At 38.5% G+C, this 144,179-nt stretch overlaps 2 protein-coding genes across 3 annotated transcripts; both read right to left on the bottom strand.

Moving 5' to 3' along the window:
- Positions 1–61,302: 61,302 nt before the first annotated feature.
- LOC140507341 (immunoglobulin superfamily member 1-like) lies at positions 61,303–126,932 on the bottom strand. The gene is made up of 16 exons (XM_072615454.1): positions 126,306–126,932; positions 126,027–126,062; positions 125,550–125,825; positions 124,382–124,669; positions 123,764–124,063; positions 68,840–68,916; positions 67,927–68,257; positions 66,738–67,037; positions 66,127–66,426; positions 64,846–65,145; positions 64,114–64,395; positions 63,590–63,697; positions 63,438–63,465; positions 63,208–63,275; positions 63,056–63,093; positions 61,303–62,665 (listed from the first exon to the last, which is right to left on the bottom strand). The coding sequence occupies exons 1-16, from the start codon at positions 126,508–126,510 to the stop codon at positions 62,534–62,536; spliced, it is 3,069 nt and encodes a 1,022-aa protein (XP_072471555.1). The 5' UTR covers positions 126,511–126,932; the 3' UTR covers positions 61,303–62,533.
- Positions 111,954–123,747, bottom strand: LOC140503493 (immunoglobulin superfamily member 1-like). Of its 2 annotated transcripts, XM_072607528.1 has the most exons (8): positions 118,176–123,747; positions 116,477–116,776; positions 115,745–116,026; positions 115,201–115,311; positions 115,051–115,078; positions 114,830–114,906; positions 114,683–114,720; positions 111,954–114,297 (listed from the first exon to the last, which is right to left on the bottom strand). In XM_072607528.1, the coding sequence occupies exons 2-8, from the start codon at positions 116,718–116,720 to the stop codon at positions 114,166–114,168; spliced, it is 912 nt and encodes a 303-aa protein (XP_072463629.1). In that variant the 5' UTR covers positions 116,721–116,776; positions 118,176–123,747; the 3' UTR covers positions 111,954–114,165. The 2 variants fall into 2 exon arrangements, with proteins under 2 accessions (XP_072463629.1, XP_072463628.1); XM_072607527.1 differs by having other exon boundaries at positions 116,477–123,747.
- Positions 126,933–144,179: the final 17,247 nt, after the last annotated feature.

Below are 144,179 nucleotides of genomic sequence, written 5' to 3'. Positions count from 1 at the left end.
CTGTTGTACTAAGGTTAGAGAGCAGTATAGTCCAGTGTAAGCTACGCCAGCACAGACCTTGCCCAAACAAATCCTGAGCGGCTTCAGGGCAACTATATCACTGCCTGAAGTAGTGCTTTCCAGACCTTTCAGCTTATAGATACCAAAGATATCGCAGAAGGTTAGTAAGAGAAATCTCTCATTCCTGGGTGAGAGTGGAGCATATGCTAGTGCAGGCTGCTCCAGCAAGTTTTGGTCATAGAAAACATGAGCATGCCTTGGGAGTGACTGAATCATCAGCAGCAGTGGCTGCTTCTGGAGCTCTTAGCCCACAGAAGGTAAGGGGGGACAAACAGCTGCCCAGAAGGAGGTTATAGGGGTACTTTTGCTAACACTGAGGAAGGATTCTGTTGCTTTGCCCATACTGAAATACAGGTCACAGTACTGGTTGGCAATCAATGAATGAGGAGGACCATTAGCACACAAGAGCTTGCAGCCAAAGTGGAGGGGGACAGATCTTCTTCACAGTTCCAGGACAGAAAAGAGTGTTTATGGTTGCTCATAGACAAGAGCACAGGCCAGGAGAGTAACAAACATCTCTCTTTAGATCATATCACCTTGGAAGAGCTGAAAACTTACAAATGCCTAGAAGTATCTCTGAAAACACTTGATCAAATTCCCTGAAGTTTGGGACAGTAGCACCTCTCATCTAAAAGCAGAGCCCTCTTGTAACAAAGAATAAAAAGTCAAGTAATAACCTGGGAAAATTGCAACAAACAGGAAAAACACTGACTATAGAAAATTATCATGATGACAAGGAAGTCAAAACACACCCTCAGAAGATTATTAAGCCAAAACTCCTACATCCAAAACGTCCAAGAAAAATATGAATTGGTTGCTGGGCAAGGAAGAGCTCGGAAACTTAGAGTGAATGCAAGCTATTAACTGCATGAGAAATAAACAATCAAATTAAGCAAAAGAGTGACAACGATGGAATAAAATGTGAAATATATCATTGGAAAAATAGGTGACATGGAAAATAGATACAGGAGAGATAACATAAAAGTGATTGGACTATCTGAAAGCCATGGTACAAAAAGATGCTAAACATCATCTTTCAAGAAATTATCAAGGAAAACTGCTCTGATATTCTAGAAACAGAGGGTAAAATAGGAATTGAAAGAATTCACCTTTCATCTCCTCAAAGAGATCCCAAAATGAAAGCTGCCAGGAAGAGTATAGTGAAACTCCAGGGTTCCCAGGTCAAGGAGAATATATTGCAAGCAGTCAAAAATAAGCAATTCATGTATGGTGGAGCCAGAGTCAGGACAACACAAGATCTAGCAGCTTCTGTATTAAAGAACCTAAGGAAGTGGAATATGATATTCTAGAGGGCAAAGAATCTATGATTAGAAGCAGGAATCACCTACCCAACAAAACGGAGTATAATTCTTCTGGGGGAAAAATGTATATTCAATGAGATAGAAAACTTTCAAGCATTCTTGATGAAAAGACCAGGGTTGAATACAAAATCTCTCACTCTGTCCTGGGCCATTTCTAGTTTTTCTGATGAACATCTGGCCAGTGGACCTAGATGACTCTGGAGGAGAAAGTGAGGCTGGTGTCTTTCCATATCCCTCCTTCACTCGAATCAAAGGTTATTGCAAGTCACGTCGTCATCTCCCTGGGGTACCATGATCCTCTTTGGGAATGAAGGACAACCACAATAACAACAATAAAAACAATTCTGAATCATATGGAGAACTGAGTTATACTTATAAAAATAAGAGCTGTTGCTCAATTGATAAATGATCAAAAGACATGATCGATTTTCAGATGAAACTGCATAAGCATATGAGTTTATGTCTGTATGCATACATATATATATATATATGCAAGCATGTATTTGTGAGTATTACTCTCTCTCTAACACACATACACATATGCATATGCACACATGCACACATATACACATAACTTCCTTGAATTGTTTTAAAAACCAAGCTGCTGCATATACTTCCTTTTAAATTTTCGTCTCCTCTGTATTTTTTAAATTTATCAGTGCTTCCTCTTCTTTGATATTCTTATTGATAACGCTACCTGCATCAAAAAAAAAACTCCCAAAATGAAAGAAAAAGGAAAAAATCGTTATAATAAATAAGTAGAATAAAGTATAATTAATCCAGATGGTATTCCTGCCAAAAATATGTCTCTCTTCTCTATGTGTATTACTTTCAGTTAAAAATTGGGTACCATGCTTCATCAGAGGTCTTCTGAAGGCATTTTTAGTGTTTGCATTTTTCAGAGTTCTTCCCTTTCTCAAAGTTTTTTTTTCCTCTTATAATAATAGTTTGCTTGCACAAATTATGCTCCTACTTATGCTCCCTCCATTCAGCATCAGTTCATATTACCCAAAGTTCTCTGAAATCATCTCATTTACAGTTTCACATGGTGCAATATCACCCATTCATTTTCACTTCCTGCTAGTGCAGCTGTACCAAAATGGTGTAAAGGATATTAGAGCACGCACTTAGAATTATGGGCTATTCTTTTCCTTCCTTATTTTTCCTTCTTCAATATTATCTAAATCTAAAGGTAGATTTCCTTCCTACTATCCACCCCTTTAACACATTCTACCAAAATTCCTCCTTGTTTCCTTATTGAATTTGATATCATTCTACACCAAATTATTTCTGTGTGTCTGCATTTAACTCTTTTGGACTCATTTCATATAAAGGTGAGGTTCTTCTGATGCCTCTGTCCCACTTCTTTCTACCTGTTTTTATACTCTTTTCTCTTGCACCTCAAATATGAGAAGCAGCTAGCCTCTCTTCCTCACATCAATAGTAATTTATTGTTTGTATCCTCACTAGCTTTCTGCCTCTTAAAATGATTAAAACAATTGCATCCAAGTCCTGTGGTTGCTTATTAAACTGATGTGTGTAGCCTCTGAAGATTTTAAGCTTCTGAAGGGGAACATCTTTCTTTGCTTTCTATTTTAATGTCAGCAAAGGCAGACTCAAGATAGCACAGTGAGTGCTAGCAACTTTGTGTCACCTCCCCCAAAACCTCCACAATGACCAAGAAAATGTGTCAAACCATATACTGAGAAGCAGAACCAAGAGAAAGCAACAGAGAGTCATTTTTTCCAGTGCAGAAAGGTTAGTACCTGACCATAGTACAGCCCCTTTCCATTACTCAAATAAATTGGGCTTTTCAGTTTTCTCTAGACTTTATTTTTCTGCTACTCAAATATTACTGCTTTTTTGTTGTTGTTTTTAATCTATCAGAAATGGTTGCAAGTTCGCTTTTCTTTTAAAGGTCTCCTGGCTCCAATTTTCTCCTTTACAAGCATATACTCAGCTTTTCAGTATATGCAGTTCTGAGTTTTGAGTGAATACATTTTTGATTATTTTATTTAAAAATCTACATTCAATTAGTGTAGAAGACCCTGTAGTGCAGAAGATTTTGTGATCCTAATTGAGTTTCCTTGGCATTTGAAGATTCTCTTTCCAAAACTTGCTGAATTGTTTTTCTTTAAAGTGAGAGATCAGTAATTTGGAATGTGTAATTCCTTTGACTTTTCCTATGGGATTTTCTTTCAGAAATAACTGGTGTTTCCTTTTCATATCCACTTTGTCCTCTGGTTTTAATAGAAGTGGATCATTTTTATGATTTCCTGAAATACAGTGTACAGCAGGATTTTTTTGGTCATGAATTTCAAGAAGATCAGAGATTCTTAAAATATCTCTTCTCTACAGTTTGTCCACATAACTTGTTTTCCATATCAGATAGTCTATTTTCAGTCTTTTTTAATTTAAAATGTCTTCCTAACTCATGGAATCATTGATTCCTATTCCATATACTTTAGCTTAATTATTTTAAGAAATCCAAATTTTCCTCTGAGTCTTTGCATATAATTGATAAAGAAAGATTTTTTTTGTTAATCTCTACTACTGTTATATACACACGCATATTTACATATAGGTGTGTGTGTACAAATATATATGTACACAAACGTGTATACGCATGTATATATATGTATTTGTATGTATATGTACATTTTGTTATGTTGAAATATATAGTATGATATGTATATATAGCTTATAAATAGGTATACACACATATATGCATACATATAAATACACACAAATATATAAAACAAATAAATATGTGTGTTTGTGTTTATAATATTGGTCGGTATCCTTTCTCGTTTGCTCATCTCTGCTTCGTGGGTTCCAGACCGAAGACTCTGGGTCAAGACCAATCACTATGCTCCCTTGCATTTGTGGGTGAGATGAGATGATCAGTCCTACTTAGTCTCACCCAGTGTCCCTGGCATTTCTTTATTGACCTTTGCTTCCCAGGATTAAGCTTCTCTGGATATTTGAGAGTCAGAAAATTGAATATGAAGGAATCATTAGAAAATCTCAGTACAGAGCTCTAGTGACCTCAGAACACTTGGAAATCGAGGCTACTCTGAACACTGCCCACACAGTAGTATGATCTACATTTTCCCAGGGGCTCCACATACACCACGCTGAAGTTTCTGACACCCTTGGGCCTTCTCAGGTGAAGTTTTACTCTCTTACAGCCACTGGAGACTGAAATTTTTTAAGTTTTTTATGTTTATTTATTTTTTTTAGTTTTCAACATTCATTTCCACAAAATTTTGAGGTCCAAATTTTCTCCCCATCTCTTCTCTCCCCCACCCCAAAAGTCTATGCATTCTGATTAGCCCTTCCCCCAATCTGCCCTCCCTTCTATCACACTCCTCCCTTTTCTTAGTTTTTCCTAAATGATTTTACTTTTTAAATTCATATCATACCCAGGTTTTACCAGATCTTATTCATGAGCTACCCAAGTATTAATAAAAATCTTAAACAATATATACACACATATAAACACATACATATGTAGTCACATATACATGTATACATGCATGCACATTTATACACAAGCATACATACAGAGATAAATATATGCACATATATACATGTATACACATATACACAGATATACATACATATATATATATACACACACAATACATATACATACCGTCTCTCCTTATGAATCCACTTCATCAATAATACTTTGGTATGTACATTATATTTCTCTTGGTTCTTGCATGTCAAATGTTCTACTAACTTCGGGCTTTTTAAAAAATTAGGTCTTGAAAGTCTCTGAGTATATCAAATGTCCATTTTTTTTTCATTGAGGATAACACTTAACCTGCCAGGGCACATTTTTGGTGGGAGCCCCAGTTCTTTTGCTCTTTGATATATTATGTTCCAAGACTTTCAATCTTTTAATGTCTCTGGTGCTAGGTTTTGTGTGAGTCTTATTTCGGCACCACCATATTTAAATTGTTTTAATCTTGCTGCTTTAACATTTTATCCTTCTGCTGGGGATTTCCAAATTTGACTACAAAATTGCTATGGATTTTCCCCATAGGATCTCTTTTAAGCAGTAACTGATTTTTTTTTTTCCACTTCTACTTTCCCTCCTTGTTTTAATGATTCAGAAGAATGTTCTTTAATTATTTTTTATATTATTTTACCAAGATTTTTTTATCATAACTTTCATTTAGTCCGATTATTTTTGCATATTTTATTCTTAATCTATTCTCCAAATCTGTTGTTTTTCTTTTATTTTAAGTCCATAACTCTTGCATTTTTTTTATTCTGGGGGTAGAGGGCAATGAGATAGGCAGGAAACAGTGCTCTTCTGTCAAGGGTATTTCCTGGTTTCCTCTGTTCAGGGTGATTGCCATGGAGCAGGATGGTCACACCATCTCTCTATAACTCCAAGGGTTCAACTCCTCAGTTCATGATTCCAGTGCTTTCATGATAACTTCATTGACTTCTATCCAGATCTGAACCTCGGCTTGGACGCCTTCATCTGATGCCTCTTACATGTCTGAGTGCACTTTTTCCAGGTTGCATCTGGTGATCTCCAGGTCCAGCATGTCCAGAGCCATGGCATTTTCTGACAGCAGCGACACCTAGGAACTGTATTCACTGTGACAGAACCACTGCTAACAAAATACTTAGAGGAGGTGCCATCCTCAGCATGTATGGTTACCTGCATGGTGGGGTCTTTCTCAGCAAGGATCCTAAAGACCTCACCCTGGGTTGGGACATTCACCTTCTTCACCTTGGCCTTATTGAAACGCACCTGCCTTGGGAAGGGAGTGGGTAGACCATGCCTGTTGTTTGCTTAAAAGATGTTTCACTGTCTCTTCTATTTTTTTAGTTATTCATATTTGGTTAATTATCTCTTGATTTCTTATAATTTTGCTGGCTACCCTTTGCTCAATTCCACTTGTTAAGGTGTCACTTTCTTCCTTAAGATTCTGGATCTCTTTTTCTAATTAGTTGATGTTTTTTTCACAACTTCCTTGTTTTTCTTGGATTGTTCCTTTTTTCAATGTTTTTTTCTTCATCTCTTTCATTTGATTTTTTAACACTTTTTAAAGATCTTCTAAGAATTACTATTGGACAGGTAACGATTTGACATTACGACTATGAAAGTGAACCTACCTAATCTCTGTTCCCATATTAGCTTTCTATGGTTGGATTTTTTCTCCTTTGCTTGTGCATTATTTTGTGGTAAAAGCTTTATTTTTGTTATTACCTTTATCCTAGGTTATGAGAGATGGTGCCCCTTGTCCCAGATCTTCATTCTCTCCTCTCTCCTGGAGGAAGAATTGATACAGAGTAATTAGATGGGGAAGAAGGACTGGTATTTATGGTAATCCATCATTATTGGCAATGGGTTTAAGAGGGAGTAATGCATATACATATTTATATGTGTGTGTGTGTGTGTGTGTGTGTGTGTGTGTGTGTAAAAGTCTTCTGAATTCCGAAGAAGTAAAATGGTTGAGGAAAAGGTAAGTGAGAGAGGACAAGGGAGAGATATTTAGAAGGGAGGGGAAGTGAATAGGTAAAAGGGGGTTATAAAAGGGTGTTTTATGGGAATGGATGGACAATGGAGGGATCCTTGGAAGGGCTAGACAAGTAATAGAGAGGTAAGATAGTAGGTAGAAGTAAGATAAAGAAGGTAGGTGGAATAAGAAATGAGAGATAAGCCTAAGTATAAGAAAAACCAAAGATTAGGAGGAGAAGATGTTTGGGATAATACACACATATATATATTTATGTATGTTTATATATGTGTATGTACATATGTTCATATGTGTATATGTACATATGTTCGTATGTGCATATGTGTGTACACAAATATAGCTACAGAGAAACTTAAATAAACTTTATTCTTATCTTCTAGGGGAGGGAGAACAAAGTTAAGAAGTGCACAGCAGATAACAAAAGAAGCTTACAAGGAAGGAAAGATCAACAATTTTCAACCCCAGTATATTTATCATACAGACTTTCTTCAAATGAAAATTTATTTTTACATAATTTGAATCCTCTCTTATGTTCTGCTATGAATTTGACATGCTTTTTTAAAACTTTGTATTTCTTTCTAAATTTAATTTATGATATATCTTTCATTCTTTTCTGTATTCTGTATTTGCATTCCGACATTTTAGACTAAAATAAAATTTAAAAAATGAAATAACCAAGTCAATTTAAAAGAAAACAGCAATCAATGATTACCTCAATTGATGCTAAAAAAAAAAAGAAAGCCTTTGACAAAATATAGCACCCATTCCTGTATTCATTTGCAACTATTGGCAAACAATGTCTGTAATGGAGATGAGCTAGAAGTCTTTCCAGTAAAGTAAGGGGAGAAGGAAGGATATTCATCATCACCACTATTCTTTTTTAGTTATAGCAATAACAAAAGGAAAATAAAGAAATTGGAATAGGCAACTAGGACACCAACTTTTCCTCTCTGCAAATAACATGATCTTATACGTAAAAATAGCTAGGGAACCAAATAAAAAATCTATTAGAAATCATTAACTACTTTAGCAAAATTGCAGGATACAACATAAACCGACATAATTATCAACACTTCAAGATTTTACCAACAGAGTCTAGCAGCAAGAGACAGGAAGAGAATTTCAATTTAATATAACTCTAGGCAATATAAAATACTTGGGAGTCTACCTGGTAAAACAAATCCAGAAACTATAGGAACACAAGAATAAAACATTTTTCAAATAAAGTCAGATCTGAATAATTAGAACATTGTTAATTACTCATTGGTATGCTTAGTCAATATATTAAAAATGACAATTCTACCTAAATAAATTGATTTATTCAGTGCTGTAACAATCAAACTACCTAAAAATTTGTATATAGAATTAGAAATATAATAATGAAATTAATATGGAATAACAGAAGTTCAAAGATACCCAGGGTATCCATAATTAAAAATGTGAAAGAAGGTGGTCTAGCTGTACCAGAATTCAAGGTGTATTATAAAGTGGAAATTGTCAAAACAATCTGCTACTGGCTAAGAAACAGGTAGATTAGTTGCATTATAGTACGTGACCATAGCAATCTAGTATATAATAAATCCAAAGATCCAGTTTTTTTGCAGCAAAAACTCATTATTTGGGAAAACAACTGCTAGGAAAACAGGGCAACATTATGACGGTAACTAGGTATGGATGAACATCTCACACTGTAAAGCAAGGTAAGTTTCAAATGAGTACATGATTTACATATAAAGCATGATATCATAAACAAATTTAGAGAGCATGGAATAGGTCATCTGCCAGATAAATGGATAAGGGAAAAAAACAGAATGAAAGAAGATACAGATTGCCTTACAAAATGTAAAAGACAAAAATTTAATTATATAAAATTTTAAAAAAATGCTCAAGTAAAAGCAATGAAATGAAAATTTTGAGGAAGGCTGACAACTAGAGGGAAATTTGCAAAAAGTAATGCTGAAAAATGCCTCATTTCTCAAATATGTACATAACGGAGTCAAATGTACAAAAATAAAAGTCATCCACCAATTGATAAATCATCGAAGGATATGAACAACCAGTTTTCAGACAAAGAAATCAAACTTCTCCATGGTCACATGAAAAAAATATTCTAAATCTTTCTGGGTAACTAAATGTAAATTAAAACAGCTATGAGTTACCACCTTATATCAATCAGAAAGGCTAATGTGACAAAAAGGGAAATTGTTCGATTTTGGAGGGGACATGTGAAAATAGGGACACTAAAGCACTGTTGGTGGAATTTTGAACTGAACTAAGCATTATAGAGAGCAAATTGGAACTATGCCCAAAGGGCAATAAAACTGCCTACACGCTTTGATCCAGTACTACTTGCTCTACATCCCAACAACATCCAAAAATGGGGAAAGGACCTATTTGTACAAAAAAAAATATTTGGAGCAGCTCTTTTTGTGGTGGGTAAGAAATAGAGATCAAACGAATGTCCATCAATTAGGGAATGAAAAAAGAAGCTGTAGTATAAGACTATGATGGAATATTACTGTACCATGAAGTGATGAACACGATGATTTCTGAAATATGTGAAAAGACTTACACAAACTGAGGCACAATAATGTGACCAGAACCAGGAGATCATTGCACACAGTAATAGCTATATTCAATGAAGAAATGGCAGGGGCAAAGCCAAAATGGCAGAGTAGAAGAAATAACCTGCTTTAGCTCTACCCCCAAAACCTTCAAAAAATCTGGGAAATCAGAATGCAAGCTGTCCTGGTGTGGGGGAAGAAGGGAAAAAAATTTGAAATTCAAAATTGTGTGGAAGTGAATGTCGAAAATAAATAAATTCAAATAGAATAAAAAGAACTGTCACTGACTTAGCTATTCTCAGCAGCAAAATGATCCAAGAGAATCCCAAAGGTCTAATCATGAAACATACTGTCTGCCTTCAGAGAATATAGATTGAATACAGACTGAACTATTCTCTTTTTCACTCTTCCATTTTTTCTTTTGTCTTTTTATGCAAAATGGCAAATATGGAAATGTTTTATGCAACTGATATGTATAATCTATATCCTGCTGCATACCCATCTCAGGGAGAAGGAATGGGAGGGAAGTAGGCAAGGATAGAATTTTAAACAAAAACATAAAAAGAACTTAACAAAACCTATCTTTCCTGATTCACCAGACACTGGTGTCTTCCCTTTCAGACAAACACATGCATGTATTTACATTCTATTCACCCTGTATAAATTTATTGTGCATAGTCAAATACTACATACATGTTGTCTCACCTGAGAGAATCGAAGAACCTTGAGAAGCCTTTTTACTTTGAGCTAATTGTGCCAGGTGAGGGTAGTGTGTGGGGCCCAGAACAATTCTGAGTGTGATCTATGTGCTCTCTGCCCAGTCAGGGACCTCACAGAGACAAGGCCTTTTGTCTACACAGTCAGCTCTGCCCTGAGGCCTGGCAGGACTCTGGAGACTTGAAAGACAAGAGGCATTTCTACAGTGATCTAAACTCTTGAGAAGAAAGGTGATGGCGGTAAATGAGTTGTGGGTTAGGAGAGGAGTCACAGATACCCAGAGCTGAAATAAGCATTGGGGGTTCTTGAGGTTAAACACTCCCATTGCCAATGAGCAAAGCAGGCCCGTAGAGAAAGGATTTGTCCAAGGTCACACAAGAAGTAAGTGACAGACAATGCAAATGAACCAGGATCCTCCCACTCCTGGATATGATTTGAGCCTTGGTTTTAGGAAGAGCCCTGGGCCTATCTGGAATACTCCAAAGTAAAAAATGAGGGGTCATGACCTTACCCCCCCATGAGTCATCATATGTATGAAAACATAGATTGGACCAGCTCCTTCAAACATAAACATTGCCTTAGATTCCTACCGATCTACAGTTAGAAGTGTACAAGTGATCTTGTTAAATATGTGTGATAACTGAGGCTCATGGGCAACTAGGTAACTCAGTGCATAGAATGTGGGACTTGAATTTAGGAAGACATTGGTATCAGATATTAATTAGATTTGTGACCCTGAGCAAGTATCTTAACTCCTTTTGCTTCAGTTTCTTCATCTGTAAAATGAGATGACAAAGGAAATGGCCTTCCACTCCATTATCTATGCCAAGAAAAGCTCAAATGGATTAATTAAGAGTCAGACATGATTGAAAGAACTGGAGAACCAAACTGAGACTCAGACAGGGCAACTGAATGGCCCATGGTCCCAAATGGCCTCAGAGGCAAAGCAAGGACTTGACCTAAGTGTCCTAACTACCAGTCCTGTGTTCTCCCTCTCACAGGATCTCTCCCAAAACCTTCCCTCTCAGCCCTTCCAGCCCTAGTGGTGGAACCCGGGACACATGCGACTCTCTAGTGCCGACAGCCCCTATACACATTTCTCCATGGTGTGACATTCACTCTGATTAAAGTGGGGACCCCTCAGGCCTTGCAGAGCCAGAACTCAGTTGGGAATTCAGCTGTCTTCCCCCTCCTCTCTGTGAGGACCCAGGATGCAAGAAACTACAGCTGTTTCTACCATCAGAAGACGACTCCATACCAAGTGTCTGAACCCAGTGAGGCCCTAGTGATCTGGGTGACAGGTGAGAGTGTGTTCAGATTCCTAAGGCATAAAGCAAAGGTTTCAGACTCAAGTGTGTTTGGCAGGCTAGGAATACAGAGAATGCTTATTATTCAGGGCTCTTTTGAGCATAATGGCCCTTGAGCGTCTTTGGCATCTTTTCGTTTTTCCAGATGCACTCCCCAAGCCTTCCCTCTCAGCCTGGCCTCAGGTGGTATCAGGAGCCAACATGACGCTCTTGTGTCAGGGGCCCTCATGGAGTAGAAGCTTATTCTGTACAAGGAGGGAGATAAGAAAATCCTGGCCAGCATGAATAACACTCAAGATGGGACCAAGTTCTTCCTGATACACATGACCACAAGACACTCTGGGAATTACACCTGTAGCTATCAACTTCAAAACAATGGAAGACTCTGGACACAACACAGTGACCCCCTGCAGCTCAGAGTGACAGGTGAGCTGAAGAAGCCCCCAGGGCCCACTGGAGGTGCCAGTGATCACTCCCATTCTCAGACTCTACAAGGCAACGAAATAAATGACTTGGCTCAGGCCAAGAGACACGCTGTAAGAGACAACTGTAACCTTGACATTTTCCTCAATTTTAGGCCCAGAGAGACCAAGGCTGTGAGCTGGGTCACAAGGTTCCCTTCCCTTATGTCCTAGTGACCCTCATGTCATTATCCCACTTTCTGTGGCTTTCCAACCTAGTTCCAAGGAATATGCCCACTCTGAGCACCATTTGTGCCAAATGGGGGAATGCTGGTGTTGTTGGACATCGCTAGAGGGAGATAAAGGAGAAAATACGGGGATGTTTTCAGTGGTAAGGTGAAGGTCCCCTAAAGAGAGCGATTTATGAAGACTTATTTTTCTCCACCATCTCAGGTACAGAGCCCAGCAATACCCTCCTCATCACCTTCATCTGTGTTTCCTTCCTCCTCCTCCTCCTCTGCCTTGTCTTGGTGGCAATCCTCTGCCAAGGATCCATCCCTGTGGGTGAGAAAGTGTTGCATACCTCAGTGTCTTAAGCAATAGAAATAGGTAAGGAACCTTTATTTCCTCCTTTGAGACTTTCCTTAACCTTGTTTCTTCCCTTCTCATGTTTATCTCACCAGGATCTTTACAAGAAGAGAATCCAAGGAGGTAAGGAGATTCAGGTCTCATAACATAATCCCCTGTTGCTCTCTTGCCCTGTATTCATCCACCTTCTCCACTAAATTCCCCACCATTTCTGGGGAGGAGAGGATGTTCACAGAGCCTCCCAAGGTGAACTGCCTCACCCTGAAAAATTTCTTTCCCTCTCTCCCTGTCCCAGGTGTCTTTGTTGCCCATTTCTCTCTTTGAGTACCCGCCTGTTCCCCCAACATGAGACCACCAGAGAGGAGGACCCACGGAAGATATCTGGGCAGGAACATAGCATGATAATGGCTTAGGGGGATGGAATTGTGGCAGGGAATTCTGGTCCTGGGAGCTGTGGGAATGATGGAAACTTCCCTCTACTTCAGATACAAGAGTGCCCAAGGAGAGACCCAGGGAACCATTGGTGAGTTAGCCTATTCTGTCCTCCACCTGAAGGAGACTGTTTCATCGTTGACTCTAACTCTTCCTGATGGCCTCTTGTCTCAGAGTTGGATCACTTCTTACTCATTTACTTATTCCATTTCTTCTACTCATCCAATATGAGGCCTCTAGATTGGGAATTCCTTAGCACATTGGGGTAATTTATTAAATATTACAATCACTGTACTTCCATACCATTTATTTCCTTAGAAATTTTATGGAGTTAATTTTTATGCAATTAAAGTAATGAGGCAGAGAATGCACTCATGATTTGCCCAGACAGACTATCAAAGCATCACGACATACCATTGAATTAAGAACTTTTGCTCCACAGTCACTTCGTGTTCCCTTAACCTTGTATTCCTCCTTCAGATCTCCATGGCTGAAGACCTCCAGGGAATGACCTATGCTCAGCTGAATATTAGACCCTTGAATGAGATGAAATTCAATCTCATGAAGAAGTCCACAGAGCCCACCATCTATGCCATTGTGCCCAGGTATTGAGAGTATGGGCACCTTTCACAAAAGAAATTCTCTCCCATGCTCCCCTCCCCCTTTTATATCTTCTTCCACCTTCTTTCTTCCCCCTCTCCTCAATTTCATATATTTTCTAGTATATCTTCTCCAGGTTTCCATCACTGAGGAGCCATGGTGCCAATTAAATGATTTCTAGATTTGTGCACAAGTGCATCCATCTACAATAATGAGCAGCATACATACACACAGAGTAGAAGGGGGACAATCATCTCAAAGGGTTAGTTACCAGCAGTTGCGGGGACCATAAAGGTCTTCTGGGTTAGACTACATTGGACCGAGAATTAAAGGGATCCAGGCAAATTATGAGGCAGATTAGAGGAAAGATAAAATTCCAGGCATGGCAGACAGCCACCACAGGAGCATGAAGTCAGTAGTCTATTATGTACAAAAACAAAAAACATCAACCATCATACCTCGTTCATAGAGTGGTGGGAAATGAAGTGTAAGAGTATTGGAAAAGGAGAAAGTCTCTTAGACCCACCTCCTTTCTGCAATCCTCTAGTCAGACTCATCCCATATACCCACTCTGGTGGGAAGACTGTGCTTTCCACCTCTATAATATGTTTTATTATATGTCCACTTGCACATTGATTACCCTGGATTATTGGAATTGCATGCTGATGGGTATACCTGCCACCAGTCTCTCCCTCTCCAGTCAATTGTCCACGCTTTCAGCAAATTGTTGACCCTAAAGTGCAGGTCAGACTATGTCGGCCCCCTAGTCCATAAACTCCAGTTTTCCCATAAACTCTAGCATTAAATATGAACTTATCTGTATTTCAAAGCCCTTCATTACCTCCCCCATGATCTTTTAAGTCTTCTTCCACCTTGTATTCTCTCACATTCTGTTGCTTTGGGTGCCCTTTGGCCCCTAAACTGCTATTTTTCTGGTCCAGTCCCACCCTCCAAAGAACCATTATTACAGACATTAGTACTTGAGAGGGCAATTAATATTACTTTTGTCTGCTTCCTTTTGTTAAAAATCTATGTGAAGACTCCCACATCAATTCATATCAGCTATGTTTATTCCCCAGTTATATGTACTTATTCTTGTTCCCTGGAGAATTTTCAATAATGAGAGCAGGGGCTGTTGTGTTTTGTGTTTTTGTATCTCAGTTATTAGATAAGTAACTGATAGGGAATAAACATTGAATACATAAATGGTAGACAACCCCTGACTAATCAGTGAAAGGCAGATATTTTTTTAACCCTAACCCTGCCTCTTCTGCTCAGTATCTCTAAGACCATAATTATATATCATCTGCCTCAGTGGCAATGTCCTGGGGAAATGTGAAAGATGAGGAGAATAGGCTGCAGATGACTCTGAAGAAACATCTTTCAGAGAGTGGTATGTATCAAGCAAAGGCTCCAACAAGCTCTGGTGGGACAACAGCCCCAGCTAGTCCTGAAACCAGATTCGGAGGGCTTTTCACATGACTGTGACCTTTGCCAGGCAGAAGCATGGATTTGTTAGTCATTCTTACCTCTCAGCTAAGGTGGACAGGGTTGGGGTGAGAAGAGAATTGGGGACCTGTGATTATCATGGGCTCAAATTTCTGGTTCTCCTAAGAATAGTGTGACCCAATATCCCTGCCAATAGCAGCTTTTGTCCTAATAACTGCTCCCCCAGACCACAATCCTCCCTGTCACATTGTTCAATGTCCAGTCTCATCCAGAAGGACTTCCCCAGGCTCATCCTCATTGCCTTTTAACTCTTGCTGTCCTAGGTCAAAGATTGTTAATGTAGTCATGTATGAGTCAAGGCATTCCCTGCCTGAATGTAAAGATAGTTTGTGGAAGGGGGTGGCAGGGGATATTTCTTCACCTCGTCCTCCAATGTCATTGGCTATTAGTGCTTGGCACTTTGAAGATAATCCAAAAATCTAAATGACAACAGTTTCTAGACCATTCCCAGAAAATTGTCCTGATCTGGGTTATAGAAGAATGCCTTCAAAGGCACCCCACTTGATGTATTAGCCTGGAAGTGTGAGGGGGAACAGCAAATACTTAGATGTTTTGTGTTCTGAGAATGTAAACTCTGGGATGATCAGGAGATCAATGTGTGTCCCTCAATAAATTTGTGGAGTTCAAGAGCATACATCTTGTTTTGAAGGGTAATTGGAATTGAATGGGAAAATAATTTACTAAACATTTAATTTGTTCTAAACCCTGTCACTAGTGAGTTACGTGGACAGCACAGGTATAAGAGAAAAGAAAGTTGTGTATTTAGCAGCCTTGGAATCATGTTTATGTTCTGTAAGGGGGGTCTAAACCTCCAGGGAGCACTATGCATTTGCAAGGAGACTGAAGGATTTAGGAAGGAAAAACAAATAATATTTATCTCTTTTTAAACATATTGCCTTTCCTATTAGATTAATAGCTCTTGTAAATGGACGCAATGCTGCTGCCCATAGTTGTGCCAACTGCAGAGTGGCAAACCCTCTGTGAGAATATTGAGATTGGAAAAGGGGAACATCACAGCTTGACTGCTAATAGATTCTACTGGAGTTAATAACAAGTTAACTCACGAGAGGTTCATCAGCCTGGGCAGCAGCAGGACAAAGTAATATCGTGGGTGCCCACACCAAAAAACAGGCCAGGACAGGCATACAAGAGAAACAGAAGAAAGGAAGCAGAGTGCCAGGGATGACCCTTGGTCACATGCCAGTTTTTCCATGGGATGGTTGGACCTTCTTTTCCTCTTTACATTTGCTCAGGCCATTGACCGTTTATCTCAGGCTGAAGTCAATCCCTCCTTAGCGGAACTTCCAACTGAAAAAGAGGTTTTGAGTGCCATGAGGCTCCTTTCATGTGGCAAAGCACCTTCTGTTGATTTTATTCCAGCTGAGATTTACAAGATAGGGGGACCCTTACTCATATAAAGCTGACTGAAATTCTCCAGGTTACATGGGAACAGGAGGTAATTCCCCAAGCAGTTCAAGGATGCCTCCATTGTCTACCTGTATAAATGTAAAGGGAATAGATTGTCCTGTGATAATCCTGGGGAGGAGGCGATCTCTCTCTTAGTCATTGGTGGCAAAATTCTTACTGCAGTCATCTTTAATAAGCTGATTCTTCACCTGGAAGATGGTCATATACCTGAGGGCCAGTGTGAATTCAGCAAGGGCTAAGGAATAGTCTTTATGGTGTTTACTGCCTGACAACTCTGAGAGAAACGCCAGGAACAGAACAGATCTTTGTAGATCTTACTAAGGACTTTGACCCTGTTTGTTGTGAGAGGCTTGTGAAAAATTATGTCAAAATTTGGTCTCCCAGAGAAGTTCACCAATATTGCACATCAATTTCATGGTGACGTGTTTCCCTGGGTTCTGGATTGTGGACAATGCTCTCATGCCTTCCCAGTCACCAATAGAGTGAAACAGGGCTGTGTGTTTGCTCCCATGCTTTTTCATACAATGTCTTCAGTCATGTTTTCAAATGCTTTCAATGAGGATGAATAGGGAATCAAGTTCAAATACCTAATGATGGTAAATACTTCAATTAGAAAAGGCTAAGCCAAGACCAAACTGGAGAAAGTGTTGGTGCATGATTTTCTGTTTGCAGATGATTGTGCACTCAATGCAGCCTCTGAACCTGAGATGCAACAAAGTATTTTTCAGTTCTCTGCTGCCTGTGCTAATTTTGGCCTAAGAGTTAACACCAAGAAAACACAGGTGATTCATCAGCCACAACCACACCATCCATATGTGGAACCATCAATTACAGCAAATGGAGAAGTTTTGAATGCTGTAGATAAGTTCACTTACCTTGGTAGTGTACTTTCCAGGGATGTACACATTGACAATGAGGTTGATGCACGAATTGACAGAGCTGGTTCAGTGTTTGGGAGGCTCCAAAGAAAGTATGGGAGAGATGAGGCATTAGATTGATTACAAAAACTGAAGGTCTACAGAGCCGTTGTACTGACCTCATTGTTGTGTGCCTGTTAAACATGGACAGTCTACCAAAATCGTGCTAGGAAACTGAATCAGTTCCATTTGAACTGTCTTAAGAAGACTCTGAGGATCACCTGGCAGGATATGGTACCAGACACCAAAGTCCTTGCTCGAGCTGAACTGCCAAGCATTCAAAATATGCTTCAAAGAGTACAACTCCAATAGATTGGCCAAGTTGCTCGATAACTTAGTCACTCAATCAAAGACTGAGCATGTACAGAGCAAATGGAAACAGATAACTCCACCCAGAAAATGCCTAGTTCTTAAAGAATATCAGTCATATCTCATAGAGCATAGATTGAATGTGCATCAAACAGCTGAGAGTGGAATTGAGTGATCACCACGTTCTTCCCCTTCCCATACATCCCCCTGTCTGTTTGGCTTTAGAAAGCCCAAAGGTTGAGCTTAAGTGCAAAGGGCAAGTCTGAGGCAGCTCTTTACTGTTGGGGTTAGGGGAAAGGGGGAAAGGGGTATGTGTCTATGGGACAGGAGAGATCAATAAGGTCAGGGTTGGAGTGCCCAGGTGCTGGTATGTCCCTCTGCTTTTGATCCATAGCTATGCTCAGGAGTACTGAACGAAGAACTATCCAGCACTGGGCCCTCAAGGGCAAGGGCTGAGTCTGGACCAGAGGATCCTCCCTGCACACCCCACACCCACAGGCCACATAGAGAGCTCTTCACTACTTCATCAGTTTCTTTCTTAGTTTATATCCCTATAAACCAGATCCTTATAGAAGGATTCTAGGGGAGGAGAGACTGTGGTGGCCCTGCAAATAGCCATCATGCCCCTCTGACACCAGGAGAGGAATGCACAGTGATGAGAAGAGATGTTTCCCATCTCACAAGTGTCTGATATGAAATCTTAGGACTGGCTTTGACGACAGTGAAGGAGAGAGTGCAGAAGACACCAATTCTGGAAACCATACTGGAGCTCTGTCATGCTCTTCTCTTTACCTACAACTGGTCACTTCAGGGCAAGGGTGTCCCCTACACTCACCTGAGGAGTCATGGTGTGGCATGGATGGAGGGAAATGAGCTTCCAAGTCACCAGAGCAGGGGCCAGTCATGCTCACCCTTTACCCTGACTCTTTTCATTCTTATGGACCCAGGACCGAAACTTTGTTTGGTAAAGGTTATGTGGGGTTGGAATTGGAGAGACTTCTCTCAGGGCACAGGAAGGTAAATCATATCATCCAAAAATCCTAGACTTCTAACCTCATTCAGCACAGAGAGCAGCCCATAATGCTGACAGAGGAAGAGAAGGTTGGGGGTCATTTAAGGGCTAAGTTGATGTCCATGATTCTGAGACTCCCAGGAGACTCTGAGACAAGAACCAGAAGGAGGGTTGGGAGAGAGGACAGGGATCTAGGCACTGCAGAAGGTAGACGCAAAGTGTCTGTGTTCCCAGAGCGTAGCCAATAGAAGAGGCAGGACTGGGGTGAGTATGTGTGCATGTGCATGTGTGTGTGCATGTGTCCTCGTGTGCACACCCTGGTGTATATAGGGAGATAGGTGATATCCATAACACACAACTGTACCAAAATTCTAAAGTCATTCCCCTTTACCTCCTCTGGCTTACTTCTTCTGCACAATTGCCTTCAAATCTGCCCTGAGTATCCACACATGCATTTTTCTACCTCCTTCCACATTCTTTCTGCCTGAAGTATTGTCTGTGTCCTCCCTCCTGGGCTGACTTCTTCCTCCACAGATGTTTAGTCCATGGGGTGTCAGCAATCCTTTCTCTAAACCACTGGGTAAAAAACCTTGAATTGAGTCCAAGGCTCATGGTCTGGATCAAACAGACATTGGCTGCTCTCCACTGTTGTGCTCAAGGTGAAGGTCCATTCATAACTACGCCTATGTTTCGTCTCTTAATCTATAACAGCTTCTAAGATGATGTACTCACCCAACACCATCCCATGCTCCTGTTCAGCCACTTTCAGCAACTGGTTCTTCCCCAGTGGTCCAAGTCAGTTCTGAAGTAGCTCTTGTCCCCCCCACTCAACTTCATGGATTGCCTTCATGGTTTCCCTTCACATCACCTTCTGATATAAGACCTTCCCTCATCTTCTCATCGACTCGTGACAACTTTTCCCACCCAAGGTTGTCCTGTATTTTTTAGATTATTTTGGTTTCAGTTTGTACCTTATACATTGCTGCACAGAGTACAGAAGACTGACCTCCCATGCAAAGACTGACCTCTAACACTTAAAGTCATTTAACCTTCCTGAGTGAAAGGAGTAGAACCAGGAGCAACAACCACAGCATGCGTGGAATTTTTCTGGTAGACTTAATACTACTAGGTTGTAACGTACTGACTTAAAAAATTCCCAATGGGCTCTTGATGCAAAATGCCTTCCACATCCAGAGAAAAAACTATGAAATTTGAATGCATGAAGAAGTAGATAATTTTCTCTTGTATTATGTTTTCTTTTGTTTTATGATTTCTCCCATTCATTTTAATTCTTCTATGCAACATGTCTAACATGAAAGTATATATTATAGGAAGATATGTATAGAACGTATATAAAATTGTGTGCTGTCTCAGGGAGGGAGTGGGGAGGAAGTGTTCAAGGACAGGGAGGGAGGGGAAAAAATCTAAGATACGTGAAAGTGATTGTAGAACACAGAAAACAAATAAAACAACAATTAAAATAAATAAATATAGAGATAAAAAAGAAGCCATCCATAGTTTTTGAAAGGAAAGGAATAGTCAGACAAGCACCCTAGCAAGTCAGACTGTATTGGCAGATATTTTGTATTGTCAGAAGGTGTAAGATCAAATAAGAGGAAAAGGTAATTGTTCACAGGAGAGTGGATGAGGGCTTGAACTAGGTTGTTGGCCCCTTGAGTAGAGAAAGGGAAACAGAATCACGAAAACTCAAATTCAGCAGTTGGAAGGGATTTCAGTGACTAACTACCACACCCAGGTCAGGAAGACCCTCCATAACTTCTCTGCCAAGTGGCAGTTCAGCCTCTGCATGAAGTCCACGGTGGAGGCACCCATTGCTTCCCAAGGAGACCCATTCAGCTTTAGTCTCGTTTTCTTTGGGAGGAAGTTTTTCCTGCTATCAAACCTAAATAAGCCTCTCCATGCCTTCCATCCACTTCTGCTGGTTCTACCTTCTGTACGACTAACCTGAGACCTCTTCTTTATGACTGTCCTTCCAAGACTTTACTCTCATGTCTTTCCTAAGTTTCCTTCTCTCCAGACCAAACTTTTCTAAGGTCCTTCAGGCAGGATTGCTTTGACAGAGACTTAAGACCCTTTACTAACTTAGATGACTTCCTTTCAATAGTCTCCGGCTCATCATTGTCTTGCTTACTATAAAACTCATGAGTAACCACAACACTCTACAGACTATCACATCCCTATTCATAGAAACCATTCCCTTCTTAAGACAGTCTAACGTCCCCTCAGTTTTTTTGGTTGCCTCCTCACACTGCTGCTGCTTCATTTTGGGCTTGTGGTCTACTAAAACCTCCAGAAATTTTTTTCACCTCTGCTATAGTCTGTCTATCCTTTCTCTCTTTTATATGCATCTATGAAGTCGATTTTTGTCCCCCAATCTAAGACTTCATTTTTAGTACTTTCAAATTTGCTAATGACTTCCTACATGCATCTATCTATCTATCTATCTATCTATCTATCTATCTATCTATCTATCTATCTATCACCTGTTTGTCTATCTACCCCCATCTATCTATCCATCTGTTAATATCTATCTACTGCTGTATGCACCCACCCAACTATCTGCATGCATACCTATATTCCTGCCTTCCTTCTCTCATTTGCTTCCTTGTTTCCTCCTTTCTTCCTTTCTAAGCCATACACCTACTCACCCATCCATCCTTGCATCTATCTATCTACCTATCTATCGTCTCTGATATTAACAATAGCACTGCGAAACTGGTGGTATAATTATTTCTATTATAAGAATGAGTAAACTGAGTGAGAAACGTTAGGTCACTTGCTTCAACATTTCTGGTCAAATTTTCTATCAAATTTGTTAGAGAAAGACATTGCGATATCTTTTTCATTTTGATGTTTTCCAGAACACCTATAAATTCAAGATTCTTTGCAAAGTCATTTTTCCCCAATTTCTTAATCAAAACAAATGTTTCATTATTTTCTTTCTGCTTCTGATTTTTCCATTCTAATTATGTCATGTTATTTTTTAGTGACTCTACTGTTCTTTAACACATACAATGCCTCAGTTCTCATTTTTCAAGAATTGCTTTTCAATTTTTTTTGTTTTTAAATTTATTTTTAGTTTTCAATATTCTCCTTCACAAGATTTTGAGTTCTAAATTTTCTCCCCACCTGTCCCCTCCCCTACCGAAAGATAGCTACATTCACATTACCACTTCCTCCAGCATGTCCTCTTTTCTATCACAACCCCTTTCTCTTAAGCCCTTTCCCACTATTTTGCTGTAGAGCAAGATAGATTTCTATACCCCATTGCTACTATGTCTTATTTTCCAACTAAGGAGTGGATATGATGTGATGTGATGCAGTGGATAGGGCACCAATGCAGGAGTCAGGAGGACCTGAGTTCATATCTCCCCTCAGACATTTGACACTCACTAGTTGTGTGACCTTGGGCAAGTCCCTTAACCCCAATTGCCTCATCTCATGTCATCTCCAGTCATCCTGATGAATATCTGGACACTGCATTTAGATGACTCTGGAGGAGAAGTGAGGCTGTTGATCTCCACAGACCTCACTCACTCAAAACCAAGTCAAGTTCAAGTGATGTCATTATTTCTCTGATGGCATGGTCTTCTTTAGCAACTAAGGACCAACACACAGAGTTTTCCAACTGCATATAAAAACAATTTCTAACGTTCATTTTTAAAAACTTGAGTTCCAACTTCTCTCTCTTCCTTCCTCCCCATCTACCCTCATTGAGAAGGCAAGCAGTTAGACTTAGGCTATACCTGTAAAACACTTCCATAACACTCATGTTGTGAAAGACTGACTATATTTCCCTCTATCCTATCCTGCTTCCCCATTTATGTTATTCTCTCTTTTGACTCTGTCCCACTTCAAAAGTATTTACTTCTACTTAACCCCTCCTCCCATTTTCCCTCCTTTCTATCACCGTCCTCCCTTTTTTCCTACTTCCCTGTAGGGTAAGATAGATTTTAATATTCAAGTGAGTGTACATGTTATTCCCTCCTTAAGCCAAATCCAATGAGCGTAAGTTTCACTTTTTCCTTCTCAGTTTTACCACGGTAAAAACTTTTTCTTGCCTCTTTTATGTGAGAGATAATTTACCCTATTCTATTTCTCACTTTCTCCTCCCAATATAATCCTCTCTCATCCCTTAATTTTATTTTTTTAGATATCATTCCTGTCTTTTGAACTCTACCTTTGCCCTCTGTCTATATATACTATCCTTCCAACTACCCTAATGCTAAGAAAACTCTCAAGGGTTACAAATAGGGTTTTTACATTTAGGAATGTAAACAGTTCAACTTTAATAAATCTCATTATTCCTCCTTCCTGCTTACCTTTTCATCTTTCTCTTGAGTTTTTTTGTATTTGAAAGTCAAATTTTCTCTTCATCTCTGGGCTTTTCATTGGGAATGTTTGAAAGTCCTCTTTTTATTGAATGACCACTTTTTCCCCTGAATCATTATACTCACTTTTGCTGACTAGATAATTCTTGGTTTTAATCCTACCTCCCCTGACCTCTGAAATATCATGCTCCAAGTTCTCTGATGTAATGTAGAAGCTGCTACATCTTGTGCTATCCTGATTCTGCTTCCACAATACTCAAATTGTTTCTATCTGCTTGCAACATTTTTTCCTTTCCTGGGTTCCTGGAATTTGACTACAATGTTCTAGGAGTTTTTGTTTTGTAATCTCTTTCAGGAGATGAATGGTGGATACTTTCAATATTTCTTTCAAACTCTCATTCTAGAATACCAGGGCAATTTTCCTAGATCATTTATTGAAAAATGATGTTTAAGTTATTCTTTTATTCATGGCTTTCAGGTAGTCCAGTAATTTTTCAATTATCTCTCCTGAATCTATTTTCCAAGATAGTGGTTTTTCTAATGAATATTTCACATTGTCTTCTGTTATTTGATTCTTTTAGTTTTGTTTTATAGTTTCTTGATTTCTCATAAAGTCATTAGTTTCTATTTACTTCATTCTAATTCTGACGGAATTATTTTCTTCAGTGAGATTTTGGACCTCTTTTTCCATCTGGCCAATTCTGCTTTTTAAGGTATTTTTCTCCTTATTGGCTTTTTGTATTTCTTTTCTCATTTGAGTTAGTATATTTTTTAAGGTATTATTTCCTTCTACTTTCTTTTGGTCACCTTTAGGAAGCAGGTGACTCATTTTTCGTGATTTTCTTGCATCACTCTCTTTTCTCTTTGAAGTTTTCTTCCACTTTTCTCACTTGAATTTTAAAATCATTTTTAGCTCTTCTGTGGCCTGACACCAATGCATATTTTTCTTGGAGGCTTTAGACGTAGAAACTTTGATTTTCTTGTTTTCTTCTGGAAAGCATGTTTTGATCTTCCCTCTCACAAAGTAAGATTATATAGTCTGATTTTCTTCTAGTTTCTGCTCATTTCCCAGCCAATTATTTGACTGTTGAGCTCTTTGTCAAGGTAGTTCTGTACATCCAGCAGGGGTGCAGAGGTGTCCTGTCAGTCTCTTGCCCCACACCCTCCAAAATCTGTGAGCCTAGAGCTAAAATAAATCCAGTTTCTTTGGTGGCTGCTGCTCTGGCTGCCTTGGATTCCTCCACCCCCTCCACCACCCTTGAGCTGGACTGAACTACCCTCTCACACAGGTCCAACAAACTTTTTCAACTGACATCCCAACTTTTCTTTGGTGATTTTTCATCTAGGAGTCTGGAATCAACCACAACTGCCAGAGATTCAGTCCCACCAAGGCCTGCTCAAAATCTGTCTATGCAGATGCAGCCCAAGCTGGACTCTATTCCTCTCCTATTCTGGCACGATATATGCTTCCTGTCAACTTCTCAGGCTACCCTGGCCTGGAGATTTGCTTCACAGCATCATTCTACGGGTTCTGCAGCTCCAGAATTTATTTAAAGTCATTTTATAGGTATTTGTTGGGGTTTGAAGGGAGAGCTCGAGGCAGTCCCTGCTTTTAATCCACCCTTCATGGTTCCTGGAACCTGGCACATGACATGTTTATAATAAATATTTTAATTCACTCAGACAACTTTAGAAATGCAAATATAAAAGAACATTTATTGAATTCAGTAAACATTTATTAAGTGCTACCATGTGAAGGGCATAGGGTTAAGAAGTGGGTATATAACTAAGAAGAAGAATGGCAGTGCTTGCTCTCAAGTAGCTTACAATCCAATTGAAGAAAACAACATAAAACAGGGAGCTGAAAAGTCAAAGGAAGGTATCAACAATGAACACTTCAGGTGGGAGAACGATAATCTGTAGAGTTGAAACAAGAGCTGCTGATAAAAAAAAAATGGAGACAAAATGTGATCCACATCCAGAGAAAGAACTATGAAATTGGATCTCAGAACGAAGCAGACTATCTTCTCATGTGTTTCATTTTGCTTTCATTTGATTTTTCTCGTGGGTTCTATCATTCATTTTAATTCTTCCATGTAACATGACCAAACTGAAAATGTGTTTAGCAAGAATGCATTTGTAGAACTCATACAAGATTGCACACCATCTCGGGGAGGGAGGAGGGAGGGAAGCAGGGGGGAGTGAGGGGTAGAAAATCTTACATTTATGGAAGTGATTGTAGAAAACTGAAAACACTATTTGAAATTCTAGGAGCCAAGATGGCAGAATCATTGGTAAATACTTGCCTTCTCCCCTCGTTGACTTTGAAAGATCAATAAAATATTTTCCCAGAAAAATACTGGAATAGTGAGATCAGCAGAAGGGGTAGTCTCTTTGCATGAGACATTAGTAACATAGCTAAGGAGGGTCCCTCTTATGGTTGAAGGGGACCAGTGCTTCAGAAAGTGGGAGATCCTGATCCCCAGGGGAGTGGAGCCCACAACTGCCAACATGAGACCCAAGGCATGCCTCAGAATATCAGGGGAAGGATAAAAATACTAAGGAAGCCAGGATCACCAACCACTGAGCTTGCCTATGCTTTAGCTCATCGGAGGAGACCTGCTGTAGTCAAACCACCACTCTCCCATACTTAACGCAGCTAGCTCCAGGGTAACTCCTGGAAAATCCAGAAAGACTTCTTGTAGCCTCTGCTTTCTCACACCAGCCAGCTCAGCATCAGGTAAGCTGTAGCATTTTAGCTTCTAGCTAAAAGAACCAGAGGCCACAACACAAGACTCAAGTCCAAGTCACAAGAATTGTGGGACAGAGTCCTTTGAGTGCTAGAAGCAGAGATCTGCTTTAAAAGTTAGGAAAAGGGGAGGCGGAGCCACGATGGCAGAGTAGAAAGACGCATATACACTAGCTCCGAACTCACAGCCCATAGAACATCTGTAAAAAAGAACTCCTAGCGAATTCTGGAGCAGCAGAGGCCACAGAACGGTGGAGCGGAGGAGATTTCTGTTCAGAGACCCTGCAAACCTCTTGCAAAAGGTCCTCGTGCTGCGGACCAAGAGCCGAGCACAGCTCTGCCTCGGCCCCGCGGCACAAAGAGGAGCAGATCCGAGAGGAGCAGATCCTAGCAGGCTTAGGGAATGGAATCTCCTGCAGCCACGCGGGTCCCTCCACCCACAGGTGACGGGGGTCGGTGAGAGGGTCTCTTTGGTGGGTCGAGAGAGGAGTGGGGTGCCCCCATAACTCAAGCCCCCTCGGGAGGCAACAGCAGAGGCAGGAGCAGACGAGGGCTCCCCAAGCACGCAGGAGCCTGGATCCATTGTTGAAGGTCTCTGCATAAACCCCCTGAGGGAACTGAGCCCGTGAGGTAGCCTTGCCCCCACCTGAGCACCTGAACTTGATCTCACACACTGAATAGCAGCCCCATCCCCGCCCAAAGCCCTGAAGCTGGAAAGCAGCATTTGAATCTCAGACCCTAAGCACTGGCTGGAAGGATCCGGAGGCCAAGTGGGTGTGAAGAGAATATTCAGAAGTCAAGTCACTGGCTGGGAAAATGCCCAGAAAAGGGAAAAGAAATAAGATTATAGAAGGTTACTTTCTTGGTGAACAGGCATTTCCTCCCTTTCTTTCTGATGAGGAAGAACAATGCTTATCACCAGGGAAAGACATAGAAGTCAAGGCTTCTGTATCCCAGCCCACTCAATGGGCTCAGGCCATGGAAGAGCTCAAAAAGGATTTTGAAAATCAAGTCAGAGAGGTGGAGGAAAAGCTGGGAAGAGAAATGAGAGACATGCAGTCAAAGCATGAAAAGCAGGTCAGTACCTTGCTAAAGGAGACCCAAAAAAAATGCTGAAGAAAATAACACCTTGAAAAATAGGCTAACTCAATTGACAAAAGAGGTTCAAAAAGCCAATGAGAAGAAGAATGCTTTCAAAAGCAGAATTAGCCAAATGGAAAAGGAGGTTTAAAAGCTCACTGAAGAAAATACTTCTTTCAAAATTAGAATGGAACAGATGGAGCCTAATGACTTTATGAGAAACCAAGAAATCACAAAACAAAACAAAAAGAATGAAAAAATGGAAGATAATGTGAAATATCTTCTTGGAAAAACAACTGACCTGGAAAATAGATCCAGGAGAGACAATTTAAAAATTATGGGACTACCTGAGAGCCATGATCAAAAAAAAAAAAAAAAAAGCCTAGACATCATCTTTCATGAAATTATCAAGGAAAACTACCCTGAGATTCTACAACCAGAGGGCAAAATAAATATTCAAAGAATCCACAGAACACTGCCTGAAAGAGATCCAAAAAGAGAAACTCCTAGGAACATTGTGGCCAAATTCCAGAGTTTCCTGGTCAAGGAGAAAATGTTTCAAGCAGCTAGAAAGAAACAATTCAAGTATTGTGGAAATACAATCAGGATAACACAAGATCTAGCAACTTCTACATTAAGGGATCGAAGGGCATGGAATAGGATATTCCAGAAGTCAAAGGAACTAGGACTAAAACCAAGAATTACCTACCCAGCAAAACTGAGTATAACACTTCAGGGGAAAAATTGGTCTTTCAGTGAAATAGAGGACTTTCAAGCATTCTTGATAAAAAGACCAGAGCTGAAAAGAAAATTTGACTTTCAAACACAAGAATGAAGAGAAGCATGAAAAGGTGAACAGCAAAGAGAAGTCATAAGGGACTTACTAAAGTTGAACTGTTTACATTCTTACATGGAAAGACAATATTTGTAACTCTTCAAACTTTTCAGTATCTGGGTAGTGGATGGGATTACACACACACACATACACATGCAAACACACACACACATAGAGACAGAGTGCACAGAGGGAATTGAAGAGGATGGGATCATATCTTAAAAGAATGAAATCAAGCAGTGAGAGAGAAATATATTGGGAGGAAAAAGGGAGAAATGGAATGGGGCAAATTATCTCTCATAAAAGAGGCAAGCAAAAGACTTACTAGTGGAGGGATAAAGAGGGGAGGTGAGAGAAAAACACGAAGTTTACTCTCATCACATTCCACTAAAGGAAGGAATAAAATGCACACTCATTTTGGTATGAAAACCTATCTGATAATACAGGAAAGTGGGGGATAAGGGGATAAGCAGGGTGGGGGGGATGATGGAAGGGAGGGCATGGGGAGGACGGAGCAATTTGAGGTTGACACTCATGGGGAGGGACAGGATCAAAAGAGAGAATAGAAGGAATGGGGGACAGGATAGGATGGAGGGAAATATAGTTAGTCTTATACAACACTACTATTATGGAAGTCATTTGCAAAACTACACAGATTTGGCCTATATTGAATTGCTTGCCTTCCAAAGGGAAGGGGTGGGGAGGGAGGGAGGAAGAGAAGTTGGAACTCAAAATTTTAGGAACAACTGTCGAGTACTGTTCTTGACACTAGGAAATAAGAAATACAGGTAAAGGGGTATAGAAAGTTATCTGGCCCTATAGGACAAAAGAGAAGATGGAGAGAAGGGCAGAGAGGGATGATAGAAGAGAGAGCAGATTGGTGATGGGGGCAATTAGAATGCTTGATGTTTTGGGGTGGGGGAGGGGACAAAAGGGGAGAAAATTTGGAACCCAAAATTTTATTAAAATGAATGTTAAAAGTTAAATAAATAAATTAATTACTTATATTAAAAAAAGCCAGGAAAAGGGTAATCATTATCATCATGAGTAAGAAGTAAAGCAGAAAAGAAAAGACTATAAAATCTTTCCATTGGGAGAAGGACCAAAGCATGAATACCAAAGAGGTCAGCATCTAGATTGTACTCCTTTCTGACACTTAAGAAGGGAATATGAACTGCTCCTAAGCACAAAGAGCACTCTTGAAGAGCTGAAGAAGGATTATAAGAGCCAAATTAGAGAAATAGAAGAAAAACTAGCCAATGATTTTAGAAACAGGAAAAAAAAAATCACTGAAGAATTTATAAGGAAAATTGGACAAATGGAAAAGGAAGCACAAAAAGTAACTGGGAAAAGTGGACAAATGAGCAACACTTGTTGTACAAAAACTAAGTTGAGAAAATAACTCCTTAAAGGGAACAATTGGAAAGATGGAAAAGAAGATGCAAAAGTTAACAGAAGAAAATAATTTGATAAATATTGAAATTGGACAAGTAGAAGCTAATGAATATATGAGAATCAGTCACACAAAATCTAAGGAATGAAAAGATAGAAGAAAATGTAAACTATCTAACTGGAAAAACAGACCTGGAAAATAGATCCAGGAAAGAAAATTTAAGAATTATTGGTCTACCAAAAAGCCATGATGGAAAAAAGAGACTGGACAATATCTTCCAAGCAATCATGAAGGAAAACTGCCCAAAGTGTTAGATCCAAAGGGCAAAATACTCATTGAAGGAATCCACCCTTCACCTCCCAAAAGGGATTCCAAAATAAAAACACCGAGGAATATCATTGCAAAACTGCAGAACCATCAAGTGAAGGAAAATATACTATAGGCAGCCAGAAATAAACCACTCAAATACTGAGGAACTAGAGTCAGAATCACACAGGACCTTGTAGCTTCCACATTAAAAGGTCAAAGGAAGTGGAATATGATACTCTGTAAGACAAAGGAGCTGTGACTACAATCAAGGATCAATTACCCAACAAAACTGAGCATAATACTTCAGATAAGAAGATATACTTTAAGTGAAATAAAGGATTTCCTGACCTTCCTAATAAAAAGACCAGAACTCAGTAGAAAATTCGATGTTCAAACACAAGTCTCAAGAGAGGCATAAGAAAGTAAAGAGAGAAAAACATTGTTGTTCACTATGGGCATACTGTTTACATCCCTGTAAGGGAATATGGTACTTATTAATCTTGAGAATTGTATATTTATTATGAAATGTTAAAGGGATGTACATAGAAAGATCTAGTGGGTATAAAGTAAATGATAAGATAAAAATATAATTTAAGGGTGTGAAGGAATTGTAACAGGAGATGTGAAAAGGAGGAGGAAGAGAAAGGTAAATTATATCACAGGAAGGTGACAAAATTACATTAGAGTAGAAGGAAGAGGGGAGGAAGATTAACATTGTTTATATTTACCTCGTTGGATTTGATTCAAAGACGGAGTAAAAAACTCATTTAAGTAAAGAAATCTAACTATCTGTATCAGCAGTAGGAGGGGAAAGGGGAAAGAAAAGGGAAGGGAGGATAAAGGGTAGGGAAGAAGTAGTAAGGGTAAAGAGGAGTAAAGGGTAAAGGTGGCTGAAAGAAGGAAGGGAAAACTGCGGGAGGTGGTCATCAAAAATTAAAACTCTGTTGTGGAGGGTAAAGGAGATGAGAGAACTAAAAGCACAAACTATGGGAAAAAGAATGGAAGGAAAGACAGAGATTGTTATAATAACTGTGAATGTGAGTGGGATGAACTCTCCCATAAAACAGAAACAGATGACAGAATTTATTAAATTACAATAATATATTGTTTACAAGAAACACATTTGAAACAGGTCAATAAAACAGGGTAAAGGTAAAAGTTTGGAGCAGAATATATTGCGCTTCATCTGATAAAAAAAAGCAGGGAAAGAAAATCTAATCTCAGATAAAGCAAAAGCGGAAACAGATTTAATACAAACAGATATGGAAGGAAACTATATTCTGCTAAAAGACAACATAACATATATGCTCCAAGTGGTATAGCATCCAAATACTTAGAGGAGAAGTTAAGAGAACTACAGGAAGTAATACACAGCAAAACTATACTAGTAGGGGACCTCAAACCCTTCCCTCTCTGAACTTGATGAATACACCTCAAAATAAACAAGGACGAAGTTAAGGTGAATTAAACTCTGGATAAGGTAGATATGAGAGATCTCCGGAGAAAAAATTTTCTCAGTGGTACATGGCATATATACAAAAATTGACCATGTACTAGGGCATAAAAACAACACAGTTAAGTGTAGAAAGTCAGAGATAATCAATGTAGCCTTCTGAGATCAAAATGCAATAAAAATGTATGTCATAAAAGGTCATGAAAAGATAGACAAAAAATTAATTGGAAACTAAATAATCTAATCCTAAACAATGAGTGGGTTAAACAACAAATCATAGAAAAAATTCCACTACTTCATTCAAGAGAATGACAATAATCAGACAATCTACCAAATCTTATGGGACACTGCAAAAACAGTTCTTGGGGAAAGTTTTGTGTCTTTGAATGCCTACATGAAGAAAATATAGAAAGAGGAGATCAATGAATTGGACACACAGCTGAAAAAGCTTGAAAAAGAACAAATTGAAAATTCCCAAATAAATATCAAATTAGAAATGTTGAAAACCAAAGAAGAGATTAGTGAAAATGAAATTAAGACAATTATATGACTAATAAATAAAACTAAGAGTTTGTTTTATAAAAAGCCAATAAAATTGATAAAACTTTTGCCAATTGAATTTTAAAAAAAGAAAAAAGAAAACGAAATTAATAATGTTAAAAATGAAAAGGGTACACTCACAGCCAATGAGGAGGAAATTAAAACAATAATTGGCAATTACTTTGCCCAACTGCGTGTTCATAAATTCGACAATTTAAATTGCACAGATTCACAGAAGAGGAAGTGGAATACTTAAATATCCCCATCTCAAAAAAAGAAATTCAACAATCAATCAATGAACTCCCTAGGAAAAAAATTACAAAACCGGATGGATTTACAAGTGAATTTTATCAAACATTTAATGAAGAGTTAATTCCAATACTATATAGACTGTTTGGGAAAAGTGGGGAAGAAGTCCCGATCGTGTAGGATTTATTCTAGGAAAGCAGGGCTGGTTCAATAATAGGAAAACTAATTTTTTTAATTTCAATTTCATTAATCTCTCCTTTGATTCTCAGTATTTCTAATTTGATACTAACTTGGGGATTTTCAATTTGTTTTTTTTTTTCGAGATTTTTCAGCTGCATGCCCAATTTATTGATCTCCCCTTTCTATATTTTATTCATGTAGGCATTCAAAGATATAATTTAGGTTGTCCGATTATTGTCATTCTCTTGAATGAAGTAGTGGATTGTTTCTATTATTTGTTGTTTAACTCATTGTTTAGGATTAAATTATTTAGTTGCCAATCAATTTTTGGTATTATCTTTCCATGGTCTTTTATTTACATAACTTTTATTGCATTATGATCTGAGAAGAATGCATTGACTATTTCTGCCTTTCTGCACTGGATTATGAGGTTTTCATTCCCTAGTACATGGTCAACTTTTGTACCATGTACCGTGGAGAAAAAAAGTATATACCTTTTGAACTCCACTCAGTTTTCTCCAGAGTTCTATCATATCTGCTTTATCCAGAATTTTATTCACCTCCTTAACTTTTTTCTTGTTTATTTTAAGGTTAGATTTATCAAGTTTAGAAAGGAGGAGTCTGAGGTCCCCCACTAGTATAGTTTTGCTGTCTATTTCTTCCTGTGATTCCACTAACTTCTCCTCTAAGAATCTGGATGCTATGCCACTTGGAGAATATATGTTAAGTAATGATATTTCTTCATTTTCTATGGTATCTTTTAGCAAGATATAGTTTCCTTCCTTATCTCTTTTGATGAGATTTATTTCTGCTTTTGTCTACGATTAGGATTGCTACCCCTGCTTTTCTTACATCAGCTGAAGCACAATATATTCTCCTCCAACTTTTTACCTTCACCCTGTGTGTACCCTCCGTTTCAAACGTTCTTTTTGTAATCAACATATTGTTGGATTATAACTTTTAATCCATTCCTCTATCCGTCTCCATTTTACTGGAGAGTTCATTACATTCATAGTTATAACTACAATCTGTCTCTTTCCCTCCATCCTCTTTCCCACTGTTTGTGATTTTAGTTCTCCCACCTCCCTTCCTCTCCTCAATATGGTTTTCACTTTTGACCACCAAGTCCCTCAGTCTTCCCTTCCTTTTTTCAGCCCCCCTCTTTTTTACTCCCCTTTAGCCTTGCTACTTCTTCCCTCCCTTTTAGTCTCCCCTCCCCTTTCTTTGCCCCTTCTCCTCCTACTGCCAATAGAGCTAATTCGATTTATGAACTTAATTGTTTATTGTTCCTTTCTTGAACCAAATCAGATGAGAGTACCTCTCAGACAATGCTCATCTCCCTCCCTTCTTTCCATCTACTGTAATATAATTTTGCACTTCTTCCTGTGATGTAATTTACCATTTTCTGCTTCCTCCTTTTCACATCTCCTGTTGCAATCCCTTCACATGTTTAAATCACATTTTTATCATCACACAATTTACTTTGTAATCATTCCCTCTATCTCTATTTTTTTATATTTTTATATTTCATAATACATTTACAACTCTCACGGTTAATGAGTATCATCTTCCCTTATGGGGAGGTAAAGACTTTGCCCAAATTTAATAACAAGTTTTCTTTTCCCCTCTTTACCTTTTTATTACTCTCTTGAGACCTGCGTTTAAAGATCAAATTTTCTATTGAGTTCTGCTTTTTTTATCAGGAATGTCTGGAAATCCCTTATTACACTGAATTTCCATCTCCTTGCCTGAAATATTATGCTGAACTTTGCTGGGTAATTGATCCTTGATTGTAGTCCCAGTTAATTTGCCTTCTGAAATATTATATTCCAGTTCCTTCAGTCTTTTAATGTAAAAGCTGCAAGGTCCCGTGTGATCCTAACTGTAGCTACTCAATATTTGAGTAGTTTCTTTCTGGCTGCCTATAATATTTTCCTTCACTTGATGGTTCTGGAGTTTGGCAGCGATATTCCTCGGGGTTTTCATTTTGGAATCCCTTTTGGGAGGTGAGTGGTGGATTCTTTCGATGACTGTTTTGCCCTCTGGATCTAGCGCTTTGGGCAGTTTTCCTTCACAATTACTTGGAAGATATTGCCCAGTCTCTTTTTTCCATCATGGCATTCTAATAGGCCAATAATTCTTAAATTTTTTTCTCCTGGATCTATTTTCCAGGTCAGTCGTTTTTCCAGTTAGATATGTTACATTTTCTTCTATCTTGTCATTCGTTAGATTTTGTTTGACTGATTCTTGATGTCTCATAGAATCATTAGCTTCTACATGTCCAATTCTAATTTTCATCCAATTGTTTTCTTCAGTTAACTTTTGTATCTCCTGTTCCATCTGTCCAAGTATTCATTTTAAGGAATTACTTTCTCCAGTTAGTTTTTGTACCTCCTTTTCCATTTGTTCAATTTTTCCAGTTAGGTTTGTGCTTCCTTTTCCATTTGTTCAATTTTCCTTTTAAAAGTGCTGTTCTCTTCGGTGAATTTTTTTCATACTTTTAATTATTGAACTGGTAAATAAAACAAGGAGTTGAATTTATGAAAAAACAATAAAACTGATAAACCTTTGGTCAATTTGATTAAAAAAAGAAAGAAGAAAACCAAATTAACAATATCAAAAATGAAAAGAATGAGCACATCTTCAACAAGGAGGAAATTAAAAGAATAATTAGCAATTACTTCACCCAACTTAATACCCACAAATTAGACAATCCAAATGAGAAAGATGATTATTTTTAAAAATATATATGTATAAATTGCTCAGATTAACAGAAGAGGAAGTTCAATACTTAAATAACCCAATCTCAGTAAAAGAAATTGAACAAGGCATCAAGGAGCTCCCTAGGAAATAATCTCCTGGGCTGGATGGATTTACAAGTGAATCTTGTCAAACATTTAAAGAAAAATTAATTTCAATACTATACAGACTATTTGAGAAATTTGTGGAAGAAAGAATCATCCCAAATTCTTTTCATGATACAAATATGGTTTTGATACCTAAACCAGCGAGAGACAAAACAGAGAAAGAAAATTATAGACCAATTTCTCTAATGAATATAGTTGCAAAAATCTTCAGCAAGATTTTAAGAAAAAGAATGCAGCAACTTATCATGAAGATAATACATTATAATCAGGTAGGATTCATACCAGGAATTCAGGGCTCATTCAATATTAGGGAAACTATTAGCATTATTGATCACATCAACAACAAACCTAACAGAAACCACATGATTATCTCAACAGACGCAGAAAAAGCTTTTGAGAAAATACAACACCCATTCCTATTGATAACACTGGAAAACACGGGAATAAATGGAACTTTCCTTAAAATAATAAGCTGTATCTGCCTAAAGCCTTCAGCAAGCATTATATGGAATGGGATAAGCTAGCTGCATTTCCAACAAAATCAGGGATGAAACAAGGATGTCCATTATCACCAGTATTAGTCAATGCGGTATTAGAAATGTTAGTTGTAGCAATAAGAGAATAAAAAGCAATGGAAGGAATTGGAAAAGGCAAAGAAGAAACTAAGTTATCACTCTTTGCAGATGATATGATGATATACTTAGAGAATTGCAGAGATTCAAGTAAAAAATAACTACTTGAAATATTAAACAAGTTTTGCAAAGTTGAAGGTTACAAAATAAACCCACACAAATCTTCTGAATTTCTATATATTGCTAACAAAGCCCAACAGTAGGAGATAGAAAGAAAAATCCCCTTTAAAACTTGATTGTTGAAAAAAAGTTGATACTAAAAAATATTTGGGAGTCTACTTGCCAAAAACCCAGGGACTTATGAACACAGTTACAAAACACAAGTACATTCAGATCTAAGTAAGCAGAGAAACATCAGCTGCCCATGGGTAGGCTGAGGCAATAAAAATGACAATTCCGCCTAAATTAATTTACTTATTTAGTGCCATACCTATTAAACTGTCAGATAATTATTTTCTAGAGCTAGAAAAAATAAATCAAAATTCATCTGAAAGAACAAAGGCCCAGAATATCAAGGAACCTAAGGGGAAAAAAATGCTAAGGATGGTAGCCTAGCCAAGAGATGTCAAAGTGTATTATAAAATATCAATTATCAAACCACTTGGTACTGGATAAGAAACAGATAGGTAGACCGGTGAAATCGGGTAGGTATCCAAGACATACTAGTTAATGAATACAACAATCTAATGTTTGATAAACCCAAGGACCTCAGCTTCTGGTATAAGAACTCATTGTTTGACAACTATTCCTTGGAAAACTGGATAACCATTATCACTGCTATTAGTCAATGCGGTATTAGAAATGTTAGTTGTAGCAATAAGAGAATAAAAAGAAATAGATGGAATTGGAATAGGCAAAGAAGAAACTAAGTTATGACTCTTTGCAGATGATATGATGACATACTTAGAGAATTGCAGAGATTCAAGTAAAAAAAGATTTTGCTGTGGCAGAAGCTGGGCGTAGATCGATTTTTGACACTGTACACAAGAATAAAAGTCAAATGGGTACATGATTTAGGCATATATATTGATATTATACACAAATTAGTGGAGCATGGTATAGTGTATTTATCAGATATTTGGAGAATGGAGATATTTTTGACTAAACAAGAGATAGAAACCATAGGAAGTGCAAGATGGATAATTTTGATGACATTAAATTGAAAAGTTTTTCCACAAACAAGTCCAATGCAATCAAAATTAAGAGGCAAGCAGAAAACTGGGAAAGAATTTTTGCAACTAGTGTCTGTGATAAAGCCCTCGTTTTGGAAATATGTAGAGAAATGAGTCAAATGTACAAGAATACAAGTCACTCCCAACTGATAAATGGTCAAAGGATATGAACAGGCCATTTTCAAAGGAAGAAATTAAAGCTATCTGTAGTCGAATGAAAAATATGCTATAAATCACTGTTGATTAAAGAGGTGAAAATTAAAAAAGCTCTGAGGTACCATGTCACACATATCAGATTGACCAACATGACAAACCAGGATGATGATAAATGTTGGAGAAGTTATGGGAGAGTTGCAACACTAATTCAATGCTGGTGGAGCTGTGAGCTGATCCAACCATCCTTGTGAGCAATTTATAACCATGCCCAAATGTTTACAAAAATGTGCATGCCCTTTGACCTAGCAATATCGCTTCTAGGACTGTATTCCCCAAGAGATCATAGAAATGGGAAAGGGTTCCATATGTATAAAAGTATTTATTGCAGCTCTCTTTGTGATGGTGAAAAAATGGAAATCAAGGGAATATCCATAAATTGAGGAATGACTGAATAAATTATGGCATATGAATGTAATGGAATATTATTATGCTAGAAGAAATGATGAACAGGGAGTTCTGGAAAGACTTATACGAATCGATGCTGAGCTAAAGGAACAGCACCAGAAGAACTTTGTACACAACAACAACCACAGTGGGCAAGGAAATTTTTTCTGGTAGACTTAGCATTTCATTGCAATGCAAGAACTTAAAAAATTCCCAATAGACTCTTGAAATAAAATACTTTCTACATCCAGAGAAAGGATTATAGAATTTGATTACAGAATGAATTAGACCATTTTCTTTGGTACTGTATTTTGTTTTGTTTTATGATTTCTCCCACTCATTTTAATTCTTCTAAGCAACAGGACTAAGGTGAAAATGTTTTTAATAGGAATGTGTGTGTACAACCTATATAAAGCTATATACCATCTCAGGGAGGGTTATGGGGAAGGAGAGATGGGAGGGGAAAAGATCTAAGATATATGGAAGAGATTGTAGAACACTGAAAACAAATAAAATAATTTAACTAAAAAATTAAAAACAGAAAACAAATAAATAAATTTTAAGAAATAAAAAAATGGAGAGCATTTATTAAATATTTACTGTGTGCCAGATACTGTGATAAACATTGGAGATTCAAATAGAAAACAAGATTGTTTGCATCATATTTTGTTTGGGGGAGACAACATGCGGACAAAAACTTACTTTAAATGAAGATGCAAAGGTCTGGAAATCCTTAGAGGGCAGCAACATGGCCAATGGTAGGGCTAAGGGCCAATTATAGTGAGATCTGGATGGTCAACATTGAGATCAAGACCTTTTGAATGTAGGTCAAAGTATCTGGTTGTTTTCTGGGCGTTATCAATGTAGAAGACAAAAAATCCAAAATAAAAACGAAAGCAAGTCAGTCCTTGAGCCCCAGGCGAACCAATGACCTCACAGAGGTACTGAATTGGACATTGATAATGGGTTGTTGGCCTTTACCCAAGAAAAAAAAAACAATGTCATTTTTCTATTTATGTTATTTACGTTAGCTATTTAAGTAATTGTATTCCATATTTATGTTATATACTCTGAATGTATCATTTGGGGAAGGAAAAACTGCAATTTACCCTTATTAGCTTTATATCATTGTTGAATTCGTGGTCAGAATGATCAGAACTAAGAGGCTGGTAAAAGATCATCCACATTCTGTACAAAGGTTGAAGGTCCAGAGGAAGGGAGGTCCTTGAATTCTTCAGAAGCTGAGAGGAAAATGAGAGAGCCTCTATATCCTTGCAACAGCCTTTTCTAAGTGTACTGATAAAGTGAAGGCAAGGAGGACGAAAGTGTATATTTGTCTGGATTGGAATGGAGGAAGAAAAAATGTAGGACACAAGGAAGTCACAGTAAAACATTTCATCATGGCCCAGGGATGTGAGGGGAAGAAAATAATGAGAGTAGATTGACGAGTGGACAAAATGAATGTACATTTATCAATAAGAAAATGATCTGTTCATAGCGGTTTCATGACTGGTAGACCAGGGATTTCACAGGGTCTAGAACTGAAAATAAAACCTTGCTCAAGGAGGGAAGTAACCGCTGGGCAAATACCCTGTTGAACTCTTGGAACCCAGAGATATTTAGGCAATTCGGAATTGGACTTGAATCATATTTTCACTGAGCCAATGGATTTATAGGTCCTCCCTCATTAGTGTTGTATCCATAGCATAGTCAGGGAAGGAACCAGAACCTCAGCATGTATCAGAAGAAGTGTTCTGTTAATAGATTCTCAGGGATTGTCTGAGACAAAAACATTATTAATTGTGTGTGAAGGGACTTTAAAAAAATCATTTGGATAAGAGTTGATTTTGTTTTATAAATGATATTCCTTTCCAGGTAATTAATGTGTAAATAAGTCATGAAGAAGAAAGACATGCTTGTCAGAAAGACCCACCAGAAATAGAAAGTGAATGAGTAGTAGGATTCAGGATTGCAGGAAGACATCAGGGACTTCTCAGCACTGAAGCACTGAAAGTAGAATAGAAAATCAATGTTCCTGTAATCCATGTTATTAGAACTAAAGATCTATCCTGGTGTGTGGGTACAGAACGACCTGCTGAAATCAAGGAAGCAGGAGAAGTGAAGTCCTTAGGCCTCAGGGTGTCCAAGGAAGAATTTTAATTTTATTTGTTGATTAAGTAAGATCCTAATTTTGGCAATATCCAGGATGTTTACGGCAGTGACAAGATTGGGTTTCATGTATTCCTTATTCATTCATGTTTGGTGGAGAGGAGCAGAGTGGACTGTTGTAGCAGTCAGAGCTTGGGACCCAGAAAAACCCCTTGTACCCTCCCCTATGACCTAATCACAATCCCTTCTGAATACTGTGAATCTGTTAGTGGTTTCATTGACTAAAAACATCAATTTTTCATCTTAAGTCTCATTCTGAATTTGGAGATTAAGAAGTGTTCAGCACAGTCCATCAAATCACAAAGAAACTCATTATTGCAGTATGCCAGGCTTTGGAACTGTTCTCTAACTTTGGAGAATAGTTTTTCAAGTGGATAGTCAACACACATTTATTGGACATACACCAAGCAGAGTGCCAGGAATTGTTCTAGGGCAAAAACGGCAAGTTTTGCTAGGATGGAACTCCTCTTGACTAGCACAAACATGGACGTAACTGGCCAGATATAGATTCAAGTCCACAAAATCAGTATCCATCACTGACCAGGAAAGACATGTATTTAGGTGCCATTTTCTGAAAAGTCTATGGAGTACCAAAGTTGAGATGACACATGGAAAGGTGAAAAGGTCTATGTCAAACCCAGGGAGCTGAACTACAAACAGATTACAGTGCAGATGGAAGTTTAGGACTTTTAAATGATAGCATGCTAAGAGCACGTGAAGCCCAATCCTTTAGGACTTTCTCTATAAAGTTCTGATTCAGTCAACATTAAAAGATTTAGAAAGCCACGTGTGGCCTTAAAGCCACAGGTTCCCCACCTCTGAAACAATCCCTTGGTATAGGGGAGAGTGGTCAGCAGGTCACAAGAGAGCAAGGCTTGCTGGATCAATGACCAAGCTGCCTTACAATGCCCCTACTGAAATGAAGGAATCAGTTATCCGTGTGACCAGTGCTCACTAATGTCATGCTCACTAATACCTCATGTGCTCTGTGTGAAATTATACTTTTTCATTGTATTCATATTGGTTACTCCACACTCCTTTTCAAATGCGTTCCCTTTTGAACATTTTTTGCATGTTAGAATCATGCACATATTGTGTAGTTGACTATCTCTGCTTAAGTTGTAATTACTCACTAATGTAATTATTGAGTGACCCAGGTTGGTAAGCACAAGAGGCAGGAAGAGAGAGTTGCCCCTAATGGGAAGGGTAAGATAAAGAGCAGTCCCTTAGAAAATGTTGCTGAGGAAAGATTTGAGAATCAGGTGAATAATGAGGAAGGACCCTGGCAGCTGGGTGTCCTTCCAGCATGAGGTTGGGAGAATCATCACCTCTGCTGTCTACACAAGGAACATGCAAAATGCGTCATCCCCATGTCCTGCTCTACCTTAAATCAATAGTCTCCTCAATTTGTAATATAGTCTCCTTAGGAGACATCCTATGTGCCTAAGTCAGGAAACTGGAGCGTGTGTATAAGTGGGTGACAGCAATAATAGAAAAGAAAAAGAGACAGAGACAGACAGAGACAAAGGCAGAAACAGAAACAATACAGAAAGAAATACACAGAGGCCACTCCTTCTGCACATAAAAAAATCTGGGTTTGATCTATGAGCAAAGGTTCCCAAATTTATTTGATTTCCTGCCCCTTTTCCAAAAAAAATTTACTCAGTGCACCCCTGGAAATCCACTTTCTTTAATGTTTTCTTTTAATTTGTATCATTTCAATTTTTAAAATGTTACATTTTAATTTAACAATTTATTGCAGATTTGTGTTTTTATTGAAATTTTGATGAAACAATGTTGTTCATATTGTACCCAAGTCATTACACACAAATATTCGAGCCAAAATATGCTGCATTTCCCACACACACAAGTTGACCTGTCAACACTTGCTTCTTATGACCTGTCAGAGGACTTATTCACTTACGAGTTATAACTTGCATTTTGTGTGTTTATTTTGAAAATACGGTAATTTCTATGGCTTTAACTTTGTTATGTAAGAGATGAAATTTATGAATCATTTTTTCAAAATTCTCTTCTTTCCTTATGCTTCCACTGCCCCCTTATTTTTTTTTCTACACTCCAAAGATTGTCCCAGTGGTCCGACCAAGGCGTGGTATGACCCACTTTAGAAACTGTATGGGAGACTGAGGAAAATCTTATTTCCTTTTGAGATTTAGGGAGACATCTGAGGACCTGTGCAGATGTGGTGGGAAGAGAAAAGACTAGCAGCCACAGGAAGCCTGTCCAATGAAACTGGTGGGATGGGAGCTGTAAGGGAGAAATCAATGTTGCAAGAGATTTGTAGTCTGAGTTCAGAGAGGAGGCAAGAACTCTTGCCCCAAAAGGACATCCCTAACAGGCATCGTGGCTACTCAGTGACAGGGACCTGAGTAAGATGTATCAGAGGTCAGATGAAAAGGAACTAAGGGAGTGGAGAACTGAGGGGAGAGGATGAGAGAGGAGAGGAAAGTCTCTGTGCTTATTATTCATCCCAAGGACACAGGGACCCAGAGAGTGAGCTGTGAGGAAGTATCCCTGCTGTGTGCACCTCCAAATCAAGGTCCTTTTCTTCAGTTCAATGTGGCTCACTCCCTGAGGGCTCCTTCATTCCCTTGACTCCCAGGACCAGGACTGCCCTCCATCACATCCTCTTCCTGCCCTAAGTTCATGTTCCTTCCCTTCCCAGATAATTTTCATAAGGCCTCCTCTTGAGGGCCTCAGGTTATTAGGGAGTCATATATGTGAAGAAGGACAAGGGCAACAGAGGCACCATATGGAGAGAGGAAGACTTAGAATGAGGGAGATGGGACAGAGGTTGCTCTGGGACCATACTGCACGAGGGACTCTGTCCATGACGAAGGTCCAGGATTACATGGGAAAGAAGGAATAACGGTCTCTGGAACAAGGAATTGAATCCTTACCAACCTGCAAGGTCCATGGTGAGAGATAGATGAGAAGGGAAGCCAGGTCAAAGAGGAACCCACAGGAGGAAATGAAGACCCCAGTCCTCAGACATCTTTTCCGTTCAGAGTTCATGGAGTTCCCACCTCTCCTCTCACACTTATCCATAGGATTGGGTCCCCGGTAATTCAAGAAATATCGCTCGATGCTTAATTTTTTTCTTCTTATCAAATTCCTCAATGGGTAATGTCCTTTCATTTTCAATCCCTTAATATCTGCAAGACTGCTATTCTTTTGATTCTCTAATCCATCCAAGGCTACTTTCTTTAAGTAAAGGGAATGAAAAGGAATACACTGTGATGAATATTACTAGTTCAGGGCACCCGGCTGAGAGGTTAATAAATTGAAGGAGATACACCTCGGATTCAATTCATTCAAAAATGAGTCTCTGAAAGATTGCTTCTAATCAATCAGATAGTATGAGAAAGGCCCATGAAAAGTGTCTGCCAATTTGTACTCTTTCTAGGAGAGCAGACATGTGGAACAGTCTCTATGGAATGCTGGTTTAACTGAGAAAAGAACTCCTGTATAAGACCTAAATTAGGGGAAAGGATTCAGAAAGTGAACCCCTTGGACTCCAAGAGCATGACAGCTTCCAGGCTTCCTGATGGAACAAATCGTCCACTTCGCTCCGCTGACTTTATCATCTCACACAAACTTCTGCCAGATGCAACATCTGTCACCTTCAGAGTCATTATAGGAATCTTGATTGTTGACATCGGGTCACAAGGGCTGAGACACAAAAACTGTTCAATGTGAATCCCTGGGATTCCTCCCGGTCTTCCCCGTGTACTTTGCTGAGAATACCTGGAAAGGGAAAGAGAAAAGAAAAAAAGTATGTGTTTATCAATCAGACATGGGAATTCAGGTGCGATGCCCCAAAGAGAGATGGTCCCAAAGCACACATTGGTGTGACTCATTCTAATTGCGTCTGGGATAGAATAGTAAGGATCCTATCAGTCTCTTACAGTAAATATTCCTGGAGCAATAATTAAGCAAAATCAAATCCTTATAAAATCCCCTGCTTCTTCCCTCATTACTCTTGTTTTGGGCAAGGCTCTGAATCAATCACATTTCATAGGTTTCGGAAAGAAAAGTAGAATTCAGATTTTACAAATTAAATGATCATTTGCCTCTAGAAGAGATTCAGTATTAGCACGTTCTTCACAATGCTAGCTCTGCTGTGACTGAGTCTGCTCCACCGTACTCTTCCATCTCGGTCTGACTGTTATCTGTTGGTGTGTTCGAGTTCAAGAGAGGTGTTCCAGATGCTCACACTTCTTTTCCTGTTTCTGGTACTGGAGCTTCTTCAGACTATTGGTCATAAAGAAACTCCTCTCTGCTTCCTGAAAAGAGATTTAGTTTTCACCTACTACAGGGATGGGGACCTTATTGTGGGGGGAATTTTTCTCTTTAGTGATATATGAAATGATTGCATGACAGAAATGGAAATATTTTCATATTCATCCTAAGGAAATTCTAGATCATAATCAGTAAGATGTTGCTTTTATTTTCATTTTAAGAAGTATTATTGGAAAGGGGAGGGTGATAAAAGATAACTTTTAAACATTTCCATGTACACAGTATCATTCCCTGTCCTATCTTCTGCCTTTCATGCCTTTAATGTCTCAGTCTGTTTCTTTTTAAAATCATATGAAAGACCTCTTCTCTCCCCAGCACACCACAGATACATACATACACTTTGACCCACAGAGTAGTCAACCAAGAGCTTTCTTTTTTTGTTGTTGCTCTGTTTCTGGAAAAGTTCTCATAGAAGGAAGATTTGGCATTTCCCCCCTTAAGAAATCCAAGCTCTGTCTTCCTTGCTTGTCTTTACTAACAGCTGACATTCTTGGAGAATTTAATTGCCAGACAAATGCTGTGAATATATTATCTCTTCTCATTTTCGCCCCTTATGGACACTGAGAAAGTTATTGCAAATGTTATTTACTCCACCTGCTTTATTATGCCATGTGATCTATACTATACTCCGAAGAGTCACATACACGTGTATATGTATATGACTTTATGTTTATGTACATATATAAAATATATGATTGTGACATCTTATACGTAATTTTATATACTTACAAATATACGATAGTTACCATACATATGTTTATATATAATTATATATGAACATATAGCTATTAATGAACATAACTCTTGATGATATAATTACATATAACTCAAAATTTGCATGTCTTGGAGTAAATATGATGATGACTGGTGTCATAACAATAAGTTAGTCTCTTAGAGTGTTGTCTGGTGCACTGACAGGTTAAGTGAATTAGTGATAATTATGCAAGTCGTTTTGCATCTTAGGTTTTCCTGATTCTCAGTTCAGCCTGCTACCTCTATCTGTCTCTCTCTTTCTGTCTCTCTCGGTCTTCCATTAGTATGGTTGAGGACTATAATTGTTTTATATAAGCAGTTTGGCAGAGTGCATTCATTCTCAATATTTTGTGCTTTTCATATTAAAGCTTTTCATATTTAAAAAAAGACAATTCTTTCATAATCTACTGGAATCAGGTCTCTGAATTGCCTTATGTACTTTTATTTTAGTTGAATCTCATAACTTTCCATGGCAGAGATGTTAGTATCACCCACATTATACCGATGATGAAACTGAAGCAGAAAGTAGCTGAGAAACTGCCTGATTTCACATTACTGAGATGATATTTAAATTCCAGCTCTGCTGAATATAAGTTCAGAACTGTATCCTTAGTGGCACTCAGCTGCCATGAAAATTCAGTTATCATCATTCTTTTTTAAAAAATTCATTCTCATTTCAATAATACATATTCGTTTTTAAAGTTTCATTTGACTTTTATCCATCTTCTTGTTAATTTGAAAAAATGAAAGTTTACAAGGTCATTTTTGTCCCTGCTCCAGGAAATTCCCCTCTCACTTCCTAAAATGATCTTCCTAAATCATATTTACATCACACACATTCTATTAACTCCCAACCATCTTTCTTACCTCCAAGATCAAACATAAAAAACTTCAGCTAGGTTTTAAAGATATTCGTTATCCATCAGCTCGCTACCTTTCCAGTCTTCTTGTATTCCTTTCTACATACACTAAGATCCTAGGTACACTAGGTCACTTGCTGGACCTCACACAAGATGTTCACTCCATGTTGCTATTGCTCTGATTTCACCTGGAAGACTCTCCTTTCTCACCATTACATTCTGGATTCATTAGATACATTTCCTTCATGCCTCAGCTAAAATTTAGCCTTCTGCTAGAAGTCTTTCCCTAACCAGTTTAGTGCTAGTGGTATTCCTAAGGGATTGTTTCCAAAGAATGTCAAGCATAATTTTTTGTTGTTGTTCTCATTATTTTTTGCATTCTATGTCCTTGGTCCACTGGATATATTGAACAACTTTTTCCTTGATTGAAGGATTGATTTTCGGTGTTTTTCAAACTGCTGAGTTTTTATGGATTTTTAAGTTTGTTATACTCTTTTCAATTTCTATGTTTTCTCTCCGACTTGAAAGAGTTGTTCTTTTGTACTTTTTTCCCCAAAGCTGTTCTAAATTTGAGCTTGACAACGCAACTCCCTTTAACAGATATCAAATTTCCTTCAGGTTAAATAAGTAGATTGGAATAAATGAACTCTTAGGTACATTCTTGCCACAGTGGATCCACAGTCCTACATTTAAATATACTAAATGCACAGTATTTTGATATTTTATTTAGAATATCAGCATATTATTTTATTTCATGTATTGTTTACCTATACTGAAAGCTATCAACATTGATATCAATCTTATCTATGTCTGTATGAAGTAGTTAGATGGTACAATGACTAGATTGGTAAGCGTAAAGTCAGAATGATTCATCTTCTGAAATTCAATCTGGCCCCAGAGAAGTACTGGTTATGTGAGTCTGGGAAAGTCATTTAACCCTATTTGCCTTACTTCCTTATCTATAGAATAAGACTTAGAAAGCAATGTGAAGCCAGTTCAGTGTCTATGGCAAAAAAACAAAGAAACTAACCTGGGGTAACAATAAATGGGACACAATTAAAACAAGTCAACAGCAACGTATTTATTGATTTTTAGAGAGAAAGTTAAAATCAGAGATAAGAAGATGAAACAAAGAAGATAGTTAAGAAAAGTGATAACCAGAGGAGGCAAGGAAGGAAGAAGGCAGGAGGAAGGGAGGTTGTCCTTACTTCTAATTCTGCCACTGATATTTACTACCTTAATAATAATTGACAAATAATGCAACTTCTCAGTATCCAGTCAACTGTCTAGGTCTGTAAGTTGTATAGCTAAATTGGTTAAAATAATTTCTGAAATGAGTGAGAATTACGGATCCCAAAGATATGACAGATCTGAAAATACGTACCAATGTTACATTCTAGTGAATTTTAAATATTTGAAAGTACAGGAATAACTCAGCCTGATTGGATTTTTCCATTTGTCCCAAGCCAGGTCTCATTTATTGGGCCACACCTTCTCTGTTTCTGGAAGAAAACCCAGAACACATGACATTATTTTGTCATATCTCTTACTTGCCTGTATATTAAGATACATGAGCTGTATTTAATAATGACTACTTAAGACTAAGAGTACATTTTTTCAGTTTCAAGTGGTTTAATCTCTTCTTTTAGTAGTTTATACATTTAATTTATAAAAACAGAAAACCCTATACTTATCTTCTAGTCAGCTTAACCCCCATCTTTCTCACTGCTACATTTTAGGCAGAAATATAATCCCCTGATCTACCTTTTTTTCTGTACATATCAGTCTAGGTCAACATACTCCTTTGCATTTTGTGCTTGGCATAATATCAGGGAGACAAGTAATTAATTAATGCTTGTTGATGAACTTAATTACATATAACTCACTCAACCATTTGCATCATAGACCAGTTAAAATCGATAATACTTTTTTTTAATATCAAATAAAGTCAGGCACTAGAAACAATTTAAATGGGGAAAATTACATAACAATAGTCAAAAAACATGCTTACCCTTTCAAGTTGATCTTCAAGAAGCTATCACTATTATCCCCATCATTCTATTCAATCACCTTACAGAAGGGTTGTTGGGTAATGCACGGAAAGTAAGTCACTGGAGTCAAGTCCACCAGGTGCAGGGATTACTCTTTCTCCATGAACTTTACTTGTAATTGTTTCTCTTCACAGATCCACTCCTATTCTCTCCTGCTGATAGTTCCTTTTGTAGAAATTGGCACCTTCACAGTGACACTTCCCACCAATCTTGAAAGTCAAAACTAGTCTCTTGCTGTATCAGTTTTTCACCTTCAGTATTATGGAGCTAAGTATTAAAAAGATTTATGTTGATATACACTGAGTGGAGGAGTCAATAGTAAAGGTAAGGACTCACCAGTGCTGTCCCACAAGCCCCTCCAAACACAATTAAGTGCCTCTTTAAAAAGCTGTGGAGCAGCAGAACCCATGAAAAGATGGAGTGAAATAAATTTACAGCTCAAGAAAACGTGGAAGTTAGGCAGAAAAGCGCAGTTGCTCTAGGGTGAGTGTGGAGAGCAGTCCATCACAGGCTGCACCAGTGAGGATTGTACTCCAGCAAACCTGTAACAGGCCTGGGGTCACTGAATAACTGGCAGCAGTGTGCTTTTCAGATCTCTAAGCCCACAGTTGCCAAAGACAAATTAGAAGGTCAGGAGTAAAGGTCTGTTGCACCAGAATGAGAGAGGAGCACAGTCCACCTAAAGTTATGCCAGTGTAGTCCCAGAAAAACATAAGTAGAACTTGGGAGTGACTGAATTAGTAGTGGCGGCAGCAGCAGCAGTGGCTGCTTCTGAAACTCTTAACCCACAGAGAGTAAGGGCATCAAACACATGGTCAGAAGAAGACTACAAAGGTCTTTTTGCTAGCACTGAGGCAAGACTCTGTTCCTGTTCCCATACTTGGATCCAGGTAGCAGCCCTGGTTGGCAATTCCAGGGAAGAGAGGAGCACTAGTACAGCAGAGCTTGTGGACACAGTAGAGGAGGGGCCCTCCTCACTGATCCAGGGCAGAAAAGACCCCCTGTAGAGCCCAGGCCAGGAGAGGAGTAAACATCTCTTCTTAGATCATACCACCTTGAAAAAACTGAAAACTTTCAGGTTCCTGGAAGTATCTCTGAAAACAATTGCACAAAATCCATGAAGCTTTGAATATTTTGCCAACCACCCTGGAAGTAGAGCCCTATTTTGACAAAAATGACAAGTAATCAGTTGGGAAACTGAGCAAACAACGGGAAAAAACTGATTATTGAAAATGAATATGCTGATAAGGAGTAACAAAACACATACTCAGAAGAAGATTGCAAAGTTAAAGTTCCTATGTCGAAAACCTCCAAGGAAAAATGTTGATTTGTCTTTTTCCATAGAAGAGCTCAGAAAGAATTTTGAAAATCAAATAAGAGAAGTAGAGGAATAATTGGGAAGAGAAATGAGAGTGATGCAATAAAATCATGAAAGACTAATCAACACTTTGGTAAATGAGACACAAAAGAATCCTTAACAAAATAACACCTTGAAACACAGACTAGGCCAAAAGGTAAAAGAGTGCCATAAAGCCGACGAGGAGAGGAATGTCTGAAAAAGCAGAACTGGCCAAATGGAAAAGGACGTTCAAAAACTCACTGAAGAAAATAATCCCTTAACAATTAGAATGTAGGATTTGAAGCTAATGACTTTATGGGAAGTCAAGAAACGGTAAAATAAAACCAAAAGAATGCGAGAGGAGCAGACAATATGAAATATCTTATTGTAAAAACAAAATGGCAAGAAATCATAACCAAAAACTTGCCTTGTTGTCTAGAATTACAGGATAAAATACAAATTGGAAGAGTACACTGATCACCTCCTAAAAGTGTTCCCAAAACGAAAGCTCTTAGGAATATTATAGTCAAATTCCTGATTCCCCATATCTAGTAGTAAATATTGTCAACAACCAGAAAGAAAGAATTCAATTATGATGGAGCCACACTCAATATAGTATAATATTTAGTGGCTTCGGTACATTTCATAATATCTATGTATAGATAGACGAATTGATTGATTGATATACAGATAACCATAAAAATGAATGGAATCTTATACATATATACACATATAAATACACACATGTATGTGTGCTTGTAAATGAATGAATTAACTGTATCTATATCTATTTACGTAATATGTATAATTATATATATAATATATTAATACTATATATAGATAAATTGATTAATTGATATATAGACAACCGTAAGAATGAATGGAATCCTATACATGAATACACATATAAATGCATACATGTATGTGTGTTTGTAGATGAATGACTATATTTATCTATATTGCATATTTATATAAAATATATTACATATATGTATATATGTATGTATATTACTACAAGTGTGATATTACTAAAAGAGGGAAAATAGTGTTTAAATAAGGACTTGAGAGTTAGCAAGGAGAATTACATGAACTTGCCTGAATTATATATTCTAAAATTAGATATTCTCCTTGTGAAAGATGATTCCTTATCGAGGATAGAAGATTTTCCTGAGTCCTGACACTATTAATTTCTATTGAGGTTGCAGGAAAAGCAAAACAATCATGTCTTGTCTTTGTTGTTTGCTGTAGAGGAGATAAAAAACGAACCTAATCTATTACGTAATATTACCTTAGGATTTCACATCTATAATATCTACCCTAGTGAGTTCTTACCTTGGAGAGCTCCTTAATGAGGCTGTAAGGACAAGGACTCGCTGTTCCTAATTACCACTGCGAAAAGCAGGGCAAATGCTTGGCTGTCATTGGAGGAACCTATTCTGAATTGTCAATGCAAATGGCTTCCCTACTTGAGCTCTACAAGTATCCACAGGTAAGAATCATGAGGAACACAGCCCAGATTGCCAGAATATTGATGGCTGGGAGGGGGCAACATCAGGCACGTAACACTGAATATACGACATGGTAAATCTTGGGAAATCCTGTCTTCTAGAAATATTCTTCAGCTGATGCTCAGAGCAATGAAAGAACAAAGATAATATATCGAAATGAGGGATCACTATTGCCCAATCGACTAGGACTTATCCCTGTCAGTATGTACTGATGTGTATATTTCTATCCATCCACCCATTCATCCATCCATCCATCCAACCATCCATCCATCCATCCATCCATCCATCCATCCATCCATCCATCCATCCATCCATCTATCTATCTATCTATCTATCTATCTATCTATCTATCTATCTATCTATCTATCTATCTACCTATGTACCTGTCTGTCTGTCTGTCTCTTATTCCTTTTCATTAATGTAAAACACCTTATAGTCTTAGTGCATTACAATTATTATATTCATGTTAACATTCATATATTATAAGTAAATATATGTATAACAGTGTATGTGTATGTGTGTGTGTGTGTGTGTGTGTGTGTAGGTGTGTGTATATATCAAGGGGGAAGCTGGATATATAGATCATTTTCATTAGCATTCTAAAGCCCTACAATGAATGTGACATCTTTTTTTGGTGTTATTTCCATAAGATGTTATAGGTTTTCATAGAATTCAGTAACTTTGTCTCTTTGGAATCCATAGTTGGAGCACTGACTTGTCATATTTTGAGACTGAATAGCTTGCCTTGAATTTGAACTCAAACTATTTTGTTGTTTTGTAGATTATAACCCAGTATTACTTTTCTCAGCCTTTTATTGACGTTAAGGGCTATTTGATTATTTCTGTTGGATTCCTCCTGACAATAATATGTATAATTATAACCAGAATTAAATTGATCCTTCGATCCATTTAAGTTTATGGAATCCCAAGATGCCCATGTTTAAATTTTCCGCTTTTGCTTGACCACATCCATCTTATTTTGGTTCCTGGGCAATGTGATTTCCTGAGAGTTACAAAGCTATTCAGTGTCTGAGGCCAGATTGAACTCATGGATATTAATCCTGCTTACTTCAGGTCTGGCACTCTATTCACTACACCAGGTAGGTCTGGTTGCTGAAAGTGAGTGAAAGATATGGAATCAAGGGTACAATATGTGAGACTGATGTTGGCAAGAAAAATGAACACTTTGCTCTGCAAGAAAGGAGAAAACGAGGAGAGCATGCATGGGATTATTGTGAAGGGTTTTGAGTGAAAGTTGGATGTTACAGGAAATAGAGCACAAAACTTGAAGTCAGGAGGACCCAAGTTTAAATCCTTCCTATCAAAATCTTGGTACCTGTTCAAACTTCGGTATATCACTTCAGTTTTGGACCCTCATCCTTGAAACCAGTAAAATGTTGTTGTTGAAATGGATCGTCTGCAAGTCTTTTCTACATAAATCTCTACGGTATTTTTATTTTATTTCTCATAATTTTTAAGATTTCACATTGAAGTTTTAAGCTTAAGAAAAAAGGACAAGGTGATACCGGAGGCTTAAGGAAAATAGAAAACTCATGTGGGTAGTGAGAAAGTAAATTAATTATACATGAATTCAAGTATTTCCTTGATATTGTGAGTGTTCAGATGCAGTTTATTAATATAAATTAATAATGTACTTAGTTCTAAGACTGCCTTTAGGTATGATAAGAAACAGAAGAGCTGCACTGAAGAAAGCTTATAGGGTGAATATCTCATAGATCGTGCTTGCAGAAGATGAATACCAAGCACAGAAGTAAGCAAATGATTTAACAGCATTAAAAGATGTAGAGTTGCAAAGACAAATGATGGGGTCAAGAATGCAAAGTCAAAGAAGTAAAATAATTTTCACAGCTCTAATAACTTGAAAAGGTACTGAGAGATGAAGCAATGAGAGGGCCCCATAAAGGCGATGAAGAAAGAGCTAAGAAGGTGAGAAACGGTGAGAAATGAACCAAAGAAAGTTCTGATCAAGTAAATGAATTGAAAGGGTTTAATTAAAGAAGGGAAATCTTGGACGCTTCACAAGAGTGGGGTACAGGTTATGATAATCCCTATGTTTGACTGAAAGGGAGGAAAAAATCTTGACAATTGAAAATCTTTTCGGTGTCCCTCCATTGAAGTCATTTTTAGTTATCTTCCCATTCATGTACACACCTTTCTTAGAAACATTCAGTTTAACAACAATGCTGGTAACCAGGTGTACATGGATGGGAAAAGTATCTCCATGGCAAACTATGAGATTATAAATTTTGTAGACTTTCATAATGGTACAGAAGTGCTTGTGAAAATGGGAGAATTTATGTTCATATTCCCTTTGGTGAAGATTTTTCCATCCACGAGAATGTCATAATGTGGAAAAAATATTTTTACAAAGGTTAATAGTAACACACACGGTGGTTTTTCAGAGGGTGTAGACACGACAATCTATTAATAGGAATTTCGTCCCTTTTGTTTCGTGATAGTAATAACTATGTACATACATACATACATACATACTCACATGTATGCATATATGTGTACCTGTATAAGCGTATGTGTGTATGTGGGTATGTATGTGTATATATGTGCATATAAGCATATATATGTGTATATAATATATGTATATGTATACAGTTTTCCACACTTAACTGTACAATTTTTAATGTCCATTTTTTTATTTCTGTAATTTTTCCTACCTTGTTTATCCTCTTCCCTTCATTTAGGAGAAAATCAATTTGATGCAGGTTGTACACATAAAGCTTTGCACAGCATATTTCCAAGGTAGTCATGCTGTGAAAGAAAACAAAGACAACAAATCCAAGAAAAATATAGCAAAACCATTCTTTGATCTGAATTCAGACTCCATAAGTTCTTTCTCTGGTGATGGATAACATTTTTCATCACAACTGTCTTGAATCATGGCATTGCTGAACATGACTAAATTATTCACAGTTGATAATCATACTGTCATGCAATATTTCTTATACTATATATAATAAACTTATACTATATACAGTGTTTTTTTCTGGTTCTGCTAATTTCACTTCAGTCATATGAGTCTTTCTGATTTTTTTCTGAGAGCATCCTTCTTATCATTTCTTGTAGGACAATAGTATTCCATTACCATCATATGCAACAATTTCTTCAGTCACTCCCCTGCTGGTGGACATTCCTTCACTTTCTGATTCTTGGCAACCACAAAAAGAGCTACCGTAAATATTTCAGTACATACAGATCATTTTCCTTTTTTGTTTTTAATCTCTTTGCAATATAAACCTGGTATTGTTTGGTCAAAGTGTATGCAGGGTTTTATCACGCTTTGTGAATAGCTCCAGATTGCGCTCCAGAACAGTGGAATTAATATACAATTTCATCAACACAATATTCGTGCCTCAGTTTTCCTACATTCCCTCCAACATTTGCCATTTTCCTTTCCTGTCATATTAGCCAATCTGATAGGTGTGGAAGAGTACCTCAGAGTCGTTTTGATTTGCATTTCTCTAATCAAAAGTGTTCTAAAGCATTTTTATATGACTATAGATAGCTTTGATTACTTCATCTGAGAAGTGCTTGTTCTTACTCTTTGATTATTTAACTATTGAGGAATGGCTCTTATTTCTACCTGGGAGTAGGCTTGGGACTTGGCTAGATCACATTCCTCTCTAGGGTGAGAGAGTTTGCCCCTGATCTTTGAAGCTATCTGGCATTTGTGGGTTGACAAGTCTGGAAACCACCACAGTTTTCAATGATTCATTGTCTTGAGGCCTGCTCCAGTCCTGTCTGTGCTGGCACAACCCATGCTGGGCTACACTCATTTCTGACCCTAGTGCAACAGACCCTTCCTGTAAACCTTCCAGATTATCTGGACAGAAAATCTATTTCACTCTGTCGTGTTGTGGCTTCTGCTGCTCCAGAATTTGTTTAGTCATTTTTACAGATATTTGAGGGGTTTAGGTGTAGAGCTCAATCAGGTCTACACTTATACTCTGCCATCTTGGTTCTGCCCCCTACAAATGTTTATGAAATTAAAATGAGCTCCCAATGCCCCACCAAATCATGATTTTATTCAGTATGAGTAATGACTATCTATGACTTTCCAATCACCTAGGCTTCAATTTAGGCTCTATCCTTAAATCCTCATTCTCTCTCAACCCCCTTATCCAATCTTCTACTAATTCCTCTAATATATGCCTTGAATAATTTCCCCTTCCCAGCCCCTTCTCTAATCTGACACTTGCAGCAGTTTGATTTTCCCCTAAAACTCTTACATTCAGGCTGTTGCAGTAGGCTGTGTGTTTGTTTCCCTGTCTCAGGACTCTCTGTATTCCTATGCATTTTCCAATCAACCTTTGAAATGATCATACGAAATGGCAGATCTGAACATGCCTCCTACCCATACACTTATGAAAACCCACGCAGCAAATTCCACAAACTCCAGCGTTTCCCTAACACCTATAGGGGACCAAATGACAATATTTGTTTGTCTTTTATCATTTTTCAGCAGCATCCAACTCTTTATAATCCTGTTTATATCTCTGTCTTCAACCTGTTGGAATCTGACTAACTTCTACCTTTTGAGATACATGATTATTATCAAAAGTGGTGATGCATTTTATGTGATGCCATAAGAATTTCCCACATTTACAATACAAAGAAAGATAGCATACATGAAATGTTTTCAAATTGTGCTGACACTAGTCATTTTGGGTTTCCAATAAATAAATAAATATGGATTAAAACTTTTGCTATGTGCTACCGATTATCCTAAGTGGTAGGGATACAAAATGAGGCAAAAATTACGTCTGATTTGAAGGAGCTCACAATATAATGAGGAAGACCAAAAATGTTAGCTCTTTTAGAGAAGAAATTGACTTACCTATGGAAATGTAAATTGAAATTGAAGAGGTGATACAGATTAGAATATACTTGAAAACATGCAAGAATAAATCCACTCCTTATATTGGACTGAAGTAATATCTCAGTTCAACTAAGAGAGAGGCCCCAAACTCACGAGGAGATTCTCTCTAGGAAGTCTCTAAGAGGGCAAACTGGAAATCAGAGACATGTTGAGGAGCTAGTCCCCCTACATGATTACGGTTTCCAAAGTCTTCTTTACTTCTCTGAAGAATGTATTGAAATATGAGTATCACTCTCTAGAGAAGTTCTGGTAGCAACTTTACCCCTCATGTGGGTCTAAAGGATCGCATCACTACATCCATTAATCCAAAGTTACATCTTCTGCATATGCAGCAACATCAAAATCCTTAAAGGATTTAGAATATTGCTATTATTTTGTTTCACTGCTAACAATCCATGAAGAAATCATTTTGGTACAGGATTATGGACAGTTTTAGAGAGAAGATGATCTGAAATTTTGATATTAGGACTTTATAAGCTAAAAGTGAGAAAATGAGAAATCACATAAATAATTGGAAAATATTATTTTTGACCAAATTATACACAGAACAATGGAAAATTAATAGAATATGAATGAAGAGGAGTTGGGAAAGACTTCATGCAGAACATAGGAATTTAATTGATACTTAAAGAAAGCCAGAGAAGGCAATAGGTAGAGAGAAGGGAAAACTTCCAAAGCATGGCAGAGTGAAGGTGGTGAGGAGTCCAGAAAAATATGTCCTGAGTCAAGAGATGGAAGGTTTTCTTTGGGGAACATCAATGAGACCAGTTTTACAAGATGAAAGAGAGAATAGTAGGAAGTAAGGGGTAAGAAGGCTGAAAAGGTTGGAAGAAGGTAGAGTATTTTTTTTATTTCATTCTTGGAAGAGCATAGGAGCTTATTGAGTAAGATAGAAGATATGGTCAATACTGCGCTTTAGGAAAATCGCTTTAACAGCTGATTAGAAAATGTATTGCAGAGACATTCCTGGAATTCAGACCCACCAGCAGGCTATTTAAGTAGTCCGTGTTTGAGATGAAGGGGTTTGCACCCGAATGATGAGAAACAATAGAGAAGGAGATGTGGTTGAGAGATGATGTGAAGGTGAAAGCAATATCTTTCGAGGGAAAGACATGACCAGCATTGTCTTGTGCCCTTACACATTTTCAATCGACATGTTTAACCTCAAAGTTCCCCCAAAGAAGTATGCTCTGAAAATTCAGTTCTGTTGGAAGTATGTGGTCAGAGAATGCTGCACACTCCTCAAAATAGTCCCAAATCTTCTTGGTCTCTGGCCACTACAATTCTAAGAAATACATTGCTCTTCGTCTCATTTGTTTTTTCCCTGGTCTGTAAACATTGTGGCGTTAGACTAGATGGTACCTGAATTCTCTTCCAAGTATAAATATAGGATCTTAAAACTATGGTGGAATTGAAGTTATCTCACGTACAGTAGTCTTCTGTTTATGTCCCATCTGTAACACTTATTACTCATGGCTGACCCAGAGAAATGTATTTCACATCGTCTAGATATTGTTTCTTCTTCTGAAAAAAAATATAGAGCCTGTCCTTGGGCATGATACATGTAGAATTCCATTAGCTTGATTTAGCCTCCCCAGATTCACATCACTAACCGGAGCTACTTTGATCACAGATACAAGGGACGAGACTTTAGCCAGTGCGAGGCAACTTTCTGTTGAGGCAGGTAAGAATTTGACTCTAGGTCAAAGTTGTTTAAGTTATCTCCTCTGTCCTTCAACTTGTATTTATATACTCGGAGACTATTTTATTATATCTTATAACTATGAATTAAACCCACTCTTTTGCCAAATCACTTTTACTGCCTTTCTATAGTTCTTAGAAATTAGGTTGTTTTCCATTCTTATAGGTAGTAATCTCATTTCTTTGGTATATCAAAGATGAAGTAGCTATAGTCAATTAATTCTAAGTCTTGGTAAGATAGTCTGTTCCATGAATCTACATTTACTTTTAATCAATGCCAAATAACTTTGAATACTTTTATATAATAGAGATAGAGATCTGTCAATAACTAAGTCCTTCTTCTAGACTTCCTGTCCTTTTGTTGTTGTTGTTGTTACTTCTCTGTAAGTTTTAAAAGCATTTTCTTCCTGAGAATCAATTTTAAATTATTTCATTGTTCTAAATATCAATATTTTGAAATTATTTTTATGTAGCACTAAATCTACAAAGAAATTTAGCTTACGTAACCATACTTTATGTCATGAGCACAGCCAAACATGGAAAACAAATATTGTACATCTGGATTCCATGGGGAAAGCTCACAGAAGGACTTATCACAAATAAGAGAATGATGGAAGTTATCTAGGAGATTTATAGAAGTAAAATTGTGGAAGAAGTTGAATAGTTGAGATTGAGAGATAATTTGGGGGATTAGGAATACTGCGAACATTTTACAATTCCCAAATCCAGATACTTGCCCAGATTCAACACCTGAATTAAATGAAGAGCAGCGTCAAGGAAGATTAAGGAGGATGTAAAAAGGTTAAAAATAAAATTGAAAAGGATTCAGAAGTAGACTCGGAAGAGGAAGGGAAAGAAGATGGTACTTTGCAAGACATGACAGAAAATGGAAGTGAAACAATTCCAAGGTAAATGTAGCTGAAAGAATGGTGTTATGAGTGAAGCAAAATCAGTAGGTCTGTCAATTAACAAATATTGAGTACGTCCTGTACATCAAGCACTGTAATAAATGTTACGGATGCAAAGGAAGACAACACCAACATCCCTATTCTCTCAAAGACATCACAATTTAATGAGGTAGACTCTATGTGAAAAAACTATGTACAAAGAGGACTTGTGTCTGTGTATGTGTGTGTGTGTGTGTGTGTGTGTGTGTGTGTGTACACAGAAAAAGGATGAAATAAAGATAAGTAACAGAGGAAAAACACAAGCATTCAGGGAGATATTTAGGGAGAGACTAGAATACTATTTTGGGGATATGGTATAGAGGAGAATTTCTTCCAATCATGACCCCTTTTTCACCCAAGAAATTATGTGTATATTTACATATATATGTGTATACATACATATGTATGCATATATAGTATGCACATATATGTATATGTGTATGTGTGTATGTGCATGTGTATGAATGTGTGCATATATGTGTGTATGTATATGAATGACATATCTATACAGATATACACTGTTACATACAAATGTATATACATACGATGCATATACATATATGCATGTATGCATCACATACACATATACATAGATATATAAAACAGGTATACAAATGAAATATTTAGAGATAATAAACCTTAAAAAAATATTTTAAAACAATTTTTGGCATACATATAATTTTTCCAGTTATTGAAGATGAAACCAAATTTGCATTCTACTGAGATGAACGTACTTGTTTTACAAAAAGAATCAGATCTTGGTGGAATATTTGATACTGCAGGATGTATAGCATCTTCAATGTTTTTTTTTTCAAAATTGATCAATATTTTGATTTTATAATCATGAATGCTGAGAACACTGCTTCACTTAAATAAGTATTTAAAAAATGGCAGAAGTATGGTTAGGGTCATTTCAGAAATTGTTGGAAATTCTGTCCAAAAACGAAGCCAAAATTCTTTTAATACCTTGTAGGCACAGAAAAAAATGTTGCAATTGATAACATACAATAATCTCAAATCAAAGTCATGGGCTTTCGTTGATGTTGTGTGGTGTGATGGCATGCACAGTGCAAAGTACTCATGTTGTGTGTTCAGAACCAAGGCTATATTGAAGTTCCAGGGTGAACCCTGGGTAAGCACTACCAGAAACATCTCATATTCATTGCACATTTGATTTTGAATTACCTTTCGGTCGTTGAGCATTCAGAAACCTTTTAGTGTCACAAAGTTTTGTGACTCTCGCATTCACTTGTCCTGAGGAAAAAAGGGCACCAGAAGTCAAGTTCATAGTCATTTGTATGCCTTTTGCCCCCACTCCCTAATCCTTATGAGAGGTGAAATAACAGTCGTGTGTCTTCCTTGTTTGTGGGGAGACTTAAGCTGGAAACATCCCCAGTATCCTGTTTCCCGAAACCGACTCCATGTAGAAGAAGAGAGGGTACCAGGGAACCCTCCAGCTTCCCCCCAAATCAATCCTTCAGAATCTCAGTATTTCACGTGGTACCCATCACACTGTTGGCCCGAGTGTGGGGGATGGAATTGGAGATTGTGGGGGTTCCCATTTCCAATCACCAGGAACAATCTGCTTAAAGGTCGAGATGAAATAGGATTCCCTATGGGGGGGGGGTGCTTTCTTCTTGTAGTAAATACTGTTGTACATGTCGGGTGTCCTTGGGCCTCACAGATGGAAGGGAGAAATCAGCCCTGGTCACTGCAAGAGCTCCAGACTCTTCACTTCTAGCAGGACAAAACTGTAATCCTGAGAGGGTGCTTCTGGTGATATTTGGCAGCTTATGGTCACTTTTCTCCCAGGAGATATTGTGCAGCCAGACAAGGGTGAAATGGAGAGTTTGGGGAGGGCTCCTGGGAAAGGAAGGAGGTAGTTAGGGACCTGATCTGTCATCATAATCCCCTTAAATGATTCCTTGAAACAGAACTGGGAAGGGGAGGATACCCACAAAAGGTGAAGACATGACACTGGGAGGCTCAAGGGTCAGGATACTGTCCCTTGACCAAATCATGTACAGAATCCTGGAGGACCCAGGATCTACACTAAGCTTTAAGTATGTGTAGATAAGTGATGGAAGAAGATGGGAAGGGCATCCCAGGCAGGGGAAATGTGTGAGCAAAAGCAAAAGGGAGAGATATAATGGAAGGTGATGCTGTCATCTGTCCACACTGATGGAAATGTGTTGAGGGCAGAAAGGAAAAGGGGAAGACAAAACTGGATGGGTTGAATGTCACCAGTTTGGGCCTTCGAGGAGACAGAAAGATAAAGTTTTCTCTGGTTAAGCTCTGTGTCCCTTCTCCCAAAGGCTGCTGTGTAAACTCTGAAGGAGGAGCAGCCCAGCTCTCATGGCTGGGTCACTAGGGAACACTGACCAGATGGGGACCGATCCTTTTGTTTGGGAGGTGAGAAATATGGGTTCAAATCCTGGCCCTGACAATAATGAACCTTTTGACCTGCTCAAGGCATTTTACCTTCTCTGCTGTCTTCAATTTCTCTACCTCTGAAAGGCAAATTATGGTGTGTGTGCTTCCCTCCTTGCTGTGTTATTGAGGGTAAAAATTTTAGAACTTTATTTGTGCCTTCAAAATGTGAGCAGGAGAGCCAGGAGTTTTCTGAGACTGGGTAGGTGGGGGTGGTAAGGGGAGGCAGGTACTCAAGCTGGAGGGTTCGTTCCCCTTGTGACTCCCCAGAGAGGGATCTGGGGCTCATCCCTCTGCCTTGGTCTCATTCCCAATATGGATGGTTGTAGACCTGTCACCACCATGGCCAGGGCTTAACTGAGTTCTGAGCACAAGGATCCCTGCTCAGTGAAGCAGCTGTAGCTTCTCACATCTCTCAAGTCATCCATCTTCCTGAGTATGAACTCTGTCTGCTGCTGGGAGACATTTATCTCCTGTCTGAGCTCTCCATCCTTCCAAAGCTGGAATCATTCACTCTCCAAGTAGCCCTGGCACCTGAAGGTCACATCTACTCCCTTGGGGATAACAGGACTCGGAATGGCCTATAGAGAGGGCCTGGGAAAGGGATTTGAGAAGGAAACAAATTGGATCCCTCTGGTCTCAGTGTTTCTTTCACCTCTGGATTCTGAGAGCCCTCCCTGAGTCACCCCATCAATTCATCACGAGGTCCCCCATTTTCTCCTTTACTTATTCTTGGAGAGGATATGAGCAGAAGATTGTGACGGAGACCTCAGACTTTTCTCACAAATCTGCCCATGTCTTCACAAGAGCAGGGGTAGACTTGTGAGTGTTCATCCTCATCTGTAACTGATGCTTCCTTAGATCCCCCTCATTTCTTCTTTGATCCTATATTCCAAGAAAATCCTGCTTTTATGGGAGCCATGCGTAAACCTAGATCCTCTTCTCTAATCTCTTGATATTTTCACTCGTGATAACGTTTTTTTTCCGTTTTTATCTGTTTCATTTTTATTCCTTTGTGACCTTTAATTTGTGAAATAAAACAAGCATTTCCATAACACAATACAATCAAAAAGAAGATTGCACATGAAACTCATCAGCTCTCATGGGCTGAATGCTCATCTCGCTGCAGATACTGCTTTGTCTAGTTAGCAAGTAATAAGTCTCCTGAACATCTCAAACTGTATTATTTCATTGGCCTCTCAAACTCAAAGTGACAAGCTACTCCAACTATCAATCAAATATTTATTAAAAACATAGACATTGCCAGGAACTGGGCTAGCCCCAGAGATGCAAAGACACAAAATGCAGAAGGCCATGATTCTGGTTTTGTTATATTCACTTGAGGAAAACAGTATACATAAATAAGGAATGAACATCACTGATGTGGATTGGATCAGGAGGGCTCACATCCATTTTCACAATATGTATGGGGATAAATGTGATGCCAATTTTCCTCTCAAGTAGTAATTTCTTTGATAATGGTTGGTTGGAGAGTGGTACTGGCCCACAACAATACCGGTAAAGAATTCAAAGAGCACTGACACCAAGAGCGAGCATATAGAGTAAGACTGGGAAGTTCATGGCGTCGAGGGGCATTATAAAGGGCTTCGAATGACCAAAGATTTCAGATCTAAGCCTAGAGTTCAGAGGAATAAATACAGCTCATTGACTGGGAGTTGACGTAGTCACATCTTCACTTTAGAAAAATTAATCTGAGAACTGAATGAATGAGGGACTGGAGTGGGAGACACTGGTGACAGGCAGAAACATCAGCAGGTGATTACAATAATCCATGTGTAAAGTGAGCCACAGAGTAGTCACTGTGTGATTAGAGAGAAAGGGACATATACAAGATATGGTGTGATGGTGGAAAATATAGGAGTTGACACCAGACTGGATACATGGAGTGAGTTTCAGGCATGAGTGGAGGACAGAAGTGAGGGCATGAGCCTTAGTAGCTTCCTCCCTCTCCCTTCTACACTATATTTCCCATCATTCACTCTAGGAGTTATCTACACTGGCTGAATTTTTGTCCTTGCACACAGAAGTCTTCTGACTCCATGCCTCTGAGTTGGCTGTCCCCCTACATGGAATGCTATCTTTTCCCAATCTGCCTCTTTGTTAGCCTGATTTAAACTGAGGTCCAATCCAGTCTAGGGCAGAAGGCCTTCCTTGGTTTCCAAAACTCCTACTGATATCTCCTTTGAGATTGTTACCCCCTCTTCCATTCTTCATATTTCTTAGAAGTTTCTCATCATTACAGATGGATGATTTACACCATTTTGCTTTATACAACTCCAGACTCCAATGGAAAACCCCAAGGGGCATCATGACTCCTCAGAGCTGGGAAGCGGAGGAAGATATGCTAGAAAACTAGAGAACTAGGGAATGAGGTGGAGGAGAGAACATGGAAGAAGACACAAAGGGAGAGAATTCATTTGGGAAAGGCAACCTCAGTGCCCAAGCAGAGTGGCATAGAGTGTGGACCCTTCAGTTTTCTCTGCAGGGTTTGATTTCTGGTTATTCAAGGTTCTTGTGTTAATCTGAGAATACATCACTCCCTCGGGGCTTTCAGCCACGGTGACCTGGAGAAGAAATACAATAGTGAGGGAACAGTGAGTTACTATAGAGCAGGAGTTCTTAGTCTGTTGCTGTGTCATGAATACTTTGACAACTTGTCTGGCGAAAGCTATGGATGCCTGTTAAGTTTCATGCCTTTAATTCCATGAAATGAACTCCATAAGATTATAAAGGGAATGAATGCTATTGAAGTACAGTTTTTGGAACATTTAACCAATTACCCCAGCAAGTAAAAGGATCCACAGTTCAGAGGATCTGCATTGAGTAACTAGAAGAATAAAAGTACATAAGCAATTAAGAAGGGGTACAACTCTGGGTACAACTTTCTGTCATGAAAGCTTGGGGTCAAGGATAAAACACACTCCACTAGGTGGGAACAAGATGGGCTAACTCACTCGTGGTTCTCTTGGTCTTTCTTGGGCTGCTTCAGTATCTGAAATGGGAAGGAATTTGCATCATTCCCACAACTCCCAGGACCAGGATGCCCCTCCACAGTCCCCTCTCCACCGATCCATCATCATATCCCCTTCTTGCCCAGGTAACCTACACAGGGGCTCCTCTCTGGTGAACTCAGGTTGATGTGGTAGGCAAGAGAGATAAGGGCAACAAAGCCACCTGTGACAGAGAGAGAAGGAAATAGTACAAGTGGATGGCGTTCACCCTGGAAGCCTCTGTGACTGTCTTTCCTCATCAGACATGTCCATGAAGAGGGTGATGCAGGGTTACATGGCAAGGAAGAAACAGGGGACTATGGGAAGAGGGGCTGAGTCTCCTTACCTCCTTGGGCTCTCTCCTTGTAAAGACCCTGGTGAGAGAGATGTGAGAAAGGAAGAAGCAAGGTCAGGAAAGGTCACAAAGGAGAAAATAGAGGTCCCAGTCTTTACCCACTTCTATTGCTTAAGAAAATAAAGTGTACAATTGTGTCTCACCCACAGGGATGGATCCTTGGCAGAGGATTGCCAGCAAGAGAAGGCAGAGGAGGAGGAGAAAGGCAACACAACTGAGGACGATAACAAGGATTTTATAGTGATCTGAACCTGAGGTGTGGGAGAGAGAAGAATCTTCTTAAATCACTGTCCTTAAGGGACCCTCTGCCCCTGAAATTGTCCCCATATTTTCCCTTCTTATCTCTCTTCTAAGCCACCAGCATCAAACAGTTTGGCACAAATGCTGCTCAGAGTGGGCTTATCCCTTGGAACTAGGTTGAGAAACCCAGAAATTAGGATGGAGATATATGGGTCCCAGGGAAGTATGAGAGGGGGGAAGCCTCATGTCCCAGCTCACTGCCTTGGTCTCTACGGACCTGGAATTGAGGAAAATGTCAAAGTTACAATTTTCTTGTCTCATGTCTCTTGACCAGAGCTAAGACTTTGATTTCATTTCTTAGTGGGCACCCAGGGAGGGAGTCGTCTTTGACCTCCTCCAATGGATCTGGGAGGTGTTTTCCTCTTACCTCTTACTATAAGCTGCAAAGGGTCACTGTGTTGTGTCCAGACACTTCCTTTGATGCTGAGTTGGTAGCTGCAGCTGTAATTGCCAGAGTGCTTGGGGGTAACATGACTCAGGACAAACTTGGTCAAGTAGTGAGTGTTATCCATGCTTGACAGGATTTTCTTATTTCTGTCCTTGTACAAAACAAAGCTACTACTCCATGAGGGCCCCTGACACAGGAGGGTCACATCAGCTCCTGATACCACCACAGGCCAGACTGAGAGGGATGGTTTGGGGAGTGCATCTAGAAAACCAAAGAGATGCCAGAGACCCTCAAGGGCCCTGCAAAATTATAATTGGTGTGAGGGGGTGGGGGAAACAAGACCTAGGAGGTCTCTGAATGATTCCTTAACCATTGGCTTTCACTCCCTTTGGCTCTTTGGTCATTCCTTGCCACAAATCTCATTTCCTGGAGAGGTAGGGATGATAAACCTAAAATGTTCTCTGGGCCCACCTCAAAACAGGGAGGGGTCTCTTCCTTACATTTTTGTCTTTTGATCTTGGAGCAGTTCTTGAGCTGGTCCATTTTTGCACCTTTGCTTTCCCCTTCCTTAGAGACCCAGAGCCCTTGTCACAACCTCTAACTCACAACTGAAGAGTCCATAACAAGTCTCCTCTTGGATTCCTGACCTGCCAATCAACCTTCAATCCCAAAGCTCTACTTTATGCCTTGGGGACATGGACTCATCCTCACCTGCCACCCACATCTCTAGGACATCACTGGGCTCAGATAAATGATATGGAACCATTCTCCTATGGTACACACAATGGTATTTTCCAGTATCCTGGGCCTTCACAGAGAGAAGATTAAAGTCAGCTGAGGTCCTAGCTGGGCTCTGTCTCTGCAAAGGCTGATTAGTCCCAATCTTCAGCAGAGTGAATGTCAAGTCACTGAGGAATGTCTGAGAAGGCTGTCGGCACTGGAGAGTCACATGCATCCCAGGCTTCACTATAAGGCCTGGGAGAGCTGAGAGTGAAGGTTTGGGGAGAGATCCTGTGTGAGATACAACAGGGAGCTCAGAGTCAGAACATGTGGTTCAAGTCCCTGCTCTGCCTCTGAGACCCTTTGGGATCACAGGCCATTCATTTGACCTGTTTGAGTCTCAGTTTGGTATTTTGGTTAATTTTTATCCATGTCCAACTCTTCATTAATTCATTTAAGTTTTCCTGGCAAAGATACAGAAGTGCTTTCCCATTGCCTTCTCCAGTCATTTTACAAAGGAGGAAATTCAGGTAAACCAGTTTTAGTGATTTTCTCACTGTCAAAGAATTGGTAAGTGTATAAGACCTGCTTTGAACTCAGGAAGGTGAGTCATTCTAACTCCAACCTGAGAATTCACTGAGCCACCTAGATGCACATGAGCCTTAGTTATTTCATCTGTAAATGAGGGATTTGACCAGAGAATCTCTCATACATTTCTAGGTATAGATAGCTAGGAATCTAAGGAACATTCATATTTGAAGGAGCTCACCCAATCTATGATCACACACATGTGATGACTAATGGGAGAAAAGATCAGGCCCCTCATTTTTCACCTGGGCTATCCTAGATGAGACCAGGGCTCATCCTAAAACCAGGGCTCATATCATGGTCCAGTAGCGAGAAGGCTCAGACTCATTTTCAGACTTGGTCAATTACTTATGTGACCCTGGACAAGTCCATTCTCTCTGGGCCTCACTGTGCTTATTGGCAACGGGAGGGCTTGGTCTCAAGAATCTCCAAGGCCCTTTTCAGCTCTGGGTCTCTGTGAGTCTTCTCCTAACTCCCAGTGCAGTCCCCATCATCATCTTTCTTCCCCAGATTCTAGATCAGAATACAAATGCCTCATGTCTTCCAAGACCCCAAGGACCTGAAGCACCCCAAGGCAGAACTGACTGTGTAGACATCAGGCCTTGACTCTGTGAGGCTCCTGGCTGAGCAGAGAGCAGAGGGGTCATTCTCAGAGTTATTCTGGGACCCAAACACACCTCTCACCTGTCACCAACAGCTCCAGGGTCTCACTGGGCTTTGATAGTCTAGAAGGTACTCTCCTTTCCTTGTAAGCACAGCTATAGTTCCCAGTGTCCTCAGGTCTCAGAGACGAGAGAGAGAAGCTTGTCCAGAGGTCTGCTGAGATCTGCTGTTTTAAAGGCTCCTGAGTCCCAGCCTTCCCCAGAGTGAAAGTCGCCTCACCAAGGGAAGACAGCTTAATTCTTGAGCACCAGAGAGTAATGTTAGCCCCTGGGGCCACCACAAGCCCAGACTGAGTCCACAGGGTGGGCTTGGGGAGTTGTCCTGAGCAAAAAGAGGAAGGAAAGGTCAAGTTCAGATGTCATTTCTAGGTCTCTACCAGAACCGCCCAACCCTATGGTGAGGTAGGAAATAGTCATGTTCCCTCTGTTCTCAATTTCTTTCCTTAATCTGGGAACACCCCAAGTGTCCTGTGGCACAAAACTGAGCCCACTGAAAACAGGAATCACTGCATCTACTCCAGTCACCCACAAACCATCTCTTCAGAATTCCCTAGATTTTATGCTGTCCCCATAGTTCTGTGGGGCCCTATATGGGTGATAGAATCAGAATTGGGGGTTCCCATCTCCAGTCACCAGACACAGTCAGCTCCACGGTCTGGCTAGGATGGGACCCACTATAGGGGGCTGTCTTCTTGTAGTAAATACAGCTGTAGCTCCCAGTGTTCTCAGCAGTTACAGACAGAAGTGAAAATACTGCCAGGGTCCCTGTAGGGCTCTGTTTCTCCAATGGTTCCAAGGTGTTTGCCTCCAGCAGTGCAAAACTGTAGTTCTGAAGGGGTGCCTGTGATGGTATTTGGCACTGGATGGTCACTCTTCTGCCTGGGGATATTGTGGAGCTAGGCAAGGCAGAAATTAAGGGTTTTGTGAGGGTCCCTGTCAAAGGAGGAAGAAAAAATTTAGGGATCTGATCTCTCCCCCGAATCCCCCCAAATCATTCCCTGAACCAGAGCTCTTAAAGGGTACACACCCAAGAGAGCGATAGACACAATGATGGGGTGAACAAGAGCCCAGAGTGCAATTTGTCACAATCAGACACAGCATCATGGAGCAGCAAGGGTTAGAGCTGGGTTTTAACATGTGCAGGAAAGTGGTAGATGAAGGTGGGAAGAATATTCCAGGGAGGGGGAACTGTGTGACCAAAGGTGGGGGTAGGAGAACATGATAGGAGGTGATATTGTCATCTGTCCAGGCTGCTGGGAATGCTGTCAGGGCAAAAGCGAACAACAGAAACACAACTGGACAGGTCACATGTTTCCATCTTGTGCCTTAGAGGAGACAGGAAAAGTTTATCTACAATAAGCTTTCTCAGGTAAAGTTGTGTGCTCCTTCTCTGAAAGGCTGATGTGTAAGCTCTGAGGGAGGAGCAACCCAATTCTTCTGGCTGGGTACCATGGGACACTGACCAGATGGGGAACTATCCATAGGTGTGGTGGTGGGAGACATGGTATAAAATTCTGGCCTGCTGAAGTCACCTTGCCTCCTTTCCAATCCTCAGTTTCCCTACCTCGAAAATGGAATTCGTAGTGACTTCCTCCTCACAAGGTTAATGAAGGGAAAGATTTCACAACCGTATCTATGCCCCAGACTGTGGAGAGCCAGGCATTCCCAGAGCTTGAGGAAGTAAGGGTGGTAAAAGAAGGCAGGTACTCAAGCCTGAAGGTTTGTTCTGTGTGTAGGTGACTTTGCAGAGAGGGGTCTGGGCTCATATCTCACGCCTGGCCTCCTCCCCCTTAGCGATGGTTGTAGACCAGCAACCCCTCACCTGTGACTACCAGGACCAAGGCTTCACTAAACTCCGACCACAAGAGTCCTTGCCCAAAGCGACAACTGTAGCTTTTTGCATCTCTCAAGTCATCCACCTTCCTGAGCACGAACTCTGCCTGCTGCCAGGAGGCATTTCTCTCCTCTCTGAGCTCTCCATCCTTCCAGAGCTGGAATCGGTCACTACCCAGGTGGCCTTGGCACATGAGTGTCACATCTGCTCCTTGGTGCACCACAGGATGTGGGACAGCCCAGAGGGTGGGCCTGGGAAGGGGGTCTGAGAAGGAAACAAAATGGATTCCCAGAGATTCCTCTGGGCCCAGTGTGTTACTCTTTCAGCTTCAGAAGCCCCTCCCTAAGTCACCTTATTCATTCAATGCAATGTCCCTTGTTTCCCTTCCTATGTAACCTAAAAGGGGATTTCTGAGATTGATGTGGTTGAAGAAGGGGAAAGAGAACAGTGGGATGTTGGGGGCAGGACTCACCTGTCTGTGCCCTTACCACCCAGTCCAGATAAAGCCCTGTAACAGAAGCTCAGGTTAGGTGCCTCCCCTCCAGTCCACACTGACCCATCCCCATCTCTCACCAAAGTCCCTGAAACTCTAATTCTTCTTTAGTCAGAATATGATTGAAGAACCCTTTGAATAGACCCTTGACTCCTGCTCTGTCCCAAACGGTTCTGTCTCCTCCTCAGAGTTCCTCCCTGTCCTTCAGCCATGGGTCTTGTCCAAATATCCCTCCTTCCCCAGATCTGACCCTGGAAACTCACCAATGGAGATCAGGGATGTGACTGTGGGACCCATGCTAGATCTTCAGCTCTCTCCTGGACAGATCACAGAGGAACTGTGCAGAGGGAGAAAGGTAGGCGAAGAAGAGGTTGGCCCAGGATGTGGTGGCCCGCCCTGCTGACTTACAACCACACAAAATCCGCCAACCGAATTTCCACTTTTACACTGATAAAGGAGTGACCATGGTGCTTCTAAGATTAGTTCTGAGGGGATCAGGGTGTGTTCAGGTAAATATAGACTGCCAAAGACCAATGACTCTGGTGGGTAAATAGTACTGAAGATCACAGGAGAGGGCCAGGGCCACATAGAACTGTGTTTTTCTAGAAATTACCAGGGCCCCCCATGAAAGTGGCACCCTGAAACAAACGAGATTGGCCATAAAAGCCTACGACCATGGCCTGGGAAAATTAGGGCTCAGACCTTCATTTCGGTTGTTTTTTGAGTATACGTTCCATGTGTGTTAGTCCTTTTGAGTCAGTCTCATCTTCTGCTTGTGGTGAATAAAATGAATAACAAATTGCCATCATGCATGCAGCAATTTCAGGTTTTCACGAATCCTAGAGAGTCAACTAAAAAACTGCTCGAAATAATTAACAAGTAAAACAAAGTTGCAGGATATAAAATAAACCCACATAAATGAAGAGCACTTCTATATATTACCAAGAATGCTCAGCAGGAAGAGATGGAAAGAGAAATTTCACTTACAATACATGTAGATTGTATGAAATACTTGGGATTCTATCTGCCAAAACAAACCCTGGAACTATAGTAACAAAATATTTCTCACACAAATAAAATCAGATATGAACATCTAGAAAAAATATTACTTGTTCAAGTGCAGAATGAGCTAATATCATAAAAATGACAATTATGCCTTGCTTATTTAGTACCCTATCAATCCAATTACCAAAATATTGCTTTATAGAACTAGAAAACAGAATAACAAAATTAATCTGGATGAAAAAAAGATCAAGAGCGTTAAGAGAATTAAAGAAAAACATTTAAAGGAAAAACCGTTAATAATAATAATAATAATAATAATAATTTCCTTTTCCTGGCTAAGAAACAGTGTAATGACTAAGTAGAACAGATTAGGTACACAATTCACAGTAAAAAATGACCGTAGTAATCTAATGCTTGAAAACCCCAAAACTCAGGTTTTAGGGACAAATACACACTATTTAACAAAAAACTATTAGGAAAAGTGGGAAACTGTTGGACAAAAACTAGTAATAGACCGGAATCTAACACCGTATACCAATAAAACGTCAAAATGGGTACATGATCTGGGATGAAAGGGTGATGTCATAAGGAAATAAAAGGAGCATGGAATAGTTTTCCTGTCAGATTTGTGGATCAAGGAAGAATTAATGACCAAACAAGAAACAAAGAGCATTATGAGATATTAGGTGGTCAGTGGATAGAACACTGGACTTGAAATCCAGAGGACCTGAGGTAAATATGGCCTCAGGCACTTGCTAACTGTTTGACCCTGAGTAAATCACATACCCCGTTTGCCTCATTACTTCATCTGTAAAACGAGATAGAGAAGAAAATAGCAAATCACTCCATTTTCTTTGCCAAGAAAACCCTAAATAGGTCAAGGAGAAACAGGCAAAACTGAATCAGCTCATCACCAAGAATTTCAAGATGTAAAATTAATAAATCTGATTATATTAAATTAAAAATATTTTACATTAAAATAAATAATGAAGTCATTATAAGACAGAAAGCAGAGTCCTGGAGGGAGGTGATTACATTCTCTCTAATAAAGATCTCATTTCTCAACTATATAGAGAAATGAGTCAAATTTATCAGAATACTCCTCAAATGATAAATGGTCAAAGGTATGAACAGGAAATTGCCAGAAAAAATAATCAACACCATCTATCATGATAAAAAACAAGAAGAAGAAATGCTCTGGCAAGGCCCTAAAACATTCCCAAAGAACTCATGATGTCATCCACATCCAGGGAATGAACTATGGAGTTAGAATGCAGAATGAAACAGACTATTTTCTCTTTGCTATATTTTATTTTGTTTTTCCCTTTCTTTCTCTCATTCATTTCAATTCTTCTATGTAGCATGACCAATGTGAAAATGTATTTAATAATAATGTATATATACAGCCCATATAAGATTGCATGCCATCTTGGGTAGGAAAGGGGTCCAGGGGGGAAGAAAATTTAAAACTAATGGAAGTTATTGTTGAAAACTGAAAACATATAAATAAATAAATTTTGGAGAAAACTGCTTTAAAACACTATTGAGAAGAGAAATGCAAATCAAAGGAACTCTGAGGTACCATGTCACATCTATCATAACCTATATTAAATTGCTTGCCATGTCAAGGAAAGGAGAGGGGAAGGAATGAGGGACAGAATTTGGAACTCAGAAGTCTAAAAAAAATGATTGTTAAAGATACTTTTCACATGTAATTGAAAAAACCACATATTATTTTAAAACTTCTGCTTTCTTGGAGGTGATGTGATGGTTTAGTTGGTGATGGATGGAGAATTACATTTTAGAAAGAAACAATCAATAGAAACAATACCTTTAGTCAGTTTTCAGAATGCAAAATGCATCAAAGGAAACCCTGAGTCTTTTTGTATATTGCTGAAAAATTCATTAGAAAGAGCTAAAATCAAAGTGGTTACAATATCAAGACACAAACAGGAAACTTAGGAATTCAATAACAAAAGCAAGTTTTTATCATGGGGTTAGTGACCTGATGTGAGATTTCACTGAAATGAGGAACTCCCAGGTGACAATATTCCATTCATCAAGATATCTGGTCATGTCCAATGTAACTTCAAGTCTAAAAAAAAAATTACTTAAAAGCAATGAAAGGTGAAATGAATTGCCTGGGAATAGAGAATCACAATGTGCTACAGTGGGATTTGCAAATGGATCTTGTCAGATTCATGCTGTGAGGTCTAATACTGGCCAATCTACAATGAAAGAAACTGAGGGAGAGCTGTGAGCCAATGGCATTCACTAAAGGGTCCGTAGACCCCTCTAATGAAATGAACCTCAGTTCTGGCTCATCATCTGAGTTGCTCCCCTCCTCCACGGCCTTATTTTTGTAATGCTTGATATCCAGACAATATAAATGAGGTGAACTAATAATCTAAAATCTAATTGGTTACTAGACCTTGCCATTTACCCTTCAGGAGGTTATACCCAAAACACAGAATCTTACTGTTTGACAAGCAAGCTAATGAACGGACTTGAACTTACATTGGGCTTTCAGGAGGTCCTAACAAGCTGAACAGCACATCCATAGTCTGTCTCTGGGTTGATAAAGAGATGTTAAAACAACTGTATATGCTGTAGATGTGCTGTAGAAAGGCAGGTCACAGGTCAGCAAACAGGGTCACTCATTGGCCAAATGCTCACAGTCATCTCTCCATGTTGGGCAATAGAGAGATGATGAGGGACATAGGGACAACAAAAATAACTAGGGGACTTTCCATGTAATTAAGTCTCCTTTGCCATACTGTGTTGGTCACCCTAATAAGGCAACAAGCGTGAAGTTTCTCTAATTAGCTTCCTATGATTAAAGAAAGGAACTTACTATCTACAGTTCACAGCCATAGGGTCTAATATACAGAACTTATAATCAATACCTCTATGAAATAATATCGAACCTATGAATACTGATTGAGATAAAATAGGGGGTTAATAAAATAGGAATCCTATTAATCATCTCATACAATGTGTGCTTTCTGTCAGCTACTCCATTCTGCCTAGCAGTTGCTGTTGGCTGACAGGCAAATAGGATAAAATTATTTAACAATTATTACTTAATAAGCTCAGTTCCATACCAATAAAATACCAAGGATTTCTTTACAAAATGAGACAAATTATAAAAAAGTTATTAGGAGGAATAAATGGTAAAGAATCTCAAGTACTGTAAGGATTTTAAATATGTAGTTTAAAAGAAGGCTTCACACTACCAGAACTAAAAGTATAAAACACAACAATATTCATCAAAATTCATTGGCATAGGTTTAAAAATACAAAAATTGATCAATGAATATATCATATAAAGAAATTATACACAATAGGAGAATGCTTAATTAAACAACTTAGATAAAGACTACCTATATGATAGAAATAAAGAAAATTATTAGGAAAATTGGAAAATATTTTGGTAGAAATTCAGTTTTTATTAAAAGCTCATATCACATACTTGAAAAATCCTAAAGGGATACCTGGAGAGAAGGAGTCAATATCTAACCCTAGACGGAACTACTGAGATTTCTTCCTACTAGTTTTTTTTTTTTTTTCTCAATGGCCAGGCCCATCTGCAGACACTGTTTTCATTGAAGAGAGAATGCAGCCCATGTTAATGAATTTCCTGTTATATTTTCATGAGTAGACCATGAATTCTTCCCTTCTCATTCTCATTTCTGCTTTAAACTTCTCAGGAACAGTGTATTAAGGTTATATGTTCTCTTCATGTTTTCCAGGATCTTCTATCTCATCAAGTACTGGAGTATTTTCCTTTGCTTTGCAATATTTATGTCTAAATGTCTGTACTTGTTTATTTCCTAGTTCTGGAGGCTCTATTTCGTTCTGCTGTTAATGGTAATCTGTTGTTTTATCTGATTATCTACAAAGACTTTCAGTTCTTTATCTTGAGATCTTATTAATTTCAGGGATTTTTCTTTCTTATTTCCTCTACTGCTCATGGAGTGACTCCTTCACTTTGATAGTGGTTACCTTGAGGTCTCCAAGCCTCTCAGCTTGCTCCCATACTGAGCACAATTAATGGTTCACCAATGTGAGTTTCTGCCTTAAGAGTGATTTAGATAGACAAAACTGACCTCATCTTGATACTGAGCTATTTACCTCAGCCACAGTGACGTGCCATTCATCCTCTCTGTTCCCCTCCATGCACAGTGTCCTGTTCCAGAATCTTGTAAGCTTCCTCTGTTCCTCAGTTCTCTGGCATAGTACCAGTAGGCATGTAGCCGCAGCTCCAGGTTTTCTGGAGTTGACTTATGCAATTTGGTTCCCCAAAGTTCGGGGAGGAAGTGGGGAGTGGGATACGGCATCTGGCTCTATTTAAAACCCAGATAATATCTTGTCTCTTTCTCTGTGCTTCTCCTGAAGAGATCTTTTGCATTCCTAGGAAGTTTCATCCCAGTAAATTAAGATGTGGTGCTGACTTTGCAGCCCCAGCAAACCTCTGCCCATGAGCACAGTTTTAGTGGCCAGGGAAAATGTGCATAGCCTGAAATAAGGATTTCCACAACACTGGTGAGAGTAATGGGAGACATGATATTGGGAACCCTTTGGGCTAAACTCTTGATTTGGCTACGTATAAGTTCACTACCTGTAGCATGGGAGGTGGGGAGGGAGAGGAACTGAGTGAACTCAGAGGAGAAGTCAATTTCTGGTTTATTTAATTTTTTTTTTAATTTTAGAATTCCAGGTGTCCATAGTCTTGGAGAGAGCAGAAGCTGTTTTGTCTTTGATTCATTATGTCTGTGTTGACGAGGATAGGGGGACATTAGAGAAAATGTCCAGTCCTTCATCTTGATGATCTATACTACTATATTTTGATTACTGTTCTTCTTTTCTTCCAGTCACTAAAAGTTATGGTTCATCCTGCACTTATTTAGGTAATTTAGGAAATGTTTCATGTGAAAGAGTCCTTGGTGTCGGCAGCACCTTTAGCTGAAAAGAAATTAAGCTCCTATCATTAGGGAATGGCTTAACAAATCATGGCACAGAAAAGTAATAGCATTTTACCTTGTCACACGAAAAAAATAAACATAATGAATACAGGGAAGAATGGTAAGATTTAAACAATCTAATTCACAGAGTCTGGACCAGAGGATCCTCCTTGCACACCTCAGACCCTCAGGCCAGCATAGAGAGCTCTTCACCAGCTTATCAGATTCTTTCCCATTTTATGGCCCTATAAACCAACTCCTTATTCAAGGAATCTAGGGGAGGACAGACTGGGGAGCCCTGCAAATAGCCATCATGCCCCTTTGGCATCAGGAGAGAAAGGCACAGTGATTAGAAGAGATGTTTCCCATCTCACAAGTGTCTGGTGTGAAATCTTAGGCCTGGGTTTGAAGACAGTGAGGGAGAGAGTACAGAAGACACCAATCCTGGAAATCATACTGGAGCGCTGTCGTGCTCTTCTCTTTACCCACCATCGGTCCCTTCAGGGCAAGGGTGTCCCCTACACTCACCTGTGGAGTCATTGGGTGGTGTGAATGGAGGGAAATGAGCTCCCAAACCCCCAGAGCGGGGGCTGGTCTTGCTCACCCTTTGACCTGGCCCTTTTCACTCCTATGGACCAAGGACAGAAACTTTCTTGGCTAAAGGTCATGTGGGGTTGGAATAGAAGAGACTTCTCTCAGGGCACAGGAAGGTAAATCATGCCATCCAAACATGCTAGACTTCTAACCTCACTCAGCACAGAAGACAGCCCATAATGCTCACAGGGAAGGAGAAGGAGGGTGGGAGTCATTTAAGGGCTAGGCTGATGTCCACAATTCCAAGACTACCAAGAGACTCTGAGATAAGAGCCCGAAGGAGGGTTGGGGGAGATGACGGGATCTAGGCACTGCAGAAGGTAGATGCAATGTGGATGTGGTCCCAGAGCCTAGCCACTAGAAGAGGCAGGACTGGAGTGCATATATGCACATGTGCACATGTTTGTGTATTTGTGCGCATGTGCTTGTGTGAGCATGTGCGTGTGCGTGTGTCTGCATGTGCACACCCTGGTGTATATGTAGAAATAAGTGATATTCATGACGCACAACTGTACCAAAATTCGAAAGTCATTCCCTTTACCTCCTCTGGCTTACTGCTGCACTCCTTCAAATCTGCCCTGGGTTTCCACACATGCAATTTTCTACATCCTTCGACATTCTTTCTCCCTGAAGTTGTGTCTGTGTCCTCCCTCCTGGGCTGACTTCTTCCTCCTTAGATGTTTAGTCTGTGGGGTACCAGTAATCCTTTCTCTAAAGCACTTGGTTTAAAACCTTGAATTTAATCCAAGGCTCATGGTCTGGGTCAAACAAACATTGTCTGCTCTCCACTGTTGTGCCCAATGTGAAGGTCCTTTCATAACTACAACTATGTTTCCTCTCTTTCTCTATAACAACTTCGGAGATGAAATACTCACCACCACCATCCTATACTCCTGTCCAGCCACTTTCAACAACAAGTTCTTCCCCAGTGCTCCAAGTCAGCTCTGAAGTAGCTCTTGTTCCCCCCAACTCAGCTTCATTGATTCCCTTCACATTTTCCCTTCACATCCCCTTCTGATATAAGATCTTCCCTCTTCACATTGACTCATGAAAACTTTCCCCACTCCAGGTTGTCCTGTATTTTTTAAAATTATTTTGCCTTCAGTTCGTACCTTATTCATTGCTGCATAATGGACAGCAAACTGGCCTCCCATGAAAAGACTGACCTCTGACACTTAAAATCATTTAACCTCTCACTCCCCCAGGAAGGTAAGGATATAAAATGCAGAGGTGTAGGCTGGCATTTGGGGAAGGAGTTGTCCTGCTCACCGTTCCCTCCCCTAAAAAAATTACTAGTCTAGTCCCAAAGCATTTTTGTCTTCCCTTCTATATACTCAAGTGGTCTCCCTTGTTTGATTGGAAGTGACTTTAATTCTCATCTTAACATCACCTGTCCTTAGCACATTGCCCAGATACGCACAGTAAGGGCTTTATTAATACTCCTGGATGACTGCTTGATTGATTGACACATGGATGTTTTCCTGAATTGCATCAAATGTCCTAAACCCAACATTGTCTGCCCTGCACTGTGCTCATTGAGAAACTCTTTTGTCTTATTCCTGCTTCCATCTTCTTCTGTTTCTCTCTTCTGGCAGACAGTGGCTGTTTCCATCTTCTGTCTGTACTTCCCCAGGGTCTTTGATCAGAAGTTTCTTCCCTCCCATAGGATGGGGTCATGCATGTCCATTCCCTGAGAGATTCTTGGATCAAGCTCCATCAGAGATGGCTTGGGAAAGATCAGAGGGCCCCTAGGATATCAGGAGAAGCAGTCACAGGGATGAGAAAAGATACATGCAGGCATCAGGTATGAAATTATGGCTTAGGTTGGGGGGGAGGTAGTGAAGGGATGGTGGGAGACAACAGGCTCTCAAGATGCCCAGGGTTGGATGGAATTTCAGTAGCCACCTAGTCCAACCCCTGCCAGCTTCACATGTGTAATCTATATCACATTCCTTCTCTTCTTATGAAGGGAAGAGAAGACAAAAGTAAGAAGGGAATTGGAACTTAGGATTTTTTTTTTAAAAATTCATGTTAAAATTTCTTATTACATGTATTTGGGGGGGGGAAGAAAACATTCCCCTTAACACAGGTGATTTACACCATTGGTCAGGGTCCTGATTTTTGAAGCCTCAGTGCGCCACCTTGTGGTTTGGAGGACTACTGCATCCAAACTGAACTTGAGATTGCTTTTGGCTCTTGGAAGTCATCCACATGAGCTAGATGAATTTCCAATAAGAAATCAAGGTGATGCCCATCAACTGGGGAATGACTGAATAAACTGTGGTATATTAGTGCAATGGAATACCATTTTGCTGTAAGAAATGATGAACAGAATGATTTCAGAAATGCCTGGGAAGACTTAGAGGAATTGATGCTGAGTGAAAGGAGCAGAACCAGGAGAACATTGTATCCAGCAACAACCACAGGGTGTGAAGAATGTTTCTGGCAGACTTAGAACTACTTCGTTACAATGCATTGACTTAAAAAATTTCCAGTGGACTCCATGCAAAATGCCTTCCACATCTAGAGAAAGAATTATGGAATTCCATCACAGAATGAAGCAGACCATTTTCTTTTGTACTATATTTTGTTTTGTTTTGTTTTATGATTTCTTCCATTCATTTAAATTCTTCGATGCAAAATGACTAAGGTGAAAATGTACTTAATAGGAATGTATGTATAGAACCTATATAAAAATGTATGTTGTCTCAGGCATGGAGGGGAAAGGAAGGGCTCAAGGAGGGGAAAGGAGGGGGAAAAATCTAAGATACATGAAAGTGATTGTAGGACAATGAAAAAAACAAAATAATTTAATTTAAATAAATAAATAAATGATATAACATAGAGATAAAAAAGAAGTCATCCAGTTTTTGAAAGGAAAGGGACAGTAAAACATGCACGAAATTGAACAAGCCACCCATGAACATCTTAGAAAAAAAATCTCCATGGCCGGATAGATTTACAAGTGAATTGTATCAAATATATAAAGAGGAGTTAATTCTAATGATATACAGGCTATTTCGAAAAATTGAGGAAGATGGAGTTCACTGAGAGCCGCTGAGGACCAGATATCAGCGCAGCAGCTCCTGAGACTTGCAGTCCAAAGATTAAACATCGATAAGACACCTACTTGAACTTCCTGAAGCCAGGATGGTGGAGTGATTAGTAAATGCTTTCTCCTCCACTCTTGATGACCGTGAAAGAACCATAAAATATTTCCCCAGAGAAATGCTGGGTCAGCGGGACCAGCAAAGGGGGCAAATAGTCTCATGACACCCAAGGCTAGGAAAATAGCTAAGGCGGATTCCTCCTACTGTGGCGGAGGCAAACCAGAAGGACAGAGGACCTAGGGTGGAGGAAACTCACACTAGGGCGCAGGCAAGCCCCAGCACCAGGAGAAGAGCCCCAGGAGGTGTGGGAACCCGCTCTAGCATCTAGGCGTGCCTCAGCACTCCTGGGGAAATGGGAAGACAATAGGGCAGCTGGGATCACAATCCCCTGAGCTTGCTTTTGACTCAGTGAAGCTGAGGAGATCAGCTGACCAGACCAACGCTCCCCCACACTTAACAAGCTAACCCCAGGGCTGATCAGGGAAACACAAAATAAAAACCTGCTATTAGCTTTTTCACACGTCAGCTCAACAGAAAGTTTCGTAGCTTCTAACTGAAAGAACCAGAAGCCACAACACACAACCAACATCATGAATTTAAAAAAAGCAAAATGAGCATGAAAAAACCACAGAATAAGGACCAAAACACAGACACCAAAGAGGTCAGTGCTGAAACTCTACTTCCATCTGAAACTTCAGAAGGGACTATAAACTGCTCGCAACCACAAGCAGCTCTCCTGCAACAGCTGAAGAAGGAAACAGAAGAAACACTGGACAATAATTTTAAAATTATAAAAAAAGAATTCACTGATGAGAACATCTCTTTGAAAAGGAAAATTGAACAAATGGAAGAGGAAGTTCAAAAATTAACTGAAGAAAATAACTCCCTAAAAGGAACAGTTGGTCAAACAGAAAAGGAAACACAAAACATAACCGGGAAAACTGGACAAATGGAAAAGGAGAAGCAAAAGTTAACTGAAGAAGACAATTTGATAGAGATTAGAATTGGGCAAGTAGAAACTAATGACTCAATGAGACAGCAAGAATCAGTCAAACAAAATCTAAAGAATGAAAAGATAGAAGAAAATGTAAAATATATAATTGGAAAAACAACTGACCTGGAAAATAGATTCAGGAGAAAAAATTTAAGGATTATTGGCCTGCCAGAAAGCCATGATGGAAAAAAGAGTCTAGACAATATCTTCCAGGAAATCATCAAGGAAAACTGCCCAGAAGTGCTAGATTCGGAGGGCAAAATAATCATCGAAAGAATCCACCATTCATCTCCTGAAAGGGATCACAAAGTCAAAACCCTAAGAAATATCATTGCCAAGTTTCAGAACTATCAGTTGAAGGAGAAAATACTACAGGCAGTCAAAAAGAAACAATTCAAATATCAAGGAGTTACAGTCAGGATCACACAAGACCTTGCAGCTTCTACAGTAAAAGATCTAAGGAAGTGGAATCCAATATTCCATAAAGCAAAGGAATTGGGAGTACAACCAAGGAACAACTACCCAGCAAAGTTCAGCATAACATTTTAGGCAAGAAGAAAGTCATTCAAGGAAGTAAAGGATTTCTAGAGCTTCCTGGTCAAAACGCCAGAATTTAACAGACAATTTGATCTTCAAATGCGGGTCTCAACAAAATCACAAAAAGGTAAACGTTGGGGGGGGGGGTGGAATTTCTTACTCAATTTGGGCAAACTGTTTACCTCCCTATAAGGGAAGATAATACCTGTTAATCTTGAGAACTGTGCAACTATTACGAAATATAAAAGGGATATACATAGAGGGAACGGGTATAAAATAAATGATGTCGTTAAAAATATGATTCAAGTATGAGAAGGGATTGTAGCAGGAGGTGTGAAAAGGAGAAAGCAGAAAATGGTGAATTACTTCACAGGAAGAAGCATAAAATTATAGTAGAGGGAAAGAGAGATGAGCATTATTTATGAGGTACTCTCATCTGATTTGTTTCAAGGAGGGAACAGTAAACTGAAGTAGATAATCCTAACTAGCTCTATAGGTAATAAGAGGGGAAGGGGGAAGAAAGGGGAGGGAAGCTAAAAGGGAGGGAAGGAGCAATAAGGGTAAAGGGGAGTAAAAGGGAAGGAGGCTAAAAGAAGGAGGGGCAGGCTGCAGGAGGAAGTGGTGAAAAATGAATACTATTGAGGAGGGGAAGGGAGACAGGAGAGCTAAAAGCAGAAATGGTGGGAAAGAGGATGCAGGGAAATACACAGATTGTAATCATAACTGCGAATGTAAATGTAATGAACTCTCCCACAAAACGGAGACAGATAGCAGAATGGATTAAAAGCCATAGTTCAACAATATCTTGTTTTCAAGAAACACATTTGAAATGGGGGGATACACACAGGATAAAGGTCAAAGGCTGGAGCAGAATATATTGTGCTTCATGTAAGCTCATGTAAAAAAACCAAGAGTTGCAATCCTAATCTCAGACAAAGCAAAAGCAGAAACAGATCTAATCAAAAGAGATAAGGATGGAAACTATGTCCTGGTAAAAGGCACAATAAATAATGAAGCAATATCATTACTAAACATGTATGCTCCAAGTGGTATAGCATCCAAATTCTTAGAGGAGAGGTTGGGGGAGTTGAAGGAAGAAATTGACAGCAAGACTATACTAGTGGGGGACCTCAACCTCCCCCTCTCTGAACTTAATAAATCTAACCTCAAAATAAACAAGAAAGAGGTTAAGGAGATAAATAAAACTCTGGATAAGGTAGATATGATAGATCTCTGGGGAAAAATGAATCGGAATAGAAAGGAATATACCTTTTTCTCAGCGGTACATGGCGCATTTACAAAAATTGACCATGTACTAGGACATAAAAATCTCACAATCCAGTGCAGAAAGGCAGAGATAGTCAATGCATCCTTCTCAGATCATAATGCAATAAAAATTACATGTAATAAAAGGCCATGGAAAGATAAACCAAAAATCAATTGAAAACTAAATAATCTAATCCTAAAGAAGGAGTGGGTTAAAGAAGAAATCATAGAAACAATCAACAACTTCATTCAAGAGAATGACAATAATGAGACAACATACCAAATGCTATGGGATACTGCAAAAGCAGTTCTTAGGGGAAGTTTTATATCTTTGAATGCCTACATAAATAAAATAGATAAAGAGGAGATCAATGACTTGGGCATGCAGTTGAAAAAGACAGGAAAAGAACAAATTGAAAATCCCCAAGAAAATACCAAATTAGAAATACTGAAAACCAAAGGTGAGATTAATAAAATTGAAATTAAGAAAACTATTGAATTAATAAATAAAACCAATAGTTGCTTTTATTAAAAAAAACTAATAAAATTGATAAACCTTTGGTCAATTTGATTAAAAAAAGAAAGAAGAAAATCATACTATTCATATTAAAAATGAAAGGGGTGAACTCACCTCCAATGAAGAGGAAATTAAAAGAGTAATGAGAAATTACTTTGCCCAACTTTATGCCCACAAATTCTATAATCTAAAGGAGATGGATGAGCATTTTAAAAAATACAAATTGCCCAGATAAACAGAAGAAGAAGTTGAATATTTAAACAACCCCATCTCAGAAAAAGAAATTGAACAAGCCATCAATGAACTCCCTAGGAAAAAATCTCCAGGGCCAGATGGATTCACAAGCTAATTATATCAAATACTTCAAGAACAGCTAATTCCAATACTATATAGACTATTTTTGAAAACTGGGGAAGAAGGAGCCCTCCAAATTCTTTCTATGATACAAATATGGTTTTGATACCTAAACCAAGGAGAGACAAAACAGAGAAAGAAAATTATAGACCAATTTCTCTAATGAATATAGATGCAAAAATTTTAAAGAAGATTTTAGCAAAAGGAAAACAGCATCACATCACAAGAATAATACATTATTATCAGGTAGGATTCATACCAGGAATGCAGGGCTGGTTCAATATTAGGAAAACTATAAGCATTATCGATCATATCAACAGCAAAACTAACAGAAACCACATAATTATCTCAACAGATACAGAAAAAGCTTTCGACAAAATACAGCAGCGATTCTGATTAAAAACCCTGGAGAACATAGGAATAAAGGGAACTTTCCATAAAATAATAAGCAGCATCTACCTAAATCCTTCAACAAGCATTATATGCAGTGGGGATAAGCTAGATATATTTCCAATAAGATCAGGGGTGAAACAAGGATGTCCGTTATCACCACTATTATTCAATAAGGTACTAGAAATGTTAGCTGTAGCAATGAGACAAGATAAAGAAATTGAAGGAATAAGAACAGGCAAAGAAGAAACTAAGTTCTCACTCTTTGCAGAGGATATGATGATATACTTAGAGAATGCCAGAGCTTCAAGTAAAAAACTACTTGAAATAATAGACAACTTTGGCAAAGTTGCAGGTTACAAAATAAACCCGCACAAATCTTCTGTATTCCTATATATTAGCATCAAAGTCTAACAGCAAGAGATAGAAAGAGGACTCCCATTTAAAACTAGGGTAGACACTATAAAATACTTGGGAGTTTACCTGCCAAAAGAAACCCAGGGACTATATGAACACAATTACAAGAGACTTTTTACACAAATAAAGTCAGATTTAAGGAAGTGGAAAAACATCAGTTGCTCATGCGTAGGCCGAGCTAATATAATAAAAATGACAATTCTACCTAAATTAATTTACTTATTTTAGTGCCATACGAATTAAACTATCAGATAATTATTTTCTAGAGCTGGATAAAATACTATCAAAATTCATCTGGAAGAACAAAAGGTCCAGAATATCAAAGGGACTAATGAAAAGAAATGCTAGGGAAGGTGGCCTAGCGCTACCAGACCTCAAATTGTACTATAAAGCAGCAATTTTCAAAATCACTTGGTATTGGGTAAGAAACAGAAGCGTAGACAAGTGGAATAGACTTGGCACTCAAGACACAGTAGGCAAGGAATATAGCAACCTCCTGTTTGATAAACCCAAGGACCCCAGCTTCTGGGATAAGAACTCACTGTTCCACAAAAATTGCTGGGAAAACTGGACAACAGTGTGGCAGAAACTAGGCATAGACCCATGCCTGGCACCCTACACAAGAATAAAGTCTAAATGGGTACACAATCTCGGTATAAAGAATGATACCATGGACCAACTGGAGGAGCAAGGAATAGTGTACTTATCAGAATTATGGAGAAGGGAAGAATTTTTTACTAAAGAAAAGATCGAAACATTATCAAATGCAAGATGGATAATGTAGATTACATTAAACTGAAAAGTTTTTGCACAACCAAACCCAATGTGACCAAAATTCAGAGGGACGTAGTAAATTGGGAAAATATTTTTAAAGCCGATCTCAGTGATAAAGGCCTCATTTCTAGAATATATAGAGAACTGACTCAAATGTATAAGTATACAAGTCCTTCCCCAATTGATAAATGGTCAAAGGATATGAACAGGCAATTTTCAGAGGAAGAAATTAAAGATATCTATAAATCATATGAAAAAATGCTCTAAATCACTTTTGATTAGAGAGATGCAAATCAAAACAACTCTGAGGTACCACATCACACCTATAAGATTGGTAAACATGACAGAACAAGAAAATGATAAATGTTGGAGAGAATGTGGGAGAGTTGGAGCACTAATTCGTTGCTGGTGGAGCTGTGAGCTCATCCAGACATTCTGGAGAGTGGTTTGGAACTATGCCCAAAGGGCTACAAAAATGTGTATTTCCTTTGACCCAGCAATATCGCTACTAGGACTGTATCCCCAAGAGATCATAAAAATGGGAAAGGGCCCCACATGTACAAAAATATTTATAGCAGTACTCTTTGTAGTTGCCAAAAACTGGAAGTCAAGGGGATGCCCATCAATTGGGGAATGGCTGAATAAATTATGGTATATGAGTGTAATGGAGTACTATTGTGCCATAAGAAGTGATGAACAAGAAGGCTTCAGGGAGGCCTGGAAAGACTTATATGATCTGATGCTGAGTGAAAGGAGCACAACCAGGAGAACTTTGTGCACAGCAACGACCACAGTGTGAGAGAGTTTTTTCTGGTAGACTTGGAACTTCGTAATAACACAAGAACATAAAAAATTAAAAAAAAAAATTCGAGTGGTTTTCTAAGGCCTTCCACACTCAGAGAAAAAACTACGGAATTCATTCGTAGAATGCAGCAGATTATGTTTGTGTGTGTGTTGCTGTATTATGTTTTGATTTGTTATATGATTTCTTCCTTTTATTTTAGTTTGTCTATGTAGGGGGACTATAGTAAAAACGTATTCAATAGGAAAGTATATGTAGACTCTATATAGAATTGTATGCCATCTTGAGAAGGGAGTGGGGAGGTGAGGGGTAGGTTTGGGGAAATTAAAATGTAAATTTTATGGTAGTGAATGTAGAACACTAAAAAAAATTAAATAAAAAAAAAGTAAATGATGAAAAATTCCAAAAAATACAGCTCTAAAGAAGTGAAATAATGAAATACACCAAGCTTCAATCCTTTACAGTTCCTTGAATGTGGTACATCACACATATTTTCAAGCATTTTTAATGTGATGATTAATTTTGCTGTTTTTAAAAAATATTTTCGTTACATCACATGACTATAGATCAGATTTCCAAAGTGAGCAATACTGCCCCCTGGGGGGCACTGGAATGAACCAGGAGAATGAAAGTAACCTTGGGTGCAATTGGGGGGAGCTGAATAAAAAATAAGGAGGTGTCAGAAATGTAAAGAAAGAAGAGAATATTGAAAAACTATTTGTACACGTTTTATCTGTTGTGTATCACAGAAAAATCATAATGATTACATTACCATCCAAATAAACATACAAAATGCAAGCTGTAAACAATCAGTGGTCAAGTCCACTGACAGACTTTAAGAAACAAGTTTTGGCAGGCAAGCCTGTTGCACATTGTCAGAAAGACCAGCATGCATTGGCAGGAATATGTGTGTGTAGTGACTTTTTTACAAGTAGATACTAAATGATTACATGACACAATGCTACATCATCAAAATTTCAATGCAGGACAAAAAATAAATTAACAAATCATTCAGTTTAAGATGCATCACTTAAAATGCATAATTTATATTTTAAATGATAAAAATTTCAAAAACAAAAGCATTAAAGGGTTTCAGAGAAGAGCTGGGGAATTTTCTTTAAAGGAGGCAGTAGGCACACAAGTTTGAGAACCTCTGCTGTACAAGGACAAATGGAAGGGATGCAGAGAGGAGCTTTATTAATGTAAAAAAAAGCATTTCAATAGAATTTATTTTTAAGTATGAATCAATGATGTCACTATGAGTCAATTTTTTTTCAAATGGGAAACATAACAGGGGTGGCTTAAAGACTACAGTGGCAAGTGGTAGCATTTTCTTCCCACTCATCCCACACATCCATCATAAGACCAGGCAAATCACTTTACCTCTAGGGCGATCAGTTTCACATCCTGAAGATAATTCAGGTATGGGAAGTTATGTAAACGTTCTTGGAGTTTGGCGGAGAGAGGGAGAGGGAAGAGAGAGAGAGAGAGAGAGAGGAAGTTGGGGAAGATTGTTATATTGGGTACCACACTTCTGGATTGTACTCAGGTGGGTCGAGTCCATGTCCAGTCTGTACTCAGATCATAGAAGAAACTGAAAATCTTCGGCTTGAAGAAGAAAAGACTTCAAAAAAACATGTAGCACTTGCTTTGGGACAGTGATTATAGACTCAATCAAAGCTGCCTCAGAGCTCACCAACTTATGATGCATGTTAAAATTGGACTTTTGTGACTGGTTTTCCTGGAGGCCTTAATCATGAAGAAGTACAAGTAGTTGTTTCCCTTTTACCCACCATGTAAAGAGGACAGAAAAAGGGATGCCCTTATCTCTGAGTGCCACTTTTTCTCCTGCTCACTCTGGCACAGACTGTGGCCATTTTCTAAGCTGAGGAACAAAAGTCATTTTTCCAATTTCAAAATGAATGAATAGAGGCAGCTATATGATTCAGTGGAATGAGCACCAGCCCTGGAGGCAGAAGAACCTAAGTTCAAATCCAACTTCAAACACTTGACTGTTACCAGCTCTATGATCCCAGGCAAGTCACTTAACCCTGATTGCCTCACAAAAAACAAAACATACACCCAAATGGATGAGTGTCTATTGGTGAACGTTCAGAGTAGCTTGAGGAAATTACATTTCCTATCTCTTTCCCCTTGAAGGTAATCTGACTCAATGTCTTGATCTCCATTAATCTGGGATACAATTTCCTTTCCTGTTGGGAGAAATCCAAACTTAAAGGAAGAAGATGAATTGTAAGAATGTTTGAATAAGTTGCACTAAATGAATGTGATGTGTAAAAAATGAGAAAAAAGGGTTTTTTTTAAGACACAGAAAGACATATAAACAGACACAAAGGGAAGAGAGTAGAATTAGTGGAACAATTTCTGAACACACTTCAGAGTTTTTATAAAGTGATGGAGAAGGAAAGAGAACCAGGGGAACATGTTATACAATGACAACATTCATTTTAAAACATACAACTTTGAAAGGTACATCATTTTCTAAAAAGACTACAGTTCAGTCCAACCATTGAGATTTTTCCCAGGTATATGAGATTTATGAGACTTATCATTCCTATATGGGACTACTTATATTTTTTCTAGCTAGAGTTTTTGGTTTTGGTTTCTTTTGCTGTGTGTTCATTTCTCCTCTGTAGACACTGTACACATTAGTGGAAAAGTATTGATGGGGTATGAGCCCAAACTGAGACCTTTGTCCCTTGGACTGGGAGAGTTTTGACCTCATTTGTCAGAAGGATCCTGGAAAGCCTGGCCTTGGGGTGCTCTTTGGATTCCCCTTATTTAATTTAGCATTCTCTTGAGATCCATATATCCACCTTGGATCCTATAGCTACCCTTTGATCCTATTATCTGACATTACTTAGCATTTTCTTGAAGTCTAAGTCCCCAGCCCAGATTGTGGATTATGAATTGTTTGGATTACTGGCCAGTCCAATCAACATCCTCACTGGATTTGATCTACATTTCACGCTGACTTCCCATATCAGGACCAACCCTGAGACTGCAGACAGCATGGTGACACTTGGATTTTTCTCTCAGTCTTTTTCTGTATTTAAATTCCATCTCACCTCCATGAAGGTGCTAAGGTTTAATCCAGCATCGACTCAGTCTAGCTGAGATTCTATCTGGCCTCCTTGTCAATATGAGCATTACAAACCATTAGGCTCCTTAAGAGTCAACCTGGTGTAGCAAATCTTTAATTCTATTAAATTTTTGTTTCTATTTGGCCTTAAGAAGGCTTGTGTCAAATTCATTAGAACAGGACCCAACATGCCAGTATTTTGGGGTCCCCATTGCCCCAAACCTCAACCGTGTCAACATGAAATTATGAGACTTTTGTCATATTTTCCTGTGCAGACCATTATTCTTCCTTTGTAATTCCCATTCTGTTTCAAATAACTAAGGAGCAGTGGGTTATGCTTATATGATCGCTACATATTCTACATGACCCTCTGTCTCATCAAATGTTAGATTCTTTCCCTCTGTTTTGCAGTATTCCCAGAGGCTTATATTTGTTTTCCAGATCTAGAGGGCCCATTTCTTTCTATTCCTAATAGTTAATGGTTGCTTGATCTTGTTATGTTAAAGACGTTTGAGGTTTATTTTTCCTGAAATCTGTGGTGATTTATTTTTTCCCCTTTTGTTAATTGTTTGAAAGTTGTATGAGCTCTGATTACCATAGTGAGAATTCATAATTCATAAAAACTGGTGATGAAACATACTAATCACTTCTAGGAAGAAAGAAGATGAATTTGGGAATAGAAAGTCTCTACCCTGGGTAGATAGATTTGAAAGTCAATAGTACAGAAGTATTATCTTACACCTCTTTTGTAGATTACCAGCCAAATACTTTATATTGTCTCTTCCTGATCACATTAGCTCTCATAGATTCACTTAACAATCTATGCTGTTGATACCCAAATATATCTACTAACCCAAATATCAATCCTGGAATGCTGAGTCCTACAACACTTTGTTGAAAATGACTTTTTGACCTTTAGAGCTGGGTGACCAATAGTCTTATCAAACTCAGTATGTCTCAATCTGAGATCACTGCCTTTTTCTGCAAATCCATTCCTTTTCTGAAATTTCTATTTCTTCTCCAGGCATCACCTTCAATCTAATCACCCAGGTCTATCTGAACTGTGACAATGGCCTCCCTAAATCATGATTTTCTCTCCATCACTCCATCCTCCCCACAACCAGCAAAGATATTTTCTAAAAGTACTGGTCTTAGAAATCTACTTCTAAATAAAATGCAGTAGTCCTCACTCCACTCTCCTCTAGGATAATAAAAATGACAGTTCTAACTAAATTAATTTCCAAAGTCATACCAACAAAACTACCAAAAAGTTATTATATAGAGCTAGAAAAAATAAAATTAATCTGGAAAAACAGCAGTTCCAGAATATCAATGGAATTAATGAAAGAAATGCAATGGAAGGTGCCCAAGTCAAAATACAGCTCTAAGCTGTATTTTAAAGCAGCAATCATCAAAACTACTTCATACTGGCTAAGAAATGGAGTAATGCATGAGTTGAATGGGTTAGGTACACAAGACACAGCAGTTAAAGAGCGTAGTAACCTAATGTTTGATAAACCTAAAGATGCCAGTTTCTGAATAAGAACCCACTATTTGGGGGGGGAAAAAGCTGCTCGGAAAATTTGAAAATAGTATAGTAGAAACTAGACTAGACCAAAATCTTACATGATGTACCAAGATAAAGTCAAAATGGGTCCATGATTTAGACAAAGGGGATGCTACCATAGGCAAATCGGGAAAGCAAGGAACAGTTTAGCTGTCAGATCTATGAAGAACAGAAGAATTTATGACCAAACAAGAGTTTGGAAATATTATGTACTATAAAATGGATGATTTTGATTACACTAAATCAAAACTTTTTTTCACAAACAAAGCCAATGCAACACGTATTGGAAGGGAAGCAGAAAGGTGGGAGGAAAGGGGGGCAGAATTTTACAGCCACTGTCTCTGATGAAGGTCTCATTTTTAATACATATAGAGAACTGAATGAAATTTATAAGAATGCAAGTCATGCCCCAAAAGATTCAACTGATATAAACAGGAAGTTCTCAGAGGAAAAAACGTTAAAGCTATTTATACTCCTATGAAAAAATGCTCTAAATCACTACTGATTAGAGAAATGCAAATCAAAACCACTCTCAGGTACCACATCACACCTATTAGATTGGCTAACGTTACAAAACAGAAAAATGATAAATGTTGAAGAAGATATGGAAAAATTGTAAAAATAAGGCATTTTTGGCAGAGTTGTGAACTGATCCAATCATTCTGGAGAGCAATTTGGAAATATGCCCAAAAGACAATCAAACTGTGCATGCCCTTTGATTCAGCAATACCACCACAGTGTCCATATCCCAGCGAGATCATTAAAAGGGAAAAAGGACCCACATGTACAAAAGTATTTATAGCAGTACTTTTGGTGGTAGCCAGGAATTGAACATTGATGGGATGCCCATCAACTGGAATGGCTGAGCAACTTCCGGCATATGAACTTAATGGAATATTATTATTCCATAAGAAATGATAAGCACGTAGATTTCATAAAAACCTGGAAAGACCTATATGAACTGATGTTGAGTGAAATGAACAGAACCAGGAGAAAACTATACGCACTAACAGCAGCGTTGTTCAATGACGAGCTTACATAGACTTAGTTTTTTTCTCAGCATTGCAATGATCTAAGACAATTCCAAAAGATTCATGATGGAAAACACTATCCATATCCAGAGGAAGAACTATAGAGTCTGAATACAGTCTGAAGCATGTTATGTTCTCCTTTTATTTCTTTGTCATGGTTTTTCCCTTTTGTTCTGATTCTTCTGTCACAACTTGACTAATGTGGAAATATGCTTAATATGATTGCACATGTATAGCCTATATCACATTACATTGTGTATTGGGGAGAATGAGAGAAAATGTAAATCCCAAAATCTTATAAAAGTGAATAATGAAAACTTAAAATAAATGAAAATTTTAAAAAGAAAATGAAAAAGAATGACATGGGATAAACACATACCTCCAATTTGTGTCTTAAAAGAAACACATTAAAAAATACAAAAACAGAATAAAAACGAGACAATGTAAAGCTTGCCATACAATAACTGAATCCATCATTTCATAGGAAATAGAAAGAACAAACATTTAAAACATAAAAAGGGATCAACAAGGAAATTACATTACACTAAAGAAACTCCTAGTCAACAAATCCATACCAATACTATAATGATAATTTTTAAATACTTAGCACCTATATTTATAAAAGAAGCACTAACTGAGCTATAAGAATCTATAGGAAATAGCCAAAAAAAAAATCAGGAGGGATGTTGCTGTCTCTCTGAGTTTTGAATACATGGGAAAAATTTCAAACAAAAGGGAAATATACAGAATTGAAAAATTGCTGGAGAATATACACCTAGAATATTTATGGTGTCTTCCAAATGAGACTGCTAATAAATATGTATATCCTATAAAAATGACTGCCTTTTAACCCCAAGAGATATTTTAAACACTTGCACAATAGAGCAAAAAATACTTCCTTTATAGATCATAGCAAAAAAAGAAATATAAAACGATATAGAGATCACAAACAAGACACAGACTAAAATGAGGCTTTAACAATGAAATCCTAAATAACGAGGGTTCGAAGAACAAATTGGAGAAAAAAATGATTAAACAAAAAAAGATGATGAAAAAATTATACCAAATTTACTGCGATACAACTAAATCTGTCTGCATGAGAAAAAGCATATGTCTTCAAATATACATTAACAGAACAGAAAGAAAAGCATTAATTAATTGGATGTAATTTAATATTAGAAATTAAGCAAATAAGCAAATATAAAATAACCACAAAGGAGAAGACATAATAAATAAAGGAGAAAAACATAAGGCAGCAACAAAAAAATCTATAAAAATATAAATAAAACTGAAAGCGGATTCTTTGAACAGACTATAAACTTGTTAAATATTTAGCCATTCTGATTAAAGAAGGGAGGCTATAAAATCAATAAAATAAATGAAATAGCAAGGTTAAATCATAACAAGATAAAAATATATAAAGAATTATGAAAAGCTATTATACACAGGTACATGCTAAGAAAATGGAGAACACAAGAGAGAGAAAGAGCATCTTCAAAAATATAAACTCTCCAAATTCACAGAAGACCAAATACAAGTCTTAAATAATCTAATCTCAGGAAATAAAAAGGAATTAAGTGAGAAGGAAGTCCCAAAGGGGCAGGGGAACCTCTTGATACTGAAGAATTTACAAGAGAAGTCTATCAAACTTTTATAGGACATTTAGCATCCACTACACAAAGCGTTCTCAAAAACTGAGAAAGAAAATACCCTACCAGCTTCTTTTCTGCAATATAGAAAGATTTTAAATCTAAGCCAGGGAAAAGTTGGTTGTTGTTTTTCGTCTTCGAAGAGGACCAAAATGTCATCACCGTGATAAAGTGAAATTTCAGTGTCCAGCTGTGGCTATCAGATCAACAGGAGCTCGGAAAGTTCTACCACAGGTTGGGCACTGATAGTCCGTGTGAACATTTGGAGTGGATATCCCAGATTTGTTCATCCTGCGTTTACTTTGTGCTGTCCCATTTCTGCTTTGTTCAAAGAGCACAGCACCCTTTCTGATGCGGGAACGTCATGCTGAACAGTCCTGTGCCAGTGTCTCCCATGTTGCACAGTCAAATACAATGTTCTTGAGAGAGACTCAAGAGATCATTCTGCCAGGCAGAAGTAAACCACAAAAGAAGAGTTATAAACAATTATTAAAGATGAATACCAATTCAAAAATTTTAAATAAAATCCTCCTAAACTACAGCAACTTGTTCAAGTGGTCATTCATTATAATCATTTTGGATTTTTATCAAAAATGAAATGATAGTTCAACATTAGAAAAACAATCAACATAATTCTTGCTGTTAAAAATGAAAAACCCAATCCAAAATGCAATGATTTATCACAACAGATGTGGAAAAACATTTGAGAGTGTACAACATTCACATGCTCAAATGCCTACAAAGTATAGCAATAAGAGTACTTAATTTGGTTTTTTTTTAAGTGAGTATCTTATGCAATGGAGACAGACTAAAAACATTGTCTAATCAATATTAGAATAAAGCAAAAATACCTATTTTTCCCAACATTATTTTGTATACTTATGGCAACAGAAAGGAAAAGGGAATAGAAAGAGGAACTGGGAGATAAAAGAAAATTAAAGGCATAAGTAGAGGCAAAAAGACGAAAATATTATCCCTATTTACTGATGATACGAGGGTATACTTAAATTCTAGTGAATCAGTCGAGATACTAATGACAGTAATTTCAGAAAAGTTTTGAGACTACAAAATAAATCCACAAAAATCAACCATATTTCGTTACTTTTTAATTGATGGAATAAAACAAGCCTTATCATTAGATAGCTACAAAAAAAGATGACTGCAAATGAAACTGTGAATCTACTATGAACAGCTAGCTGTTCCTTTCAAATATTAAACAAAATTAACGCAATATTTTTTCTTTTTTTCTTCCCTTCCCCCCTACCGGGTATTTATATTTGTCAACATAACTTATTTGTTCAAAGTTGTTCTTGAAACAATATTGCAATTACTGTATACAATGGTCTCTCTCAGTTCTGCTCATTTTGGTTATTATTTCTTGCCACTCTTTCCATGACTTCTAATGTCATTGAACTCATCATTTCTTACAGCACATTACAGTCATATACACAATCTGTCAGCCATTTTCCAATTGAGGGGCTGTCTCTGCAGTTCCACGTCCTTTGCCACCAAAAAGAAAGCCTCAACAAACATTTTAATTCATACAGGTTTCTTTTCTTTCCCCCTAATCATCTTTGGAAGTAGACCAAGAAGTGCTATTTCTGGGGCAAAGCAAAGTTTAATAACACTTTGGACATAATTCCAGAATGCTCTTCAAAACCATGGGTCAGTTCTCAATTCCACCAACAATGAATTAATTGTCCAGTTTTTCCACATCTCCTCCAATTTTTGTACTATTTTAGCCAAACTGGAAGGTGGAAAATGATATCTCCAAGTCGTTGTAATTTGCATTGCTCCAATCAGTAATGATTTAGAGCATTGTTTCATATAAATATAGAGTGTTTTGGTTTCTTAATTGGAAAGTTGCCTGTCCATATCCTTTGGCCATTTGCCAGTTTTGGAATGGCACATATTCTTATAGATTTGACATTGATTTCATATATTTTAGATGAAACTTTTGTCTGTTAAATTGTCTATATTTTTTCCCTAATTTTCTGCTCTCCCTCTGATCTTGGCTACATTTTTTTTATTTGCACATAAACGTTTTAATTTAAAGTAAATGAAGTTTTCCATTTTACACCTAACTTTGCCCTCTATCTCTTAATTCTTCACAAATCCTTTGCCTAAATATGTCTGATAATCAATATGTTCCATGATGTTCAAATTTTCTGATAAAATATCTCTTTGTATCTAGATTATGGATATATTTTGACCTTGCCTGGGTAAAGTGTGTAACATATTCACCAATGTTCAGTTCCTGCTATGCTGCTTTCCAGTTTTCCCAAAAATTTTACCAAACAATGAACTCTTATGCCAAGATCTTGAGCCTTTACACCTGTGAAGTATAAAGTTCTGTTTATTTGCTGACGTAAATTGTTTGTCTTCTTTGTTCCGTTGATCTACCGTTCTATTTCTTAACCATTACCAGTTTTAATAATTAGTGCCTTATAATAAAGTTTAAAATTTGCCTGCCTTCCTTCACATTTTGTTCATTATTTCGTCTGATATACTTGACATCTTTTTAAAAATGATTTTTTTCTAATTCAATAAAACTTATTTGGCAATTTAGTGGGAATTTTTTGAATACATAAATTAAATTGAGTAAAATTGCCATTTATATTATATTGCCCCTGCCTGCCTATGAATAATTAATATTTCTCCACTTATTTAAATCTGATTTTACTATTATCAAGATTCTATATAATTTTGTTTAAATAGTTCCTTGGTTTGTTTTGGCAAGTGTACTTCCAAGTATTTTCTAGAGTTATTTTAAGTAGGATCTTTTTTGTCCTATAATTACTTACATAGTCTTATTTGTGACATATAGGAATACTAATGATGTTTATGTGTTTACATTCTATCCAATTAACTTGCTAACATTACTAATTGGTTCAACTAACTTTTTAGCTAAGTCTTTTGGATTTCCAAACATGTCATCATATTTTCTTCAAAAATACATGTTACATCATTCTCTATCGTGATTCATTCCAATAGTTTTTTTTTTCTAATTGCTGTTGCTAGGATTTCTAATTTAACAGTGAATAATTTTGCCAACAGTGAGCATCCTTATTTGACACCTAATCTTACTGGGAAGCTTCTAATATATCATCATTACAAGTAGCATTTACTGGTGGTTTTAAATAACTGATTTTTATCAATTTAAGAAAAAAAATCTATTTATACCAATACTTTCAAATGTTTGTAATAAGAACTGAGTGTTGAACATTATCGAGCTTTTCTTGCGTCTATTGATATAATCATATATCTATTTTTACTTTTATAGTTGATGTAATCAATTTTGTTAATAGCTTTCCTTATTTTAAACCACACCTGCATTTCTGGTATAAATCACACTTGATTATAATTATAATCCTTTTAGTATATTATTATCATCTTTTAGCATTTTTGTTGACAAATGCTTCCAATGAGAATAAACACGGCAACAAGGTCAACTACCACACTGATGGTAAGTTCTTCAGTTTGAAAAGGTTACAAGCCAAGACCAAAATGGAGGGAGTGTTGGTGCATGATTTTCTGTTTGCAGATGATCGTGCACTCAATGCAGCCTCTGAAATTGAGATGCAACAAAGTATGGATTAATTCTGTGCTGCCTGTGCTAATATTAGCCTAATAATTAACACCAAAAAAAAACCCACAGGTGCTCCATCAGCCACCACATCATCCATACATGGAACCATGAGTTACAACAAATGGAGAAGTTTTGAATGTTGTGACTAAGTTCACTTCCCTTGGTAGTGTACTTTCCAGGGATGTACGCATTGATAATGAGGTTGATGCGCACATTGCCAGAGCTAACTCAGTGTTTGGGAGGATCCAAAGAAAATGTGAGAGAGAAGAGGTATTAGACTGACTACTAAACTGAAAGTCTACAGAGCCCTTGTGCTGACCTCATTGTTGTATGGACAGCGCCATGTCAGGAAACTGAATCGCTTCCACTTGAAGTGTCTTAGGAAGATTCTGAGGATCACCTGGCATGATAAGGTATCAAACATTGAAGTCCTTGCTCGAGCTGAACTGCCAAGTATTCAAACTATGCTTCAGAGAGCACAACTCCAATGGGCTGACCACGTTATTCGAATGCAAAATGTACGCTTGCCAAAAAGACTATTTTATGGAGAATTTGCATGGGGCAGGCGATCACATGGTGGCCAGAAGAAACCATACAAGGACACTCTCAAGATGTCTCTCAAGAACTTTGGATTTGACTGTGCAACATAGGAGACACTGGCACAGGACTGTTCAGCATGACGTTCCCGCATCAGAAAGGGTGCTGTGCTCTTTCAGCAAAGCAGAATTAAGACAGCACAAACGCAGGAGACGCAAATTTGGCATATCCACCCCAAATATTCAGATGGACTATCTGTGCCCAACCTGAGGTAGAGTATTCTGAGCTCGCGTTGGTTTGATCAACCACAGTCGGACACACTGAAATTTCACTTCACAATGGTGATGTCATTTTGATCGTCTTCGAAGATGGACAACAATCATTTAGGATATTTGCATCCATAGCCATTAATGAAAATAGTCCATGATTTCATTTTTCTGTTTTTATTCTTCCTGCTTTTGGTATCAATGTCACATTTGTTTAAAAAAGGAATTTGATAAGATACCTTCTTTATCTATTATTCCAAAATAATTTAATACTGGAATTAGATGATCTTTAGTTTTGACAGAATTCATTGTAAATCTATATGGTCTTGGTGCTTTTCTCTCACGATGCTCATTTATAGCCTTCAGCTTTTCAGCTTCTTTTTCTTAATTATATCTACATAGATATTCTATTTCCTCTTCACTTAATCTCTGTGATTTATATTTTTGAATTTTCTTCCACTATACTTAAAATCATAAATTTACTGGCATATAATTCGGTGAAATAACTTCTTACAATTGTTTCAATTTCATCTTTGCTAGTAGTATATTCTCCCTGTTCATTTAAATACTAGTGATTTTTTTCTTCTCTTTCAATCAAATTCACCAATATTTATCTATTTTATGTTTTCTTTCTTTCGTAAAACGAATTCCAAGGTAATTTATTAATTCAATGAGTTGGTTTACTTACAATTTTATTGATCTCACCTTTACTTTTTAGGATTTTCAAATTAAACTTTAATTGAGGACTTTTATTATTTCTCTAGTTTTCTTTAATTGCATACTGAATTCATGAGTCTGTTATTTGTCTGTTTAACTGATGTAAACATTTAGAGACAGAAATTTTCCTCTCATCCTGCTTTTGCTGTGTCTCATATGTTTTTCCATGTCTCCTTATTGTCTTTTTCTTTAATGAAATTGTTGTTTCCACAATTTTTTCATTAACCTACCCATTTATTAAGATTAACTTGTCTAATCTCCAATTAGGTTTAAATCTGTTACCTTGATGCCTTATTTAATATAATTTTATTTCAGTATGATATGAGAAGGATACTCTTAATATTTCTTCTTCTTACTATAAAATTTTTATGTACGTATACATGGTCAGCTTTGAAAAGGTACCATGAACTGCTGAGACAAAGGTGTATTCCTTTCCATTTCTATTGAATTCTCTGGAGATATCTATCATATTTAGGCTATCTAAAATTCTATTTACTTCCTCAGCATCTTTCTTATTTAGTTTTTGCTAGATTTATCTATTTCTGAGAGGGGAAGATTAAAATCCCATATTTAATAGTAAAACTTTCTATCGAGACTTGTAATTCATTTAACGTTTACTTTTCTTTATGTCACTTCATTGTCTATGGTGTTTTTGCCATTTTAATTTAAATCTATTTTAGCCATAATGTTGTCTGAAATCATAATTATAACACCTACCTTTTATACATAATCTATAGCATAGCAAATTCTACTCCAACCCTACATTTTAATTCTATGTTTCATTTTTAAGTGAGTCTCTTGCTAACAACGTAGAGTTGTATTCCAGTTTTCAATCCATTCTGCCATGCATATCTGTTTTATGGAAAACTTAATCTTATTCACATTACAAGGCATAATTACTACCTGGGAATTTCCCTTCATTTTACTTTTAATCACTATTTTCCTTCTCAGCCTCTCTGTTCATCCTACCCCTGCCACCTTATCTTCCACCCTTATCCTCTGATTTCTTCTTTTAGCCAAGCTCTAACCACGCCATAACACTTGTTTCAGCTGCCTTCATGACCATTGGAACAAATTGTTCTCATCTGAACATTCCACCAGGGGAAGTCTTCACATGCTTTGGATAGAAACCCCTATAACTCACTAGTGCTTTTGAGACCTCTTGGTTACCCTCAACCTAGTTTGGCCCATCTGCCAAAATGGTTTACCAGGACGTGGCCACTGCACATGCTGTAGCTTCGTGGAGCTACAATTGAGAATTGGATGGAACAAGTGGACACAAGAGATGGAAAGCACAGCTGAGAAGGGCTCAGTAGTCATCACACCAGAAAAACCAGTCTTCTCTGAAAATACCAGAAATCAAAGAAGATGACAAGTTCATCCACCGCATCTTGAGCCATCACCAGTCATCTTGATTCAGTCCTGCCATTGGACTGTGATGGCTAGAGGATATAGAGGCCAATAACTTCATGCAGCTCTGCCTCACTTAAGTACAATTTATACATGAATCAACAGCCGTCATTTATACCATTTTACGTTATCAGTCACAGTCAGCCACATTGAAAGTGGACTCTATATAATGATGTCATTTTGGTCCTCTTTGAGAATGAAGGACAAGAACCTATTTTAGCCACCCCTCTAACAGTCCCTTTTTCATCTTCTCCTCCCATTCTCCCAATTTTAATCTATACACACTCCTAAAAATCTCTCCTCCTCACTATACCCCATGTTTCTCACCTCTCTAGAAGTTCAGAAGTTTTATAAACCTCTTCAGATATACACTTTACATTTTTGTCAACCTGAATAAGGTAAGATTCAAACATTACCAGCCCACCAGTTCTATTTTTTTCCATTGCATTTGTTCTTTCATTCATACTCCATTTTTATGAGAAAATTGCTTCTTTTGATCATTTCCTACTTTTTGTTTTGGGAATCACTTCAGCATGCACAATTCTACCCCAATCTTTTTTTCAAAGTACCTTAGTAATAATAACAGTTTTAAGAAGACTGATAACATTTTCATGCATCATAAGTAAATAATCTGACCTTTTTCATTGTATTATAATTAATCTTCAATGACTTCTTTTATTTCTTCTGGACCTTTTATATTGAATTTTACATTCAGTTCTAGTCTTTTGGTTACGAATACCTGAAAATTTTTCAGTTTATATAATGTCCTTTTCTCATTCAGGATTAAAGTCAACACTATTGGGCAAGATGTTCTTGGATGCACTCCACTTCCTTTGCTCTTAAAAATAGAATGTTCCAAGACTTGAATTCTTTTAGTGCAGAACCTGCTAGGTCTTTTGAAATACTGACTGTATTTCTACAGGGTTTATTTTTTTCCTTTTTTGCTTGCAACATTTTCTCTTTCACCTGGGAATCTTGAAACATGGCTATGACATTTCTGTAAGTTTTATTCCTTGTATCTCTTTCAAGTGGTGAATGATAGATACTTTTTCATGCTTCTATTTTCCTTTTTTTCTGGAAATTCAGGGAAATCTTCCTTAATAATTTCTTGTAATATTTTATCCATACCCCTGAAGAAAAGATCCCTGAGTTCTAATATGGCCTCAGACTCTTGACATTTACAAGATCTATAACCCTGACCAAGTCATTTAACATCAATGGCCTTGCAAAAAAAAATCGCGTATCCAGTTTTGTTTTCTTTTTTTATCAAAACTTGCAGATAAGCTGATAATTTTTATATTGTTTCACTTCAGTCTGTTCTCCAGATCAATTGGTTCTCTAAAGAGATGTTTCAGATTTTTTCTGTTTTTTTTCTAATTTTATTATTTCTTGGTGTCTTATAATGTCATTCCATTCCACCTGCCCAAATTCAGTTTTTAAGGAATTATCCTCTTCTTTAAGATTTTATGCACCTTTTTTCCAATTGGATAACTTATTCACTTTGATTGCTTTTGATTTGTGAATTCTTTAAATAAATCCCTTTCTGAACACAAGAAAATATAATCAAGAAATGCCATTTAAGTAAAGTGTTCAAACGTTGGTAGGAACTAAGCAATTTAATCTCTGAAAAAGGTGTGTCAAAAGAAAAACCAAATAGATAATAGATAATTAAATAATTTTAATGATGTGATAAAATTCTAAACTTTTCAGATATGCCCATAGCAATCCTTGAAGGCAGATGTGTATATTGAAACATCTTTATCAATAACAGAGAGAATGAGCATATCATTTGATTATTCAACCCAAAAAAGCTACAAAGTTTACAAATCAAGAAAGGCTATTCACACAAAGACAGAAATTTCGAAAATCATAAAAGAAAAAAATGATATAATTAAGAAATTTAAAAATATTAAAATGGATAAACTTTTAAGTAATGTGGCTTACGTTTTGTTTTTAAATTTTATTTCACTTTCAATTCATGGAACAAAACAAACCTTTCCTTAACATAGTACAAAAAAAAATGATTGCTCATGAAACTGCAAATCAGCCATGTACAACTTTCTATTCCCTCCAAAAGTCCATCTAGGGTAATCATGCAAATTTCCTTTTTTTAAATTTTTTTCTTCTTTCCCTTACTCCCACCCTAGAGGTGGCTACCATTAAACACAAACATATACTGCATACTTCCCTATATCATTTCTGTCTATGGATGCAGATAGTGTTTTTCCTCATATGGCTTTTATTTTTAATTTGAATATTTATAGTTGTCAAAAATACTGGCTCAAATTTTAATTTTCCACATTTTTATAAGATTTTTGAATTCCATATTTTTCTCTCTACCTCTATTTCCTCCCCCATTCTCAAGATGACAATTGATCTTATACATAGGAAATCATGAAATAAATTTTCACATTAATCCTGTTGAGAAAGAACAGAGAAAAAGGGGAAAGCCACCAACAAAACATAAAAATAATATGTTTTGATCTGCATTCACGTTCCATAATTCTTTCGCTGAGTGTGGATAGCATTTTCCATCATGAATCTTTTGGAATTGTCTTCAACAATTGTTTTGCTTAGAAGAGTTCAGTCAATCATAGGAGACCATCACCACACAATGCTGATGCTAATTTATATGATGTTCTCCTAGTTCTGCTCATTTCACTCAGCATCTGTTCATATCATTTTTTTTCTGAAATCTACCTGCTCATCATTTCTTATGAAACAAAAGCATTCCGTTGTATTTATGTATCACAACTTGTTCAGCCTTTCACCAATTGATGGGCATCCCCTCAGTTTCCAATTCTTGGGCCCCAGAAAAAGAGTTGCAATAAATATTTTTTGTTCATGTGGATCTTTTTCCTTTTTTATAATCTATTTGGAATATATACCCTGCAGTGAAATTGTTGGATCCAAGAGCATGCACAACTGGATTGCCCTTTGGCCATAGTTGCAAATTACTTTTCAGAATGGTTGGGTCAATTCATAACTCCAACAAAGCATTAGTTTTCCAAGTTTCCCACATCTACTCCAACACGTATCATTTCCCTTTTCTGTCATCTAAGGCAATCCGATAGGAAAGCTATGGTAGTTCAGGGTTGTTTTAATTTGCATTTCTCTCATCAATATGTATTTACGGCATTTTTTATATGACTATAGATAGCTTTAATTTCTTCATCTGAAAACTGTCTGTTCATACCCCTTCACCATTTATCAATTGAGAAATAACTTGTATTCTTGTAATTTTATCTCAGTTCTCTATATATTTGAGAAATGAGGGCTGCATCCTAAACATTGGCTGTAAACTTTGTTTCCCAGCTTTCTCATTTCCTTCTAATCTTGGTTTTGCTTGTGCAAAAACTTTTAAAATTTTAATTTAATCACAATTATCCAATTCACATTTCATAACCTTCACTATCTCTTTTTTTGGAATTCATTGTTCTTTAAATGTTTTCTAGAATTCACTTGTAAATTCATCTGATTCTGGGAGATTTTTTTTTTTTATGAGAGTTCATTGGTAGCTTGTTGAATGTTCTTTTTCTGGAATGGTGTTAAGAATTTTCTTTCTTCTTCTGTTAATCTGGCCAGCTTATATTTTTTGTAAATATTCATTCCCTTTGCTTGGATTGTCAGATTTTTTCATCTACAGTTGGACAAAGTATCACCTAATTATTACATTAACTTCCCCTTCATTGGTATTGAATTCACTCTTTTCATTTTCGATATTGGCAATTTCGTTTTCTTACTTTTTAAAACAAATTAATCAAATATTTATCCATTTTGTTAATTGTTTCATAAAATCAAGCCTTAGTTTTATTAATACAATAGATTTCTCACCTTCAATTCTATTAATCTCTCCTTTGATTTTCAAATTTCCTATGTAATTGGTGATCTTTAATGTTTTCCTTTTCTAGCATTTGTAGTTTGATGCCTAATTCATTGATCTGCTCTTTCTCTATTTATTTACGTAAGGATTTAAATTTCTCCTAAGAATTGCTTTGGTTACACGCCATTAATTTTAGTATGTTGTCACATTGTGGTCATTTTCTTTGATGAAATTTATATTTCTATATTTTGATGCTTATCCCACTTAGGATTAGCTTATTTCACTTCCAGCTAATTTCTAATCTATCTTTTCATAGTCCTTTATCACATGTAAGTATTATCGCAGCAAGATCTGAAAAAGACGAATTTAATATTTCTGCTTTTCTGCTTTGATATGTGAGATTTTTATACTGTAACACATGATCAATTTTTGTTCAGGTTTCATATATCTCTGAGAAAAAAGTGTATTTCTTTCTATCCTCATTCAATTTTCTCAAGAGATCTAAGTTATCAGACTTTTCTAAAATTCTCTTCACTTCCTTAACTTCTTTCTTATTGATTTTGAGGCTAGATTTATTTGTTCAGAAAGGGGGTGGTTCAGGACCCCCACTACTATAGTTTTGCTATTTCTTCCTATAACTCACTTAACTTTTCCTCTAAGAATTGGGGTGCTATACCACTTGGTGGATATATGTTTAGTATTTCTATTAGTTCATTGTTTGTGATACCTTTCAGCAAGATGTAGTTTCCTTCCTTTTGTCTTAGCTAGATCTATTTTATACATTTTCTGTGAGATCGGGAGTGCAACCCTTATTATTTTTTTTTTCGTTCAGCTGAAGGATAATATATTCTCCTCCAGCCTTTTACTTTTACTCTATGTGTACCTCCCTACTTCAAATGCGTTTCTTATTTTTAAATAAACTATTGTAGGATTGTGGTTTAATCCACTCTGCTATTTACTTCCATTTTAGGGGAGAGTTTATCTCATTCACATTCACAGTAATGATTACTGTGTATATCTCTCCATCCTATCTCCCCATACTATTTCTATTTTTCTCTCTCCTTTCACCCTGTCCCTCCTTACCAGTGTTTTGCTTCTGACTACCACCTTCCTTAATCTACCCTCTCTTATATCATCCCACTTCCTTTCTTTCCCTTTCTCCTACTAGATCTGTCCTCTCTTCTGCCCTCCTTCATTACACCCTCCTCCCTTTTCATTCGCCTTTCTCCTCCTAATTCCCTATAGGATAAGATAAAATTCTATACCTAATTGAGTGTATATGTTATTCCTTCTTTGAGTCAAATCTGATGAGAGTAAGGTTCAAACAATTCTCACCCTTCCTTCCCTCTACTGTAATAGGTCTTTTGCACCTCTTCATGTATTGCAATTTACCCTATTCTGCCCCCTTCCCCTTCTCCCAGTACAATCCTTTCCCACCCTTTCTTGTTTTATATCGCCACATCAAAGTCAATTTATGCCGGCACTCTGTAACTATGTGGGCCCCTTCTAACTCCGGTAACAAAGACACAGTATCATCTTTCTTTGTAGGGATATAAGCAGTTTTGCCTTATTGAATAACATATAGAGGGTTTTTCTGAGATTACCTTTTCATGCTTCTCTTGAGTCTTCCATTTGAAGATGGAGTGCTTGTTTCGCCTTTGTCTTTTCATCCAGAATGACTGAAAGTTCCCCATTTCATTGAATGTCCATCTTTTTCCCTGAAAATTTATGGTCAGTTCTTCTCAGTAGTTGATTATTAATTGTAATCTGAGCTCCTTTTCCTTCCACAATGTCAAATTCCATACTCTCTCATGCTTTAATGTTGAAGCTGATAAATGTTTTGTAATCCTGACTGTGCTTCAGGGATATTTGAATTGTTCCTTTCTGGTTGCTCGAAGTATTTTCTCCTTTACCCAATAATACTGGAATTTGGCTACCATATTTCATGGAATCTTCATTTTGGGATCTCTTTCATGAGATGATCAGTGGATTACTTCAGTGACTTTTATACCCTGGTAAGAGGATATCAGGAGTGTTTTCTATCATAATTTCTTGAAAGATGCTGTCCAGGATCTTTTATTTTGATTTTTTTATAATGACTTTCAGTCAGTTGAATAATTCTTTAAAAAAATCTCTCCTGAATCTATTTTTCAGGTCCATTGTTTTCTCAATGAAGTAATTTACTTTTTTTCTATTATTTCATACTTTTCATTTTGGTTGACTGATTACTGATGTTTTATAGAGTTGTTAGCTTCCATTTGTCCAATCCCAATTTTTAAGAACTTATTTTTTTCAGTTAGGTTTTGTAACTCTTTTTCCCTTTAGCCAATTCTTCTTTTTAAGGAGCTGTTTTTACAGTGAATTTTTTCCATTATTTCTTTTTAGATTCTTTACTATTTTTGTAAATCTTGAAGAATATTGTTATAATGTATCTGATTCTATAAGGAAATACTACCAATTTCAGGGTGTTTTTTTCAATTATTTCTTCCTATGCTTCATTGTCTGACACGTTACCCATTGATGTTTCTTTCCTAGGGGGTTGGATCTCCAAGCATCTCAGCCTTCTCCCATACTAGACAACTCATGGATCAACAGCCATGGATTATACCTAAAGTGACTATTGAGTGGACAAAATTGTCCTTAGCTTGATGCTGAACTCTTTACTTCAGTCTTAGAAGAATCCTACTCATCTCCCATACTACCCTTCATGCAAAGTTGATGCTTCCTGTGTCTTGTCCCTTTCCCCATGTTTTTTTTTTCGGTTCTCTGGCCAGCACCAACAGTTGGAGAGCCACAGCACAGGTATTAATTTCTGTAATTTAGTTCCCCAAGGCTCTAGGAGTAGGTAGGAATGGAAAGTAGCATTGAGCCCTTTTTCAAGCCAAGACAAGTTCTTGCCTTTTTCTCATTGTCTCTGCTTCAGTGGTGTAGCACCCAATGCTACCTCCTAGCAAGTATCTCCTGGAATGGTTGTGTGACACTGATTTTGTAGCCCCAACAAGTCTCCACTTCTGGAGGACAGTTTCCAGTGGTCTGAGCATATTTCCACATCCTAGAGGTGGGATATCAGCAGCACTGTGGAAAGGAATAGGCAACCAATGTGTGTGCTTGGATTTTTTTGTAAACCACTGTAGGAGAGCTTTGGATCAGATCCTTGGGTTGGTTAAGTACATCTTTACTACCTCAGTATTAGGGATGGGGAAGGGGTATTGAGTGAGTTTAAGTTGGAAGTAAGTTCATAGTTTGGCTTCTTTAACATTTAGGTTGGAGCTGCTTTTCGTTTGGCCCAAAATTTCCATTTTAGAGAAGCAGGCCGGGGCTGGGAATTAGAAAAAATGTTGAGTCCTCCATCTTGCTGAACACGTGATTCATTCAATTATATCTTAATAATTGCTGCTGTTTTCTTCTAGTCATTAAGGTGATGGTTATTCCAGCTTTTGTTTAGGTTATTTAGGAAATGTTTCATATTTAGGAGTATATGGTGTCAACAGCAATTTTTAGGGTAGCAAAGAATTGAAAACAAAGTGGGAACCTATCATCTGGGGAATGGATAATCAGATCTTGATACAGTAAAGTAAAAAACAAAAACATGATTGTGATGAATACAGAGAAACTTGACAAGATTTACACAATCTAATACACAGTGAATTAACCCAAGTCAAGGGAATAATATATAAACTGAGTAATACAATGTAAGTGGGAAGATCACCTATAAACTATCAAAAGGGAATGATGAAAATTTGCAGAATCAAAATATGCTCCATAGAAGAGAGATGATTAAAGGCCTCAATCTCCATTCTTTTAAAATGACTTCCCTGAGTATGGTACATTGTACAGATTTGGAGACATTTTTAATGTGATAGAAATATTCACTATTTTGAAAAAAAATTTTCTTCCCTGAGATAAGTATTAGAAAGGAAAATAAGAGGCATGCTGGAAGGACCTTCAGTGATGTAAAAAGAAAATTTCATAAAATTTATTCTTCGGTTTAATATTTTCCCGAATTACACATAAAAATAATTTTAGCATCCATTAAATTTTTTTTTGTTTCAAATTCAGTCCTTTCTTCCTTTCACCTCCTACTTTGATAAGGCAAACAATTTGATATAGGTTATAAATGTGCAGTAATACTCAACATACATTTCCATATTAGTCATGTTGTGAATGAAAACACAGACTTTTCATTGGTATAGTGATGTGAGAATCCAGTAAATTCTTCCCAGGAGCTCACCAGTTGATTATGCACTTTAACCTTTAGTTCCATATACAGCATTTTCTGGAGCCCTTCAGTCAGGAAGAAACACAAGCAACATTTCTCTTTTACTTACCCTGTGAAGACAATGGCAGAAGAGATGGTATAACCTCTGAGTGCCAGCTCTCCTCCTTCTTACTGTGAATAGCTGAAACACAAATTGGGCTCATAGCTGAGAAACAAAAGTCATTTTCACAACTTAAAAACAAACCTGTTTACTTAGGTGAACCCTCAGAGTAGCTCAAGGAAACAGCATGTCCTGTCTCTTGCCTACTGAAGGGAGTCTGGCTCAATGTTTGTATCTCCATTAAGCTGTGAAATAATTTCCTTTCCCTCTGAGAGAAGATGGATCTTAGAAGAAGATGATGAATTGGAGGAATGTCTGAATAAATTGGAGTAGGTGGATGTGGCAGGTAATGTTGTGCAATAAAATAGGAGGAAACAGAAATTTCAAGAAAAAGTCATGGAAAGACTTTTATAAATGGAGACAGAGTGAACAGAGCAGAATTTGGAGAACAACTTAAACTCTAGCAAAAACATCATAAAACTGAACAATGTTGAGCACTTGTAGAAACTGCTGAGGAATCAAATAAACAAAACCGGGGAAATTCAAACAATGACACCATCATTGTAAAAAAACAACAACAACAACAACAACAGCACAAAATTGTAACATATCAGAATTCTGATTAACAAAGTGACCCCACAATCTCTGAGGACAGGTGATGAAACCTACCATCCACTTCCTGACAGAAAGAAGATATACACAGACAAATACACACACACACACACACACACACACACACATACTTATATGTATACACATATGTTTGTATATATCTATATGTATATATATACATATATATGTCTTTGAGTAAATAAATACATATGCAAATAAATATCTATATCGAGCCACACAAATGTATGCATACATTGTGTTTGCAACCTATGAGGGACTTCTTTTGCATAAATGTTCACTTTTATAGCAAAGAATTTGCTTTCCTTTTCCTTTTTTCTTTAGAAAATAATGTGGAGGGAGCCAAGATGGCAGAGTAGAAACACACGCATACGCTACCTACAAACCCACAGCCCATAAAATATCTGTAAAAAAGATTCTGGAGCAACAAATTCTGGAGCAGCAGAAGCCACAAAACAATGGAGCTGACGAGATTTCTGTTCCACAGAGACCTGACGAGAAAGGTCCGTCGTGCCCTGGACCTGGAGCCGAGACCAGCCCTGCCTTGGCTGGCACGGAGAGGAGCAGATCCGAGCAGGCTTCAGGGACAGAATCTCCAGTGGCCGCGTGGGTCCCTCCACCCACGGGCCCCAAAGGTTGGTGAGAGGCTCTTCTACGCTTGCCGAGAGAGGAGTGGGGTGCCCCCACAATTCAGGGCAACTCAGGAGGCACCAGTGGATGAGGGAGCAGACCAGGGCTCCCCAAGCAGGCACGACCTCGGCTCCATTGTTGAAGGTCTCTGCATAAACCCCCTGAGGGAACTGAGTCCTGTGAGGCGGCACTGCCCCCATCTGAGCAGCTGAACTTGATCTCACAATGACTAGCAGCCCTGCCCCTGCTGAAGCCCTGAGGCTGGGAAGCAGCATTTGAATCGCAGACCCCAGGCACTGGCTGGGCGGATCTGGAGGCGAAGTGGGTGTGAAGGGAATATTCAGAAGTCAAGTCACTGGCTGGGAAAATGCCCAGAAAAGGGAAAAGAAATAAGACCATAGAAGGTTACTTTCTTGGTGAACAGGCATTTCCTCCCTTCCTTTCTGATGAGGAAGAACAATGCTTACCATCAGGGAAAGACACAGAAGTCAAGGCTTCTGTATCCCAGCCCACTCAATGGGGTCAGGCCATGGAACAGCTTAAAAAGGATTTTGAAAATCAAGTTAGAGAGGTGGAGGAAAAGCTCGGAGGAGAAATGAAAGAGATTCAAGAAGAGCATGAAAACAGGTGAACACCCTGCTAAAGGAGACCCAAAAAATGCTAAAGAAAATAACACCTTGAAAAATAGGCTAAGTCAATTGGCAAAAGAGGTTCAAAAAGCCAATGAGGAGAAGAATGCTTTCAAAAGCAGAATTAGCCAAATGGAAAAGGAGGTTCAAAAGCTCACTGAAGAAAATAGTTCTTTCAAAATTAGAATGGAACAGATGGAGGCCAATGACTTTATGAGAAACCAAGAAATCACAAAACAAAACCAAAAGAATGAAAAAATGGAAGATAATGTGAAATATCTCATTGGAAAAACAACTGACCTGGAAAATAGATCCCGGAGAGACAATTTAAAAATTATGGGCCTATCTGAAAGCCACGATCAAAAAAAGAGCCTAAACATCATATTTCATGAAATTATCAAGGAAAACTGCCCTGAGATTCTAGAACCAAAGGGCAAAATAAGTATTCAAGGAATCCACAGATCACCACCTGAAAGAGATCCAAAAAGAGAAACTCCTAGGAACATTGTGGCCAAATTCCAGAGTTCCCTGGTCAAGGAGAAAATATTGCAAGCAGCTAGAAAGAAACAATTCAAGTATTATGGAAATACAATCAGGATAACACAAGAGCTAGCAGCTTCTACATTAAGGGATTGAAGGGCAATGGAATAGGATATTCCAGAAGTCAAAGGAACTAAGACTAAAACCAAGAATCACCTACCCAGCAAAACTGAGTATAATACTTCAGGGGAAAAATTGGTCTTTCAATGAAATAGAAGACTTTCAAGCATTCTTGATGAAAAGACCAGAGCTGAAAAGGAAATCTGACTTTCAAACACAAGAATGAAGAGAAGCATGAAAAGGTGAACAGCAAAGAGAAGTCATAAGGGACTTACTAAAGTTGAAATATTTACATTCCTACATGGAAAGACAATATTTGTAACTCTTGAAACATTTCAGTATCTGGGTACTGGGTGGGATTACACACACACACACACACACACACACACACACACACACACAGAGACAGAGTGAACAGAGTGCACAGAGTGAATTGAAGAGGATGGGATCATATTTTTTTAAAAAAAAATGAAATCAAGAAGTGAGAGAGAAATATATTGGGAGAAAAAAGGGAGAAATGGAATGGGGCAAATTATCTCTCATAAAAGAGGCAATCAAAAGACATTTTAGTGGAGGGAAAAAGTGGGGGGGGTGAGAGAAAAACATGAAGTTTACCCTCATCACATTCCACTGAAGGAAGAAATAAAATGCACACTCATTTTGGTATGAAAATCTATCTGACAATACAGGAAAGTGGGGGATAAGGGGATAAACAGGGTGGGGGGGATGATGGAAGGGAGGGCATGGGGAGGAGGGAGCAATTTGAGGTCGACACTCATGGGGAGAGACATGATCAAAAGAGAGAATAGAAGTAATGGGGGACAGGATAGTATGGAGGGAAATATAGTTAGTCTTATACAACACTACTAATATGGAAGTCACTTGCAAAACTACACAGATTTGGCCTATATTGAATTGCTTGCCTTCCAAAGGGAAGGGGTGGGGAGGGAGGGAGGAAGAGAAGTTGGAACTCAAAGTTTTAGGAACAACTGTCGAGTACTGTTCTTGAAACTAGGAAATAAGAAATACAGGTAAAGGGGAATAGAAAGTTATCTGGCCCTACAGGACAAAAGAGAAGATACAGACAAGGGCAGAGAGGGATGATAGAAGAGAAAGCAGATTGGTGATAGGGGTAATTAGAAAGCTCAGTGTTTCGGGGTGGGGGGAGGGGACAAAAGGGGAGAAAATTTGGAACCCAAAATTTTGTGGAAATGAATGTTAAAAGTTAAATAAATAAATATTTAAAAAATAAAAAAATATAATGTGGAGATGAGAACAAATTTCAGATTTTTTTTCAACACAGTGGCAGATGAAGTAGATTTTGGAATACCATGTGAGCTTTCAAATGAGATCAATGTGGTGTCAGTTTTCTTTCATTATTTTACTTCATTACAAGAGGGTTGTTACAGCATGACAGTAATCAATTAATCAACAAATATTTATTGACTTTTTGCTGTGGCATTTAGTAAATGCCCCAATACGTTCTTGGGACTTATTGTCAGCAACCATATGGGAGGCAATATTGAGAAACATTTGATAAAATGTGGAAGTTTATGACTCATGATTCACCACAGGTATCATATACTACTGAACACAATGACAATGACATGAGGAAGAGAATGATTGGTAAAGAAGCTCTGGCTACGAATTTTTTCCATCACTATTATAAGTAGACACCACTGGTTCCATCTTACATTTTGTGTAGTTGGGGTTGAAAATCAAACCACAATTCCCACTGGCATGGGCTTGAGCTTCTCCCTTTGAGTGTATAAACAGTTCTCTTCCTGTCCTGCTTTCAATACATTTTTGTTTTTTTTTATTTTGTTCATGTTTGCACAGGATGTGTATTGTTACTGAAACTGATGATGCTCTAGCCTCTCTGACTTTACCACACACAGGAGTCTGCATTCTGAGCATTAAGAATATCTGCAGAAAACGATTTCTGTCATTGATTCAGCGAGTGGTGGGAGAACCTAATGAATGGACACTTAGCTGAGCTTGGACATCTGCCAGCAACAAAGGAATGAATAGCCTTGTCCACATGTGCTCTCCACGTGAGTGCCTCACTACCATTCAACTCTAATTCTGTACCCCCTCGTCTCATGGACCAGGCACGTGTTTGCGGGGAAGTATTTCTTTGAGATATGAGGGAAATGCTCTCTGATTATTGTCCCTGGTAAATCTTCTAAGGTAATCACTTTTCGTTGAGCTTATTTTTTTTACTAGTTAACTATTACAGGGGAAGCACACCAATAGAGACTCAGGAGCTGTAGTCGTAGAGAGTATAGACCAATGAAGCAAGTCTATCACTTAGAAATAGTAGCTTCCCTCTGTGGAAGCAGTCCAAAACTGTTTATATTCCCACTTCCTCTTACACTGATGGAAATTGTGGTATTTCTTTGTGGGTGGAATGGTCAGCATTATTGAATCCCCAAAAGCAGAAGTAGGAGTGTGGTCGTGTCATTTTTAAACCTCATCTATTTACGTGGTTTGATTTACTTTGATTTTTCGCTGTTCCCGATGGGCCAGCATCTACTGGATTGACCTATTTCCCATGTTCTCACGGTCTATGGCAAACTGCTCTGCTGCCCACGTTGTCTCTTCCAAGCTCAGCATGGTAAGATGATACTCAGTTTTACACTTTGCTGTCTTCAATGTCTGGCTCAGCTGAAATTCATGGCTAGGTTCCCATCGCAGTGGTTTCCTTTGCTGATCATCATTTTACCTTCCAGCCCTCTAGCCTGACCCTCTTCTCTTTTCTCCCTGAACTCCCTCCTTCTCAGGGTCCACATGAACGCCCATGAGTTCAATGACCATTTCTTTGCAGACAACTTAATTGAGAAATAAGCAAGGATTTAGGGAAAGTTGGATAAGAGGAAGGATAAGAGTAAAGAGGAAATGTTGTATAGTGGACCTAACTTCTTCGTCCTGAAAAGGAACTGAAAGGAAAGAGAAAGAACAAGAATGTAAAGAGGTATCCTAGATTGTCCTTTAGACAACTGGGGAGTGGCTGCACCAGTTGTGGCAAAGGAAAATGTTGGAATGATATTGCATCATATAGAAAGGCAGATCTCAGAGAATTCCGGGTAATATGAACTATTGTTGAGTGAAGGAAGCCGAAGCAGGAGAACAACTTATATGAGGAAAACAATATTGCGAACAAAAACAACTTTGAAAATCTTAAGGACTCTGAGCAATGCAATGACTGATCGAGTCTTCAGTGAACTTGGAAGAACTGTGTTATCCAAGTCTTAAATGAGAGACTATACACATTTTTCTGACATGACTACCATCGTGATTCATTTTCCTTAACTTTCTTTATTTTATAAAAGGTCTTTTTTTTGTAATTGGGAAGGTTAGTTGAGGTAGAGGCATGGGGGCAATAACAGTAATTCCAAAAAAGAGGGCATTAATACATTCTACTTAAATACAGAGTAAAGAACCTAAGAAAGTTTAGAAGGAAGAACATATTGCAGGGCAAATATTAAAATAATACATGGCAGTTACATACATATATATGTATGTGCATCAATGTGTATGTATATATATATATTAACACATATTTAAAGAAGCAAAATGTAAGAAATGAAAATTCTTAAACTGATGCACAATCCACTTTCTGTTTTGTGTTGTACATGTGGAAATGCTTTCATTTTGCTGTGTGGCTGTGTGTCTAAATTCAAAATATTTAGAAAAATGCAAATAATTTTAACTTGAGTCTCTAGTCCAAAACAAGAAAGCAAGCACAATAAAAACTCTACAGTGACTAATAGGAAAGTATTTCCAAAGATATGAGCAACAAATCTCATACCATTCTCACTAATCTGCCTATCTCTTCAAAAGAGCAAGGGTAGACTTGTGGGTTCTTTCCTCATTTGCCCCTCCCATCCTTGGTTCCTCTTTGAATTCTCTATTCAGGCTACATTCCAACAAATTCCTACTTTATGTGAGTCATGAGCTAACTTAGATCCTCTCCTCTTTTCACTTGAAATTTTCCCTCTTGGTATCTATTTGTTATCTTTTTTCATTTTTATTCATTTCTTCAAATTTTTAATTTATGGAATAAAACAAACACTTCCAAAATAAATAATAATTAATAATACAAAACATGATTATACATGAAGCTTATCAGCTTGCATGGGCTAAGGGCTCATCTCTCTCCAGATAGCTCCTAATCTAGTTAGTAAATAATAAGCCTCCAGGACATCTCAAATGGAATTCTCTCATAAGCTTCTCAAACTCAAAATAATCATTTACTCCAACTATTACTCACACATTTAAGAAGTGCCCAGTCTTTGTCAGGCACTGGACAAGTCCCATGGATGCAAAGACACAAAATGCAACAGTTCATGCTTTCATTCTCTTATATCTACCAGGTGAAGACAACATACTTATGCATGAAACAAGCATCAGCGATATGGATTGGATCAAGGGTCCTCAGATATATTTTCACATGTAAGTAGATAAAAGTGATATTAATTGTCCCATAAAGTAACAATGTCTTCAGTAATGGTTTGTTGGGGAGTGGTATTGAACTGGTACCAACACCAGTAGAGAATCCAAAGGGCACTCACACAAGAGTGTAAGAGGGGGCATAAAGAGTAAGAAGACTTAGAAGATCATGGGAGAGGTTGATAAGGGCTTTGAACGACAGAGGATTTCACATTTTATCCTACAATTTATAGGGAACAAATGTAGTTGAATAACCAGGGGATTTACAGAGTCAGAACTGAACTTTAGAAACTTCAATTTGATGGTTGAGAGGATAATGTACTGAAGTGGGAGAGACTGGTGGCAGGCAGACCCATCAACAGGCAATTGCAATAGATCAGGTGTGAGGTGAGCCCCAGGGTAGTCACTGTGTGATTGGAGAGAAGGAGACATACGCACAAGATGGTATGATGATGAAAAAAACGAGACTTGGCACCAGACTGTATACATGATTTGAGTTTAAGGAATGAGTAGAGGGCAGTAGTGAGGGGCTGAGCATCAATGGCTTCCACCTTTTCCTTCTTACACTTCATTTCCTTTCACTCACTCTAGGAGTCATGTATACTGGCTGAGTTTTTGTCCTTGCACACAATAGTCTTCTAATGTCATGCCTCGGCGGAGGCTCTCCCTTATGCCTGGAGTGGTACTTTTCTTCAGGTTTGCCTCTCAGTTTGCCTGGTTTCTTTAAAACTTGTCTCATATCCCATCAAGTGCAGAGGACTTTTCCAGGTCCTCACAAGTACTAGTGATTTCCCCTTTGAGAAAATTAATTCCCCACTTCCACTCTGTGTGCACCTTGTGTGTTTCTCATTTTAGATGGTTGCACTTGGCTTGCACAACTCTAGACCCTAATGAAAAACCACAATAGCCATCATGGCTCCTCAGTGATGGGAATGTAGACAAGATGTACTAGAGTACAAGGAACTAGGGGATGAAGCAGACTTTACAACTTGGGAGAAGACAGAAAAGGAGAGAAATCTTGGGAAAAGTGGGAAAAGTTGGGAAAAGTGCCCAAACCCTCAGTCCCCAAGCACAGGGAAATAGAGTACTGGCTCTGTGGCTTTCTCCATTGGTTTGTATTTCTTCTTATTCAAAACTGTTGTGTTCAACTGAGCATAGGTTACTCCCTGGGGGTCTTCAGTCATGGGGATCTAAAGGAAAAATACAAGAGTGTGGTCACAGTGAGTACCTTTGGAACAAGAATTCTTAATCTCTTGGTGTTTCATGAATGATGTGAAAGTCTGGTGAAAGGTATGGCTGTCTTCTCAGATTCATTCCTTTCATTACATGAAAAAAACTACATAGGATTAAAAGGAAATAAATGATATTGAAATGTAATTATTGAGATATTAACAAATTAATTTTTGTTAAATTATGTGAAGGAACCCAAAGTTCAGAGGCCCCACATTGATGACTAGAAGAAAAATTGATAAGGGATTAAGAATTCGTCCAACCCTGGGCCTAGAGCCTGTTAGCAATTGTTCGGGTCAAGGATGAAGAATTTTTACAGGTGGAGGAAAGGATGGGCAAACTCACCGGTGGTTCGCTTGGTCTCTCCTTGACTGCTTCTGTATCTGAGTTGGAGGGAAATTTCATTACTCTTACAGTCCCAGGACAGGACTCCCTTCCACAATCCAAATTCCCTGACCTATTGACATAACCCTTCCTTATCAGATAACTTACACATCATCTCCACTCTGGGGGCTTCAGGCTGATGGAGCTGGCATGTACTCCTAGAAAGACACTGACAACAAAGACACCTGTTGATAGAGGGTGGAGGGAGTTAACCCTGTGAAGTTCTGCATTCAGTCCCTCCTCACCAGGGACTTTGTCAATGAAGAGATTCCAGGTTACCTGGCAAGGAAGGAACAGGGGACTATGGAAGAGGAACTAAGTTGCCTTACCTCTTTAGGTTCTCTCCTTGAAAAGACCCTGTGGAGAGAGAAAATGGAAGGGAACAAACAAGGTCAGGGAAGGTCTCAAAGGAGGATATAGAGGTCCCATTCCATACCCATTTCTACTGTTAAATAAAGCAAGTTGTACATCTCTCTCACCCATAGTGATGGATCCTTGGCAACGGATTGTGAGTAAGAGAAGGCAGAGGAGGAGGAGGAGGAAGGAAACACAACTGAGAGTGATGATGAGGGTGTAACTGGGCTCTGAACCTGTAATGGTGGAGAGAGAAAAATCTTCATAAATCATTGTCCTTAGGGGACCCTCACCTTGGCCCAGAAATTGTCCTCATACTTTCTCCCCTTATCTCCTTCTAGAAACACCCATCACCATCAGCATCCAACCATTTGGCACAAAGGTTTCTCAGAGTGCGCTTATCCCTTGGAATTAGGTTGAGAAACTCGGAAATCAGGATAGGGATATATGGTTCCCAGGGGAGTATGAGGTGGGGGTGAAGCCCCATATCCCAACTAACAGTCATGGTCTCTATAAGCCTAGAATTCAGGAAAATTTCAAAGTTGCTGTCATTTGTTACATTGTGTCTCTTGGCCAGAGTAAAGGCCTTTATTTCATTTCCTTATAGTGGGGAGGGAGGGCGTGGTCAATGGCACCCTGCTGTGGGTCCCATGGGCTTCTTCCTCTCACCTATCACTATGAGCTGCAGGGGGTCACTGTGTTGTGTCCAAAGACTTCCATTGGTCTTGATTGGGTAGCTGCAGCTGTAATTGCCAGAGTCCCCAGGGGTCACATGACTCAGGATGAACTTTGCCCCATCTTGCGTGTTATCCATGGTTGGAAGGTTTTTCTCATCTCTGTCTTTGTACAGAACAAAGGTTCTACTCCACGAGGGCCCTCGACACAGGAGGGTCACTTTGGCTCCTGATACCATCTGAGGCCAGGCTGAGAGGGAAGGCTTGGGGAGTACATCTGGAATTGCAAAGAGAGAGCAGAGGTCCTCAAGGGCCATGCACAGTCATAATGGTGGTGCGGCATGGAGGAAACAAGAGCTGGGAGGTCCCTGAAAAACTCCCTGACCATCTGCTCTCACTGTCTTTGGCTCTTTGGTCAATCCTTGCCCAATGTCTCTAGCTGGAGAAGCATGGATGCTAAACCTCAGATGTTCTATGAGTATACCTAGAAACGGGAAAGTGTTTCTTCCTTCCTTCATTGTCCCTTTAGCTTCTAGTAGCACCTGAGCTGGTCCATCCTTTCAAATTTGTTTCCCCCTTTCATAGGGCCCTTCAGCCCTTTTCCCAGCCTCTACTTCAAGATAATCAAAAGAGACCAGAATATGCCTCCTCTGGATTCCTGGTCCCCCAATCAGGCTCAAGTTCCAAACCTCTATATTGTACCTTGGGAACCTGGACGCACGCTCACCTGTCACCCAGATTTCTAGGACCTCACTGGACTCAGAAACCTGGTATGGAGTCGTCTTCCAGTGGTAGACACAGCTGTAGTTGCCAGCATCCTGGGCCGTCACAAAGAGGAGAGAAAATTCAGCTGAGGTCCCAGCTGGGCTCTGGCTCCGCAAGGCCTGAGGGGTCTCCAACTTCAGCAGAGTGAATGTCACACTCCCAAGGGTTGTCTGAGGGGGCTGTCTGCACTTAAGAGTCACATGCATCCCAGGCTCCACCACAAGGCCTGGGAAGGCTGAAAGGGAAGGCTTGGGGAGAGATCCTGTGAGAGAAGAACATGGGGTTGGGAGTCAGAACAACTGGGTCAAGTTTCTGCTCTGCCTCTGAATCTCTGTGTAAACATAAGCGATTCACTTGCTCTGTCTGAGTCTCACTTTGTTTGTTCAGTATTTTTTCTACCACTTCTGACTCTTCAGGACTCCATTTAAGGTATTCTTGGCAAAAATACTGAAGATATTTGCCTTTTCCTATTTCAGTTCATTTTACAGATGAGGCAAGTGAGGGAAATAGGGCAAGTGACTTGACCAGAGTCACCCAACTGATAAGTGTCTGAGGACAGATTTGAACTCAGGAAGATGAGATTTACTAATTCCAAACCCAGCCTTCTAACCACTAAGCCATCTAGCTGCCCATGAGACTCAGTTATCACATCTGCAAATGAGTGGTTTGACCATATGTTCGCTAATACATTGCTAGCTATAGACATCACTTAACCTGTTATCTGGGGCCACTGATGACTCATGGGAAAGAAGATCATGAACCCTCACTTTTCACCTGGTCTATCACAGGCAGGCCCAGTGCTCAGCCTAAAACAATGACTCAAATCATGTCCAGGAGGGAGAAGACTCAGGCTTATTTTCATGCTCAGTCACTTACTTGTGTGACTTTGAACAAGTTTTTTCTCTCTGAGTTTCATTTTGATCACTAGTAAGGTGAAGGTTTGGCCTCAAGAATCTCCAAGGCGCCTTTCAGCTCTGGGTCTCTGTGACTCTTCTCCTAACACCCAACTCAGTCCCCACCATCACCTTTCTTCCCCAGATTCCAGACAACAAGAGAAATGCCTCAGGGGCCGGGCCAAGATGGCATAATGAGAGCAACTTCTCACCTAAGCTCTTAGACAAACTCCTATAGGTACCTCTAAAGCGAGAATCTGACCAAATTTTGTAGGTACAGAATTTAATGGGAGACAGACTGTGGAAGATTCGCAGACCAGGCCAGACTGAAAGGTAGACGCGAAGGATCTGTTCTCTTGGGGTGGAGGAGCACACAGTATACAATACATAGTATAGCATGTCCCTGCCACAGCAGGGCCAAGAAAGAAAGCTCCAGGTTGGTCTGAGGCAGCGACAGCATGGCATAATAGCAGCCCAAGGTGGGAGACAAGCAGAGATGAACCAGTGAGAGCCAGGGAACAACACTTACTAGTAGCATCTTCTCCTGAGACTATCAACCTGCACATTAAATGTCTGTAAGTCACATACTTGAACTTCTGGAGACAAACCAGTGGAGTGATCAGTAAATGCTCTCTGCCCCTCCTCTTATTGACCTTGAAAGGACCATAAAATATTTCCCCAGAAAAATCTTGAATCAGTGGGATCAGCAGAATGGCAAATAATCTCATAGCACACAAGGATTGGAAAAGCATTAAGAATTCCACTTACTGTGGCAGAAGACCAGAGCTATCCCAGACAACCCCACCTCCGTCAACAGGGAACAGATCCAGAGCTCCAGGTGAGTGGAGTCCGAAACCACCAACACCAAGAGCCCAGGCGTGTCCTCAACACTTTAGGAGAAATGGTAAGAAAATAAGGTAGCCAGAATCACCAAATGCTGAGTTTGACTTTGCTCTGGCTCAGATGACATCTCCCCTGACCAGACCACCCCTCTCCCACACTTTTAAAGCCAGCTCTAGGGCTAATCGAGGGAAACACAAAACAAAAACAACACAAAACAAAACCAGAATTCACCTGGTCTTTGTATTCTCCCACCAGCCTGCTCAGCATCAGGTTCTTTAGCTTCTAGGAGAAAGAACCTGGGGCCACAATATACAAAGCATCATCAACATTAGTAAGAAGAAAACAGGAAGGAAAAAACCATAGAATCTTTCCGTGGGGACAAGGACCAAAACACGAATACCAAAGAGTTTTGTATTGAGACTGGACTCCCATCTGAAACTTAAGAATGGACTATGAACTAGTCACATGCACAAAGAGCACTCTTGGAAGAGTTGAGGAAGGAAAAAGAAGAAAAACTGATCGATGATTTTAAAAGTATGAGAAAAGAATTCACTGAAGAGAGCAGCTATTTAAAAAGAAAAATTGAACACATGGAAAAGGAAGCACAAAAACAAACTAGGAAAACTGGGCAAATGTAAAGGGAAGTACAAAAACGAACTGAAAAAAATAACTCTTTAAAAGGAATAATTGAAGAGATGGAAAAGAGATACAAAAGTTAACTGAAAAAAAATTTGAAAAAAATTAGGATTTGTCAAAGAGAAGCTAATGACTCTATGAAACAACAAGAATCAGTCAGACAAAATCTAAAAAGTGAAAAGATAGGAGAAAATGTAAAATATCTTCCTGGAAAAAACAACTGACTTGGAAAATACATCCAAGACAGAAAATTTGAGAATTATTGGCCTACCACAAAACCATGATGAATAAAATAGGCTGGACAATATCTCCCAAGAAATGATCAAGAAAAACTGCCAAGAAGAGCTAGATCTAGAGCCCAAAATCGTCATCAAAAGAATCCATCGTTCACCTGCAGAAAGAGATCCCAAAATAAAAACACCAAGGAATATCATTGCCAAATTCCAGAATTATCAAGGGAAGGAGAAAATATTACAGAGAGCCAGAAAGAAACCATTCAAATATGAAGGAACTACAGTCAGTATTACAAAGGACCTTGCACATTCTATGTTAAAAGACTGAAGGAATTTGAATACGATATTTACTAAGGGAAAGGAGCTGGGATTAACTAAGGATCAATTACAAAGCAAAGTTTAACATAATATTTCAGGAAAGGAGATTATTATTGTTGAATGAAATAAGGCAATTGCAGACTTTCCTGGGACAAAAAGGTCAGAATTCAAAAGAAAATTTGATCTCCAAATGCGGTTCTCAAGAGCAGCATTAAAAGGTAAACAGGGGAAAAGAAAAGCTTGTTACTCTACATGGACAAACTGTTTACTTCTCTATAAGGGAAGATGATACTTGTTAATCTTGAGAATTGTATATCTAAAGGGAAGCAGATATAAAGCAAATGATGTGAAGATAAAAATGTGATTTAAACATGAGAAGGTGTTGGAACATGATATACGAAAAGGAGGAAGCAGAAAATGGTAAATTACATCAGAAGACGAAGCACAAAATTATTTTACAGTAGAGGGGAAGAAGAGAGGGAGATGAGAATTGTTTGAGAGATACTCTCATCAGATTTGGTTCTGGGAGGAAACAACAAATTTAATGAAGTAAACAAATTTCAGTAGCTCTATGTGCAGTAGGAGGGGAAGAGGAAAAGAAAGGAGAGAGGAGAGTAAAAGGGAGGGAAAATTAGTAATGGTAAAGAGGAGTAAAAGGGAGTGAGGCTGAAAGAAGGATAGGAAGATTATAGGAGGTAGTGGTTCAAAAATTAAAACTGTTGTGAAGGGGAAGGAAGAGGGGAGAACTAAAGGCACAATTGGTGAGAAACAGGATGGAGGGAAAGACACAGATAGTAATCACAACTCTGAATGTGAAAGGGATGAATTCTCTCATAAAACGGAGACAGATCCCAGAATGGATAAAAACTCATAATCCAACAATATGTTGTTTACGAGAAACACGTTTGAAAGGGGGGATACACACAGGGTTAAGGTAAAAGGTTGGAGCAGAATATATTGTGCTTCCGGTAATGAAAGAAAAGCAGGGATAGCAATCCTAATCTCAGACAAAGCAAAAGCAGAAATAGATCAAATCAAAAGGGACAAGGAATGAAACTATAACTTGCTAAGAGGCACCATGGACAATGATGCAATATTATTATGAAACAAACATGCTGCAAGTATCATAGCATTCACATACTTAGAGGATAAGTTAAGGAAGTTACAGGAAGAAATAGACAGCAAAATTATACTAGTGGGAGACTGCAACCTACCCCTCTCTGAATTTGATAAACCTAACCTCAAAATAAACAAGAAAGAAGTTATGGAGATGAATACAACTCAGGATAAAGCAGATAAGATAAATCTCTGAACAAAACTGAATGGGGATAGAAAGAAACATACCTTTTTCTCAGCGATAAATGGTACATATACAAAATCTGACCATGGAGTAGGGCGTAAAAATCTCACAATCCAGTGCAGAAAGCCAAGAATAGTCAATGCATCCTTCTCATGTCATAATGCAATAAAAAGTATATGTCATAAAAGGCCAAGGAAATGTAGACCAAAAATTATTTGGAAACTAAATAATGAAATCCAAAAGGAGAGGGTTAAACAACAAATCATAGAAATAATCAACAACTTCATTTATGAGAATGACAATAATGAGACAACCTACCAAATCTTATGGGATACTGTAAAAGCAATTCTTAGGGGAAGTTTTATATCTTTGAATGAATATATGAATAACATAGAGAAAGAAGAGATCAATAAACTGGGCATGGAGCTTAAAAAACTAGAAAAAGAACAAATTGAAAATCCCCAGGTAAATACTGGTATACTGAATTAGATACACTGATCAGATATACTGGAATCCAAAGGAAAGGTTAATAAAATTGAAATTAAGAAAGCTATTGAATTAATAAATAGAACTAAGATTTGGTTTTATGAAAAAAACAATAAAATTGATACATTTTTGGTCAATTTGATTGAAAAAAGAAAGAAGAAATTGAAATTACCAATATCAGAAATGAAAAGGATGTCTTCATCTCCAGTGAGGAGGAAATTAAAACAACAGCTAGAAATTACTTTACCCAACTTTATGCCCATAATTTCGACACTCTAAATGAGACAGATGATTACTTTGAAAAATACAAATTGTCCAAATTAACAGAAGTCGAAATTGAACACTTAAACAAGACCATTTCAGAAAAAGAAATTGAACAAGCCATCAATGAACTCCGTAGGAAAAAATCTCTAGGCCTGGATGGATTTACAAGTGAATTCTATCAAACATTTAAAGAACAGTTAATTCCAGTACTATATAGACTATTTGCAAAAACTGAGGCGGAAGGAATCCTCTCAAATTCTTTTTATGATACAAATGTGGTTTTTGTACCTAAGTCAGGAAGAGCTAAAGCAGAGAAAGAAAATTATAGACCAATATCTCTAATGAATACAGATGCAAAAATTTTAAATAAGATTTTAGCAAAAAGAATACAGCAATTTATCACGAGAATAATATGTTATGATCAGGTAGGGTATATACCAGGAATGCACTGCTGGTACAATACTAGGAAAACTATTAGAATTGTTGATCATATCAACAACAAACCTAACAGAAACCACATGATTATCTCAATAGATGCAGAAAAAGCTTTTGACAAAATACAGCACCTATTCCTTTTAAAAACACTGGAAAGCATAGGAATAAATGGAATTTTCCATAAAATAATAAGCAGTATTTACCTAAAACCTTTACCAAGCATTACATGCAAAGAAGATAAGCTAGATGCATTTCCAGTAAGATCAGGAGTGAAACAAGTATGTCCATTATCACTACTAGTATTCAATATAGGGCTAGAAATGTTAGCTGTGCAATTAGAGAAGATAAAGAAATTGAAGGAATTAGAACAGGCAAAAAAGAAACTAGGTGATCACTCTTTACAGATGATATGATGATATACTTAGAGAATCCCAGAGAATCAAGTGAAAAACTACTTGAAATAATAAACAACTTTGTGAAAGTTGCAGGTTACAAAACAAATCCACACAAATCTGCATTTCTATATATTACTAACAAAGTCCAGGAGCTAGAAAGCGAAAAAAAAATCCCATTTAAAGCTAGATTAGACATTATAAAATATTGAGAAGTCTACCTGCCAAAACAAATCCAGAGACTATATGAACATGACTACAAGACACTTTTCTCACAAACGATGTCAGATCTTAGTAACTAGAAAAACATTTGCTCATGGGTAGGTTGAGACAATGTAATAAAAATGACAATTTTACCTAAATTAAATTACGCATTTAGTGTCATATCAATCAAACTATCAGAAAATTATTTTCTAGAGCTAGAAAAGTAATATCAAAGTTCATCTGGAAGAAGAAAACGTCCAGAACATCAAGGGAACTAATGAAAAGAGATGCCGGGGAAGGTGGCCTAGCTCTACCAGATCTCAACATGTATTATAAAGCAACAGTTGCCAAAACCACTTGGAACTGGCTAAGAAACAGAAGGGAAGACAAGTGGAATAGGCTAAGTACTCAAGGCACAGTGGGCTATGAATCTAGTAATCCACTGTTTGAGAAACCCAAGAGCTCAAGCTTCTGGGATAAGAACTTACTTTTCGACCAAAATTACTGGGAAAACTGGATAACAGTGTAGTGGAAACCAGGCATAGACCAATACCTGAGACAGTACACAAGAATAAAGTCCAAATGGGGACATTATCTAGTGGATACTATAAGCAAATTAGTAGAGCCAGAAATAGTGTATTTTTCAGATTTATGGAGAAATTTTTGACTAAACAAGAAACAGAAAGCATTATGAAGTGAAAAATGGATAATTTTCATTACATTAAACTGAAAAGATTTTGCACAACCAAAGCATCAACCAAGAATAGGAGAGAAGTAGAAAACTGGGGAAGAATTTTTCCATCTAATGTCTGTGATAAAGGTCTCAGTTCTCAAACATACAGAGAAATGAGTCAAATACAAGTCATTCCCCAATTGATAAATGGTCAAAGGATGTGAACAGTCAATTTTCAGAGGGAGAAATTAAAGATACTTATAGCCATATGAAAAAATGCTCTATATCACTATTGATTAGAGAGATCTCAGAGAGGGAGAAGGGAGGAAGGGGGAAGGATTTGGAGGAGTGAAAAAAATCAGTTATATAGTAGTGATTCTAAAACACTGAAAATTAATAATAATATAAAAAGAGAAATGCCTTATGTCTTCCAAAACCCCTGAGTCCTGCTAGGCCTCCGGGCACACCTGGCTGTGTAGATACCAGACCTTGTCTTTGTGAGGTCCTTGTCTGGGAAGGGAGCAGAGAGATCATATTCAGAGTTATTCTGGGTCCCATATACCACCCCTCACCTGACACCATCAGCTCCAAGGCCTCACTGGGCTCTGATCCTTTAACAGATGCTGTGCTTTCCCTGTAAGCACAGCTGTAGTTCCCAGTGTCCTTGGGGCTCACAGATGGAAGGAGGAAGCTAGTCCAGAGATCTGTTGAGTTCTGCTGCTGTAAGGGCTCCTGGATCCCAGTCTTCCCCAAAGTGAAAGTCACCTCTCCAAGGGAGGACAATTTGGGCCTTAAGCAGTGGAGAGTGATGTTGATCCCTGGGGCAACCACAAGGCCAGGTTTGACCCACAGAGTGGGCTTCGGGAGTAGTCCTGAAAGATAAGAGAAACACCAAATTTCAGAGTGAGACAACGCTTCAAGGCCCTCTATCCCTTTTTTGAGAGGGAAATAGCTACCAAGCCTCTGTTCTCACTTTCTTGTCTGGGGCCTAGCTTGAGCTGGAAACACCCCCACTATCCTGAGGCCCAAAGATGAGCCCACATAGAACAGAAGAGGGCCCCATGGTCTCCTCCAGTCTCCCCACAAACCATCGCTTCAGAATTCCCAAGATTTTATGCTGTCCCCATATATCTCTGAGCCCCTATGTGGGGGATGGAATTGGGGATTTAAGGGTTCCCATCTGTAATCACCAAGCACAGTCAGTTCCAAGGTTTTGCTGGGAATTGACCCCCTGTGGGGGACTGTCTTTCTGTAGTAAATACAGCTGTAGCTCCCAGTGTCTTCAGCTTTCACAGACTTAAGGAAGAATGTCCCTGCAGAATTCTGTAGCTGCAAAGGCTCTGGGTTCTTTGCCTCCAGCAGGGCAAAAATGTAATCTTTAAGGGGTTCTTCTGATATTTCACATCTGATGGTCACTGTTCTCCCTGGGGATATTGGGGAGTCAGGTGAGGCTGAAATGGAGGGTGTCGCAAGGACTCCTATGAAAAAAGAAAGGAAAAATTTAGGGAATTGATCTCTCCCCAAATCACCTCAAATTGTTCCCTGAAACAGAGCTGAGAAAGGAAGGGTGCCCAAGAGAAGTATAAGGACCGTGATGGAAGGGCCAGGGGCCAGGACTTGGTCACTTGATGCAATCAGGGACAGCATCCTAGGGCAGGCAGAATCTGAACTGGGCTTTAAGAAAGTGTTGAAAATAATGGATGAAGGTGGAAATGGCATTTCAGGCAGGGGGAACTGTGTGAGCAAAGGCAGAAGAGGGTATATGAAGGGAAGTTTGCTGTCAGCTGTCTGGACTGATGGGAATGAAGTGAGGGCAGAACAGAACAAAGGGAAACATAGATGGACAGGCTGGATGTTGCCATCTTGGGCCTTAGAGGAGACAGAGGTTTATCTAGATCAAGTTTGCTCCAGTAAAGTTGTGTGCCCCTTCACCCAAGGGCTGTTGTCTATCCTCTGAGGGAGGAGCAGTCTATCTCTCATTGCTGGGTCATCAGTGGACACCAAGCAGATGGGAAAAGATTCTTGAGTTTGAGGGTGGAAGACATGGATTCAAATCCTAACCTGGAAAATAAAGATCCTGTTGTCCTGTCCAAGTCTCCTTACCTCATTTCCAGGCCTCAGGGAAATTGTAGTGCATGGGCTCTCCTCCTCACAGGGTTTTTGATGGAAAAGATTTTAGATCCTCATCTATGCCCCCAAAATGTGAGGAGTTAGGTATTCCCAGAGACTAGGGAAGTTGCGGTGGTAAGAGAAGGGTTTGTCCCATTTGTTCATGACTCTTCAGAGATGGGTTGGGGCTCATCTTTCAGGGCTAACCTCCTTTCCACAAGGGATGGTTGGAGATCATCAGTCCCTCACCTGTCACCACCAGAGCCAGGACTTCACTGAACTCTGACCACAAGGGCCCCTGCCCAGAGCGACAACTGTAGCTTCTCCCATCTCTCAAGTCATCCACATTCCTTAGCATGAACTTTGCCTGCTGCCAGGAGGCATTTCTCTCTTCTCTGAGCTCTCCATCCTTCCAGAGCTGGAATCGGTCACTCCCCAAGTGGCCCTGGCACCTGAGGGTCACATTTGCTCCCCGGCGCACCACAGGACTTGGGATGGCCCAGAGGGTGGGCTTGGGAAGGGCATCTGAGAAGGAAAGTGAGTACAGATTCCTATTGATTCCTCTAAACCCCGTGTTTCCACCACCAAATTCTGAAGTCCCTCCCTGAGAAACCCCATCCATTCATTTCAATGTCTTCTCTTTGCCTCTCTGCTTAACCTGGGAGTGGATTTCCTGGTTGATTCTGGGTGAAAAGAAAACAGTGGGATGTTGGGGGCAAGACTCACCCATCTGTGCCCTCACTGCCCAGTTCAGATACAACTCTGTAAGAGAAGCTCAGGTTAGAAGTGCCTCTGTTCCAGCCCAAATTGACACTTCCCTAGCTTTCACCCTCTAATTCCTTTGGTCAGGATTTTAAGGAAGAACCCTTTGAGCAGAATCTGGGCTCCTGCTCTTCCCCAAATGGTTCTGCCTCCTCTTTAGGCCCTTCCTTGTCCTTCAATGTGAGGAGCCAAGGACCTTGTGACAATGTCACTCCCTCCCTATGCCTGACCCTGGACACTCACCAATGGAGATCAGGAAAATGACTATCAGACCCATGCTGGATTTTCGTCTCTGTCCTTGGCTCCCCAACCTCAACTCTGCAGAAGGAAAAAGGTAGGTAAATGAAAGACTGGCCCAGGATGTGGTGGCCAGCCCTGTAATATTACACCCCCTAAACCTAAGCCCCACAATTTCCGCTCTTATATTTTTTTGTTTCTTCATCTTCATTTTTTTAATTTCCTTTATCTTCTGTTATTATTGTTTTATTTGTTTTCAGTTTTCTACAATCACTTCCATATATATTAGAATTTTTTTCTCTCTTCCCTCTTTCCAGCCTGCCTCCCCACTCCCTTCCTTAGATGGCATAGTTTTATACTGGTTCCACCTGTATAATCCTATTAAATACATTTTCACCTTACTCACGTTGCATAGAAAAATTAAAATGAATGGGAGAAACCATAAAACAAACCAAAAAAACCTAATAAAAAAGAAAATGATCTGCCTCATCCTGAGATCAAATTCCATAGTTCTTTCCCTAGATGTAGAAGCATTTTTGCCTTAAGAGAACATTTGAAATTATTTAAGTACTTACATTGGACTGCAGTACTATGTGTACCTGAAAAATTCCTTCCTTTCAGACTGTGGTTGTTGCTGTTTGAAAATTTCTGGTTATGATGCTTTCACTCAGCATCAGTTCATGTAGGTCTTTCCAGGCCTCACTGAAGTCTTCTTTCTCATCATTTTTATAGCAAAATAGTATTTCTTTATATTCACATGCCACAATTTATTAAGCCATTCCCCAATTGATGAGCATCACCGTGATTTCCAGATTTTGGCCACCACAAAGAGAGCTGCTGTACATATTTTTGTACAAGTGGGACTCTTTCCCATTTTTATGATCTCTTGTGTTCACAATAAAAGAAGAGGTATTTCTGGGTCAAAGGCTATGCATATTTTTGTAGCCCTTTGGGAATAGTTCCAAATTGCTCTCCAGGATGGTTGGATCAGCTCACAACTCCACCAACAATGAATTAGTGTTCCAACTCTCCCACATCTTCTCCAACATTTATTATCTTTCTGTTTTGTCATATTAACTAATCTAATAGGTGTGATGTGGTACCTCGGAGCTGCTTTGATGACATCTCTCCAATCAATAGTGACTTAGATCCTTTGTTCATATGAATATAGATAACTTTAATTTCTTCCTTTGAGAATTGCCTATTCGCATGCTTTGATCATTTATCAGTTGAGGAATGACTTGTATTCTTGTATATTTGACTCGGTTCTCTATATATTTTAGACATGAGGTCTTTATCACAGACACTATTTGTAAAAATTCTTTCCCACTCTTCTGCTTCCCTCGTAATCTTGGTTGGATTGGGTTGAGTTGTACAACAACTTTACAGTTTAAAGTAATCAAAATTATCCACTTTACACTTCATAATGCTTTATATCTCCTGTTTAGTCAAAACTTCTTTCCTTCTCTGTAAATCTGATAAATGCACTACTTCTTGCACCACTAATTTGTTCATAGTATTAATCTTTATACATAGATCATGCATCCATTTGGATTTTATTCTCACATACAGTGTCAGGCATTGATCTATGCCTAGTTTCCACTACACTGTTATCCAGTTTTCCCAGCAATTTTTCTCGAACACTAAGCTCTAATCCCAGAAGTTTGGCTTCTAGAGTTTATCAAACAGTAGATTACTATATTTATTGCCTACTGTGGCTTGAGTACCCAGCCTATTCCACTGGTCTACCCTTCTGTTTCTTTGCCAGTACGAAGTGCTTTTGATAATTGCTGCTTTATAATACACTATGGTATCTGGCAGAGCTAGGCCACCTTCCCTAGCATTTCTTTTCATTAGCTTTCTTGATATTCTGGACCTTTTGTTCTTCCACATGAATTTTGATACTATTTTTTTCTAACTCCAGAAAATAATTGTCTGATAGGTTTATTGGGGTGTCACTGAATAAGCTATTTTACTTAGGTAGAATTGTCATTTTTATTATATTAGCTCAGTCCACTCACGAGCAGCTGATCTTTTTCCACTTATTTAGATCTGACTTTATTTGTGTGAGAAGTGTTTTGTAATGGTGTTCATGCAGTCCTTGGATTTGGTTTGGCAGGTGAACTCCCAAATACTTTATAATGTCTAACCTAGCTCTAAATGGGATTTCTCTTTCTATCTCTTGCTGTTGGGCTTTGCTAGTAATTTTTAGAAATCCAGATGATTTGTGTGGGTTTATTTTGCAATCTGCAACTTTGCCAAAGTTGTTTATTATTTCAAGTAGCGTTTTACTTGAATCTCTGGTATTCTCTAGGTATAATATCAAATCATCTTCAAAGAGTGATAACATAGATTCTTCCTTGCCTATTTTAATTTCTTCATTTTCTTTTTCTTTTATTGGTACTGCTAACATTTGAAGTACCGTATTGAATAAGATTGGTGATATTGGACAACCTTGTTTCACCCCGAATTTTACTGGAAATGCATCTAGCTTATCCCCATTGCATATGACTCTTGCTAAAGGTTTTAGATAGATACTCCTCACTATTTTTTTTGGAAAGTTCCATCTATTCTTATGCTTCCCAATGTTTTTAATGGTAATGGGTTTTGTATTTTGTCAAAAGCCTTTTCGGCATCTATTGAGATAATCATGTAGTTTCTGTAAGTTTTAATGCTGACATGACAAATAATGCTAATACTTTTCCTAATATTGAACCAGCCCAGCCTTCCTGGAATAAATCCTACCTAATAATAATGTATCATTCTCGTGATAAGTTTCAGTATTCGTTTTGCTAAAATATAATTTAAAATATTTGCATCTATATTCATTAGAGAAACTGGTCTACAAATTTCTTTCTCTGTTTTGTCCCTTCCTGGTTTAGGTTTTAAAATCGTATTTGTTTCCTAAAAAGAATTTTGGGAAGGTTCCTTCTGTCTCTATTTTCCATAATAGTCGATATAGTGTTGGAATTTGCTGTTCTTTAAACATTTAGTAGAATTCACTTGTGAATCCACCCGGCTGTGAAGATTTGTTCCTAGGGAGTTTATTGATGTCTTGTTCAGTCTCTTCTTCTGAGATGTTCCTACTTACATATTCAACTTCCTCTTCAGTTAATATGGGTAATTTATATTTAATTATCCATCTCATTTATATTGTCAAATTTATGAGCATACAGTGGGGCAAAGTAATTTCTAATTATTTCTTTAATTTGCTCCTCACTGAAGATGAGTTCACCATTTTCATTTCTGATATTAGTAATTTGGTTTTCTTCTTCCATTTTCTTTAATCAAATTAATCAAAGGTTTATCAATTTTATTGATTTTTTTATGAAACCAACTCTTACTTTTATGTACTACTTCAATAGTTTTCTTAATTTCAGTTTTATTAATTTCTTCTTTGATTTTTCGTATTTCTAAGCTGATATTTACTTGGGGATTTTCAATTTGTTCTTTTTCTAGTTTTTGCAGCTGCATGCCCAATTCATTGTTCTCTTCTTTCTCTGTTTTATTTATGTAGACATTTCAAAGATATAAAGCTTCCCCTAAGAAATACTTTTTCAGATTCCCAGAAGATCTGGTACTTGTTTCATTATTGTAATTCTTTTGAATGAAGTTGTTGATTGTTTCTATGATTTCTTGTTTAACCCAATCCTTCCTTAGGATTAGATTATTTAATTCCAAATTAGATTTTGATCTCTCTTCCCCCGGTCTTTTTTGACATAATTTTTATTGTATCATGACCTAAGACGGATGCATTGACTATCTCTGCCTTTCTGCACTGGATTGTGAGATTTTTATATCCTAGTACCCAGTCAGTTTTTGTATATGTGTTATGCACTGCTGAGAAAAAGGTATATTCCTTTCTTTCCCCATTGAACTCTCTCCAGAGATCTATCATATCTACCTTATCCGGAGCTGATTTCACCTCCTTAACTTCTTTCTTGTTTATATTGACGTTGGATATATCAAGTTCAGAGAAGGAGAAGTTGAGGTCCCCCACTATTATAGTTTTGCTGTCTATTTCTTCCTGTAACTCCCTTATCTTATCCTCTAAGAATATGGATCTTATACCACTTGGAGGATACATAGTTAGTAATGAAATTTCTTCGTTGTCTGTGTTACGTTTTACAAGGATATGGTTTCAGTCCTGATCTCTTTTGATTAGATCTATTTCTGCTTTTGCTTTTTCTGAGATTAGGATTGCTACCACTGCATTTTTTTGCATCAACTGTAGCGGAAAATATTCTGCTCCAACCTATTACCTTTGCACGGTGTGTATGTCCCATTTTAAATGTGCTTCTTGTAAACAACATATTGGTGGATCATGGTTTTTAATCCTTTCTGCTATCCATCTCTGTTTTATGGGAGAACTCATTGCATTCACATTCAGAGTTCTGATTACTATGTGTCTTTTCCTCCATCCCCTTTCCCCTTGTTTATGCTTTTAGTTCTTCCTTCTCCCTTCCCCTCCACAAAAGTGTTTTGATTTTTGACCACAGCGTCCTTCAATATTTCCTCCCTTCTTTCAGCTCCCCTCCCTGTTAATCTCCTTTTCCCTTACTGCTTCTTCTCTCCGTTTTAGTATCCCCTTCCTTTCCTTTACCTCTTTCCCTCCTATTTCCTATAAAGCCTAATTGTGTTTCTATACCTAACTGGCTTTACTGTCCCCTCCTTGAATCCAATCGGATGAGAGTACCCCTCAAACAGTACTGATCTCTCTCTCCTCTTTCCCTCTACTGCAATATATCTTTGAGAGTCTTCCTGTGATGGAATTAATTTTTTTCTGCCTCCTCCTTTTCACACCTCCCATTACAATCCCTTCGCACCCTTCTTTCACATTTGCTATCATCTTGTCATTTAAATTATACTCACTCCCTCTATCTATGTATATCCCTTTTACATTTTCTAATCAATACACAGTTCTCAAGATTAACAATTATCATCTTTCATGATAGGGACATAAACAGTTTGCCTATATAGTGTAACAATTTTTTTCCCCTGTTTACCTTTTTATGCCTCTCTTGAGAGCTGTGTGTGAAGATCAAATTTCTTTTGAGTTCTGGCCTTTTCATCAGGAAGATCTGGAAACGCCATATTTCATTGAATGTTCACCTCCTTGGGTGAAATATTACGCTCAACTTTGCTGGGTAATTAATCCTTGGTTGTAGTCCCAGCTCCTTGCCTTAAGAAATATCGTATTCTATTTTATTGATCTTTTGATGTAGAAGCTGCAACGTCCTGTGGGATCCTGACTGCAGCTCCTTGTTATTTGAATTGTTTCTTTTTGACTGCCTGCCAAGTTTGTGAAAGAGAGTGCAAGGCAGAGTAAGGGAAAATTAAGGAATTAAGATGAAATATATAAGCCTGATAAAAGAGAGTCTGGTGGTCAGAGAGATTGCTTTGGCCTGGGCAGCTGGTGGATCAGAATCCAAAGTGGCATCACTGGGGTGTCAGCAGCCAGCCCTTCCCTTCAGGAAAAAGTCAGATTGACTTAATTTTCATTCTCTGTGAATGGAAAAAGTGGATAGGTATACATGTGTGATGCCAGATCAGATGGTCAATGGTCTTTTCTGAATGAAAACCTGGATCAATTATGGAGAAACCAATATTGGCTAAAATCTGAGCCCATTGTGGGGGATACAAGATAGAAATGCTGTTAAAGAGCTTCCATTCTGTCAGGTGGTGTATCTTTCTGTCTATCTATCTATCTATCTATCTATCTATCTATCTATCTATCTATCTATCTATCTATCTGTCTGTCTGTCTGTCTGTCTGTCTGTCTGTCTGTCTGTCTGTCTGTCTATCTATCTATTCTAGCTATCTAGCTATCTATCTTTCGATAGATAGATGGTCAATACAAGAAAAATTCATTCATGCGAGTACAAAAAAATTGTGTGAGGGGGTGCTGTATCAAGGGTATCGTAAGCGAGTTTAGGGCCAATGTGAGGCAGTGGTCGAGAGGTAGTTCATTATTGACATGGTTGGTTGTTTTCCTTCACCTTCAAAGAGAACCAAAATGACATCACCGTGATAAAGTGAAATTTCAGTGTGTCTGACTGTGGCTGATCAGACCAATGTGACCTCGGAATGCTCTACCAGAGGTTGGGCACAGATAGTCCATGTGAATATTTGGGGAGGATTTCCCAAATTTGAGCATCCTGTGTTTACTTTGTGCGTCTCAATTTTGCTTTAGTGAAAGAGCACAACACTCTTTCTGATGTGGGCAATCTATGTGGAGTGGTCCTGTGCCAGTGTCTCACATGTTGCATAGTCAAATCTAAAGTTCTTGAGAGAGACCTTGAGGGTGTCCTTGTATGGTTTCTTCTGGTCACCATGTGATTGCCTGCCCCATGCGAGTTCTCCATAAAAGTCTTTTTGGCAAGTGTAAATTTTGCATTTGAACAACATGACCAGTCCATCTGAGGTGCGTTCTCTGAAGCATAGTTTGAATACTTGGCAGTTCAGCTTGAGCAAGGACTTCAGTGCCTGGTGCCTTATCCTGCCAGGTGATCCTCAGAATCTTCCTAAGAGAGGTCAAACGAAACTGATTCAATTTCTTGGGATGGCGTTGTTATGCTGTCCATATTTCACAAGCGTATAACAACGGTTCTGTAGACTTTCAGTTTGGTAGTCAGTCTGATATCTCTCTTCTCCCAACATTTTCTTCAGAGCCTCTGAAGCACTGAGCTAGCTCTGGCAATTCCTGAACCAATCTTATTTTCAATGTGTCCATCCCTGGAAGTGCACTGCCAAGGTAAGTGAACTTATCCACAGCATTCAAAACTTCTCCATTTGCCGTAATTGATGGTTTCACATATGGATGGTGTGGTGGTGACTGATGTAGCAGCTGTGTTTTCTTAGTGTTAATTATTAAGCCAAAATGAGCACAGGCAGCAGAGGCTTGATCCATACTTTGTTATATTTCAGCCTCAGAGGCTACATTGAGTGCCCAATCACCTGCAAACAGAAAATCATGCACCAACACCCCCTCCACTTTCGTCTTGGCTTGTATCCTTTTCAAATTGAAGAACTTGCCATCAGTAGCGTAGTTGACTTGGCGGAAAACATCATGATAAAAAAACATGGGAGCAAGCCCACAGCCCTGTTTCACTCCGTTGGTGACTGGGAAGGCAGGAGGTGATTGTCTGTTATTCAGAAACCAGGAGAACAAGTCATCATGAAATTGATGTAAAATATTGATGAAGTTCTCTGGGCAACCAAATTTTGACATCATTTTCCATAAGCCCTCAAGACTAATAGTGTCAAAGGTCTTGGTCACACCTGTAAACGTTGTGTAGAGACCTCTCTCCTGCTGCTGGTATTTCTCCTGGAGTTGTCGGGCAGTAAACACCATATTGACTGCTCCTCAGTTCTTTCTTAAGCCATGCTGGCTCTCAGGTATATGCCCATCTTCCAGATGAAGGATCAGCCTATTGAGGAGGACACTAACAAAAACTGTACCAGCAATGACAAAGATAGAGATTCCCCAGTGTTTGTCACAGGACAATCTATTCCCTTTACCCTTATAGAAGTGGATAGAAGAGACATCCTGGAACTCCTGGAACATCACCTCCTCTTGATATATGACTTAGAAAGTTTTAGTCAGCTTTTGCATAAGCAGTGGTCCCCTGATCTTGTAAATCTCATCTGGAATAGAATCAGCATCAGGTGCTTTGCCACATGAAAGGAGTCTAATGGCCCTCCAAACCTCTTCTTCAGTTAGAAATTCAGCCAAGGAGGAATTGACTTCAACCTGAAGTAAACAGTCAATTGTCTCAGCATTGATTGATTATGGTCTGTTGAGAACTTTATGGAAGTGTTCATCCATCTCTCTAGGATGATATCCTTATCACTAATCAATGTGGCTCCATCAGCACTGAGTAGTTGTGATGCAGCAGAAGTTTTTGGTTCATAAATAGCTTTCAGGGAATCATACAAGCACTTTGGATTGTGACTCTCAGCATAAAACTGAATTTCATCTGCCTCTTACTGAACCAGTAATCCTGTATCTCTCGAAGCTTTGCTTACACTTTACTTTTGATGGAATTAAATGCTGCCTCCTTAGAGGTGGATAAACTGTCCTGTTGGTAAATGCTGTGGAGTTATCGTTTTTAATTTAGCAGCTTCTGAATTTCCCCAACATTTTCATCAAACCAGTCTTCATGTTTTCAAGTGTTCTAACCCAAAGGAGCAAATGCAGTTCTCTGCATGAAATTTCTAAAAACTGCCCACTCTTTTTCTGCTCCACTGTTGCCAACTCTGTGTCAGCTCAATTTTTCCCTCCAAGTAAGCACCAAACTGCTCACACTCAGAGGGGTGTACTAATTTGTTGACATTAATTTTTCTGGTAGTCATTTTTTCTTGAGGGCTGCACTTTTGGTGAATACGAATGTTTAGCTTGGAAAGCATAAGTCTATGATCAGTCCAATACTCTGCATCACACATGTCCTTTGTCACTCACATCCTGTCTGTCTCTTCTCCTTACACTCGCATAGTCTATTGAATGCCAATGTTTGCAGCAAGCGTGGAACCATGAAGTTTTATTGTGTTTAGGTAAACGGAAGATGGTTTCAATGAAGAGGGCATGTGATACACAAGTCTTCAGCAGTAAATAACCACTGCTTTTATTGTTTCCCTAGGACTCCCGACGAAGTCTGGTACTTTGAGCTTACTCTTTCATTAGTCACCCAGAATTATAAGCTTGTACTCTTTTGGTACATTGACTATAAGGGTCTCTAGGCCTTCACAATATTTTTCTTTGACTTCATCAGGGTTTGTCATGGTAGGAGCATAGGCACTGATGATGGTGGCATGGCATTTTCCTGCGAATGGCAATCTCATTGTCATGAGACTGTCATTTACTCCTTTGGACAGGCATACCAGCTTCCTGATTAGAATACTTTTGATTGCTAAACCCATGTTAGGTTCACGGCGCTCCCCTTCATGCACCCCCTCCAGAAAAAGCTGTTTCCAGCTCCAACTTCAGTAAGCTGGTCTTCATTTGACAATCTTGTTTCACTCAGGTCTGCTATTTGGATACCATACCTGTTGAGGTCTCTTGCAACAAGAGCAGTTCTTATTTCAGGTCTGCTGGATTTTGTGTTGTCTATTAGTGTGCGTGTGTTCCATATGCCGATGGTGTGTGGAATCATCTTTGCAAATGTTTTCTTACATTTTGTACATTTTTTGTGTTTTGATCACATAGTGTTATTCCCCACTTGCCTCGGTACTCAGATCAGGGTTGGGGAAGCAGACAATGTTACAGCACTTTTTCTAGCCCTCTTCCTCACACCAGGAATTAAACAGTGTGATCCTTAAAAGGCTTCTCACAAACCCCAGGCTGCCGAGTCCCACTGCTGCTTTCAGTGAAAAACTACCCTTTGGCCTGGATTGCCTGTGTGCAGGGCTGTGACTGCAGATTCCAGTGTATCAGCACTTGCTGCTTCATCACTTCCCTGTCGCCCCAGAACTTTGAGGCATAATAGTAAAATGCTATGAGTGATGTGTTTTGCTTTGTGGGTAAATTGGATTTAAGTGAGGCAGAGTTGCACGAAGTTGTCAGTCTCACTCTCTCGTCCATCGTCATCATAGTATAGTGCCAGGACAGAGTCAAGATGACTGTTGATGGCTCAGGATGCTGTGGATGACCTTGGCGTCTTCAGTGTCTAAGCAAGCTTTAAGTGCTCCACATCGCCTCCTTCAGCTGCCATCATGGCCACTGGAACAAATTGTTCTCATTTGCCAGTTCCGCCAGAGGTAGTCTTCACATGCTTGGCATAGACACCCCCTAATTCACCAATCGGTTTGAGAACCCTTGGTTACCCTCAACCTTATTTAGCTCGTTTGAGGAATGGTTTACGGTGATGTGGCCACTGCACATGCTGCAGCTTCCTTGGGCCACAGGTAAGACTTGGGTGGAACAGGTGGACACTAAAATGGAAAGACTCAGCAGCAATCAGACCATAGATATTGGTCCTCGATGAACACACTCTACAACACCGTCATCAACCAGATACCCCTAGAGAACAGACACTGTATAAGATATCTGGGGAGGAAGACATTATGATATTGAGTTAAAAGGATGGGATTGTGGAAAGGAATTCTGTTTCTGAGATTTATGGGAATTTTGGAAACTTCTCTCTTTCTTAGATAAAAGAGTGCCCAAGGAGAGATCACGGGAACCATTGGTGAGTTAGTCCAAACTGTCCTCTACCTAAAGGAGCCTGTTTCATCCTTGACACTACCTTTTCCTGAGAGCCTCTTGTCCCAGAGTTGGACCACTTCTTAATCACTTACTTATTCTTTTCCTTCTAGTCACTCATTGTGAATCCTCTAGACTGTGGATTCTTTAGCTTATTGTAGTAATTGGTCAAATATATCAATCACTGTACTTCCGTACCATTTATTTTCTTGAAAATTTTAAGGCTTCCATTTTCATGTAATGAAAGGAATGAGACAGAGAATGCATGCATAGCTTTGACCAGATAGACTGTCTAAGCATCAGGACACAATAATGATTACAAACTCCTGCTCCAAAGTTACTTAGTGTTCCCTTAACCTTGCATTCCTCTTTCGGATCTCCATGGCTGAAGACCTCCAGGAAATAACCTATGGTCAACTGAACATTAGAACGTTGAATGAGAGGAAATCCAATCTCATGAAGAAATCCACAGAGCCCACCATCTATTTCACTGTGCCCAGGGATTGAGGGTTTGGGCACTTCTTTCACAGAAGAATTTCTTTTAATAAATATATGATTGACAGTTTGTGTGACTGGTCATTTTGCTTTTGAGAGGTTCATGACATACTTAGTTTGAGATGTCCAAAAGTCTTACTACTCAGTGGCTACCTCAGGGATGGACATCACCTGCCTACATCCCAGACACCTCCCAAATGGAAAAAAAAAAAGAAACTTGTATGCAATAAACAGAGTTATGGAAAATAATCCGTATGGTTGTGGTGTTCATCCTTCATTGCTGAAGAATACCATGCCATCAGAGCAATCATGACATGACTTGCACTTGACTTGGTTTTGAGTGAAAGAGGCCTGTGCAAGGTCATCAGACTCACTTATTCTCAGGAGCCATATTAATCCAGTAACCAGATATTCATTGGAATGCCTGGAGATGGGCCAGGATGTATTGGGAGCCTTGACCACTGTAGGCTAAGGCCATTTCAGCACTCATTAAGGGTGAGCTAATGCCCATTCAATGAATAGAACTATTTTAAGAAGTAGTCAGCTGATGGCCCCTTTAATGAGGCAAAGAAAAATGACTAAATCAAAGTGGGAGGGAAATAGCAACAGTTACTATTGATAATCACTCTTAAACCAGGAGGATACAGAAAGTGAAGCTTGGGCAGGCTTGTAGTGTGGTACAATCTATGAGCTTCAGAGTGCAGTAGGTTTAATGTTTGGGAAAATGGATAGAGAAAGGGAAAGGAAAGGAGAGGAAAGAAAAGGAGAGGAGAGCTGTGTAGAGGATAGGAGTGTAAAGGAGAGGAGAGGAGACAGACGGGAAGGGAAGGGAAGGGAAGGGAAGGGAAGGAAAGGAAAGGAAAGGAAAGGAAAGGAAAGGAAAGGAAAGGAAAGGAAAGGAAAGGAAAGGAAAGGAAAGGAAAGGAAAGGAAAGGAAAGGAAGGAAAGGAAAGGAAGGAAAGAAAGGAAAGGAAGGAAAGGAAAGGAGAGGAGAGGAGAGGAGAGGAGAGGAGAGGAGAGGAGAGGAAAGGAGAGGAAAGGAAAGGAAAGGAAAGGAAAGGAAAGGAAAGGAGAGGAGAGGAGAGGAGAGGAGAGGAGAGGAGAGGAGAGGAGAGGAGAGGAGAGGAGAGGAGAGGAGAGGAGAGGAGAGGAGAGGAAAGGAGAGGAAAGGAAAGGAGAGGAGAGGAGAGGAGAGGAGAGGAGAGGAAAGGAAAGAAAGGATCTAGCTAGTAAGCCCCAATTTAATGGGGCATCCTCTGACTACCCAAATTTACCTTACTTTGAATAGGAGAACAAGGGGAGGGGGAGACAGACAGGAGAGAAGGAGATGAGTTACCTAACTAGCTGGGTCCCCATTAGGGCAACTAAGTCTACTCACAGGTTGTTGTGTCCGTCCTTCTTTGCAGAAGAAGACCATGCCATCACAGAAATGATGACAGGACTTGCATTTGATTTTGTTTTGAATAAAGGAGGGATGTGCAAGGTAACCAGCCTCACTTCTGCTCAGCAACCATCTGAATCTAGTGACTAGATATACGTATATATTTGTAATATTGCATGTTTATGTATATATGTGTACATATATACATGTACATGTTTATCTAATTACAGGGGGCAACTAGGTGTTGCAATGAATAGAGCAACAGAGCAGAAGTCAGGATACCTGAGTTCAAATCTCACCTCAGACACTTGACACTCACTAGTTGTGTGACCTTGGGCAAATCATTTAGCCCCGATTGCCTCATCCTGGGTCATCCCCAATAATTCTGATGAACATCTGGTCACTGAATTCAGATGACTCTGGAGGAGAAGTGAGGCTGGTGAACTGCATAGCCTTCGCTCACTTAAAACAAAGTCAAGTGCAAGTCATGTCATTATTTCTCTGATGGCATGGTCTTCTTCATCAGCAAAGCACAAACACACTATATGTACATTTGTGCATAGATATCTAGATGTGTATGTTTATCCATGTGCACATATGAATATATGTGAAGATTGTACATGTTTATCTATGTGCATACACGTATATAGGCACTTTGTATATAAATATGCTATATACATAAGTTCTTTATACCTTTTTATATATATATATATATATATATATATATATATATATATATATATACGCAGACTGTGTGTATGTATATATATATATGTGTGTGTGCATGCGTGTACTTTGTGTTCATTATTTTCAGTCAAAAATTGGATTTTCTTCATCGTCAGATGTCCTCTAAAGCCATGGTTAATCATGACATTGTTCAAAGTTCTTGGTATTTTCAAAGTATTTTTCAAAATATTGTTTTCCTCACCGAAGTTATTCTCCTGCTTCTGCTTCCTTCTCTCTATATTAGTTAATATTTCCCAGGATTCTCTGTGGCAATCTATTGGTATGTTCATATGGTGAAGTATCATTGCATTATTTTTCATTTATCATATTTGGTGCAGCATCTCTCCAACTGACTAAAGACAATATTGGACACCTCCCTAGATTCGTATTACTTTCTTTCTTCCCATTTTTGATCCCTCTCTTTAAGATTTGAAATTGGACTTACTATTCAATATTTCCACCCTTGCTCTTATCCTCTCTCTTAAACAACCCCATTCTAATCCTTAGTTATTTCCCAATTAAGTTACTTGTATAAAAATGATAATTAAAGGCAACGGAGCTGATATGGACCTTGAAAAGGAGGGGCCATACAGGTAAAAAAGTAAAGGGCCAAAATTAGGGCACAGGGAAGATGAAAGGATGAGCTGGCACAGTACCCCACCTAGAATGGTAGATAACCATGAGTTTCAACTGAGCCAGACACTGGAGGCAGCAGAGTGTAAAACTGAGTACTGTCTAATAAAACTGAGCTTGGAACAGTCAATGTAGGCGCAGAAGAGTTTGTCATAGACTATGAAACCATGGGGCACAAGTATATCCAAGCAGATGCTCTGAGATCACTGGCCACAGGGGGAGCAGCAAAAAGTAAGAAAACCACAACAGAAACAACAGGAAAAAATACATGATCAGACTATCGGTTTCAAATATTATAGGAATATCCTCATGCTCCTGCTCATGAGGATTCCGAAATTCAGGTCATGCCACGCACATAGACTTATTTCAGTTCCCATCACAGTGCAATAGCATATGTAAATGTAAACCACACTTTCGGGCACTACTTCTAGGTGACAGGCTTACTTCATGGGTCTATACTCCCTCCTGTTACAGCTGATGAGCTCCTATCAGTGTGCTTCTCCTCTAACAGCAAACTAGCAGAAAAAAAAAGGAAGCTCAAAGAAAAGAGATTTTCTCAGATAAAAGAGGAGCAACAGAAATTTTGTAGCATTACCCTCATGGTCCTAGGAAACACTTTTCCACAAACCATGTGCTCTGTCCATGGGAAGGAGAGAAAAATGAGCAGAATGAAGAGAATATTGTATACTGTAAAACCAATATTGATGTAAAAACATCCTTGAACAAATAAGTGATTTTGTTTATTGTAAATACCCAAAGTAATCATAAATGACGTGCAGAAAAATGTTATGTACATCCAGAGAAAGAACTGCTAAATAGAAGTATGCGTAGAAAATTTTTTCAGTGTAGAGGCTACTTCTGTCTAATGGTAGCTGTCTCTAGGGTGTGACTATGGGGAAAAAGAATAAGAAAAAGAAATTCATGAGATAATTTAGTTGTATATTTGAAAGGAATAGAAAGTTGTGCACAGTAGATTTGCAGTTTCATATGCAATCATATTTTTATTGTCCTGTGTTATGGAAAGGCTTGTTTAATCCCATAAATTAAAAATAATAAAAAATAGAGTTGAATGATATTGATGCACCCACTTGGATAGTATATGTGGCCAAGGTTATTCCGTCTTCTGATGCAAGCAGGGCTCCAGGCTCATCGAAAGATCCATTTATTAGGTACTCCTACCACTCACTGAATCAACGACACAGAGATACTTTTCTGCAGACTTTATTAATGATCAGAATGCAGATTCATCTGTGGGAATGTCGGAGAGGTTAGAGCATCATCACCTTCAGGAATATTATACAGCAGGTGAAAATATGAGCAAAATAAAGAAGCAAATTTGTACTGAAATCAGGACAGAGAAATGATTACACTTCAGAGGGGAGAACCTCAAGCCTCTGTGAATGGGAGCTATGTTTTGGTTGTAAACCTTGGTTACACTAGAGATAAGATGGACAAGCATTCTCTTTTAGTCATACTGATGGCGAAAACTTTTAGCCAGAGCTTCTAACCCATCATGCTCTTCCTCATATCATAGTCCCTCTGTTTAGTGTTAGAATTTGCCTGTAGTGAAAGTTGGGCCATAATCTTATACATTTCATCAAATGCTTCTCAGAATAACATCTCACAAGTTTGTTGGCAGGAACTTCCAGGGGAATATCACTGCAATTACTAAGTATAAGAATAGAAACAATAATTTTTTGATTGATCATCTTCACTCTGTAACATTGCTTTTGTAATGAAGTATAAAAATTAAGTAAAATTAATAATATAGTGACTTCAGCTGAAAGTGCACATAACATCACACAATCTATAGCACCTTTCTCTGTATTAAAAACAATAGCAGAAATCTATTCTTATACCCAAGCTATTTTTAAAAGCAAAAAAGGAAAACAAAAACAAATTACTCATTACAAATCTGATAGTTACAAAAAAATTAGTCTCTGACTGCATATATCTATATCTACCTATCTATATACACATATATGCATGTGTGCATGGACATATATATATACATATGCATATATGAATGTACACATATGTGTATATACATATTGACCTCTATACATATACATACATATACATATGTGTACATTGTGTGTGCATGTGTAATACATATAATTCTGCCTGTAAATCCATTTCCTCTCTGTCAGGAGGGGGATAGTAGGTTTCACCACCAATCTTTATGGCATGTGAATGGTCACTGTGTTAATCAGAATTCTGAAAGCTTCCAAAGTTGTTTGTTTTTACTTTATTCTTCACCAGGTTCAAAACCATTCAGTTTTGTACTGATAGTGCTAGAGCTTGAATTGCACTGATTCCACCGTCTCCACACTGCACACATTCAGACAAGTTTTTCCATGTCTTTTTGAAAGCTTCTATTTGCTTTTCTTTACAGCACAATAGAGCCCATCACATTCACGTATCACAACTCATTCAACCTTTTCCACAATTCACCTTCTTCCTTTGAGGTCAACCATTTTCCAAAGTGAAAGAAAATAGCTTCCCAACTTACAGGGAGTAACCTCAGTTCAATAGCAAGAGACAGGAAATGCAGTTTCTTCAAGTCATTCTGAAGGTTCACCAATGTATGCTTATTAATTTTTAAGTTAGCAAACTGCCTTTGGTTCCTGAGTTATGGCAATACCCACAGTTTGTGCCTTGGGGGCTCAGAATGAGGGGGAAAAGAGCTAATACTTGGAGGTCAGGGATCGCTCCTGCTGTCTTCACAGGGTGAGCAAGAGGGAAATGGCTGTTTGAACTTCCTGACTGAAGACCTCCAGAAAGCACAATCTCAGGAAGCCAAGGTAAAATCCACCATTACTTGATCACATCTGAGGCAGCATTTATGTGAGAGACTCATCTCTATACAAATACAAGTGCTACATGTCTTCTCAAAGGTTTTTCTTCTACATGGTAAACATTTCAAGGTTCGTCTATTGATCTACAACACAGGATGGCATGGATCCCACCCTCCAAAGTGTAACCTTGAAGTGTTGTACCCTATACATCAATGCTCCCTAGTCTTCTCTAAGTTTTCTCTACACTGTGTGTACTCCTCTCCTCTCCTGTCCTCTCTTCCTCCTTCTTCTTGTCCTTACACTATCAATACGCAGAGTAAATGTCTGTAAGTCACCTACTTGAGCTTCCAGGAGTCAAAATAGCGTAGTGATTGGTAAATGGTCTCTCCACTTTCACTTGTTGACCTTGAAAGAACCATAAAGTATTTCCCCAGAAAAATCCTGGAACAGTGAGATCAGTAGAAGGGGCAAATGATCTCATAGCACGTGAGGCTAGGAAAATTGCTAAGGAGGATTTCTCTGACTGTGGCAGAGGACTGGAGCTGTCCCAGACAGGTCCACCTCAGTAAATCAGGAGGAAATCCGAAGCTGAAGGAGAGTGGAACCTCACAACCACCAACACCAGGAGCTGAGGTGTGCCTCAGCACTCCAGGGGAAACAGGAAGACTCTATGGCAGCCAGAATCCCCAAACATTGAGCTTGAATTTGCTGTAGCTCAGCAGACAAAGCCTCTCACGACCAGAACACCTCTCCCCTACACTTAACAAGCTAACTCGAGGCTAAAACGAGGAAATAGTCACACACACACACACACACACACACACACAGACACAATACACCTGGCCTCTGCTTTCTCACACCAGCCAGGTTAGCACCAGGTTTTTTAGCTTCTAGCTCAAAGAACCAGAGGCCACAATACATAAAGCATCATCATTATGAGTAAGAAAGAAAGAAGAAAGGAAAAAACATAGAATGTTTCTGTGGGGATAAGGACCAAAACACGAATACCAAAAATGGTCAGCATTGAGACTGTACTCCGATCTGAAACTTGTGAAGGGACTATGAACTGGTCGCATGCACAAAGAGAACTCCTGGAACAGCTGAAGAAGGCAATAGAAGACAAACTGGCCAATGACATTAAAAGGACGAGAAAAAGAATTCTATGAAGAGAATAGCTCTTTGAAAAGGAAAATTGAACAAATGTAAAAGGAAGAACAAAATCTAACTAGGAAAATTGGACAAGTGGAAAAGGAAGTACAAAAACTAACTGGAGAAAATAATTCCTTAAAAGCCTAAGTTGGAACAATGGTAAAAGAAATGCAAAAGTTAACTGAGGAAAGCAATTTGATAAAAATTAGAATTCAGAAAGCAGAAGTTAATGACTCTATGAGACACCAAGAATCAGTCAAAAAAAAATCTAAAGAATGAAAAGATAAAAGAAAATGCAAAATATCTAATTGGAAAAACAAACTGACTTGGAAAATAGATCAAGGAGAGAAAAACTAAGAATTATTGTTCTACCAGAGAGCCACGATGAAGAAAGGAGCCTGGAAAATATGTTCCAAGGAATCCTCAAGGAAAATTGCCCAGAAGTCCTAGATTCAGAGGGCAAAATAGTCACTGAAAGAACCCACCGTTCACCTCTC

This window comes from Notamacropus eugenii, chromosome 5 (genome assembly GCF_028372415.1).
Source record: "Notamacropus eugenii isolate mMacEug1 chromosome 5, mMacEug1.pri_v2, whole genome shotgun sequence".
NCBI lineage: Eukaryota > Metazoa > Chordata > Mammalia > Diprotodontia > Macropodidae > Notamacropus > Notamacropus eugenii.
The sequence above is the reverse complement of the archived record's forward strand: the minus strand, read 5'-3'. Positions and strand labels throughout refer to the sequence as shown.

Bases quoted from the DNA above. Each gene is read 5' to 3' on its own strand.
- LOC140503493 (XM_072607527.1), bottom strand. From the start codon at position 116,720: ATGCATGTGACTCTTAAGTGCAGACAGCCCCCTCAGACAACCCTTGGG. The intron at 115,079-115,200 runs GTGAGAGAGATG...CTCTCTCCACAG, and splicing joins CCAAGGATCCATCACTATGG to GGTCTTTTCAAGGAGAGAAC. The intron at 114,907-115,050 runs GTAAGGCAACTT...CTCTATCAACAG, and splicing joins CAAGGAGAGAACCTAAAGAG to GTGTCTTTGTTGTCAGTGTC.
- LOC140507341 (XM_072615454.1), bottom strand. From the start codon at position 126,510: ATGAAGATGAAGAAACAAAAAAATATAAGAGCGGAAATTGTGGGGCTT. The intron at 126,063-126,305 runs GTGAGTGTCCAG...CTTCTCTTACAG, and splicing joins CATTTTCCTGATCTCCATTG to AGTTGTATCTGAACTGGGCA. The intron at 124,064-124,381 runs GTGATTACAGAT...CTTATCTTTCAG, and splicing joins CTTGGAACTGACTGTGCTTG to GACTACTCCCGAAGCCCACT.